General features: G+C 43.2%; 6 protein-coding genes and 3 pseudogenes across 9 annotated transcripts; 4 read left to right on the top strand and 5 right to left on the bottom strand.

The window, feature by feature from the left end:
* Positions 1-5,173: 5,173 nt before the first annotated feature.
* Positions 5,174-9,022, bottom strand: LOC311101948 (serine/threonine-protein kinase Nek8-like; annotated as a pseudogene). The gene is made up of 10 exons: positions 8,806-9,022; positions 8,011-8,243; positions 7,746-7,877; positions 7,248-7,456; positions 6,981-7,067; positions 6,727-6,905; positions 6,342-6,489; positions 5,566-5,642; positions 5,336-5,465; positions 5,174-5,199 (listed from the first exon to the last, which is right to left on the bottom strand). The product of its transcript is annotated as a serine/threonine-protein kinase Nek8-like (transcript).
* A 13,990-nt stretch (positions 9,023-23,012) lies between these two features.
* LOC311101887 (TLC domain-containing protein 1-like) lies at positions 23,013-30,937 on the top strand. The gene is made up of 4 exons (XM_084143122.1): positions 23,013-23,607; positions 24,958-25,040; positions 26,325-26,407; positions 29,206-30,937. The coding sequence occupies exons 1-4, from the start codon at positions 23,402-23,404 to the stop codon at positions 29,608-29,610; spliced, it is 777 nt and encodes a 258-aa protein (XP_083999248.1). The 5' UTR covers positions 23,013-23,401; the 3' UTR covers positions 29,611-30,937.
* Positions 30,938-34,429: 3,492 nt separating this feature from the next.
* LOC311102233 (ras-related protein Rab-34-like) lies at positions 34,430-38,830 on the top strand. The gene is made up of 11 exons (XM_084143491.1): positions 34,430-34,607; positions 36,506-36,615; positions 36,743-36,834; positions 36,972-37,037; positions 37,231-37,332; positions 37,423-37,487; positions 37,619-37,670; positions 37,777-37,858; positions 38,093-38,183; positions 38,348-38,455; positions 38,620-38,830. The coding sequence occupies exons 2-11, from the start codon at positions 36,541-36,543 to the stop codon at positions 38,685-38,687; spliced, it is 801 nt and encodes a 266-aa protein (XP_083999617.1). The 5' UTR covers positions 34,430-34,607; positions 36,506-36,540; the 3' UTR covers positions 38,688-38,830.
* Positions 38,831-39,310: 480 nt separating this feature from the next.
* On the bottom strand, positions 39,311-44,838 carry LOC311101947 (adenine phosphoribosyltransferase-like; annotated as a pseudogene). The gene is made up of 6 exons: positions 44,716-44,838; positions 43,269-43,362; positions 42,700-42,762; positions 42,014-42,110; positions 41,684-41,839; positions 39,311-39,315 (listed from the first exon to the last, which is right to left on the bottom strand). The product of its transcript is annotated as an adenine phosphoribosyltransferase-like (transcript).
* Positions 44,839-59,723: 14,885 nt separating this feature from the next.
* Positions 59,724-89,098, bottom strand: LOC311102070 (transcription elongation factor SPT6-like; the record flags this gene model as incomplete). Its single annotated transcript, XM_084143291.1, has 36 exons — positions 59,724-60,995; positions 61,227-61,447; positions 61,578-61,774; positions 62,528-62,605; positions 62,726-62,838; positions 63,347-63,471; positions 63,673-63,786; positions 63,958-64,196; positions 64,506-64,701; positions 64,793-64,933; positions 65,106-65,248; positions 65,448-65,595; positions 65,768-65,975; positions 66,171-66,298; positions 67,016-67,183; positions 76,095-76,232; positions 76,460-76,595; positions 76,788-76,864; positions 77,149-77,266; positions 78,716-78,858; positions 79,115-79,310; positions 79,585-79,739; positions 83,048-83,198; positions 84,982-85,111; positions 85,371-85,487; positions 85,569-85,714; positions 85,906-86,048; positions 86,146-86,235; positions 86,331-86,444; positions 86,566-86,667; positions 87,276-87,531; positions 87,801-87,885; positions 87,985-88,174; positions 88,353-88,423; positions 88,640-88,825; positions 88,999-89,098. 36 exons carry the CDS (start codon positions 89,096-89,098, stop codon positions 60,809-60,811), a joined length of 5,250 nt encoding a protein of 1,749 aa, XP_083999417.1. The 3' UTR covers positions 59,724-60,808.
* Positions 89,099-94,532: 5,434 nt separating this feature from the next.
* On the bottom strand, positions 94,533-96,773 carry LOC311101946 (dehydrogenase/reductase SDR family member 11-like; annotated as a pseudogene). The gene is made up of 7 exons: positions 96,661-96,773; positions 96,507-96,543; positions 95,721-95,930; positions 95,317-95,410; positions 95,068-95,198; positions 94,658-94,750; positions 94,533-94,565 (listed from the first exon to the last, which is right to left on the bottom strand). The product of its transcript is annotated as a dehydrogenase/reductase SDR family member 11-like (transcript).
* Positions 96,774-103,001: 6,228 nt separating this feature from the next.
* LOC311101440 (carbonic anhydrase 4-like) lies at positions 103,002-121,149 on the top strand (the record flags this gene model as incomplete). The annotated part of the gene is made up of 8 exons (XM_084142588.1): positions 103,002-103,056; positions 103,792-103,836; positions 110,646-110,810; positions 111,077-111,222; positions 111,392-111,484; positions 111,607-111,673; positions 120,591-120,754; positions 120,970-121,149. The coding sequence occupies 8 exons, from the start codon at positions 103,002-103,004 to the stop codon at positions 121,147-121,149; spliced, it is 915 nt and encodes a 304-aa protein (XP_083998714.1).
* Positions 121,150-132,205: 11,056 nt separating this feature from the next.
* Positions 132,206-133,865, bottom strand: LOC311101945 (RIMS-binding protein 2-like; the record flags this gene model as incomplete). Its single annotated transcript, XM_084143186.1, has 5 exons — positions 132,206-132,271; positions 132,379-132,450; positions 132,607-132,710; positions 132,985-133,147; positions 133,638-133,865. 5 exons carry the CDS (start codon positions 133,863-133,865, stop codon positions 132,206-132,208), a joined length of 633 nt encoding a protein of 210 aa, XP_083999312.1.
* Positions 133,866-137,063: 3,198 nt separating this feature from the next.
* LOC311101338 (14-3-3 protein gamma-2) lies at positions 137,064-143,781 on the top strand (the record flags this gene model as incomplete). The annotated part of the gene is made up of 2 exons (XM_084142473.1): positions 137,064-137,150; positions 143,122-143,781. 2 exons carry the CDS (start codon positions 137,064-137,066, stop codon positions 143,779-143,781), a joined length of 747 nt encoding a protein of 248 aa, XP_083998599.1.
* Between the last annotated feature and the right edge of the window lie 398 nt (positions 143,782-144,179).

The following is a 144,179-nucleotide window of genomic DNA, read 5'->3' as shown; positions in this document are numbered from 1 at the left end:
GCTAAATTGATGGGTGACTATTGTCTAGACATGTACACAATCTATGGCCATAATCACCCCCAGACACTACCCTGCTAATTTGATGGGTCATGTAATAATCCAGCCGAAGTAGAGTCTTTTGTTTAGACATGTAGCTAGCTAGCTAGCTAAACAATTAACCGGCATAACCCCAACTCATACTACTACCAATACAAACATTGTCATAGCTGTAGTATGAATCTGCAGGTAGCTAAAGCTAACACACTAGGTTCAATGTTAACTAGCTAATATTAGGCTGGAACTAGCAATGCAAATGGATTTCAGATTCAAATAATACAGTGAGGGAAAAAAGTATTTGATCCCCTGCTGATTTTGTACGTTTGCCCACTGACAAAGAAATGATCAGTCTATAATTTTAATGGTAGGTTTATTTGAACAGTGAGAGACAGAATAACAACAAAAAAATCCAGAAAAGCACATGTCAAAAATGTTATAAATTGATTTGCATTTTAATGAGGGAAATAAGTATTTGACCCCCTCTCAATCAGAAAGATTTCTGGCTCCCAGGTGTCTTTTATACAGGTAACGAGCTGAGATTAGGAGCACACTCTTAAAGGGAGTGCTCCTAATCTCAGCTTGTTACCTGTATAAAAGACACCTGTCCACAGAAGCAATCAATCAATCAGATTCCAAACTCTCCACCATGGCCAAGACCAAAGAGCTCTCCAAGGATGTCAGGGACAAGATTGTAGACCTACACAAGGCTGGAATGGGCTACAAGACCATCGCCAAGCAGCTTGGTGAGAAGGTGACAACAGTTGGTGCGATTATTCGCAAATGGAAGAAACACAAAATAACTGTCAATCTCCCTCTGCCTGGGGCTCCATGTAAGATCTTACCTCGTGGAGTTGCAATGATCATGAGAACGGTGAGGAATCAGCCCAGAACTACACGACAGGATCTTGTCAATGATCTCAAGGCAGCTGGGACCATAGTCACCAAGAAAACATTTGGTAACACACTACGCTGTGAAGGACTGAAATCCTGCAGTGCAGGAGAGGAGAGAGAGAAGAGGGGGCAGGAGAGTGGGCCAGAGAGGGATGGAGGAGAGGGGCCAGGAGAGTGGGCCAGAGAGGGATGGAGGAGAGGGAGCAGGAGAGTGGGCCAGAAAGAGATGGAGGAGTGGGAGCAGGAGAGGTGGCCAGAGAGGTGTCCAGAGAGGGATGGATGAGAGGGGGCAGGAGAGTGGGCCAGAGAGGGATGGAGGAGAGGGGGCAGGAGAATAGGCCAGAGAGGGATGGAGGAGAGGGATGGAGGAGTGGGAGCAGGAGAGGTGGCCAGAGAGGGATGGAGGAGAGGGGCCAGGAGAGTGGGCCAGAGAGGGATGGAGGAGAGGGGGCAGGAGAATAGGCCAGAGAGGGATGGAGGAGAGGGATGGAGGAGTGGGAGCAGGAGAATAGGCCAGAGAGGGATGGAGGAGAGGGGGCAGGAGAATAGGCCAGAGAGGGATGGAGGAGAGGGATGGAGGAGTGGGAGCAGGAGAGGTGGCCAGAGAGGTGGCCAGAGACGGATGGAGGAGAGGGGGCAGGAGACAGCCACTGATGGGGGATGAGGGGGTAAGAGCAGTGTTGCTCATCGGAGGCGTGTACCACTGACACATACACACACACACCAGAGGAGGCTGGTAGGAGGAGCTATAGGAGGATGGGCATATTGGAATGGCTGGAATGGAATAAATGGAACGGTATCAAACATATGGAAACTCTTCCATTTATTCCATTCCAGCCATTACAATGAGCCTGTCCTCCTATACCTCCTCCCACCAGCCTCCTCTGACACACACGTATACATAAACACACTAGGCATTCATGCACCTAAGGGTATTCTGTTGATGCCTCTCTCTCTCTCTCGTTGCATCCAATGGCAGTGTACGCGATAAGCTAATGCAAGGAGCTGCTTGTGGATTTGCCATCTCCAACGCAGTTCCACCTCCGATTTGATAGAATCTAGCCCTTCACATTGCATTATCCAGTAACCACATCAACCTTTAATCCACATCTTATACTTTTCTCATATTTTGTGTGTTCTTTCTTCCATATGGGAATGAATGCTGACAAATAAATGCTCATATTATTTTATTGATGAAGTATTCCACTAAATGAAAGAAGATAGAAATGAACTTTTGACCAATGCTAGCTGATAATATTTACTCTTCCATATGCGTTGTGTTCTTACATCTTCTTCAGTATGAGGTCTGGGATGTACACCATGTGATTTTCTTTGCCATATGCCTTTTTCAACAGCTTTTCTCTTTCTTTCTCCCTCTGTTTCTTTTCGTTATAGTTCCTTGCCACCTCGTCCAGGTGGGCTTTCACCCTCTCCTTATTCTTCCTCACTTCTTCCTTACTCTCTGCTTTTCTAGCTCTGAGCAGTTCTTTTACTTTGTTCTTCTCCAACAAGTCTCTTTCTTTCCTCTCCTTTTTCTCCTGCTTTGCCCTGACTCTCTGGGCGCGTTTAGTTTCCATCTGAAAGAGAAAGTCCATACATGTTGGTCAGTGATCTGAAATATTATTATTACTCCTTCTCTAGCATGCAGTCAACTTAATCTGTTGAATCTGATAGTATAACCATTAGGAGGTGACTTATGACCTCCCTGAACTGTGACTGGTTAAATGGAGTACTGTACCTGTGCCTGCTCTTGCTCTCTGAACCTCAGGACAGTCTGCATCTGGTACAGCTTTATGTACGCCTCCTTCATCCTCTCCACCACATCCCTCTTCTCTATTGCCCATCTCTCTTTCTCCCTTTGCATTTTCTCAATTTCACTACTCTTTCTCTCCCGCTCCTCTGTAATCTTCCAGTTCTCCTTCTCCATCTCTCTCTTTTCCATCTCCCATCCCTTCTTCTCTTGTCCATTCAGGCACAGAATCCTCATCTTTTCTCTTTCCAGAGCCTCTATCGCTCTCTCCTTCTCTCTCAGCTCAATTATCCACTCCTCTGCTGCCTGCGTGCTCCTGCTCTTAATTTCCTCCTTCTCCTTCATCCATCTTTCCCCCCGTTGATCCAAGAGGCTTCGTAGGCCAGCCTTGGCCTTGGCCCATCTCCCCCTGTCCTCCTTCCAGGCTACTAGGGTCTGATTCCTCTCCTGGTCTGCTTTGGCCAAAGCTGTCTCCAAACCATTTCTTATGAGGTTCCATCCATTCCTCTCTCTCACCCTCTCCTTCCCCACCCTTTCATTCTCAGCTAACAGTCTCTTCTTGTTCTCCACTGTCACCTTCCATAACTTGGCCAAGGACATCTTCACCATTGTTTGTTTGTCGGTCGCTGCGCTTTCTCTCTGTTTGTCCATCACCTCTCGCTGCCTTTCATTCTCAGCTAACAGCCTCGTGTTCTCCACGGTCAACTTCCCTATCTTGGCCAAGTGCAGTATGTTCTGCACCTTCAGCTTTGCCATCTTGAGCTCCATCTTTTTTCTGTCTGACACTGCGCTTTCTCTCTGTTTGTCCGACACCTCTCTCACCCTTTCATTCTCAGCTGACAGCCTCGTGTTCTCCACGGTCAACTTCCCTATCTTGGCCAAGTGCAGTATGTTCTGCACCTTCAGCTTTGCCATCTTGAGCTCCATATTTTTTCTGTCTGACACTGCACTTTCTCTCTGTTTCTCAAACAACTCTCTCTCCAGCTTCCATTGGTAGCAGTTTACCTCAATAGAAGCCTCAGTCTCCCTTATCTGTCTCAGCAACTCTTCAATTAGCCTTTCTCTTTCTTGCTCTGGTTCCACCCTCACCTTGTTGACTTCCTCCAACACCTCTCTCTGCAGCTTCCACCGGTAGTGGTCTACCTTGTTACAAGTCTCAATCTCCTTTCTCATTCTCAGCAGCCCCTCCATTTCTCTTTGTCTTTCTATCTCTCGTTCCCCCCTCATCTTGTTGCCTTTCTCCATCTCCTCACTTTCAGTCATCTCTTTCTCCATCTCAATGACTTCTCTCTGCATCAATATGTATGGAGAAACATGTATTCCTTATTTTGTTTATTTTGTGTGAATATTTTCCATGTCATTTTCTTAAAACTGTCTGGCCATGCCAGTTTTCCAACTTCAGTTACCTTCAGGCTAACTGGTATAATATATTAAATGGTAATAAGTAGGCCTACCTTCACTGATTTCCTTAGAAGTCAAACACTTTTACACATTATTATGTTCTAACTCACCTCTCCTCCGCGATTTCTGTCCACTTATGAAGATTTAAAAAGATATACACTTGAGTAGTTATGGTGTGGTGAATGGATATGCTGGTTGTTTTCTTTGGTTTGGAACTTGTTGTAGCCAAGTTCTAATTCCAAATGATATGGTCGTAGCCTAGCTTAATTGTTGAGTCATAATGAGATTGGAATGTTGGCTTGAATTCTGTATTATGGACAAAAATCTCAGAATTCTGAAGATTTTATAATTATATTTAAAAAGTATTGTTTGTCATACATTCTATATACAACATTCTAGCCCTTGGATGCTCTCTCAGAGTTATAAGTCTTATATTCTCAGCCCAAAAGAAATTTGGTCTATTTCAAAAATATTCAAAATAAGGATTACTTTGTAAGTATTGGTTGTCATGGTGCCGTGAGGAAGCCTAGGCAGAGAGCTCTGTTAATATGTGACCGACCGCCTTGATTCGGTCTTATGTAGCAACATTTGAAATTGTGTTTTTACATTGGATAAAAGTAGAGACTCAGAGCTAGAACATTGTATATCATACACTGCAGTTGAGGAACAATGGGCAAGTCATTGTGCTTTGAATGTTGATAAACTTGTAACCCCAACTTCTGAGAAAATGGCCCTTGAATGTTTTGGTACACCTACTGGAGAGCTCTTCTTTGTCTACACCCATTCAGCATCGTTCACACCCTCTTAAGCCTTAGCCCCACCCATCTCTTTAAAGATTCACATGTGAGGCCATGTAGTAAACACATGCTATATCAAATAAAATCTAAGTTTATTTGTCACATGCACAGGTAACAGAAGGTGTAAACGGTACAGTGATAGTACTTGCATACTTGCATAGTAGCAATATCAAAAACAGAAAGTGTCCAGATACAATTATTTGATAAATATTTTGTCATTATTTGATGACGCTTACCCGACACACTTGTCTAAATTGATGGGTCATGTGAAGGAAATGCTATAACCACCCCTCATCAGCTATAACCAGCCCATCCCCAGGCGACCTGCCACAGAGGGGAACAGATAGGGAACATGAGGGAGCAGAAAGCAGAACATTCTGTTAGAATGCCAAGCTCTTCCACAGACACTGCTAACATAAACCAAGAAGACAGAGAGTGACTGACGACCCCAAAAATAAACTTGCTAATTTATCATTGTCTCCTCTTCCCCAGGAGAATACTTCTCTGTCATTGGTCACAGCAAGCACATGGGAAGCACCACATGACACCTGGACCAGCTCATATCCAAGTAAGGCCTCCACGATCTTGGGCTGGGCATAAATACATACAGAGAAATAATATCAAGCTTTTTCACCAGAATGACTGACCACAATAATGTTTATAACATACCTCAAAATCATAGACATTTACCTGTGTTACGTCATTAAAATTCCCATGTCCGAGACAGCCATTGCTTCCGCTTCCAAACGTCATAATAATACCTCGGTCTGCAAATTGAAAATAAATAGAGGAGATTACGATGAGTTGATGGGTGTGGTTATATCACAGTGTGAGTTTTAATCCCTCACAAGGGAATACTAACTTGCTCCACCACGGTGATAAATGGTGATGAGAAATATAGAGCTGGGGCTCAGAGAGGTTCTTTAATCCTGTGTCATCTGCTTTTGGTATTGGACTAATGACAGTTCCCTCAAGACTTTGACTGTGACTAACGGTGTATCCCGGTTGGAGAAAGTGTACCTCCTAAACGCCAGGACAGCAGTGTGGAGATTACATTCTGTAGGGGAGGACAAACACTGATGAATGTTCTCTTGTCAGAAGTGCAGTAAAAGAGGTGATTACATCCACACGTTCAAATGCAGCTTCCATTCCAATGCTGCTCCAGTGCTTTATGATAGTACTATATACTGCAGTGTGTGTGTGTGTGTGTGTGTGTGTGTGTGGCAGCAAAAACACACAGTGAATAAATATTGATTTCCTATAGTGAAGCTCCCCTACTGAGGCTGATCTGACACGGATACTGTCGTCCCCAGCAGGAAACACAATGAGAGATGGCGTGCATCCCAAATGGCACCCTATTCCCAATATAGTGCACTATTTCTGACCAGAGCCCCATGGGCCCTAGTCAAAATTAGTGCACTATATATGGAATAGGGTGCCATTTGAGACGCTATTATGGCCTGTACCTGTCATACAGGTGGTAAAGAGATCCCCACAGGACACAGACTTGATGGTGACTCCAGACTGGCCCTCCAGGAAGCGAGAGATTAACTGCGGCTGCATCTGTTCCACTGCACCAGGCAGAGTGGGCTCACCTGATCCTACTGATGGAGCCTGGCACCGCACCATTAGGACGTGGTTAGGAAATGTGTGATAACACTCTCATATTGTTAAAAACAAATCCTTTATCTTATCAGCCTTTAACCATTCTAATGCATAATCTGAGGATATTAAAGGGACAGCTAGTAGCTTGTTGGTTAACGTCAATATTTATATATGAAGCCATAACTGAGGTTGACAAGCCTAATTCAAACAGAGAAGGGAAAAGGGGATCAAGAAACCCAATCTGACCTCCCAGGTGATGAGTCGGCCTGACTTGGTAACGCCCATCTTCTGTGTGCGTCCCAGGGCCACCTGCAGCACCTCTGTGTTGAGCATGGGTAGACGCAGGGGCGCAGAGATGCCACTGCCCCATGTGTACACTGATGACAGGGGGAGGGAGTGCAACTTTCCTGTTCCCATCCGTCCATCTAGTACAGGACATTATATTAAAGGTGTTAATTATTACAGAACTGGTTCAATCATGGATGTGGGTGGAATGTCACTGACCTCTGAATGACCTTGTGCCGGTAATTCGCCCTCCTGGTCTACCATGACCTCCTGACTGCACGGTGGACATTGGTTTCTCGATTCTGGACCAGAAATCAAAATGTATTTTGGTAATGTATGTATACATCAGATAAATGTTGTTTTCTTATGATGGGTCTGGTGACTAGAAGCTACAGGCTTTGGCTGCGTCCAAAATGGCACACTATTCCCTGTATAGGGAATAGTGTGCCATTTGGGATACACCCTTTTGTGGCATTCATTACCTACGCATTTTGACATTGCCTATATCAGTGTAGAGGTTGAGCAGGGGTCTGATGCAAACAGGGTGGGCCATGATCTCATTGAGCTGTGGGCGTTTGGACGGGTCCAGATTGAGCATGTTCATGATGAGCTGCCTGAGTTCTGGACTGTACCGGTCTGAGATCGGGGCAAAGGTACCGCTCATGATCTTCAACACTAGGGCAGGTAGGTTCTGTAAGAGAAGGAAGAGTGACTTAGCCCAAGGAGAGGAGTTAAATATTCAAACTAGGTTAATGATTTCTTTATGGGTTTACTTTTGGACCAGTAAGCTTAAGGCATCATCCCACAAATGTAAATACATTTTACATGGAGATGGAAAGATAAACTCTTCAAAGACTCATGTGAGATATGATTAACTTCAATGCTATTTCTGGATCTATTGACACATAATTCCAAAGTGCAAGGACAGTTTATGAAATTGGAATGACAATGTATGAAGTGCATTTGAAAAGATTGTGTACAGCAGCCTCGAAAGCTCTCTTGAGGCTGGCTAGCTCATATAGAACACAGCCCAGGGCCCAGATATCACTCTTCTGGTTGTAGGGCTTCCCCTCACACAGCTCTGGAGAGATGTAGCATGGGGTCCCCACCACCTGAATGGAAATAAAACAAAAACAAAAGATAAACTCTACTGCCAGTGCTGCCTATGACTATGCTTATCATCAGAGTATGCATTTGGCCATTACTATGTAGTCAGGTGACCAATGCTACGTCATGTTCACTCACAGTGTAGGCTTTGCTCTTGCTGACTAGGATTTTGGAGATTCCAAAGTCACCTATTTTGACGATCATTTGATGCTTGTCAAGCAGAATGTTCTGGGTCTTCAGGTCGCGGTGTAGGATGAGCTTGTTGTGCACGTGGTACAGGGCCAGCAGGATCTGGACAAAGAAGTGCAGGATGGTGTCCTCATCCAGCAGGGAGTTACAGCGCTTCTGAATGTAGTCGGCTAGGGTTCCACCTACAGTAAGAAAGCAGGTAAAGAATACAGTTACAGTAGAATAGATCATGCTCTCAGGCCACCCAGAGTTTTGTAACATAATGCAGTGCCCTTTATTATATATCTCCTGAAGCGCTGCATCAGGGACTGACATCTGATGAGACTGAATAAGATCTCATGGGGAATGTCTGACAAGCAAAACATATTTGCATTGACCCCCCCCCCCCCCGTATATAGCCTTGTTACTGTCATTTTATTGTTGCTCTTTAATAAATAAATAGTTTTTCTTTTTTTCATTTTGATTTTATTTATTTATTGTTTACTTTAGTTGACTTAGTAAATACTTTAACACTTATTTTTTCTTAAAACTGCATTGTTGGTTACGGGCTTGTGAGTAAGCATTTCATTGTAAGGTCTACACCTGTTGTATTCGGCGCATGTGACAAATACAATTTGATTTCATTAGATATTTGACACCCTATGTTACAGTATAGGTGTCAGACTTTCATGAGAACAGTGAGCTATGTCCCTTATGTGTTATGCAACAAACAATTGAGGGGGGGGGGGGCTAATGTGATAGTACCTGGTGCATATTCCATAGCGATCATCAGAGCCTTGTCCTCCAGGAAGTTCTCATAGTACTCTATGATGTTGGGTTGGTTGAGCAGCTTCAGCACCTGGCACTCGTTCTGGGCAGCGAGGCGTTCATCACGGGACATCTGCTCTACTGGGATCTCCTTCAGGATCACAAAGGCCCCATCACTCCGCCGGCGACACAGGTGCACTATCCTGTCACACATGACATGGGAAGGTGAAGAATGAGTAGTGTGGGGAAGAGTTGGGAAAGTGTGTTCTGGTGGCTATCCCCTTACAGTGGGCCTACTTGCTTGTACACTCTTGTACATTATTGCCACTGATATTGGTGCTATGTAATGCATGCATGTCTGTGGGCATTAGAAAAACATCCTAGAAACTAGAATTTTACAAATTTATATAATGGGCAAATAACATAACACATTACAGTTATGACTAAAAAGACAACACAGTAACTTTGCACTCATCATGTACTAGTATTGTCCTATATTGATTAGGGCGGCCATAGAAATAGAATGAGCGCTTAATTCTACTTGTATCTTAATTATACTTGTATGCGGGCGGCCTTTTAATAAAAGATGCGCGCGCCGTTCCGTACTCGACTGAACCAATTTACATGCATTCCGTGATTTGGCTGGCAAAGGAGTCAATCGGCGACGTTTTACACTTTACCTTAAGTTTGACATGAAGAGAAATAAAACATCACAAACAAAGTATGAATAAGACTACTGTTCAAAGTTCAAAGTTAATCACTTTTGGTTTACCCAAAAGCTCCTCTTCCGACCACTTTGATTTTCTCATACTTCTCCATCTCCTTTGCTCAAGGCTATAAAAAAACGAAAGTCGTCTCCAGGCAACACTTCCGCTGCTCCTACAGGGAACAACTAGGGACAAAAAGCACGCAGTCCTGAAAGCACGCTTCTTCTGTTTTCCTTGGGCTATTTGTGGTTACTTCATACAATTTTACTAAATTAGATTTTGTCATCAGGAATACTGGTGTGTGTGTGTGTGTGTGTGTGTGTGTGTGTGTGTGTGTGTGTGTGTGTGTGTGTGAGTGAGTGAGTGAGTGAGTGAGTGAGTGAGTGAGTGAGAGAGAGACAGAGAGAGAGACAGAGAGACAGAGAGAGAGAGAGCATTACTTCCCACACAATATCTCTCCTGTCCTAGGTATGACTGCAGGTAACAGTGTCCAGACGGCATATAATTATGGAGCGCTTTCCCCTCGGCTGAGATAAGCAGGCAGCTGCCAAGCTTGGCTCCTGTCCTTTCTGCTTCCGTCTCTGCTTTAATGTGGGCCATAACAAACGCATTGTGTTCTCTCTGACAAGGCCTTGTCAGGTCTGTAATGCATTGGCTACACATCACAGCCCTCATCATTTGAAGCAGCAAATGTTCTGCTTATTCTCAGATACATCTTCCAACACCACATGCTGATCTAGACTATACATTACTGTACCTTGGCACTGGTGAAAATCATTGGAAACAGTGTCCGTTTACGTGCATGCGTGTATGTGTGTGTCACGGAATGGATGGGATGGTCAATGTCCAGGAATGCACTGTTTGAAGGTGTAGCGTAGGGTGCTCACCGAAACTACTGATGTTAAAGCGCTTAGTATGCACCTGAGTGGGAAGATAAGAACAGCTGAAACTGCTTGACTGGTTCTAAATCAATCTGTAGAGATCATCACATTTAAGAGATCTCATGAGATGAGACGCCTCCTAAAAGTGCCAGGAATCAATGGGTGGAAGTCAGAATCACATAAAAAATATGTTATTACCTCACCTCCACTTTTCACTGCAGATTGTTTACCAGATGTGGAAACTAGAGAGGGTGGTTACGTCCCAAATGCTACCCTATTCCCTATATAGTGTACTACTTTTGACCAGGGGCAATAGCAGGGTGCCATTTAGGACTCAGTCTGTGCCTGTCAAATCAAATGTTATTTGTCACATGCATCGAATACAATAGGTGTAGACCTTACCATGAAATGCTTACTTACAAGCCCTTACTTAAAAGCCCTCGTTAGTGGTTCAGTTCTATAATGAGGTTGACTTACTGACCAAGACAATGTGTGGTTTATCTAGTTTATCTACATGATAGAGGTGCAGGGCTCTTGTCTGCTGTGTTCATGGTGGTGTGACTGTATTCACAGCAGTGAAGTGAGGCTCTATTGAGTTGGTTTAGTTCTTAGGGCCATGTTGACACCTGCTGCTCCTTGACTCTGTGTGTGTGTGTGTGTGTGTGTGTGTGTGTGTGTGTGTGTGTGTGTGTGTGTGTGTGCGGGCGCGCGCGTTCAGGGAGTGATGGGTTTCTGTTGATTTCAGACAGTCAACAACATTGTTACAGCTTAAACACCGTTCTTTGTCAGTGTGTCAACAAAATAAACCGTCATTCATTAATAGGCAGAGGAATGTGTGTTACGTTTGTTTCCGTCATCTCACCTGTGACTTATGTACAACATAACAACCCTTTGTTCATTGGAACTCCATTTGGGCAATCAATTGACGTTCTCTGAATACCTTTTCTATGGCATTCATTGATTTTAATGCTATCGTTTACATTTCTTCATTATTTTTTTATGTAGGCCTTCTGTACATCAAATAAAGCTAAATATGCACACACTATAATATGCATAGACTACACAGGTTTTCCGTGGTAAATCTGTCAATGTGTAATCTAGTTCCCGCCAGCTGTGCATGCGAATATATCTTCCCTATCCTCCACTGAAACATGCTTATTTTTGTTTGGCTATTACAATGCACTCACGACTCTCAGAAATCAATGAACCCATAGATTTTCCCTTTATTGGCTGTTCAAAATCTCCACAGTACTTTTCCTTTGAACGCGTCCCAAATGACACGCTATTCTCTATAATAGTGCACTACTTTTGACCAGAACCCTTTGGGTTAGTGCACTATATAGGGAATAGGGTGCCATTTGGGACAGACCCTAGAATCAATACAGCCCAAATGAGCACTGAACCAGGCACAAAGATTCCATTCAGCCACACCACATCATATTGGGATTGGGACACCTACTTTGGACACAAAGAGGTATTTCATCCATTAGCCTCTACAAGATTGCCAAGCACAACGCACATTTCCACTGAGGATTTACCCCAATGTTTTTACCCAAAGGCTCACGCTTCGAACACACCGACTGCGTCATGGTACACCAGAAGTACATTCATGTCCAATGGAACGCTGCGTTTGCCTTGCAGCATTGCGTTGCAGAGGCAGTTGCAGTGCGTTCTGTGTGGTGCATATGTTAGATTTATCGAACGTATGCGTCAAACTGTATGTACTCCTGAGTGGCGCAGTGGTCTAAGGCACTGCATCGCAGTGCTAACTGTGCCACTAGAGATCCTGGTTCGAATCCAGGCCCTGTCGCCGCCGGCCGCGACCGGGAGACTCATGGGCGGCGCACAATTGGCCCAGCGTCGTCCAGGGTAGGGGAGGGAATGGCCGGCAGGGATGTAGCTCAGTTGAATCGGTTGTGGGTTCGATTCCCACGGGGGGCCAGTATAAAAAAAATATGTATTCACTAACTGTAAGTCGCTCTGGATAAGAGCGTCTGCTAAATGACAAAAAAAAAAAAAAAAAAAAAATGTGTAAAACGGGTTGACAGAAATAATAATAATAATATGCCATTTAGCAGATGCTTTTATCCAAAGCGACTTACAGTCATGCGTGCATACATTTTTGTGTATGGGTGGTCCCGGGGATTGAACCCACTACCTTGGCGTTACAAGCGCCGTGCTCTACCAGCTGAGCTACAGAGGAAATGGTAGCAGAAGGTGAATGTTGAACTTTTGTTGCACACATATATATAGATGATGCTGCATACTATTTTGCGCAATGACGCAGTCGGTGTGTTCAAAGCATCAGACTTTTGTGTTTCCATCTACACCGGCCAGCACCTGTGTCTCACTGGGCAATGGCTCCGGTGGGCCTGCTCTAATTTGAAGCCAAGGCAAGGCCCTGTGTACTTTTCAGCTTGCATTTACATAACAATGGCTAACTGTGACCTTTAACACCTTCTCACAAAGCAACAGTCTTGAACGATGCAGAGGTTGTTGATTCTGCTCGCCACAAGTATTTAGTGTCACACTCCTGATGGAAACACAACAACACTATAGCTTACACTACCGGTCAAAGGTTTTAGAACTACTCATTCAAAGGTTTTTCTTTAATTTTACTATCTTCTACATTGTAGAATAATAGTGAAGACATGAAAACTATGAAACAACACATGGAATCACGTAGTAACCAAAAAAGTGTTAAAAAAATCAAAATATATTTTATATTTGAGATTCTTCAAATAGCCACCCTTTGCCTTGATGACAGTTTTGCACACTCTTGGCGTTCTCTCAACCAGCTTCATGAGGTAGTCACCTGGAATGCATTTCAATTAACAGGTGTGCCTTCTTAAAAGTTAATTTGTGGAATTTCTTTCCTTCTTAATGCGTTTGAGCCAATCAGTGTCACGTTCGTTGTATAAAGGATTGGACCAAGGTGCAGCGTGGTATGCGTACATAGTAGTTTATTATAGAAACACCGACAAAACAACAAAAGCAACGTAACGTGAAGTTCTAACGGGCTACACATAAAACAAGCCAAACCAGAAACAAGATCCGTCTGTAGCCATGAAGTGCTTTGAAAGGCTGGTCATGGCTCACATCAACAGCATTATCCCAAAAACCCTAGACCCACTCCAATTTGCATACCGCTCCAACAGATCCACAGATGATGCAATCTCTATTGCACTCCACACTGCCCTTTCCCACCTGGACAAGAGGAACACCTACGTGAGAATGCTATTCATTGACTACAGCTCAGCATTCAACACCATAGTGCCCTCAAAGCTCATCACTAAGCTAAGGATCCTGGGACTAAACACCTCCCTCTGCAACTGGATCCTGGACTTCCTGACGGGCCGCCCCCAGGTGGTAAGGGTAGGTAACAACACATCTGCCACACTGATCCTCAACACGGGGGCCCCTCAGGGGTGCGTGCTCAGTCCCCTCCTGTACTCCCTGTTCACCCATGACTGCATGGCCAGGCACGACTCCAACACCATCATTAAGTTTGCCGACGACACAACAGTGGTAGGCCTGATCACCGACAACGATGAGACAGCCTATAGGAAGGAGGTCAGAGACCTGGCCGTGTGGTGCCAGGATAACAACCTGTCCCTCAACGTGACCAAGACAAAGGAGATGATTGTGGACTACAGAAAAAAAAAGAGGACTGAGCACGCCCCCATTCTCATCGACGGGGCTGTAGTGGAACAGGTTGAGAGCTTCAAGTTCCTTGGTGTCCACATCACCAACGAACTATCATGGTCCAAACACACCAAGACAGTCGTGAAGAAGGCATGACAAAGCCTATTCCCCCTCAGGAGACTGAAAAGATTTGGCATGGGTCCTCAGATCCTCAAAAAATTCTACAGCTGCACCATCGAGAGCATCCTGACTGGTTGCATCACCGCCTGGTATGGCAACTGCTTGGCCTCCGACTGCAAGGCACTACAGAGGGTAGTGCGTACGGCCCAGTACATCACTGGGGCCAAGCTTCCTACCATCCAGGACCTCTATACCAGGCGGTGTCAGAGGAAGGCCCTCAAAATTGTCAAAGACTCCAGCCACCCTAGTCATAGACTGTTCTCTCTGCTACCGCACGGCAAGCGGTACCGGAGTGCCAAGTCTAGGTTCAAAAGACTTCTCAACAGCTTCTACCCCCAAGCCATAAGACTCCTGAACAGCTAATCATGGCTACCCGGACTATTTGCACTGCCCCCCCACCCCATCTTTTTACGCTGCTGCTACTCTGTTAATTATTTATGCATAGTCACTTTAACTCTACCCACATGTACATATTACTTCAACTACCTCAACTAGCCGGTGCCCCCACACATTGACTCTGCACCGGTACCCCCCTGTATATATAGCCTCCCTACTGTTATTTTATTTTACTTCTGCTCTTTTTTTCTCTCAACACTTTTTTGTTGTTGTTTTATTTGACTTTTTTATTAAAAATAAATGCACTGTTGGTTAAGGGCTGTAAGTAAGCATTTCACTGTAATGTCTGCACCTGTTGTATTCGGCGCATGTGGCCAATAAAATTTGATTTGATTTGATTTGATAAAGGTAGGCAAAATGGCTGCCTAAGTATGATCCCCAATCAGAGACAACGATAGACAGCTGCCTCTGATTGGGAACCACACCCGGCCAACATAGAACTAGATAAACTAGAATCTACACATAGATATTCACACTCTGACCAAACCAACTAGAGATCTCTATGTCAGGGCGTGAAAATCAGTTGTGTTGTGACAAGGTAGGGGGGTATACAGAAGATAGCCCTATTTGGTAAAATACCAAGTCCATATTATGGCAAGAACAGCTCAAATAAGCGAAGAGAAACGATAGTCCATCATTACTTTAAGACATGAAGGTTAGTCAATACGGAAAATGTCAAGAACTTTGAAAGTGTCTTCAAGTGCAGTCGCAAAAACTATGATGAAACTGGCGCTCATTAGGACCGCCACAGGAATGGAAGACCCAGAGTTACCTCTGCTGCAGAGGATAAGTTCATTAGAGTTACCAGCCTCAGAAATTGCAGCCCAAATAAATGGTTCACAGTGTTCAAGTAACAGACACATCTCAACATCAACTGTTTAGAGGAGACTGTGTGAATCAGGCCTTCATGGTCGAATTGCTGCAAAGAAACCACTACTAAAGTACACCAATAAAAAGAAGAGACTTGCTTGGGCCAAGAAACACGAGCAATGGACATTAGACCGGTTGAAAAGCTGTCAAAGCTGTCATCAAGGCAAAGGGACAATGCTCTTAACCACTAAGCTACCTGCCGCCCATTTATGCAGCAGCACACAATACATTTTTGGACCCACTTGTTGTGCTGTGCTCACTTGAACAAGAAGGTGGCACGGTGGTCCTTCATGGGCAAATTTTGTCATCAAATTTGATCATCAAAGTCTGGCATTCTCTGAATTTATGGTGCTTTCAAGACAACTGAGAACTCTGAAAAAAACAAGGTCGAATCATGACATCAGTGATCTTCAGGTCGGAGTTCTAGAAAGAGTTCCCGACTTGGACTTACGAGTTGGATGACTGTTCAAAATGTATTTTCCCGGGTGAACATGGCAGAAGTCATGCTGGATTGACAGCATGGCCAATGTATTCAACCTTTTCTGGCCCATCGTGTTGAATGTTTATCCTTTTAAGCTTGGAAAAGAGACCCTTAAACCCAGACTTGGACCACACACCCACTTCACTGAATAGCCGGCTAGTGATTGCTTTGTAACTGCTTGCAGTTAGCCACTGATTCCTTCCAAACCACTCATAGTTGAATTTGCGATTTCCAACTTGTTGTGTAATGTTTATGTCCAATGGACGATGAGCACCGATACGTTTTATCTATAATTTCTCTTTATATGACAAGGATTGAAAAGGATTTGCCAGTAGATTGTCGACTTGATTCATGATGATGACTGTTAGCTTGCTAGCTAAGATTTTGAAAATCTTGACATAGTAGAAAAATCTTGACGGTAGATATAACGTGATTGGACGTCATTTTATCGGTGGCCAATGACCTTGAGCCTTCTTGGATGGGCACTTCTAATGTAACTCTATGGCAGCACCCAAGGGGCTTGAATTTTCTAGCTCTACCCGTAGATTTTGCAGTGACCTAGTGTCCTCATGAGTGACAGAACACTGAGCCAATCACGGCGCAACTAGGGAACATTACCAACCCCTACGCTCCGTATTTTCCGCTGGCTGCCTGCCTCACCACCACAGAAAGCACTGAGCTAGGTTGAAACACCTGCATTTAGGAGCTGCCTTACTCAAGAAAGCAAAAAAGAGACCATGTTTGTTTGCGGCTTTATTTTTTTACATTGTTTGCAAACTGATATGTGACATGTATTAATGCTAAATAACATGCAAAACAGGCAACAAAACAAAAAAAAACTCCACTTTGTCCATGACAGCTAACAGAGGCTCATCATAACAGAGGCTCTGCCCCACCTGCCCTGAGTGACGGGGTCGCCACTGATCGTATTACATTATTGGATTGATAAGCGTTACATGCACCCGCCTGGTGGTTGTGTTTTCTTATTGCATGCCAGTGGATGCTAGATCACAACAGCAGGGGGCAGATTTATTTCTGTCAATATAAAATCCTAGTTTTAGGGACTCACTGTCACTAGTGGTTTAAAGTACTTAAGTAAAACTACTTTAAAGTAAAAGTAAAACTACTTTAAAGTACTACTTAAGTAGTTTTTCTGGGTATCTGTACTCCACTATTTATATATTTTTGACTACTTTTACTTCATTACATTCCTAAAGAAAATAAATTTACTTTTTACTCCATACATTTTCCCTGACACCCAAAAGTACTCATTGCATTTTGAATGCTAAGCAGGACAGGAAAAGGGTCCAATTCACGCACTTATCAAGAGAACATCCTTGGTCATCCATACTGCCTCTGATCTGGCGAACTCACTAAACACACATGCTTCATTTGTAAATTGTCTGAGGGTTGGAGTGTGCCCCTGGCTTTCCGTAAAAAAAAAAAAAAAAATGGTGCCATCTGGTTTGCTTAGTATAAGGAATTTGAAATGATTTGTACTTTTACTTTTGATACTTAAGTATATTTGAGCAATGACATTTACTTTTGATACTTAATTATAATTAAAACCAAATACTTTTAGACTTTTACTCAAGTAGTATTTTACTTGGTGACTTTTACTTGAGTCATTTTTTATTAAGGTATCTTTACTTTTACTCAAGTATGACAATTGGGTACTTTTTCCAACACTGCTCCACACAACCCTTGACTTAGTTTTGATATGTCCATGTTGAACTTTGAATCTCTAGGAATGAGCAACATACCAAAAATAACATGGAGACTAGACACAACCACATTTTGGCTTAATTAGGTTGCCAGTGTACCAAGGTCTTGAATTCCAAGATTGTAAGGGCTAATGATAACAGAATGGGGCTAAGAGAGAATGGCACTGAGTGTATGCCTGTTTGAACTACAATAGCATTATCAATACAAGTGCAACAGGTTAGTTCTTGAAATGCGCCCCTGTTGCCCTGTCAGCAGCAGGTGTGTGCAATTGTAATTAAGGGTGGGGCTTCCAAGTAGGCCTGCCATGTGTATACAAACTTGGCCTTTTGGTAAGAGTTGTGGAACAGGAAGAGTAAGGGAAGACACCTGTATAAGATCCAGGAATAGGTGGGGGCAGGGAGGTCCTCAGGCAGAGCGAGAAGGGAGGAAAGTTGAGTCACAAGGCTGAGACTGGGACACACAAAGTGGTGACCACATTGAAAGTGGTGGGGAAACATCCGATTGGAAGGTGTGATCATTGTCAGGAGGAGATGGAGACAGTGGAACATGTTCTATTTCAGTGGCAGAAATATATGAGAGAAAGGGCACGATTGCTATTAGATTTGAGGAGTAATGGGGTTAAAGAGCCAGGATTAAGTGAACTGCTGGGGAAATCTTCAGGGGATGTAGTATTTAATTATGTATTTAGTTTCCTTAGGGAGACGAGATTATTGGGTATGATTTAGACCTTCACTGTCTCTGGTCCACATTCCAGTCCAGTTGGTGGCGGTAATGCACCTTAAAGTTGGTTGCCAACTGCCATATAAAATCAACAGAAGAAGAAGCACTTGAAAGACCAGTCCCGTTCAGTCAGGTCCGCCTGGAAAAGTTGTGTGCACCAGAGGATTTACAATTGGGATGCGCTGTTGAGCACTACATCCCGAGGGGTTCGTGCTGATTGTACGGAGATTGTGAGAGCCGATTAAATGGCGTCCCTTGACAAGGCAAGAACAAGATGTATGTCAGGAGAAGTGCAGTATTATCAAAAGGAGACGTATACTTGGAATACGGAGGAGGGAAAAAGAGAGGCAGAGGAGGTCTAAGCGAGAGAGGGAGGAAGAGGGTGAGCTTGAGTCGGTTATAAATGGTGGAAAAAAGGGAGATGGTTTGTTAAAAGAAGAATGGTAGAAAGTGTAAGCAGAGTGAGTTGAAGACAGGAGGAGAAATGGAAGTGAATGATGGCGAAGTATCGGAGGTGGTAGGTGTGGTGAAGTCCTCGGAGCCCGAGGCTTGCACCGAGGGTCAGGATAAAGATGAGTCTGTGACAGTAGGAGTGACGTTTTTGGAAAAAGTGGATCCTTGCCTTTTGGCTGATCCATTTGTGGTTTCAGGGTGGGTGAAAACAGAGTTGCGTGCTGTGGAATCAGTGAGGGTAACCAGAAGTGGTCTTGTGATAATTGTTTGTGTTTCTGTTGGTCAGAGGGAGCAGGCGGTCTGTGTTAAATGAATGGGGGCAAGAGATGTGAATTGTTTTGCTCTCAAGAAAAGGGTGCCATTGAAAGGAGTGATTACTGGGGTAGCGGTAAATGTGAAAGCTGAGCAACTGAAGGGGAAGATTCCTGGTGTTTGTGATGCTCGTCGTTTGGTGCGACGCAGACAGGGTGGCGTGAGTGGAGAAACAGAAGAGTCATTGTCTGTTCTTTTGAGTTTTGATGTTGAGTCTATGCCTGACAAAGTGATGTTAGGATATATAAGTTATCCCTCACGAGCTTTTGTGCCGAATACATTACGTTGTTACAGGTGTCAAGCTTATGGACATGTGGCAGCAGTGTGTAGGAGGGAGGTTCCTAGGTGTGAGAAGTGCATGAGACAAAGGAATGTGTAGCATTGGGGAAGGTAGTGGTATATGTTAATTGTATGGGTGCCCATGGGGCTGGGGATCAGAAATGTCCCATGCGAGATGCAGGTTGAGGTTTCCAGGGTTAGAGTAGTGCAGAAGTTGTCATATGCTGAGGCAGTGAAGAAAGTAGAGGAAAATGGGTCAAGGGGGAGGGATCCTGAGAGGAGTGGTGTGAGTAGTAGATCTGTAGCAGTACAGAGGGATAAATCAACAAGTGATACAGTGAGGGAAAAAAGTATTTGATCCCCTGCTGATTTTGTACGTTTGCCCACTGACAAAGAAATGATCAGTCTATAATTTTTATGGTAGGTTTATTTGAACAGTGAGAGACAGAATAACGACAACAAAATCCAGAAAAACGCATGTCAAAAATGTTATAAATTGATTTGCATTTTAATGAAGGAAATAAGTATTTGACCCCTCTGCAAAACATGACTTAGTACTTGGTGGCAAAACCCTTGTTAGCAATCACAGAGGTCAGACGTTTCTTGTAGTTGGCCACCAGGTTTACACACATCTCAGGAGGGATTTTGTCCCACTCCTTTGCAGATCTTCTCCAAGTCATTAAGGTTTCGAGGCTGACGTTTGGCAACTCAAACCTTCAGCTCCCTCCACAGATTTTCTATGGGATTAAGGTCTGGAGACTGGCTAAGCCACTCCAGGACCTTAATGTGCTTCTTCTTGAGCCACTCCTTTGTTGCCTTGGCCGTGTGTTTTGGGTCATTGTCATGCTGGAATACCCATTCACGACCCATTGTCAATGCCCTGGCTGAGGGAAGGAGGTTCTCACCCAAGATTTAACGGTACATGGCCCCGTCCATCATCCCTTTGATGCGGTGAAGTTGTCCTCTCCCCTTAACAGAAAAACACCCCCAAAGCATAATGTTTCCACCTCCATGTTTGACGGTGGGGATGGTGTTCTTGGGGTCATAGGCAGCATTCCTCCTCCTCCAAACACGGCGAGTTGAGTTGATGCCAAAGAGCTCCATTTTGGTCTCATCTGACCACAACACTTTCACCCAGTTCTCCTCTGAATCATTCAGATGTTCATTGGCAAACTTCAGACGGGCATGTATATGTGCTTTCTTGAGCAGGGGGACCTTGTGGGCGCTGCAGGATTTCAGTCCTTCACGGCGTAGTGTGTTACCAATTGTTTTCTTGGTGACTATGGTCCCAGCTGCCATGAGATCATTGACAAGATCCTCCCGTGTAGTTCTGGGCTGATTCCTCACCGTTCTCATGATCATTGCAACTCCACGAGGTGAGATCTTGTATGGAGCCCCAGGCCGAGGGAGATTGACAGTTCTTTTGTGTTTCTTCCATTTGCGAATAATCGCACCAACTGTTGTCACCTTCTCACCAAGCTGCTTGGCGATGGTCTTGTAGCCCATTCCAGCCATGTGTAAGTCTACAATCTTGTCCCTGACATCCTTGGAGAGCTCTTTGGTCTTGGCCATGGTGGAGAGTTTGGAATCTGATTGATTGATTGCTTCTGTGGACAGGTGTCTTTTATACAGGTAACAAGCTGAGATTAGGAGCACTCCCTTTAAGAGTGTGCTCCTAATCTCAGCTCGTTACCTGTATAAAAGACACCTGGGAGCCAGAAATTTTTCTGATTGAGAGGGGGTCAAATACTTATTTCCCTCATTAAAATGCAAATCAATTTATAACATTTTTGACATGCGTTTTTCTGCATTTTGTTGTTGTTATTCTGTCTCTCACTGTTCAAATAAACCTACCATTAAAATTATAGACTGATCATTTCTTTGTCAGTGGGCAAACGTACAAAATCAGCAGGGGATCAAATACTTTTTTCCCTCACTGTATATGTTTCAGTAAGATTTGAATTTGGGCATTTATAGCAATGGTTATCAACTGTACTGCAGGGATGGAACGTAAGACGCAGAAAAGAGAGGTTGTGGTGGCAGCTGCAGAGAGGTATTTGGGTGTGTGAGACTTGACATCAGAAGAGTTACAGGGTGTGTTAAGTGGTGGTGTCCCATCCTTTAAGGCTGTTGGCATGAAGAAGGACTAAATATATTTAAATAGTATGGTATTTTATCATGATTATTTTTGTATGTTTTGTGAGTGTTAGATGGTAGGGTATTAGTATTATATATATATATATATATATATATATATATATATATATATATATATATATATATATATATATATATATTATTTTTTTAAGCAAAGTATAAGGGAGTTATGCTCCAGTCTAGTAGGTGGTGGTAATGCAACATTTATTGAATGCCAACCGCCGTTAAACCTCATCGAAGAAGAAGAACTTGGCCTTTTGTACCAGTAACAAGGTTCCCCTTCACCTTGTGAAGGTTATTGTGGTGGGTGCGTTGTGCTTTAGTCCAAATTCTATGTATCAAGATTTGTAAGTATGTTTCAGGCGTGAGTGCCCATACCCTTGAACTATTTATCTATCAAATCCCCCACATTACACAGGGTCTGCAACAACATCAGAACATCATATGCATCTTCAAATATAACGTTTATGCATTCCTCCAAATCCCTAATTAGATATAGCCTTCATAAAATGACAGGGAAAGCCACTCAAAGTTGTTTGAAGGCATGTCGAGACATTGAACTAATTAATTTAACCACTTCTTAGTATTTGCTTTGTACTGTATGTGGTATATTGTAATTGACACAAGTGTGTTTGTACACCCATGGCTTAATGTAAAAGGCATGTGTACATGGGTTCACTAGCAACCAAATAGGCTAAAAGGAGGGACTAACCTGAACTTGTCCAATAACAAATGCTGATTTTCCTTTACAAAATGTTTTGCTATGGTGTGCACTAATGAATACACCCCAGGTAGTGGTGCGTTGGATGAGTGTGCAGGCCCTGGGATGTTGCCACTGCTCCCCCCTCCTCACTTCCCCAACTGGGCCAGAGAGGCCAGCTGTGGGGAGTGTGTGTGCTCTGTTTATGGAAAAAGTGTTGGGGAGAGCGAAGGGGAGAACAAGACAGTGGTTTATGGAGCAGCACTGTTTCTCACTAAGTGAGGGAGTGTTAGTTTGTCTTTTAAGACTTGGCTGTTAGGCTAAACAAATTAGTTGCTGGATTTGCATTTACATTTTAGTGAGAAGTTAATTGTTTCAGAGCTGTGCTCTGTGGCTGCCAACAAATTCAGTCGAAGTTGACAAATGTCCTTTGTATCAAACCTCATAAATTCACATTTTATACAGCCTGCTCTGTGAAGGTGACTATTTCTCCAGAGAAACGACAAAGAACATTGTTTCATAGTAACGATTAAGTGACAAAGTTAACAATCTATACCCTGATAATGTTTTTAGCCCTGTCATATAGTTCAACCTTCTTATTTGTGTTTTGTTAAGTAAGATGAAACTGTGGCCCCTCCTTGCTTCTCTGGTTTTCTGTAAGCAGGCCACCACCCACACCACTCCCCCTCCACCACTCCCCCTTCTCTCTAGTCACAGTCAGACACAAGCAGACTGGTTGAGTGGCAACACACTATGAGAGGGGGGAAAAATCTGTGGAATTGGAATGAGCTGTTTAAGGGAGCCCTAGCTAGTCTCCCTCTCTGAGGAAGTGGGAAACGTGAGAAAAGCAGCGCCTATTCTCTGTGAGTAGTTCTGAAAGGAGCACGAGGGGAAAATACCATATCTAGAAAAACGACTCCCTTCAAACCCCTGGAGCTGTGACTGTCCTGAGGAGAACACTCCTCTAACACATACTCGCCAACGGACTGTGGAGGCGTGAGAAGAGCCGTGGAGAGGAGCAGCTGACGTTAAACAGACAAAGCACAAGGAAGAAGAGAGTAAAAAAGAGCGAACGGGAGGAGAAAAGATGGAGGCCTTGCTTCCTGTGTTACAGCGGCACCCTGGACTGTCTGTGTTGGTGTGCGCTCTGATGTTCCGGGTGGCCCACCGACTACTACAGAACCTGCCTGTGCCCAAAGTGGTGGCGGTGGATGACTTCCGCTCCTGGAAGTGGAGGAACCTCTCGGTCTCTATGGTCCACTCCCTCCTGACAGGGACTTGGGCTGTGACCTGGTGAGTCACTCGCTGCACTGGGACACCATTGTTCATTCACAGTGGATCCACATGATGTTGTGTTACGTAGGGGTGTGTGGAGCAGAGCAGTAACAGTCACTGACAGGGGAGAGGAGAGGGATGAGCATGTTCAGACAGGGGAAGGGGTGGGGAGACTAAGGCATTCTCAAGTGGGGAGGGAAATAAATACTTGTTGAACTCTGCAACACTGTATAGGCAGCAAGATGTGTTCATTTTATGCTTGTAGTTTAGAGTAGCTGATTAGGGCAGTAAATGTTCCCCTTTATAGTTAATAACTATCTATGTGTCAGAGGTTATTGCAAATAGGCAGATATTGAGTCAGCAAAGATGGAGCCTTAATCAGATTGAGGCAGTTTAAAAAGCAGATCTGTTTTGATATAAGAAAAGTTGACTATTCTTGAGAATCCACTCAAGTCAATTAGCCTAACTAAAGTAGTGTCATGACATAGACAAAAAAAAAAAAACGATCCTATCATAAGAATGGTGAAGTAGCCCGTTTCAAAGAGAGCAAGTAAGTGAACTGGAAAAACCTGCTGGCTAGATGACTGTTGTAAAAGCTGTTATGTGAGGTGGGGACTTCTGAAGGACTACAAATTGAGCCTCCATTTAGGGCCAGATCAGAGCCATAAAATATGTCATTATGTTACACACATTGTTTTTGTAGTACAAGTAGATATACATTATTATTATTATATATATATTTTTTACATATACAGTACCTACGCTACTTGTATAGCTGACTACAACACATATGTACATAGGCAGGCTATACGATATAGGCTAGTAATAGATGTATCAACAGTTGTTTCATAAGAAAGTGAAAACAGTTATTCAACAAGCTGCTTGGACAAGCTGTTGTTCATGTAGTTCACTGATTGCCATACACGTGTTCACCCTAACCTGCTAGAAAGCACCAGGTCACTCATTAACAAGGGAATGTACCGTCTTACCGTAGACTTTGCTATAGACCTTGTTAAGGCATGTATAATCTTGTAAAGAAGCAGGAGAATCTGTTACCAGATAGTGATACTAAGTCTGTGCTTATTCAAGCTATTCTCTACACTGAAGGGTTTCCCAAACTCACTCCTGGGGCCTCCCCTGGGTGCACGTTTTGATTTTTGCCCTAGCACTACACAACTGATTCAAATAATCAAAGCTTGACGATGAGTTGGTTATTTGAATCAGCTGTGTAGTGCTAGGGCAAAAAAACTAAACGGGCCCCCAGGACCGTGTTTGGGAAACCCTGCTCCACAGGAGTGAGCCATGTGTGTCTGAATGAGAGGAACTCAGACTTTACTGGCCATAACCATGTATCCCTGTCCTCTCCAGTGTGATCATTTGGCCTGAGATGGCAACCAACATTCACTCCTTCTACACGGCCCCGGCCTACATGCTCATCTGCATCTCATCAGGTCAGTCACTACCCCTTTAAGATGGCTGCTAGAAGAGCTGCGTGTGAAAGAGTTAAATAAAGGTAAACTGGGAATGAATTAACGTTGACCACCACTGGCATGGGAGAGTGGGGTTCATCGTGGGGAATCTGTAAACACTTGAACTTTACTTATAATGGCTTCAGTCTGGCTTGATCAAATAAAAAAAAGTTAAAAGGCATGGAGTGAATTCTGAGCACGTGCTCACACAACACACTGTTGACTAGGCAGGCTGTAATCTTGAAAGAGGGAGGGAGGAGGGCTTGACAGCTACTTTTCCCCCTTGTTCCTGATAATAGCTGGTATATCCTGGGAAAATAGATACTCTCCCACCTTTCAGTGGCAGCCAGATAGAGAGAATGAGCAATGCAGATCCACCCATCTCACCGGGCTTAAATAGGGGATGGGCCACACCTTCGGATTGCTATGGGCACCAAAACTAATCCCCTAAAGACCCAGCAGTCTAGAGAGCTGCTGAAAGATGTGATGACGAGATGTGACTAGCGGTGGGTGTTGTTATTCCGTGTGTCTCGCATGCATGTGTAACTGAGGATGCAGGTCTGAGGAGAGCCAGCCTGACAACTACAAACCTTCAATTCCATTGAGACAGATGGCCATATATAGAGGTTCACACAACACTCATTTTGAAATCCTGTCTAAAGCGGTTTCCCTGTTTGCCTTTCAAGAGTAACATAAACGTCCATGGTGCTGATAACTAGGATGGACTATGCCAGTACAGTCCAATATATTTCTCTCCACTGATGTACTTAGGACAGGGAAGTCCTGACCAGTTGTTTATGGTACTACTGTTATCAACCCTTTAGATGGCCTCCATCAATTGTTTGGACCTCAATAAGTAATCCATAGAAATATAATATTGGGCTCTGTTCCAATATCCACACTAGCATAGAATTAGGAATTAAGCAATGTATTGGGCATGCATTCAAAGGGGTATGCTGGTATGTACATTGGAACGTGGCCTAAGATTAGATTCTGTATCTAAGAGCTATCTAATATATCTGCACATCGACTATGTACTGGTACCCCGTGTATATAGCTAAGTTATCGTTACTCATTGTGTATTTACTATGACGTGTTTAACTTTTCTATTGTTTCTCTATTTTCTTTCTCTGCATTGTTGGGAAGGGCCCGTAAGTAAGCATTTCACTGTTAGTCTACACCTGTTTATGTGATGAATAAAATTTGATTTAGAACGCTTCAAAAGGCCTTGAGACTGAGGCATTGATCTTTACTCTCCTTTGACAGGATACTTTGTGCAAGATGCAGGTGACATCCTCCTAACTGGACACGCAAGAGGATCCTGGGAGTTCTTAATTCATCATGTCCTGGTAAGAGAATTGACCTTTTGTTTCAGTTTGTACCTGCTACCTGGTAAGATAATTAATTTATGGCCTCTTAATTATTTTTTGCAGCAGCAGCGACTGCTGGATTGTGTCTGAAGGTTAGATACACCAGTATTTTAATTCACTGGTTTTATTTGATGGCCTTGTGAAACCAGACTGATCGCTGCGCTCACGCTTTGTTTCAATTCCCTTCACTTCACGTGAAACAATGAGAGCTGTGAAGGAATTTTTAATATTGTATGGTGCTAAGAGTTACAGTAAAATCCGCCTAGGAGGAGCGCGGTATCAGTAGTAGAATTTTAAAGGTGCTACAGCGAGGGCCTATTCTGTAATCTAAATGAATGATCCTGTGTGTCTGTCCCTGACTGCAGGGGAACAACACCCACCATTATGTGGGGGGGATGTGTGTTGTGTTGATCACAGTGCATCTTGCCACTGATCAGAGGCACACATCAAGCTGAGCGTCCATGTGTCTCTGATCAGTCAGTGGGCATGTACACTATATATACAAAAGTATGTAGACACCCCTTCAAATTAGTGGATTCGGCTATTTCAGCCACACCTGTTGCTGACAGGTGTATAAAATCGAGCACACAGCCATGCACTCTCCATAGACAACCATTGGCAGTAGAATGGCCTTAATGAAGAGCTCAGTGACCTTCAACGTGGCACCGTCATAGGATGCCACCTTTCCAACAAGTCAGTTCGTCAAATGTCTGCCCTGCTAGAGCTGCCCCGGTCAACTGTAAGTGCTGTTATTGTGAAGTGGAAACATCTAGGAGCAACAATGGCTCAGCCGCTCACAGAACGGGACCGCCGAGTGCTGAAGCTCGTAGTGCGTAAAAATCGTCTGTCCTCAGTTGCAACACTCACTACCGAGTTCCAAACTGCCTCTGGAAGCAACATCAGCACAATAACTCTTTGTCGGGAGCTTCATGAAATGGGTTTCCATGGCCGAGCAGCCGCGCACAAGCCTAAGATCACAATGCGCAATGCCAAGCGTCAGCTGGAGTGGTGTAATGCTCACCACCATTGGACACTGGAAACGCGTTCTTTGGAGTGATGAATCACGCTTCACCATCTGGCAGTCTGACGGACGAATCTGGATTTGGTGGATGCCAGGAAAACGCTACCTGCCCGAATGGAAAGTGCCAACTGTAAAGTTTGGTGGAGGAGGAATAATGGTCTTGGGCGGTTTTTCATGGTTTAGGCTAGGCCCCTTAGTTCCAGTGAAGGGAAATCTTAATGCTACAGCGTACAGGAAACAGCAGAGGGTGCACCCCCCTATCCACATCGACAGGACCGCAGTGGAGAAGGTGGAAAGCTTCAAGTTCCTTGGCGTACACATCACCGACAAACTGAAATGGTCCACACACGCAGACAGTGTGGTGAAGAAGGCGCAACAGAGCCTCTTCAACCACAGGAGGCTGTAGAAATTCGTCTTGGCACTTAAAACCCTCACAAACTTTTACAGATGCACAATTGAGAGCATCCTGTCGGGCTGTATCACCGCCTGGTACGGCAACTGCACCGCCCGCAACCACAGGGCTCTCCAGAGGGTGGTGCGGTCTGCCGTACGCATTACCGGGGGCAAACTACCCGCCCTCCAAGACACATACAGCACCCGATGTCACAGGAAGGCCAAAAAGATCATCAAGGACATCAACCACCCGAGCCACTGCCTGTTCACCCCACTATCATCCAGAAGGCGAGGTCAGTACAGGTGCATCAAAGCTGGGACCGAGAGAATGAAAAACAGCTTCTATCTCAAGTCCTTCAGACTGTTAAATAGCCATCACTAGCACATTAGAGGCTGCTGCTGCCTGTTGAAATCACTGGCCACTTTAATAAATGGAACACTAGTCACTTTAATAATGTTTACATATCTTGCACTACTCATCTCATATGTATATACTGTATTCTATTCTATAATATTCTACTGTATCTTAGTCCATGCCGCTCTGTCATTGCTTGTCCATATGTATATATTCTTAAATTCCATTCCTTACTAGTTTTATGTGTATTGGGTATATGTTGTGAAATTGTTAGGTATTACTTGTTAGATATTACTGCACTGTCGGAGCTAGAAGCACAAGCATTTCGCTACACCCGCTATAACATCTGCTAAACACGTGTATGTGACAAATAAAATGTGATTTGATTTCACAATGACATTCTAGACGATTCTGTGCTTCCAACTTTGTGGCAACAGTTTGGGGAAGGCACAAAGCGAGGTCCATACAGAAATGGTTTGTCGAGATCGGTGTGGAAGAACTTGACTGGCCTGCACAGAGCCCTGACCTCAACCCCATCGAACACTTTGGGATGAATTGGAATGCCGACTGCAAGCCAGGCCTAATCGCCCAACATCAGTGCCTGACTTCACTAATGGAAGCAAGTCTCTGCAGCAATGTTCCAACATCTAGTGGAAAGCTTTCCCAGAATAGTGAAGGCTGTTATAGCAGCAAAGGGACCAACTCCATATTAATGCCCATGATTTTGGAATGAGATGTTTGACGAGCAGGTGTCCACATACTTTTGGTCATGTAGCATACATCCCAATATTCTGATCTTCTCTAACATGGCCCATACTGGAACACCTAAAGACCACTAGTTGGGTGCTAGTATTTTTTGAGGGATCCATTAATCATGCAGTATATTCAATATAAATTGTTATTTTATTCCCCCCCCCATAGTTTTACTATTGCAAAGATTACAGTATCCCAATCACCCAAGGTGCAGAGTGCCATTAACCCCTTTCTCTCTGTCCTTCCCTACCTCAGGTGCTCTGGTGCTTCCTGTATGCTCTGTACTCGCACCTCTACGTGGCCGGTACTGTGGTGGCTCTCTTCGTGGAGGTTAATAGTGTCACCCTGCATTTGAGGCTAATGCTGAAGCTAGCATCACAGCAGTCGTCCCCTCTGTACCAAATCAACAAATTCCTCAACCTCTTCACCTACGTTGTCTTCCGCCTCAGCGCCCAGTTCTACCTCACGTATTACATCATCCAGAACTACTCCTGGTTGGACAAAGGAGGCTACTTCCTGATTACCATGACCCTCATGAATACCATGATCCTGGTCTACTTTTATCGTCTTCTCCGCGCCGACTTCTTCCCCCGGAGCAGGGCTCACGTGGAGCAAAATGGCACCCGCAACAACAACATCAAAAGATTCCTCACTGAATGACACGGAGAGCGACATGGCCGTATACCAGCTGTTGCGTTTGTGTTTTATTGTTGTTGGTTTGTTCGGTTACTGATATTGTCGTGGAAATTCCAAAGGTCGTGGAAATTATTTTACACAGGGACACTCGAAGTCAATCTTAAATGAATCATAGTTTGTTTGTCAGCACGCTGGAGAGCTTCCAACCAACTCAATGCACCATAATACACATGTATGTCAGAAGCTCTGCTGGGGCAGTCCCAGCAGTCGTCTTATATATGGCTATACACAGACAAGTTATATTTGCATGATTTAGCATAATTAATTCATCATTACCGTTTTGTTTCCTCCATGTGACCGACTGGTTCATAACATGTAACAGACCAACACTCACTAGGCTTCTTCTCTCTAAGCTGAGACCTTGAAACTGAGATATATTTCATTCTCAAAACAAGGTCTGGGAATACTGCCAAATTGCAGCTACTGATAGTGAGGATTCTTTCAGTCAGCCACTTGCATGAACACAGAAATTGGTTTATAGAACAACACATGAATAGAACATAGAAATGTATAGAATAGAAAAGCACCAACATTAAAACGTCCATCACAATATCATTCCTCAAGACATTTCATCTGGTTGCGTTTTGTCATCACAACAACAACAATAACAAAGCTCTGTGTCTCGACAGCTCGCGTTGAAGTGAGAGGCAGCCAGGAAAGGATGGGGACAGTGGTACATGCCCTATAGTGATGCTTCTCTACTGATGATTGTGCCCACTGTGGCTGATGATCCGTCACAGACACCCAAACAGGGCAGCATACAGTGAGAGACTGGTCTGTTCACACTGACTGGGAGAATCCTACTAAATTACCTCTAGGATACTGTGCCACTTTTGCTTCTGATCATAGCTAATACCTTTGTTTAGAATATAGGAATTTATATGATTCATGTGGAATGCTCTTTAACAGAAAAAATACTTAGAAATGCTAACATAATTTGGTGGGGAAAAAAAGTGTATATATATACAGTAGAGAAACAAACTGCCAAAGATAACAGGCACCACCTTGGTGTTGTACATCCCACCCCACAAATAATGTCAGGTGTAGCTTAGCAACATCGTTTTATTGAAATTTCCACTAATAGGCTTTTGTAAATATATTATATTCATAACTATGGTACAATCAATATATCTGACACTAACAAACTGTCAGACAATACATCCGTTTTACTTTCATTCTTCCTTGCTTGGTCTCACCAGGTCAACACCAATACATGGGTGACCACCATTCTTACATGTTTCATGAGCTGAAATAAAAGATCCCAGAAATGGTCCATATGCACAAAAATCTTATTTGTCTCCAATTTTGTGCACACATTTGTTTACATCACCCCAGGACTCCCGAGTGACGCAGCGGTCTAAGGCATTGCAGTGCTTGAAGCGTCACTACAGACCCGGGTTCGATCCCAGGCTGTGTCGCAGCCGGCCGCGACCAGGGGACGTGTGAGGCGGCGCACAATTGGCCCAGCGTCATCCGGGTTAAGGGAGGGTTTGGCTGGCCGGGATGTCCTTGTTCCATCGCGCTCTAGCGACTCCTTGTGGCAGGCCGGGTGCATGCACGCTGACTTCAGTTGCCAGCTGTACAGTGTTTCCTCTTACAAATCGGTGCAGCTGGCTTCTGGGTTAAGCGAGCAGTCTGTCAAGAAGCGGCTTGGCAGGGTCGTGCTTCGGAGGACGCATGGCTCTCGACCTTCGCCTCTCCCGAGTCCGTACGGGAGTTGCAGCGATGGGACAAGACTGTAACTACCACTTGGATATCACGAAAGGGGCAAAAAGTAAAAAAATATATATATAACATTTGTTTACATCCCTATATTAGTGAGCATTTCTCCTTTGCCAATATATGCCACACCTGTCAGGTGGATAGATTATCAAGAAGCTGATTAAACAGCATGATCAATACAAAGGTGCACCTTGTGCTGGGGACAATAAAATGTGCAATTTTGTCACACAACACAATGCCACAGATGTCTCAAGTTTTGAGGGAGTGTGCAGTTGGCATGCTGACTGCAGGAATGTCCACCAGAGCTGTTGCCAGATAATTGAATGTTCATTTCTCTACAATAAGCTGCCTCCAACGTCGTTTTAGAGAATTTGGCAGTACATCCAACCTGCCTCACAGCCGCAGACCACGTGTAACCACGGCAGCCCAGGACCTCCACATCCGGCTTCTTCACCTGCGGGATCGTCTGAGATCAGCCACCCGGACAGCTGATGAAACCCAGGAGTATTTCTGTCTGTAATAGTCCTACAACTAATTCTGATTGGCTCGGCCTGGCTCCCAAGTGGGTGGGCCTATGCCCTCCCAGGCCCACCCATGGCTGCGCCCCTGCCCAGTCATGTGAAATCTATAGATTAGGGCCTAATGAATTTATTTAAATTGACTGATTTCCTTATATGAACTCAGTAAAATCGTTGAAATTGTTGCATGTTGCATTTCTATTCAGTCTAGTAAAAAATTATAATAATGCAGAATACAACCAAACATAGATATTGAAATGGTAGGGTATACCATGAAAATTTACAGAACATGATCTGTGGTTACTTATTGTAAAAAGTCAAATATACCTGAAGACATAATAAATTATAAAGCAATTGAGTGACTCGAAGATGACATCTGATTTTTATTATTTTATTTCATGTGCCTTATTTTTAAAAGCCTTTTGTTTGTTGAATGCAACTTCATGATCTGTTGAACAAATAAAGACAATTAGTTAAGGAAGGAATACATTGTCTAACTGTTTTGAATTATAGTCCCATTACGTAAAGATAAAATATTTAATGGATCTATGCCGCCCTCTAGAGCTGTTTTGTGTAAACTAAAGACTATTGATGCTGGTGCAAATGCAAGACGAATATACCACCTCCAGGAAAGAAGCTTAGACAGGAGTTAAAACCCTGTCTAATTGTAATTTTCCATTGGCTACTACTGGTAAGACACCGACATCATGTATCCACGAGACAGGAAGTGTCGATGAACATAGAATATAGAAAAAGTGGCAAAGCAACATGGGCCTATAGTAAATATCAAAGGACAGAAAACCCAGCGTTCTATCACCGGAGTATGGCGCCAATGGCTATAATGTTGCATTGTAGCCTACAAGATTTTGTATAATGAACAATGTTGCAAAAAAATTAACTCAGCAAAAAAATAAACGTCCCTTTTTCAGGACCCTGTCTTTCAAAGATAATTAGTAAAAATCAAAATAACTTCATAGATCTTCATTGTAAAGGGTTTAAACACTGTTTCCCATGCTTGTTCAATGAACCATAAACAATTAATGAACATGCACCTGTGGAACGGTCGTTAAGACACTAACAGCTTACAGATGGTAGGCAATTAAGGTCACGGTTATGAAAACTTAGGACACTAAAGAGGTCTTTCTACTGACTCTGAAAAACACCAAAAGAAAGATGCCCAGGGTCCCTGCTCATCTGCGTGAACGTGCCTTAGACATGCTGCAAGGAGGCATGAGGACTGCAGATGTTGCCAGGGCAATAAATTGCAATGTCCGTACTGTGAGACGCCTAAGACAGCGCTACTGGGAGACAGGACGGACAGCTGATCGTCCTCGCAGTGGCAGACCACGTGTAACAACACCTGCACAGGATCGGTACATCCGAACATAACACCTGCGGGACAGGTACAGGATGGCAACAACAACTGCCCGAGTTACACCAGGAATGCACAATCCCTCCATCAGTGCTCAGACTGTCCACAATAGGCTGAGAGAGGCTGGACTGAGGGCTTGTAGGCCTGTTGTAAGGCAGGTCCTCACCAGACATCACTGGGAACAACGTCGCCTATGGGCACAAACCCACCGTCGCTGGACCAGACAGGACTGGCAAAAAGTGCTCTTCACTGACGAGTCGCGGTTTTGTCTCACCAGGGGTGATGGTTGGATTTGCGTTTATCGTCGAAGGAATGAGCGTTACACTGAGGCCTGTACTCTGGAGCGGGATCGATTTGGAGGTGGAGGGTCCGTCATGGTCTGGGGCGGTGTGTCACAGCATCATCGGACTGAGCTTGTTGTCATCGCAGGCAATCTCAACGCTGTGCTTTACAGGGAAGATATCCTCCTCCCTCATGTGGTACCCTTCCTGCAGGTTCATCCTGACATGACCCTCCAGCATGACAATGCCACCAGCCATACTGCTCGTTCTGTGCGTGATTTCCTGCAAGACAGGAATGTCAGTGTTCTGCTATGGCCAGCGAAGAGCCCGGATCTCAATCCCATTGAGCATGTCTGGGACCTGTTGGATCGGAGGGTGAGGGCTAGGGCCATTCCCCCCATACATGTCTGGGAACTTGCAGGTGCCTTGATGGAAGAGTGGGGTAACATCTCACAGCAAGAACTGGCTAATCTGGTGCAGTCCATGAGGAGGAGATGCACTGCAGTACTTAATGCATCTGGTGGCCACACCAGATACTGACTGTTACTTTAGATTTTGACCCCCCCTTTTATCAGGGACACATTATTCAATTTATGTTAGTCACATGTCTGTGGAACTTGTTCAGTTTATGTCTCAGTTGAATCTTGTTATGTTCATACAAATATTTACACATGTTAAGTTTGCTGAAAATAAACGCAGTTGACAGTGAGGACGTTTCTTTTTTTTGCTGAGTTGCATGTTTGCGCTAAACTGTGTCCAATGATATCTGCCGCCAGGGGGACTCTACCCGTGCTGAATTTATTTCCCAAATTCCAATGAGAACCTGGAGCTGAGTCCGAGGTCCGCCTAAAAACCTAAATCATTTGCAAACTACGTTTCCCACTCATTTCCGTAGGTCTGGTCTATTTGGTGTAAGCGAATACGGTGAGTGTTTTGGAAAGATTCTGATTAATTTATGTGAAAACCTCAAGTCTAGAAACCAAACTAAAAGTCAAAGCATTATTTAATTTTTTTGACTGAAAGACTGGGTTACCGCTCCGTGACGAAGAAACTCCATCCCGTCACAAGGTATGTAAGCTCCAGTGACATCCCAGCATGGACTGACTCTGTTCCAGTTAGCAGCTTTTATTTTTCCATTGTAAACAAAACTTCGGTTTTGTTTAACCATTTTAGGAGATCATGTTTAAATGTGTCCACGTGTTATGGTTCTTGAAGAGGCTAGAGCTGCTTCTTATCTTGTGAATTATGATTAAGCATGATTACAATTATAAAAAGCAACAATACTTTTTTACAATCTATTCTCGGTTCAATATGAATTAGCTATATAATTGTAAACAATGTACAGTCATTTATTTTCTTTGTGCACAGAACAATAGGATTAAAATAGAGATTAGTGGATAATCTCCAGTTACTGGCTACTGACTCATAGGCTAATCATGTAGTGGTTTGTCATCCCACATGTTGCATAGGCTACTCTTGCTCATAATTGTCATGTTAACAAAACCCAGTGCTTAATTTGAGCCGAATCCTGCCGGAACATGACACCTCTCAGTTTTGGACTGTTTCGTTCCGGAACCTATTTGCCAGGATCCGGTACCTCTCGTGGCATGAAACATAATTTTCACTGTTGGCAATGTAAAAATTCGAATAAACGCGATCAGAGTTAATTCGTGTTGCCTCCTCTGTAATTATCCTAACCCCCTAAAAAAACGTCATGTGAAAACGTAGGTTTTCATCCCGCGCCTGATATTCTAAGAATTTATTTGGGTTGGGCCAGCCCGGGTTTATGACATGAGCCTGCAACTACCATCTCTCCAGAGTTGTACTTCATCATTTATTTCCTAATAGAATCATAGCCATTTGCCAAAGTTATAGAATTACTGTCATCTGTTCAAAAATAAATGAAATAATTCAGAATACTACACCAGGAGTAGGCCTATAATTTAGCCACAGAGGATCAATAACTTCTTCTTTTTAAATAGCCTATCTGTGGATTGTGTGTAGCCCAATCACAAGCCATTGCCTACAGTCGGGAATGCGTGGCAAATCTGTCAGTGAACAGCATGCAGCCAAAACAGGCCAGTCAATATTTGAAATACTGAACAAAAATATAAATGCAACATGTACAGTGTTGGTCCCATGTTTAATGAGCTGAAATAAAAGAACTCAGAAATTCTCCATATGCACAAAAATATTATTTCTCTAAAATGTTATGCACACATTTGTTTACATCCCTGTTAGTGAGCATTTCTCATTTGCCAAGATAATCCATCCACTTGACAGGTGTTGCATGTCAAGAAGCTGATTAAACAGCTTGGCTGGGCCTGGCTCCCCAGTGGGTCGGCCTGGCTCCCAAGTTGGCTGCACCCCTGCCCAGTCATGTAAAATCCATAGATTAGGGCCTAATGAATTTATTTCAATTGACTGATTTCCTTATATGAACTGTAAGTCAGTAAAATCGTTGAAATTGTTGCATGTTGCGTACAATCGTGGGATAGCACAGGTTGGAAAGCAAATGGCTCCTGCTGAAAGAAAAATACTTATCTGTCTGTAGGCTAAGAAAATATTTTATCAACTTCCAAATAGGCCTATTGAGCAAACAGCATTATTTTTACAAACTAAAACGAGAGAGAGAGGCTTTTGGCACGAGCGCATCGGCCATCGCCGGTGAGTGAGCTGCGCATCATTGGGTGAGTCAGTGAAACTGAAAAGCTTTTTTAGGACTATAATTTCCTCCCCATATTGTACAATATGTTTGTCTCCTCCACACACCTAGGCCTAGGCTATTGATGGATTCAAGACGAGGTCATTTTTTATGATCTCAATTTGTAATTGTCAAAGTAGCCTGACATTTCAATCATTTGTGCGGTTTAAAAAAAGATTCAATTTTTGTTCCGGCACCTCCCGATTTACAAATTAAGCACTGACAAAACTTAAATCTCCCCTCCCCTTATTCGTTCTGTAAGCTGTAGGTCCCTCTGATGACTGTTATCTTGGCCTAATGTCTGTCCGAGTGCCATCCATGAGTGTGCTGCCTCCTGTTCGAAGGGACCGCATCATTGCCCAGCTTCCTCAGGTAAGCATCATACAGTACATGCTAGCAGTCAAACAGTCATTTGAATGTGTTACCCTGTCTGGGCTTGCCCTCTAGGCTGCTTAAACCACCAGTCTCATGAAGCTGTGTTCATTATGTTCTAATCTAGTGTTACAGTAAGAAGGCTGCTGTGCACGCTAAAGATGAGTTCAACTCCAAAGTGAAGACTGCCTGCCAGGAACAACGCACTGGCACAGTAGGGTGGGTAGGCCACAAAGCCATTTCATGTTCAAGAAATACAGGTAGTTCCCTTACTGCATTATGGGGATGAGGGTGGTATGTTGTCTCATTGTGATTTTTGATTGTCTCTCTGTCTGTGTCACCTTCTCCTCCAGTAGGTTTAAAATCGCTAAGGTCATAGTGGTTGGTGACCTGGCCGTGGGAAAAACCTGTCTGATTAATAGGTAAGCAAAGTTTGGATACTCCTAGTGCGTAGTACTTGATTGCAGTATGAGTCAACTGGGCCGATTTGGTGAATTAATAACCAGATGGAAGGCAGTGCATACACCCAACTGGAATACCGTAGGTTGTGTTTTTTACAGGTTGTTTGCAAGTACAGATTGTCATCAGATTTTCCTAATAATTCATGCCTTTTAGGTTTTGCAAGGATGCATTTGACAAGAACTACAAGGCGACCATTGGTGTTGACTTTGAGATGGAGCGATTTGAAGTGTTGGGGGTGCCTTTCAGCTTACAGTTGTGAGTCTTACTCTACTGGTGTGTTCTACAGTATTAATCCCCAAAGCTAACCTGTGTCCCTTCACTCACCAATATCTCTCTCCTCTACAGATGGGACACTGCGGGGCAGGAGAGGTTCAAGTGTATTGCCTCCACATACTACAGGGGAGCTCAGAGTAAGGGCTTTCTCTTTGAACAGTTTTTATGTTTCCATATCATTCATTACGACCTACAACGTGTTGCCATGTTCTTAGGGACAGATTTGATGAGGTTTGAGTTTACTAATGAAGTTAATTCTGTTTTCCAGCTATTATTATTGTGTTTGATGTAAATGATGTGGCATCTTTGGGCCATACAAGGTAAAATACATTAGAATCAACTGACATGAGTATGAATACGCATTTCAGCTGCACGTGTGCTCTGTAAACTCTATTTAACATATTTGAATATCGCTATGTTCCACAGGCAGTGGCTTGAAGATGCCTTGAAGGAGAATGATCCTACCAATGTCCAGCTTTTCCTGGTTGGCACAAAGAAAGACCTGAGTGTATGTGTTCACTCTTTTTATATACAATTTTCAGAGGCACAATTGATCCGTTTTCTCCGCCCATGTCAACTTCCAGAAGTTCAGACTATATACTGGATACTAAGATATTGAAAAAGCTTCTGTATACAATGCATGGAATACTGTTTATTATTATTAATATTATTATTATTATTATTATATGTTTTGTATATCTATTGTGTTTGTATTTCCCTCTTCTCTCTGTTATTTCCTCAGTCTCCTGCTCAGTACTCTCAGATTGAACAGGATGCCATCAAACTGGCTGAGGAAATAAAAGCAGAGTATTGGGCCTTGTCATCATTGACAGGTGGGTGGGCTAATACATCAGATCAATGTTGAGATTGGTAGCAATAAGACAGGATGCAGCCTACTTGTTTGTAAGGCGGTATTATCATTTGTGTAAACTAATTGTCTAAACATCTGAAGAACAAATGTGACTTCATGTTTTTTCCCCTCCTGTTCTTGTTGTAGGGGAAAATGTGAGGGAGTTTTTCTTCCGTGTTGCATCATTGGCATTTGAGGCCAACGTTCTGGCAGAGCTAGAGAAGAGTAGATCAAGGCACATTGGGGATGTTATCAGTGAGTATACAGCTGTGCACTGTTAAAATATGGCAACATGCTTTATGTAATATTAATAACATCACTTCTCTCGCTACGTTAACCCTAACTAGGTTACAGACAGACCCTTGTATGAGTAACATAAGAAAGTCCTTTTTCATGCGAGTTTCTTTTGTTTGTTTCAGAAATTAACAGTAATTCAAACAACCTGTATGCAACATCAAAGAAGAAACAGTCAAACTGTTGTCAATGAAGACAAACACATGACTACTACAGTAAAAAGGTACCAAAGCAAAAGGCATAATTTCCTCAGAAGAGAAACTGAGAACCCATGACCACTCCCAGAGACATGGAATTTGCAGTGAGGCAGGACAGACTTTTGCCTTCACAGACATTTTATTTTAATTTCTGCTGGCCCAGAAAGAACAGCTCCTTGGTTGGATGTGGATTCCTGTGGTGCTTGGCTCATTTTTGCCTATCTAGAGTTTTGGAATAGAATTTCCTCTGTGTCATTGCACTCCATACTGTACAATTCCAGTTCTTGAGTCTTGACAGAAATTGTGATCGAGGTACTGCTTAAATGGTTATGGAGTATGGACAATCATCGATGTCTTCAAATACCCAATATGGATATTTTTAAGACACTCCACCATTAGCCCTATTAGATATTTTACAGTGTTGTTTTGTATATTGTTGTTTGCATGCTACATGTTTTTTACACCATTTGTAACTTTTGCATAGATGAAAACTCATGACTCAATCCTGGGATGTTATATTATGCTAGCTAAGGAGTATGATTACATTGTTTAGATAGTCCTATTTTTAACAGCACAATGGCATTCATACAGTATAAGAGATTAGTCAGATGTACCTCATCTACGCTAGATAGATACAATAATATAACTGAGAATTATACATTTTTAATGATGTGCGATATTTGAATGACTGATCTTACATTATCCCTCTAGTTGAATACCATTATCAGAGTGAAAAGTGCATACATACACTACCGTTCAAAAGTTTGGGGTCACTTAGAAATGTCCTTGTTTTCGAAAGAAAAGCAATTTCTTTGTCCATTAAAATAACATCAAATTGATCAGAAATACAGTGTAGACATTGTTAATGTTGTAAATGGCTATTGTAGCTGGAAACGGCTGATACATAGGCGTACAGATGCCCATTATCAGCAACCATCAGTCCTGTGTTCCAATGGCACGTTGTGTTTGCTATTCCAAGTTTATCATTTTAAAAGGCTAATTGATCATTAGAAAACCCTTTTATGTTACGTTAGCACAGCTGAAAACGGTTGTGCTGATTAAAGAAGCAATACAACTGGCCTTCTTGAGAATCTGGAGCATCAGCAATTGTGGGTTTGATTACATTTTCATTTCATTTTTGTCATTTAGCAGACGCTCTTATCCAGAGCAACTTACAGGAGCAAGTAGGGTTAAGTGCCTTGCTCAAGGGCACATCGACAGATTTTTCACCTAGTTGGCTCGGGGATTAGAACCAGCGACCTTTCGGTTACTGGCACAACGCTCTTAACCACTAAGCTACCTGCCTCCCCAAGAAACAAATAACTTTCTTCTGAAACTCGTCAGTCTATTCTTGTTCTGAGAAATTAAGGCTATTCTATGCGAGAAATTGCCAAGAAACTGAAGATCTCGTGCAACGCTGTGTACTACTCCCTTCACAAGTGGATTCAGTTAGATTTTTTTCCTACAGTATCTATCTACACAACCTACTCCACATTTTCATAGTGAATATATATATATATATTGTAATTACTAAGAAATACAAAATGAGGATGCATTGATTATATACTGTATGTCTTCACACCCCAGAGTTAATTTTTTAAAATTTATTTATTTAACTAGGCAAGTCAGTTAAGAACAAATTCTTATTTACAATGACGGCCTACACCGGCCAAACCCGGACGACGCTGGGCCAATTGTGCGCCGCCCTATGGGACTCCCAATCACGGCCGGTTGTGATACAGCCTGGAATCGAACCAGGGGGGTCTGTAGTGACGCCTCAAGCACTGAGATGCAGTGTCTTAGACCACTGCGCCACTCGGGAGCCCACTTGGTGGAAGCACCTTTGGCAGCTATTACAGCTGTGAATGATTTTTAATAAGATTCTATCAACCTTACAACTCTTAGGGCAACATACTGTATATCCATTGTTTTTGTCACAATTACTCAAGCTCAGTAAATTTGGTTGGGAATCCTTGATGGACAAACATTGTCTATTTATTTATTTTTTTAGCAGATTTAAGTCAGGACAGACACTGGACTATTTATGAACACTCAAAACCTCCTGGAAAGCCATTCTGGTGCATCTTTGACATTACAATTTGGGTAATTGTTGCGTGATTTGTATTTATTCCAGGGTTTTCAGAAGACTGAGGTGGGTTTTTATTTTATTTTCATCCTAACAAACTCCCCAGTCCCTGCCGGTGACATGCATACCCATAACATGACGCTGCCACCACAAACCTGTAGTTTCTCCTTCGACCTCTCTCATCAACAAGCTGTTTTCGCCCACAAGACTGTCGCTGTTGACTGGATGTTTTTTTTCTTTGTCGCACCATTCTCTGTAAACCCTAGACACTGTTGTGCGTGAAAAGGCCAGGAGACCGGCCATTTCTGAGATACTGGAACCGGCGTGCCTGGCACCGACAATCATACCACGCTCAAAGTCGCTTAGGTCACTCGTTGTGCCCATTCTAACGTTCCATCTAACAGTAACTGGATGCCTGTCTGCCTGCTTTATATAGCAAGCTACGGCCACGTGACTCACTATCTGTAGGAGCAAACTATTTTTGTGAACGGGGTGTTGTACCTAATAAAGAGGCCTGTATGTTGCCCTAAGAGTTGTGCGAAGTTGGTCCAATATTATTCAAAATGATTCACAGCTGTAATGTCTGCCAAAGGGGCTTCCACCAAGTATTAACTCTGGGGTATGAAAACATAGGCAATCAAGAAACATTTTTCTAACTTTCTATCACTTTGAATATATGGTGGAGGTTGTGTAGATAAAATGGAATCCCTTTTTAGATTACATTTTAAGGCAACAAAATGTGAAGACTGTGCAACCGGTGTGTAGACTTTCACTAGGCACTGTATATACAATATACTTGTATAGAAGCCAAATGTATTGAATGCATTCAACACTCCAAGGCAATACATGATCTTAGTGACTTCATGGACAAAGCACCATACAAGAATAACATAGAATCCTGGTGACCTTGAGTTTGAGCACTTAACTGGCGAAGCTCTTGGAAGGAGTCAGGATATTGTTTGTCAATTTGAATCTGTAGTTCCTCCGGGATGCAGTGAGAGCTTGTCTTCTCCTTGATACACTTCCCTCCCTCGCTGTTCTCAATGGCCACAGCAGCAATACCTGCAAATATGAATTACTTTTACTTGATAATAATTAAGATAGAAGAAAACTTTACAGTATACAGTTGTGATTAAAGTATAGATTTTGAGCACTTTTCAGTGATACAACAAATTAAATTAAGTCTAGCCTACCTACAATGAGACACATTGTCTGACACTGTGATTACACACAGACCTACAACAGTAGCTCCCTGCCTCTCCACCAGTTTGATAGCAGCCTTCATGGTTCCTCCGGTCTCTCTCCATTGGTCCGCTATCAGCACCTGGAGCCCCTGCAGCACAGAGACAGACCAACTAGTGGTTGTGGCTCCGTCCCAAATGGCACCCTTTGGGCACTGGTCAAAATAATGGAATAGGGTGCCATTTGGGACATACACTGTATTTCTATTCAACTTCTTAACTCACAGGACCAAACACATTCAGAGAATCTCCTTGAAGGGGAAATGTTTCCTTAAATACAAAGGTGTTCAGTGGCTATACAAACACTCTTTGCTATACAGACTAGGGCCCTTGGTTCCTGCACCAACACTAGCTTATTATATCACAGGAAATTGGAGTGGTTATGTCAGAGGAAATGAGGACATGGTTGCATTCATTGAAACAAATACAAACAGTCAGAGCCAAAACAGGCCATACTGCCTCTTAGCTTGTGGGTTCATTGAGCTTGTCTATCACACTGTATGTTGTCTATTGCTACATTCATGTTAATGAGTCTGTCTCCTTATCCTTCACCTCAGGATTCTACAAACAAGGCAGGACTCTTGAAACCTTAGATGAGTGGTGTCCGTTCATTGGCCATAGACTGAATGGTGACTTATTCACCAAGGAAAGCAATCCTGTCAGACTGTGATGGTGACTCACCTGGCCTTAACACATCCAGGCGAACCTCCATCATCTTCTCTCTGCCTGAGTAGTCACTGTGCTCTGGGATTGTATGCACAGGTGCCAGAAAGGGTGGTAGCCTTAGCCGATCCTGAAAACCACCAAGATATAAATGACATCTTAGAAACAGCACAGATAGACTTTTGTTTTATTGATGAGATTGTGAGAGTTTATTTCACCAATCAATATTTTCTCTCAGAAGACTTATAAACCTGATTGAAGTGACAGCAGATCAAGCCATACAGATCCCTTTTACACATAGTATGATTAATTTTGCAAGGCTTTTGTTTTGTGTTGAATGGTGTGATATTTTACTCTTAAAGTGTGTCCTTGTTGTGGCAATTCCCCAAGCAGGACCTATATGTGTGCTACCCCTAAATTAAGTATCATTCACAGAGGGGTTAGGTTTCCTGCCCTTTCAGTGGAGCTTGCTGGATGTGAAATATAATTAGTATGCAGTAAGTCGCATGGAGCCACACTTCAGTAACAACACATGAGCAGATTGGTTGAGATTGTATGTTTTCCTGAAACATTGACTGGTTGTTTACCGAGGATGAATCCCATTGCATCTATACCCGCGACCAGGTCAATGGCCTCATTCTGGAATGGACAGAGAAGGTCCTTCAAACAATCTGACAGGGCCTGGATTAGATACAAAATGAACCAGATTGACCACCCGGACTGCTGTGGGTTTCCTTACAGTATCTTTACGGCATATGCACTGGTCAAAATACCGATTTTACACACATACTTATAAGTATTCACCCCCCCCCCCCTCAAAACGAGTGACCTAAGCGACTTTGAGCGTGGTATGATCGTCGGTGCCAGGCACGCCGGAGCCAGTATCTCAGAAACGGCTGCCCTCCTGGGCTTTTCACGCTTGACCGTGTCTAGGGTTTACAGAGAATGGTGAGACAAACAAAAAACCAGCTAGTTGATCAGAGAGGTCGAATAAGAATGCCAAGAATCGTGTAAGCTAACAGGTGGGCCACAAACCGACAACGGCATCTCCAAACACAACTCGTCGATCCTAATCACAGATGGGCTATTGAAGAAGACGACCACACCGGGTTCCACTCCTATCAGCTAAAAACAAGAAGAAGCGACTCCAGTGGGCACGCGATCACCAACACTGGACAATTTGAGTAGTGGAAAAACATTGCCTGGTCCGACGAATCCCGGTTCCTGTTTGGCATAAATCCATGGACCCATCCTGCCTGGTACAGGCTGGTGGTGGTGGTGTACTGGTGTGGGGAATGTTTTCCTGGCACACGTTAGGTCCCTTCATACCAATTGAGCAACAAACGTTTCTGACACCTTGTAGAATCCATGAATTCAGGCTGTTTTGGAGCCAAAGGGGGGTCCGACCCTGTACTATATGGGTGTACCCAATATAGTCGTTGCATAAGTGTTTACCCCCTTTTTTAGGCAAGCCTAAATTAGTTCAGGATCAACATGTGGCTTAACAAATCACATAAGTTACATGGATTCACTCTTTGTGAAATAATAGGAGTTTACATGATTTTTGAATGATCTGTAAGGTCCCTCAGTCAAGTATTGAATTTCAAGCACAGATTAAATTACAAAGACCAATGAACTTTTCTAAAGCCTCATAAAGAAGGGCAGTGATTGGTAGATGGGTAACAATAACAACTCAGACATTGAAAAGCTCTTTAAGAATGGTCAAGTTAATAATTATGCTCTGGATGATGTATTAAACCACCCAGACACATCAAAGATACAGACGTCATTCTGAACTGAGCTAAAGTAATACTGCAAAAAACACACAGCAAAGAATAAACTTTTTGGCCTAAATGCAAAGCCTATGTTTGTGGCAAACACAACACATCACTGAGTAACTGCCTCCTTATTTTCAAGCATGGTGATGGCTGCATCATGGTATGGGTATGCTTGAAATCAGCAAAGACTGATCAGGATAAAAAGAAACAGGATGTAAACTAAAGGACCAGGAAACTAAAGGTATATCACTAGTTCCTGGGAATTACAGTAAAGTCTTGATGGGTCCAAACAGGCAAACTTTGGTCCTTTGGTGTTTGGTGCCATTAGGGAAAGGTACCAGCCTTTCTCCCTGTCTGTTGGAACAGCCAAAGCTTTCATTCTGCTAGACCCTGATATGGTTATCGCAATATTTCATATAATTTGAATAATGTCAAGACACATTTTAGATTGCAGAATCAAAATTCACATGTAGTCTCCTTAGTTAAATTAAACACACAATTGGAGCAAAAGTTAATAACATTGGTTAAAATGAAAATCTAATCGTTACTGCAATAATATGAAGTGTATTCAGCTCAAATAGCACAGAAGATTACTCTAAATGGGGCTAAAATATTTGAACGTTTGCTGTTTTAAATGATTAAACAAAATGTCAAATATGCAATGTTGTATTTCATCGATTTTCAGTTGACTTTCCGATAAATTCAGTTCTAATGCTATAATGTTTTACAAGTTAACAATTGCAAAAAAAAGCTTTAACCATTAGAAATTAAATAGACATACAATGCTGTGGTGTGGTGGAGTCTGTGAAGATATATACTGCATACAAATAACTGGTGAATCCCAAACATAGAGAATGATAAGAGGCCTCTAGTGGCCAAAAGGCTGTTTTGACATGGGCAGCACCATTGAGGGCTTCCACCATGCTTCCGCCATTTTAAAGTAATCAAAGTAGTCAACTGGGTGGAGATTCCTATGGGTTTTAGACGCAATGGCGCTGCCCATGCTGTCAGACACTATAATCGCGCTCAGGGGGACAGAGTGGGGCAGCGGTCTAAGGCACTGCATCGCAGTGCTAGAGGCATCACTACAGACCCGGGTTCGGTCCCGGGCTGTATCACAATTGGCAGTGATTGGGAGTCCCATAGGGCGGTGCACAATTGGCCCAGCATCGTCCGGGTTAGGGGAGGGTTTGGCCGGGGTAGGCCGTCATTTTAAATAAGTATTTGTTCTTAACTGACTTGCCGACGTGAGTAAGTAATTTAAGCGTGTTAACCCTCGCAAGATGGCATCCCAAGCCACGTCCTCAGAGCATGTGCAGACCAGCTGGCTGGAGTGTTTACGGACATATTCAATCTTTCCATATCCCAGTCTGTTGTCCCCGCTTGCTTCAAGGTGTCCACCATTGTTCCTGTACTGAAGAAAGCGACGGTAACTGAACTAAATGAGTATCGCCACGTAGCACTCACTTTGTCATCATGAAGTGCTTTGAGAGGCTAGATAAGGACCATGTCATCTCTACCTTACCCGAAACCCTAGACCTACTACAATTTGCATATCGTCCCAACAGATCCACAAACAACGCAATCGCCATTGCCCTGCACGCTGCCCTATCCCACCTTGACAAGAGAAATACCTATGTAAGAATGCTGTTCATCGACTATAGCTCAGCCTTCAACACCATAGAGCCCTCCAAGTTCATCACTAAGCTCAGGGCCCTGGGTCTGGACCCCTCCCTGTGCAACTGGGTCCTGGACTTTCTGAAGGGCCGACCCCAAGTGGTGAAGGTAGGCAACAACACCTCCGCCACGCTGATCCTCAACAAGGGGGCCCCACAGGGGTGCGTGCTCAGCCCCCTCCTGTACTCCCTGTTCACCCATGACTGCATGGCCACGCACGTTTCCAACTCAATCATCAAGTTTGCTGACGACACAACATTTTAAAATTTTTGTCATTTAGCAGATGCTCTTATCCAGAGCGACTTACAGTTAGTGAGTGCATACATTTTCATACTGCCCCCCCGTGGGAAACGAACCCACAACCCTGGGGCCCCGTGTAGCTCAGTTGGGAGAGCATGGCGCTTGCAACGCCAGGGTTGTGGGTTCGTTTCCCACGGGGGGCCAGTATGAAAATGTATGCACTCACTAACTGTAAGTCGCTCTGGATAAGAGCGTCTGCTAAATGACTAAAATGTTTTAATGGTAGGCCTGAATACCAACAACGATGAGACGTCCTACAGGGAGGAGGTGAGAGCCCTGATGGAGTGATGCCATGAAAATAACCTCTCCCTCAACGTCTACAAAAAGAAGGAGCTGTCGTGGACTACAGGAGACAGCAGAGAGAGCACGCCCCATCCACATCGTTGGGTTTTCTGCATCTGCGATAACATCTGGAAATCTGTGTATGTGACCAATGAACTTTGATTTGATTACAAAAACTCCTCCCTTGTTGAGCAAAGAAAAACCGTCACCTGCTGGAGAAGACAGATTTTGTGAACAGTTAACGCTCTTGCTTCGCCTCTTCCTCTCTGCCTTGCAGCATTGTGTTGCAGAGGCAGTTGCAGTGCATTCTGTGTTCTGTGGGTCATAAGGGTTTATCCAACAAAGTTTGACTGCAGAATGTATTATGCAGCATTGACGCAATTACGTTGTTGGTCTGATCGAGGCCTGACTTCCAGAGCATGGCAAGGGGATCAATAAGCCACTATTCTGCTAGCGCCACTTTTCTATGGTAATGAGGAAACCTTAAAAAATAAAAGCCAGCATTTCAAAACATTCCAAGGTGGATAACACATTCAAAAGATATTACATTTTAATCAATGACGATTTTTTATTGTACTTATAAGCAAATGCAAAAAGGAATTTATGGAGAATTTAAGGAGTAAAAAAAAAATATACTGTATATATTTTAAGACCACTTGAAAAATACAATGTTCAGACTGGGCTTATAGTGATTTTTATTTTATTTGTGCCAATGTAAAAGTGAGGTTGGGTGTACTCCGTAGGGTCTGTAGAATCTACAGTTGAAGTCGGAAGTTTACATACACTTAGGTTGGAGTCATTAAAACTCGTTTTTCAACCACTCCACAAATTTCTTGTTAACAAACTATAGTTTTGGCAAGTTGGTTAGGACATCTACAGTGGGGAAAAAATGTATTTTGTCAGCCACCAATTGTGCAAGTTCTCCCACTTAAAAAGATGAGAGAGGCCTGTAATTTTCATCATAGGTACACGTCAACTATGACAGACAAATTGAGATTTTTTTTCTCCAGAAAATCACATTGTAGGATTTTTAATGAATTTATTTGCAAATTATGGTGGAAAATAAGTATTTGGTCACCTACAAACAAGCAAGATTTCTGGCTCTCACAGACCTGTAACTTCTTCTTTAAGAGGCTCCCCTGTCCTCCACTCGTTACCTGTATTAATGGCACCTGTTTGAACTTGTTATCAGTATAAAAGACACCTGTCCACAACCTCAAACAGTCATACTCCAAACTCCACTATGGCCAAGACCAAAGAGCTGTCAAAGGACACCAGAAACAAAATTGTAGACCTGCACCAGGCTGGGAAGACTGAATCTGCAATAGGTAAGCAGCTTGGTTTGAAGAAATCAACTGTGGGAGCAATTATTAGGAAATGGAAGACATACAAGACCACTGATAATCTCCCTCGATCTGGGGCTCCACGCAAGATCTCACCCCGTGGGGTCAAAATGATCACAAGAACGGTGAGCAAAAATCCCAAAACCACACAGGGGGACCTAGTGAATGACCTGCAGAGAGCTGGGACCAAAGTAACAAAGCCAACCATCAGTAACACACTATGCCGCCAGGGACTCAAATCCTGCAGTGCCTGCCAGACGTGTCCCCCTGCTTAAGCCAGTACATGTCCAGGCCCGTCTGAAGTTTGCTAGAGTGCATTTGGATGATCCAGAAGAGGATTGGGAGAATGTCATATGGTCAGATGAAACCAAAATAGATATTTTTGGTAAAAACTCAACTTGTCGTGTTTGGAGGACAAAGAATGCTGAGTTGCATCCAAAGAACACCATACCTACTGTGAAGCATGGGGGTGGAAACATCATGCTTTGGGGCTGTTTTTCTGCAAAGGGACCAGGACGACTGATCTGTGTAAAGGAAAGAATGAATGGGGCCATGTATCGTGAGATTTTGAGTGAAAACCTCCTTCCATCAGCAAGGGCATTGAAGATGAAACGTGGCTGGGTCTTTCAGCATGACAATGATCCCAAACACACCGCCCGGGCAACGAAGGAGTGGCTTCATAAGAAGCATTTCAAGGTCCTGGAGTGGCCTAGCCAGTCTCCAGATCTCAACCCCATAGAAAATCTTTGGAGGGAGTTGAAAGTCCGTGTTGCCCAGCGACAGACCCAAAACATCACTGCTCTAGAGGAGATCTGCATGGAGGAATGGGCCAAAATACCAGCAACAGTGTGTGAAAACCTTGTGAAGACTTACAGAAAACGTTTGACCTGTGTCCTTGCCAACAAAGGGTATATAACAAAGTATTGAGAAACTTTTGTTATTAACCAAATACTTATTTTCCACCATAATTTGCAAATAAATTCATAAAAAATCCTACAATGTGATTTTCTGGAGAAAAAAAATCTCATTTTGTCTGTCATAGTTGACATGTACCTATGATGAAAATTACAGGCCTCATCTTTTTAAGTGGGAGAACTTGCACAATTGGTGGCTGTCTAAATACTTTTTTTCCCCACTGTACTTTGTGCATGACACAAGCAATTTTTTCAACAATTGTCTACAGACAGATTATTTCACTTATAATTCACTGTATCACAATTCCAGTGGGTCAGAAGTTTACATACACTAAGTTGACTGCCTTTGAACAGCTTGGAAAATTCCAGAAAATGATGTCATGGCTTTAGAAGCTTCTGATAGGCTAATTGACATAATTTGAGTCAATTGGAGGTGTACCTGTGGATGTATTTCAAGGCCTACTTTCAAACTCAGTGCCTCTTTGCTTGACATCATGGGAAAATCAAAAGAAATCAGATTTTTTTTTGTAGACATCCACAAGTCTGGTTCATCCTTGGGAGCAATTTCCAAACGCCTGAAGGTACCACGTTAATCTGTACAAACAATAGTACGCAAGTATAAACACCATGGGACCACGCAGCCGTCATACCGCTCAGGAAGGCAACGCGTTCTGTCTCCTACAGATTAACGTACTTTGGTGCGAAAAGTGCAAATCAATCCCAGAACAACAGCAAAGAACCTTGTGAAGATGCTGGAGGAAACAGGTACAAAAGTATCTATATCCACAGTAAAACGAGTCCTATATCAACATAACCTGAAAGGCCGCTCAGCAAGGAAGAAGCCACTGCTCCAAAACCGCCATAAAAAAGCCAGACTACGGTTTGCAACTGCACATGGGGACAAATATCGTACTTATTGGAGAAATGTCCTCTGGTCTGATGAAACAAAAATAGAACTGTTTGGCCATAATGACCATCATTATGTTTGGAGGAAAAAGGGGGTGGCTTGCAAGCCCAAAAACACCATCCCAACCGTGAAGCGCAGGGGTGGCAGCATCATGCTGTGGGGGTGCTTTGCTGCAGGAGGGACTGGTGCACTTCACAAAATAGATGGCATCATGAGGAAGGAAAATTATGTGGATATTATGAAGCAACATCTCAAGACATCAGTCAGGAAGTTAAAGCTTGGTCGCAAATGGGTCTTCCAAATGGACAATGACCCCAAGCGTACTTCCAAAGTTGTGGCAAAATGGCTTAAGGACAACAAAGTCAAGGTATTGGAGTGGCCATCACAAAGCCCTGACCTCAATCCTATAGAATATTTGTGGGCAGAACTGAAAAAGCGTGTGCGAGCAAGGAGGCCTAATAACCTGACTCAGTTACACCAGCTCTGTCAGGAGGAATGGGCCAAAATTCACCGAACTTATTGTGGGAAACTTGTGGAAGGCTACCCGAAACGTTTGACCCAAGTTAAACAATTTAAAGGCAATGCTACCAAATACTAATTGAGTGTGTGTAAACTTCTGTGTATGAAAGAAATAAAAGCTTAAATAAATCATTCTCTCTACTATTATTCTGACATTTCACATTCTTAAAATAAAGTGGTGATCCTAACTGACCTAAAACAGGGAATCTTTACTAGGATTAAATATCAGGAATTGTGAAAAACTGAGTTTAAATGTATTTGGCTAAGGTGTATGTAAACTTCTGACTTCAACTGTATGGTGTTATTTCATGGGGCACTGAATAATAAGCCAGTATGAAAGAGAATTAGAGGATACACTGCTTCCAATTCAGAAATACCTGGCATTAAAGTATCTGGCAATGCATGGGGTTGTTGTGGTGGATGTGACACTAAACTATGCATTTTCTCATCAGTGCCCCCATTTTAGAAAACAGTCAGATGGTAGTAGTTGTGTTTATGTGTGCTTGTTTTCTAAAGCAGTCTTATTAGACCGCAATGTGAATAAGCTTTGTCACAATGGCATGCAAGACTATGTTTTACATTAGTTATCAGAAATGACTTAGTTGAAAGAAGTTAAGGTCTAAGGTTAAGGTTGAAGATTACAGCAGACTCGTGTAATGCATTTTAAACTGTAAAGAAAATGCCTTTGCTGACCTTGATAGATAATCATCACAGTATAACTTGTAAATAATCTAGTCTCTGTTATTGTTTTGGAAAATATAGTTCATAGGCCTATTCCTTTACCCTACACAATAGCTTTGAACATACCAGTATTGGTTTAAACCAGGGTTCTTCAATTCCGGTCCTGGAGGGCCAAACACCTCTGTTTTTCATCCTCTCCTTCTAATCAGGGGCTAATTCAGACCTGGGACACCAGGTGAGTGCAATTAACTACCAGGTAGAAATTAAAAACAGAAGTGTTTCGGCCCTCCAGGACCGGAATTGAAGAACCCTGGTTTAAACTCTCTAAAGAAATACTGGTATAAATAATACAATATTGAAAGTAAGTCAAATTATCATTTTTTAAAAAGGTGGTTGCACTAGAGTTAAAAAAATACAAATAAAGATTTTCCCTAGTTTAGCATGTCTTTGTAGGGGACTCAGATTTTTTGAAAAAAAATCTGTGATCGTGCTGCCAGCATATATCCTGCTGCCAGGAGAACAGTAATCAATATCGGTACACACTAGTGACTTGAATTATGTAATACATTTAAATAATAAAACAACATTCAAAAGAACAAACCCCCCTTGTCGTTATACAAGATATAAACCTCAGTAACAGTTAAACATTTATTTTGGGAGGTAGCCTATTTATTTTGTTACATTTGTCAAGCATCTAAAACAGACAGAAACAAATACACTTGTCATATAATTAGGCACGCCTCTCCATTGTTTTGTATGAAATTGCGCAAACTCCAAACATACAGTATCTCGGTGCTTGTTGGGATAGCACTTCGCTCTGGAGCCTTGGTCAGAGGCTATCGAAGGGCCTAATTAGCCCATACACCCTCGATCATTTTCACTCCCTCAGCTTTGGGACACTTGGGACGCTTTGGAACACGCGTGAACGAGCAAATGGTGGGGCGAGGTGCGAGGGGAAGGAGAAGGGGGTAATTTCAGATTCATCCTAAATTCTCTTACTTATTATTTGGTCTAAGAACGTTTCTATTCATTAACTCTAAAGTTAAGACTGCAAAACCATTATTGGTGAGTGATAACCACCCCAGCACCCTCTTGCGTTTTTTATTTTTATAAAACAGTAACCGCTTTAACTTCATAACTTGATTATGGATGGGGGAAAGAACAATCATATAAACTGTGGGTAAGTAAGTTGAAAATATACTGACAGAAATAACATTTCAAAGAAACGTATAAAAAAATGCAGCAAACTGTTCAGAAAAATTAATCTTCTCTCCGTTGGTCCTGTGTCAAACAGGGTTGTATTAGTGAGGTCTCTGAGCTTTGATGAGGAGGCGCATCTGACTCCTCCTTGACACATCATGTGTTCAATAGTCTGGACTTTTGGTACCTGCAATACCGTGTGTAAATATAGGTCAAAACCATTGGTAGAAATGTGAAAATACTAATTCATGAAAACATTTGATTTAATGAAAAATGTAATGAAAATGTATTTATTTATAATTTCTATAGCTAATGCCATAGAGATCCTATTTAATTACTAGAGGGGGTATGTCATTGCAGCCATGTTGGTAAGTGAGAAATTCAAACCAGTCTAATTGGAATTAATGGCAGTAGAGGAATAATCCAGATTTTACTGCAGGTGGGGAAAAAGTAAGGCGTGTGATATATCAGACATTGTGTAATAGAAGTATTGTCACCCTAAAATATTGTCACCCTAAAATATTGTCAATAAATACAGTTTATATGGGTTTTATACAAATTTTCTGTATAAATAGCCTTTATAATATATGTAAACAGGCCATAAATGTCTACAAAAATATATTGGAATGCTTTGAGTGCTATTATACTATATGATACAATATCACCTACTTGTTGCACTTACAACTTGTCTAAGTCCCATCATCAACTGATTTGAGCCAGTGTATGGCTGTGGATTGACTGCATTTTTTGAATGGAATGTTGGCATATTGGCAGTTCATTTGAAAAAGTAATGGAATCATTCCTCTAAAACTGACTGGCTAGCTAGCTATCAAACATACAGTGCAGATAAATTCTTCAAATTCATTATTTTACACAATATTTTATCACAGCACAGTTAATAGGCATATGCCTTTACCCTACACAATAGCTTTGAACATACCAGTATTGGTGTATTTCCAAGGTTTAGTCGAATGTTGCCTCGGGTGATTTTGCATCATTTCTCTCAACAATCCGATTCCAGTGCATTTGCGGAGAGAATACAAAAGACCTACGCCTCTCCTGGAAGCTCATTGTAAGTCCTTCCTTGTGACAAAACAGTGGCCTGATTAGAACTCACTGCCGATTTTTGTCTGGACTAGGGGCTGCACATGCAGACCTAGCTAATTGGGTGAAATATTTAATAGTCCATAAAACCTAATAAAATGTTGCCAAAGCAGTATATGGATGGCAATATCAAATGAGTTCCATGATACAGCTAGCTACTTTAACAGAATTACCTGCCCGTGCCACCATGCAGTGCCAGTCCAATAAATTACACCATTCGACACCAGGGCAGCATTTACGCTTGGCTTGGGTACAGTAGTGCACCCTCTGACATGACCTCAACCTCAACTCTCCATCGGTAGTAGGTTTCAACCTCTGAAAGAACAGTAATTAAACACAGCTTGCTCAGACATGCTGCTGAGAGAGCGCGGATTGCGTGCGAGGCTTTGCAAACCTTTCCATTCTTGACAAAGAAAGACGTTTGTTCCGACATTCTAATTTAGGTCACCACCAATGCCTTTCGTGGAATCTAAAAGATGTCCAATCTCTTGGGTTGGAAGAATCACGCCATCCTTGTTACCATGGGAAGCGCGAGAAGAACCTCCTCCTTGCCTGCAGCGTCACCAAAGCTAAATCTCGATTTTTGTGAAAAGGGGGACTGGGAGTTACTTGCGGTCAACGCACGGCAGAGTAGCCTAGGCTGCCAGCAGTAGTACACGCCATCCTATTAACCCTATCCGTTCTGCTTTCTTTGATTATTCGCCTATAAATAAAAAGAAAGCGTGTAAAAGACAAAGACGCACACAAACAAATACTTTCCTGCAGTTATTGTCTCATTTGGATTTAACGAAATTCAGGCACACGTAGGCTGATTATTTTCTTGTTGAACTGCTAGTAATTGTAGAATAGTCGTGCTTTTATGTTTAAATTACTAAGCATCCGTTTGCGCACATTCTGAAATTAGCCTGGCCTCACAGTCTCAATGGATTCTGTTGAAATAATGGAAAGTGTGTAATCGGCCACTGAAGGAGTTAATGTTATGTGTCAGACCCCTCCCATTATTGTCAGTCATCGTATTAATAATCGCACCACTAGAAGTGTCGCTATAAAGCTGGTTTTGGCGAGAGCCCGGGAAAAGTAGTGGTGCTGTCTCAGTGCGCGTGGTGCTGAAAGTGCCATCTGAAGTGATGTGGTCGGTATTTTTTTTCTTTCTGTCTTATCTGGACAGAAACTTTGTCAAGGGAGAATTCCCCAATTATTCCCTAGATGCAGAGAAACAGAGTAAAAATGTGTTTTTCATGCTCAACAGCACTTTCTGTGCCAAAATGTCCGGCATGGGGGGAAATTGCCTTTACCAATTGTCAGACGGAATTGAGGAAGTGCGCTCCGTGCATGACCCGGCGGGTAAACTGGTGGACTGCTCAGTAACCATCAACCAGATGCAGGTGAAGTCATTCATGCATGTGTGCAGATTGGGACTGAAGCACCAGAGAACCAACCCAGAAGATATGGAGTTGAGTTTTGCAGACATGACAGAAGCCAAATACAACTGTCAAGCGTTCCAGAGGACATCAAAGCGCACGACGGTCACCACCGAGAGGATAGCCGCGCCAACCGCTCAGACACCGAAGGAGACGAGAGAGACTTCTGTCCACGAGGATGACAAGCAGGTGATACGGAGATCCAAGCGAGGATTCACTTATCCTGGAACCCTGTGGTGTGGAGCTGGCAACATGGCTGATAATTACGACCAATTGGGTAGGTTGTGTAATTGCGTTTGATGTTATTCTGTATTTTAGATACATGATTAACTATTCTGACCACATTTACTCATTCAACTGTTTCAACGGTGTTTTTTTTATATACATTCTCTGTTTGCAGGAGAGTTCGCGGCGACTGACAGTTGTTGCCGCGTTCATGACCACTGCCCCTACGTCATCCATGCGTTTTCCTCAAAATACGGCTACACCAATTTCAAGTGGCATCCCCTTAGTCACTGTGACTGCGATAATGCGTGAGTTGCCTACATTTACATTTACATTTACATTTACATCATTTAGCAGACGGTCTTATCCAGAGCAACTTACAAATTGGTGCATTCAATTTATGACAGCCAGTGGGACAACCACATTTTTTTTTGTGGGGGGGATAGAAGGATTACTTTATACTATTCCAGATATTCGTTAAAGAGGTAGGGTTTCAAGTGTCTCCTGAAGGTGGTCAGTGACTCCGCTGTCCTGGCGTCGTGGGGGAGTTTGTTCCACCATTGGGGTGCCAGAGCAGCGAATAGCTTTGACATTATACATTAGAGTTGAAACGCCTTTTTTTGAATGTTTTAATAGAATGTTATGAGCAAAATGCAATGCACTTGATCCATCAGTTTAAATAATCATTAAAAAATAATTAATAAATATACTGCTTCATACACTTGAGTAATTATGTTGTACAGTCAGAGGCTGAAACCAATTATATGATGTACTGCTGTCAAACCATCCAGACAGGCTATAGTAATCAGGAGTGGCTAATTTTCTCTTTGTCACACTGTCTGTGTAGGTTGAAGGAGTGTCTGAGGAAAGTCAATGACACTTCCTCCAGGGTGGTTGGCCAGGCTTTCTTCAATGTCATCGAGGTGCCCTGTTTCCAGTTCATATATGAAGAGCAATGTGTGGAGCGCCACTGGTATGGCGTGTAAGTACAGTATTTACTGTAGGTTCCAATAATGCGCGTATGTGAACTAGAATCTCTTGCAAATACAATACAAATACACAAATAATCAAAAAAATCTAACAAGAAATAACAATCCAAGCATTTTTAAGTGGCTTTATAGTACACTACAGGGAGCACATCTTAAACCTCTCTCCATCTCTCTTATCCACACAGGTGTAAAAAATATGACAAGCTCCCGGTTGCAGTGCCTAGAGAGTCCATCGCGTATGATTTCGGAGGTATTGAGGTTATTGACGTGCTGACCGTGGCTCCTCTGAAAGAGACAAAGAAAACAGGCACAGAGCAGGACAATCCTGAAGGCACAACACAGTCCACTGTGTCCGGCTCCCAGACCACTGGCCCCGAGGAGCCCTCCCTCAGGAACATGGTCACCGTCGCTGAGGACTTCATCAAATTTCTGGCCACCGTCTCCACCTCTCAGGGCTCGGCTACAGACACCGCCAAAGGAGAGACACAGACCTCAGAGAAGAAGAAGAGGAAGAACACTGCAGGGAAAAAGAAGAACAATAACAAGAAGAGGAAAGGAAAAGGAAAAGGGAGAAAGAGGAAGCAGAAAATCGACTCAGTCTCAAAAGGAGCAGAGGAGTCCTACCAAGTTAGTCGTACCAAAGCAGAGGAAGTTGTCAATAAGAGTAACTTTGTGAATGAGCCTGAGAATGTTGACCAGTTAAACAGAAATATCAACAGTTTCAGTGATGGTGAAATAGATCATGGAGGGAAAGAGGAGCTTTTTAATGATGTCATGAGAGATGAACCACGTGTAGATGAAGAAAGTGCTGCAGATGCCTCTGTCACCTCAGTCACTGCTGTCAAGAAGGAGCAGACAATGCTGGAAACCCCGGCTCTGACGGATCACACAGAAACAGCGTTTCTTTCTGCAACCACAGGCACACCCATTGTGACCACACAGAAAACCAAAAGGCAGAGGTCAAGAAAGGGGGAAGGGAGGAAAAAACAGAGCAACATAACACCAACTGTCACCCCTAAAGGAGTTGCACGCCATACCGCCATTAAACAGGACCTCCCAACAACCACAACAGAGAGCTCTGGCACCCCGACCGTCCCTACCAGCACTGCCATAATCTCTGCAGCACAGCCTGTGCAACAAAGGTTAGAGAGCCACAGTGAAAAGGGACCTGTTACGGCTACTGCCGGCACCCCCATTGTGACTTTTATCAAAAGCAAAAAGCACAGGTCAAAGGAGAGAGAGAATAGAAATAAAAGGAGGAAAATCACTTCCACTCTTCCCATGGTGGGGGTTACTTTCCCAAACCCCACTGAAGAGGATCTTGAAGTGATCACTACTGAGAGCACAAGTGCTCCAGCCGTCACCACCATCACTACTGTTAGCATTGCAGGGCAGCCAGTGTCACACAGACCAGAAGGTCACAATGAGAAGGGGTCCAATACCACTACGACTGTAACCTCGACTTTGAGTGAGACCAAAAGGCACAGGCCGAAAGAGAGAGAGGGAAGAAAGCGAAAGAGAAAAATAATTCCAACTCTTTTGGCTGAGGGCACATCTCTTCAGAATACCACTGAAGATGCCCTTCATACAGTCACTACTGACAGCACTGGTGTACTGAACATCCCCACAACCACCACTGTAGTCACTGCAGAGCAGGCTGAGACGCTAGCACCACAGAGCATAGAGAATCACAGTGAAAAGGGACATCTCACCACAACAGCCAGTGACCTCGTTGTGACTGGGAGAAGACAAGGATCAAAAGAGAGGGAGGGTAGAAAGAAAAGTAAAAAAGTGACCATACCCACTGTTGTCAAGGATGAGGTTCCTATCCATGATGACAATGAAACCAAACTTGAAGAAATAATGACGAGTACATGTCTGACACCCTCAGCGTCAGCAATCTCATCCAAAGTTGACGAAGTAGGAGAATTCAATCTACAGGAATCTGAGAACGTCAGAGAACAGGCCCTCTTCCCTGTGCAGACCAGCACACCCACTATAAGTCTGAAAAAATCCACTGTCCAGAAAACGGAAGAGAGAGTAGGTAGAAAAAAAAGGAGAAAACCACCACAATGAGACTCATACTAACAATGTTGCTAGTATAGAATGAAAGAGTGCAATGATGTCCTAGATGACTAGCCTAGCTCTTGACTATCAGAAAAACTTGCTATGCAGACTCAAACATATGTGTATTATGTGTTAGTCATCATTTTGTGTATGTTTTGTAAAATCAACATTTGTGCCACTATTCAACAGGAATTGAAACAAGTGAATGAAGGATCAGGATAATGTTTTGTAATATTGTATGTGAATTTAAACACCAATGATTAATAAAATATTGGAAAGAAGCATATATTGAGTGCAATGAATTCTAAAAGTGATGATTTCATTAATAACACATTCATTTTTGTGCATGTAGGCATATACTGTCCTGTACTCCCAAGACACAGCAGGGAATATTTAATACGGAAGAAATTAATTAATTCCAAGTTCAGGGAGTTGTCCATTTCATCTGCTTAGCCGTAAACGGATTACTTTTACTTTTCTGCAAACAATGCTTGCAATATTGTATACACAGACAGACTCCAAGCCAAGAAAGCTGAGCCTTCTTCCAGGTTTAAATACTATTTCCTTTGTTCTGTGGGGGACTTTGGACCTCTAGTCCCTTCCAATGCGATATAAGGCATTGTGATGAAAGGGGTCACATTCTTAAAAAAGGATTAGGTGCTCACTATGAACTCTATTCTCCCCACCTAAATGAGGGTTGTAAGACCCTGTAACACTGAGGCTCAAATCCCTCAGCTGATTCTCACATGCTACTCTGAGGAGTTTCACAGAATGAGATGTACATACTATACTGTCACTTACTGTACAGACACAGATGTATAGAATAAGTTATGTAATTACGTCCAGCAGTTAATGGAAGGTGCACATTCTTTTTTTGTATTTCCCACTTATAGACTGAAAACACCAGCTAGGATAATAGTAAAACAGTTGGACACTTCAGTAAGCAGTGACTGGAATTCAAAGCTTAATAACAAAGAGGACTTTCATGCTACTGACCGTGTTCCAGACTGGGACAGAGTGGGGGGTGCTGCTGGGGGACAGAGTGGGGGGTGCTGCTGGGGGACAGAGTGGGGGGTGCTGCTGGGGGACAGAGTGGGGGGGTGCTGCTGGGGGACAGAGTGGGGGGTGCTGCTGGGGGACAGAGTGGGGGGTGCTGCTGGGGGACAGAGTGGGGGGGTGCTGCTGGGGGACAGAGTGGGGGGTGCTGCTGGGGGACAGAGTGGGGGGTGCTGCTGGGGGACAGAGTGGGGGGTGCTGCTGGGGGACAGAGTGGGGGGTGCTGCTGGGGGACAGAGTGGGGGGTGCTGCTGGGGGACAGAGTGGGGGGGTGCTGCTGGGGGACAGAGTGGGGGGGTGCTGCTGGGGGACAGAGTGGGGGGTGCTGCTGGGGGACAGAGTGGGGGGTGCTGCTGGGGGACAGAGTGTTTAAGCAGTACTGGCAACGTAGTAGGCTAGTTGGATCTGAGACAAAGTAGAATCATTTCTCACCTCATACCACATAATATTAAATAATCTGCTTTGTCAGTGTTTTTCAATGGTCTTTTGAATGGAATCATACTGTATTGTGTATGGTCTGAGTACTTGAGAGGAACAATTGTTCTCAGTTGGCAAAGAAACAAGAGAGTTCTGTATTTTACATTTTTATGAAGGAAAGGCATTCAACAATGCTAACATACCACTTTAATTAGTACTGCAGGCTGGCACTGATAGATCTCTTTTCTTTGTTATGGACTCATTTTGTTTGTGGAACATGATGAATACTGAAAATAACTGACACTGTTCTTACATGAGTTGAATTCAACTACAGGAAGTGAATTTGATAGATTTAAAATACATTAATATGGGTTAAATACATTGATAAAGGATAACATTTAAGTGTACTGTATATTACGGGACAGTAGCTGTAATGTGAATATGCTGATGTAGCACAGTAAGCACAGACCACATGTTTCAGTTGGCAATGCATTTAAAAATACAAAAAACATTCAAAATAATACAATTAGTAAAAGTGCTTGAGGTCCTATACCTATTTTGTTCAACACTTCCAAGTAATACTGTCAATGTTCTTCATTGTGTTACACACAGAGTAGACATAAAGCCTGTATAGCTACTGTAGGCTAAAGCCTATACCCAGTCAGCTCTCAGGCAATACACTAAGCAGCAACTGGATATCAAACCAGAAACTTACAAGATAGTCATTAAAATGGCCTAAGACCCATGTGACAAAGATAAAATGGTATAGATATAATATACATGGTACTACAAATAGCCTTTTCAAACCCCTACTGAGAGATGGTTAATATTCATATAGCATATGTTACAATAACCTCAGGTGTGATTCAGAAAGAAATAGTTTTCATTGGTTTTTGTTGCATCACATGCATTTTAAGTTAATACGGTTAAAACCTGGTTTAAACAAGGCATGCAGTTTTCATTGTTTCTAGTACATTCCACTAAAATTGCAATTGAGGAACAGTGCTACCAAAGAAGTGATAATCAACCAACCATTTTCTTTAGGTGAATTTGAAACAAACCACTGTTATCAAATACATTTTTCACGTGCAATTCAGTCATCAATGTTGGTCACCATCATCTTATCCTTCAATGTGACCAACTGAAGCGGTGAAGTGTATGCAGTATTATATAATGAGTCCAGTTCATATACAGTACAGTAGGGGTGAGTAACAGTGGGCTCGGGAGAAAGAAAGTCTCCTCTGGACCTAGCGATCCATCTCATCCAGCAGCGGTGTGGCGTCTCCAGCGAGGGACATGGGCGTGCTCTCAATCATGGGGCTGGGAGAAGGTCGTGGGGTCAATCTGGGCCTCGTCTTCTTGCGCTCTGCCTCTTTCTCCTGGAGCCACTGCTCGGCCATCTTTCCCCAGTCCACCGCTGTGTGGGAAGTTGCCCTGATGGTTGGGAGCAGGGAGAGAAGATAACTCACTATTTACTTACTCACACACAATCTAGCAGTTGTATGCTTCCTGAACAATTAGAGGCAAGTTATCTGCTGTTGGAAACTTCCGTAAGTACCCAGCTACATACATGGACCATAGTCTCGCCATTTGAATTACCCAAATTGAAATAGTTTCTCTATTTGGATAATTCTGTCTAAGAGCTAGTTTTGAGAGGTGACTTACTTTGGTGTTGGTGTCCTGTGGTGGCGGGAGGAGGATGTTGATGATGGTGTGGAGGAAGGGCGGTGTCCATGTCCGTGTGATCCGTGTGAGGACTGGGGAGTGCTGCTGGGGTACTGGGGCGTGGTGATAGTCTGCTGCTGGCTGGGGGTGGGTGTGGTGTACGAATAGCTGGGCGTCAGAAGGGGAGTAGCAATGGGCTGCTGAGCTGGTGTGGCAAACACCTGGGACAGAAAAAATAAAGTTGAAGGGCTCATGTTGAACAGAAATATGAAAAACGGATAGAGATGAAACTCAAATGTTTTTGTGATGACATTCAGATATACAGTAAGCGACTGTGTATTCCAAACCTACGTGATAGGCGCTACTGCTGCCCCCTCCGCCGCTGCTGCCCCCTCCACCGCTGCTGCCACCAGTGTAGCCATACTGGCTGGATGCCCACCCGGCAGGTGTGGTGTTGGGGTTCTGGCCCTGGCCCGTTACCGCGGCAATGGCACTGAACATCTGAGAGGTCATGTTCTGAGGGAGGGCGTTCACTGCACGAGTCAGATCTGAGTGACAGACACACAGGGTATACACAACACATACAACTTTATACATTAGGAGAAGATTAAACAGAGAAACTGTTACTTAAAAGTCCTTCAAATGTTGATGATTCCAACCTTAGGATGCATGAAATGTTAAAAACCAATTAAGGTAACATACAGTATATTATAGCCATAGAAATCCTTGGGAGTGAGTATACACAGTAACTGACCTAGGGCCTGACAATACCAGTATCGCGATACTCGTTAGTATCGTGGCAAGGAAACAAAACATGAAGCAGATTTAACTTCTTTAGGAAAACAGCCCTGATGTTGGAAACAAACATCATTATGTTGTCATTCAGAGTCACATTTATTTATTTACCAAGCTATAGCACACAATATTTTACATACAGCAGGTTTTTAAAGGACCAAAGTGTCACGACTTCGGCCGTGGGTGATTGTTTATTTGTGAAGGTTAGTGAAGCTTGGTGGAGCTCGTGTATTTTGTTCGACGGGAGTATTTTCCTGTGTGCCTTGTATTTTCCAGTGCACCTTGTATTTTCCAGTGCACCTGTTTTGTGCCCTGGAGTGTGTTTGATGCAGTTCTGCATAAACCTGTATTTTGCGGATTAAAGCCTGTTATTCTGTGATTTACCCTCCTGCGCCTGACTCCTTCAACACCACCTCATCAAACAAAGAGTTTTGTCTGCTTCGTGTTTTCATTTTTGCCATGGAAAAAATATGGCGATACTGGTATCGTCCTGGCCTTAAACTGACCTGCAATGTTAATATTGGCTGGCGTGGCATTGATAGAGGCTGGGGTTCGTGTTCTACTGCTGCTGCTGGGAGTAATCCCTGTAGGAGAAATACCAAATATCAGATAACAGAAGTGATCCACCATTAGAACATGATTACCCTGGACTGTAGGTTTCATTGTGAGGCATTTCTAAGGCAGCATTCTGTGTAGGCTCTGACCTGCCACTGGCTCCTGGAAATGGTCTTTGAACCAGCGGAAGAGTCCATTGACTGTGGGAAAAATGTGGCCTCTGTATCTGAACCCCTCAGGCGTGACAGTCACAAACTCAACCCTGCATGCCAGAGAAAAGTAATGACATTCTGATTATGACATTATAACAATGACATTACATTACATTATGTGACATTACATTACAACATCACAGTACAGTACTTTATGAAGGTTCACTTAACAGTGATGATTACTGTGGATACATGTGACAAACCCTCCTGAGCGAGAGGTAAGTAAGGGTTAATGTTTATGTTCATGTCCTTTCATGTCTCTAAACAAGCACCAATAATCACTCTTGCTCTTGACAGGCAACAGCGGCTGAGACAAACAGGCGCTTCATGCTTCCCCTACTGTCCTGACACACATTCTGGGTTTGGGTTTGGGGGTGAGGCAATTCCATTTCCAACACAAGAGCATTTTTCTTTAGGGTGTCAATTGCACATGGAAATAAATGAAGCCAAGCGCATCTCCAGCATTTCTATATCTATGCAAATTCATGCATCGTATGAATGGGTGTTGATTTGAATGACAAAGGCAGCGGCTAGTGTGGTTGGCAGTCCTGAGGTAACCTTGGTTTTCCGCGGGGCTGGTAACCGAGCAGAAACTTCCCTGGCAGCTCTCTACAGGCAGACACATAGTAGGGGATGAATGTAGGCTTCTCCTTCTTGCTTTTCACCAAGACCTCCTCCATTTTCTGCAATTCAAAAACAGGGACGGCAGCTGATGATCAATCGAAGAGAATTGAAAAGGTTTCTATCCCACCTGTCTCTTTGAAACTATTATTCTCTCTCTCTCCCAAACACACACACACTGGCAGATAGATGGATACACACATAAATACACATTCATACACAATGATACTGTGAATTGAAAGAAAGTATATCCTTGTTCCTACCTTTCGGTCTCCACCATTGCATTCTTGAAAATACTTGTGACCAAGCAGATCACGAGCAAACGCAGCCATTGGTTGAATGTATCTGGCTGTGATTTCATCCAGATCTTCAAATTCCTGAGAAAAAGGTGAAACACATTGGTTTCGTGCCAAATGGCACCTTATTCCCTACATAGGGCACTACTTTTGTGGATTATATAGGGAAAGGGTGCCATTTTGGACACACCTATTTATATTCATACAGGCATATACTGCTTCATAATGAAGAAGCCTGTGAATGGAGCTGACCTCAGTGTTGATCCACAGGGTATGTCCCAGGCTGAAGGCGTTCTCCTTGCCCTCCTCTCGTACGTCAATGTGCTGGTAGATACCATCAGCAACCTTCCAAGTAACAGTCAGGTGGTTCTCTCCCTTACTGCTGGGCCTGATGATCACATCTCCCTGGTCCATGGACTCCATCATCTTCTCTGCCTGCTTGAAGTTGATGTTATGGAACGATGGGTGGGCTATCACCCTCTTGATGTAGGCTATAGGGAGTGGAAAGCTGTATTTTAGCGTTTGGTATTATATTGTTAGGGCTGGTTTCCCAGACACAGATGTAGCCTAGACCTGGACTAAAAACCTTTTTAAATTGAAAGTTTCCAATGACCATGCTTCTGATTCCAGGACTAGGCTTAATCTGTGTCCCGGAAACCAGCCCAAAATCTACTCTTACTACCATTACCAAAATCAACCAATAATAAAAGATGAATCCAAAATGTAATTTTATCCATTTATCAATTCCAGCTATGTTCTCCATCTAGAGTTGTACAGTAAGCTCTCAGACAGGTACACACTTGTTCTCTGCTGTTTCTTCTTGGCCTCCTCCTCCTGCTTCACATCCTCTGTCTCAGTGTCAAAGTCGTAGTAGGTGTCCTTGGGAAGCTTCCACTCGTTGTTCTTATCCGACAGGTCTGACGTCCGACAGGTCAGATCCACACTGAGCTTCTCAATGTCAATCTTCATGATCCTGCAGTGCACTGTCATGCCCACCTACAGCAAGTTAAAGTGTTATATGACTTTGGTAATTCACTGTTCGTTATACTGAAATCGAGATATATTTTTTGGGAAACTACAGTGATACCTTAACCCTTTCTTCAGGGTGCTTGACCACTTTGTCACTGAGGAACTTGGTGGGGATAAAGCCGGTGACTCCGTTGTCCATGCGACAGCGGACCCCAATAGCTTGGCCAGGGCAGGAGCCACTGTCAAAATGATTCCACACCTGCCAGAGAAAACAGAGGCTATGTCAGACTTTGTTGATCAAAAAGACAGCTGTGGCCAATATAACTATAGCAACAAATAATAATCTAGGAACTTAAAACCCATAACCCACCACTCTTCAGATGGGCTGTCACTCACAGAGCAGCAGAATATGGAGCATATCAGATTCTCACCTCGCTGAGCTCAGGGAAGTTATCCTGCTGACAGAAAGGACACTGCCACAGACCTGTCTCATCATTCCTTATGGCCTGGTCATAACTCTCCCCCTGGGGGCGCCGGTGAGCAATGCCTGTCACCACACTGGTGATCAGTTTACCTAGAGAACCACGAAGACAGACAGACCGAGACCATGAAAACAGTGTTGAGATACCAATAAGGGAGTTATACATGTTTTCTACTATGTCCACATTGGGGCTGTGACTCCCTGCACCAAAAAAGCATGGTAGTGTGTGTGTTAACCCATCACTTTGAAAGAGATATCAATGAGGCCCTGGTTGAGAAGGAACGGTACGTACCAATGTAGAAGGTCTCTGGTGTCTCCTTGGTGAGCAGGTTGAAGATCTCCTCTGTGTTAGGTCCTCTGTAGGTGGACCTCAGGTCTTTGTACCTGCAGCTCAGCTCAGCACGGATGTCATACAGGGTGATGCCCTTGTTACCATAGCCCTGTGGACACAGAGAGTCTCAAACAGTGAGCACTAGAATGTCCTCAGATCAGGAGGAGTATGCAAGCTCTTTATACCCACCCAGAGAAGGACAACGGATGTGTTCCAAATGGCACCCTATTCCCTATATAGTGCACTACTTCTGGGACGCAACCTACATCTCCCACACTGACCTGTCTTTCCAGCTCCTCAGCAAAGGCGTCCAAGTCCAGGTCTTTGAGCCGCTCCGGGTTTTCCAGGATCTCCTCCAGTGCTCCGGCCGGGTTGGCGTCCTCCGCTGACTCGTCATACTCCAGAGCATCCACGGCCATCTTCCTGGCCCACTCGTAGGTCTCTGGGTGCACCCGCGACCCGTCCAGAACCTCAATATAGGAGTCAGTACTGCAGGTAGGGAGAGACACTTGATGTCAATGATTCAGTTATTTAGTGAATTGGCTGTGTGATGATGTCAATAAAAGTAGTTTTGTCAAGTTATTCAATGTTATGAGTTAAATTTCAAATAAAAATATGGTTTTTAGTCTCAGAAATGTTCTGCAGTATTGCATGAATGACCATGCCCAATGTTCTGAGACCGACCTATCTCCAAGAGAAGCTGTGTCAATCTTGATGAAACCAGCGCAGTTGATGAAGACCTTTGGGCCCATGTGACACATGGTGACCAGCTGAGTGCGGTTTTCCAGACGAGTGTTATTTTGCTTCAGGATCTGGAAACAGAGATGGATAAATGTACATGTAAAAGTATCTGTTCAGAGGTCAGTACAGTAGAGCAGTGGTTCCCAAACTGTGGGGCGCGCAGGGTCCGGCTTTAAACTTACTCTTGAAAGTTGTAATAGTAGAATGCCCAAGGTGCAATTTTGAGTAGTGCATCATCAGTTTTTCTCTTGTCATGTCAGTCATTGCATACCTTAGAGAGCTATATATAACTTGTCAGAAAAGTCCAGATCAACTAGCCCATGTCAGATAAAGTTTTTTTAGCCCATAGATTTTGTTGTAATGTTTGAGTCACTCAAATATCACATGAATACACATTAGACATGGCAAAATGTATAGAATTGCAAGAAAATTAGCTTTAAACCTGCAAAATGTTCTCTCTGCCAGCAAGAGGGGTGTGAACAGTTCGTGTCATGAACAGTGCTTGTGCCCATAGAAATAGACATGACGTGCGCGCGTGCTAGAGGGGGAGTGGGATGTTCCACAATGCTGGAAGGGGGGCCTGAGTGAAAAAGTTGAGGAACCCCTGCAGTAGAGTACTGAGATACTATAATAATAAAAACATAATGGTACATATTGCTACTGTATATTGATCAATTCTATCTGGTAACACTTGGTATATTGTTGCTTTTATATCTGTTTAGTAACACTGTAATTACATTGTATTAACATGTTGGCAATCTAGATGCCTTATGTGATCTATGTCTTACCCTGAGCAGGTGGGATCCCTTCCTGGGCCCCAGGCCACAGACGTACTGCACCAGGCTCTGGGTGTAGGGGTGGGCCATGGCCCGGTTCACATCCACACCCACTTCATTCACCCGGTTGATGAACTCACAGTACAGAGCATTCAGCAGGTCCTCCTTCACTACATGCTCCTGTGTGGGAAGCAGACAGAATAGTCAGACTCACTTTTTACAGACACATTGATTCACAGACTTTGATTCAAACCAGACTATGATTACCATGTACAGTCAACTAGACTTGCTACTGCATTTGGGTGATTCCACGCCAGCATGGCCCGAAAATATTTATGTTATCACAGATGGTTCTGGGAATTCTCACAAAAACTTCATTTAGAGGAAGGATGTTTAACATGCTTTTTACATTTGTATCACAAACAATTTTTTATAACCTTTTTAGGCCCTTTTAAGACCTATACCTGCCTCCTGTAAGACCCTATGATCCGTGAACTGTACATGTTACAGACAACATCTTGGTGTTTGGAACAATATACTCTTCAAACACATCAAATTTCAAGAGTGGGCTCTGATAATTTTGAAGAAATTATTCATTTTATACATTGACATTATAGGTCAGTAACCAATCACAGCTAGGGCTGTTACGGTGACCATTTTACCGCCACACCGGCTGTCACGAGTCATGACCGTAGTCAAATTCCACGTGACCGTTTAGTCACAGTAACTAGGCTTCTCCAAGCTCTGATGCTGCTGATGGTCATTAGTAGCCTACCAAACTTGCTAACTGCCTGGTACGCAGCACTCTATTGTCCCTCTAACCACTCTGAGATCAATGCAAATGTTATCGAAAATCTAATCAAACACTTCATGAGTGCCCATGAGCTCATGTTGCGCAACATTTCTATAGGCTATGCAATTGCGTGAGAAAACAGAGTTTTGATGGCCTCTATTAAAAAGAGGAGGTTCCCATCAGCTTTCTATAGGCTAGGCCTACTATATTTATTTCTCAACATTCCTAATATTAAGCACATTGCTTTGCTTTACAACAGGAGTATAGCCTACCTAGCTGGCATGAAAATAAACCATGGGAAAAGCGTCCTCCATTCGTTATTTAAGTGCATAGATTACATGTATTTTTTACCCCCTGCCCCTGTTCCAAAACAGGTGCATGACAATGGTCCATTCTAAATCAAAACTAATTTCACACATACAGTATATTATTTTGTATATGTAAAGACAAGATAAAATTATGAATAGTCTGAAGGGTGACAATATTAGCCTATCACTTGTGAATTTTGTATTATCACTTTTGAATGATGCCCAGCTTGTGCAGTAAGGCAGGAAACAGCACATGCCTTTTTTTGTGTGACTTTTTCAAATCATAGTCACACACCTCATGTAGCCTAGTCCATAGGCCTGTATGTTCTGATAAGGTTTGTATCACAACTTAAGTGACCAAATTTCTTCTTAAAATTAAGCATATTAATACGCTTTACAACTGGTGTAGTCTAACTGGCATACATAGGCGGCGTGTGAGTTTCAAGTTTGGAGAAGATAATTTTCACCATAGAAATGCACCTTTATAATAAAGCATTACATGCATAATCTCATTTGCGGTCACTTTTGAGAACAGTGTTTTCCGGCTAATTGATTGCATTTTGGAACATTTGCGCTTATAGCCTACTGCGCTTATAATGTGAAGAATAGCCTAATAGTTTATAAACATTTTAAGATAAACACTGATCTGTTGCATTGCTTTTAAAAGTTATTTTGATGCGAGTGGTTGTATTATACTGAACAAAAATATAAATGCAAGATGCAACAATTTCAATGATTTTACTGAGTTAAAGTTCATTTGAGGAAATCAATCAATTGAAATGAATTCATTAGGCCCTAATCTATGGATTTCACATGACTGGGAATACAGATATGCATATGTTGGTTACAGATACCTTTAAAGAAAATGGGCCTCAAAATGTACCTCAGGATCTTGTCGCAGTATTTTTGTGCATTCAAATTGCCAATCGATAAAATGGAATTGTGTTCATTGTCTGTAGCTTATGCCTGCCCATACCATAACCCCACCGCCACCATGGGACACTGTTCACAATGTTGACATCAGCAAACCGCTCACCCACATGACGGCGTACACATGGTCTGCGGCTGTGAGGCTGGTTGGATGTACTGCCACATTCTCTAAAACAACGTTGGAGGCGGCTTATGGTAGCGATATTAACATTCAATTCTCTGCCAACAGCTCTGTTGGACATTCCTGCAGTCAGCAGGCCAATTGCACGCTCCCTCAAAACTGAAAACATCTCTGGCATTGTGTTGTATGACAAAACTTTCCATTTTAGAGTGGCCTTTTATTTTTATATTTTTTTGGGGGTAGATCAGCTTAATATTGCAGATAGATTGTAACTTCTATCAATGTAATTGTCTGCATCACTTCCAATCCCCTGTGTTTTTTTTATATATATACTCCCCTTTATTACTTTTCAACCCAGCCATCCTTTCTCTACTTGGGGTAAATTAGTGAACAACAATGCCCAGGCCTCTACTTCCAGCCTATGCTTACTATCTACACCTTATGGACACAGTCAATTTTACAATAATTCTATTTTATTTGTGTTTTTTGTTTTTGCTCCTGAACTTCTTCTACTCTCAACCTCTCCGATCATTTTCATGATGTCCATCCGGTTTGCTTCTATATGCCATATCTTTCTAACTGTGCTCTTTCCCAAAAGCTCCCAACATACAACCTATATACTTATTATGGACACAGTATGCTTACATTATTAGTTATCTTGTTATTATTTGTTGTTATTTGTTATTAGTCCCATCCTTCAACTCCATTCAACACCTCCCATCTATCTCTTAACACCATCCATATATGATTTATATTTGCCATATACATTTCAACCGTACTGTGATGTTTTACAAAAGTTCTGAACCTTTCAATTCTCATTGCTTCTACAGATTGTGAATTAAAAATAAACATTTTTGCTAAAAGTATTATTATATTATTGATCGATTGACTATGACTTTTCAGATCTCCCAGTAATGCTATCTGCAAGGTTAGCTCCAGGTAAATATTGCAATCCTTTAGCCATTCCTGGACCTGTGTCCAAAAACAAGCTACAAATGGACAGAACCAAAACATGATTCTGTCTCTTCACAGCAAAATCTGCAGAGCTGGGAAGATTGTATTCCCCATATAAATAACATTCTATTGGTAGCAAGAATTTTATATAATAATTTAAATTGAAAGATTCTAATTTTTGATTCCGGTGTCGTTTTGCGTGTCAGTTCATAAACACTATGCCATGGGATCGGTACGTCAAAAATCTCTTCCCAACTATTTTGCAATCTATATGGGACGGCTGTCAATCCTTTGGTCCTTAAGTGAAACTGATATACTTTTGTATTTATCACAGTTTTCCTTAACCAATTATGTTATTTTATGCAAGGCCGACAGACAAGTTCCTTACTTTCTGCCCCTTCCACTTTCCTCTTCCACTTTTGCGGTAAGGCTGCAATTATTTGGTTGTAATTTTGTGTAGAGCAGACATTTCCATATGTTTTTGTTAGCTGCATGTGCGACATAACTCCACCAGTACTACCGATGATATCATTTATGAAGATTATACCTTTTTTAAACATTCTGTAAAAAAATAAAGGTTTTTTGTCAATTAGTATATTTGAATTTAACCACAATATTTGTTGCATTATTTGTTCTGTCGTTTCTGGAGGATTAAATTGAAATTGCAACCAACTTTCTATGGCTTGTTTTAGAAATAGTGATATTTGGGAGATGATTTCCTTTTCAAATAACTGAAAATGAGTTGTTGTAATCTGAATAAAGGGAAAAAGGCCATTCTTGAACATTGGGTGAGACAATCTTACTAATTTGCTTGAGAACCAGTTCGGATTTAAGTATAACTTTTGTATGACTGAAGCTTTTAGTGATAGGTCTAATGCTTAAATATTTAAAAAAAATTCTGTCCTCCGAATTCATATTAATTATATAAATAGGCCCTTTTAATTTTGTCTGGCTTGCCGTTCCAAATAAAATTGAATATTTTTTTCTCATATAATTTAAAAAACTGTTCGCTAGGCGTAGGCAAGACCATAAGTAAATAGGTAAACTGGGATAATACTAAAGAGTTAATCAGGGTGATTTTTCCACAAATTGACAGGTATTTACCTTTCCATGGTAGTAAGATCTTATCTATTTTTGCTAACTTTCTATTAAAATGTATTGAAGTGAGATCATTTATTTCCTTTGGGATATGTATTCTGAGTATATCCACATCACCATCAGACCATTTTATTGGTAAACTACATGGTAATGTAAAAATTGTACTTTTTAGTGATCCAATACGTAATTGTCATAATTTGGTTGTAATCCAGAGAGGTTAGAAAATGTATCTAGATCCTCTATGAGGCTGTGGAGGGATTCTAGTTGTGGATTTAAAAGAAAACATGAATCATCAGCGTACAATGACACCTTTGTTTTTAAGCCCTGGATTTCTAATCCTCTGATATTATTATTGGATCTGATTTTAATAGCTAACATCTCGATGGCCACAATAAATAGATATGCCGATAGTGGACAACCTTGTTTCACTCCTCTTGACAGTTTAAAACTTTCTGAGAAATAGCCATTATTTACTATTTTACACCTAGGGTTACTATACATGATTTTGACCAGTTTTATAAGAGATTCTCCAAAATTGAAATGCTCCAGGCATTTATATACAGTGGGGGGAAAAAGTATTTAGTCAGCCACCAATTGCGCAAGTTCTCCCACTTAAAAAGTTGAGAGAGGCCTGTAATTTTCATCATAGGTACACGTCAACTATGACAGACAAATTGAGAAGAAAAAAATCCAGAAAATCACATTGTAGGATTTTTAATGAATTTATTTGCAAATTATGGTGGAAAATAAGTATTTGGTCACCTACAAACAAGCAAGATTTCTGGCTCTCACAGACCTGTAACTTCTTCTTTAAGAGGCTCCTCTGTCCTCCACTCGTTACCTGTATTAATGGCACCTGTTTGAACTTGTTATCAGTATAAAAGACACCTGTCCACAACCTCAAACAGTCACACTCCAAACTCCACTATGGACAAGACCAAAGAGATGTCAAAGGACACCAGAAACAAAATTGTAGACCTGCACCAGGCTGGGAAGACTGAATCTGCAATAGGTAAGCAGCTTGGTTTGAAGAAATCAACTGTGGGAGCAATTATTAGGAAATGGAAGACATACAAGACCACTGATAATCTCCCTCGATCTGGGGCTCCACGCAAGATCTCACCCCGTGGGGTCAAAATGATCACAAGAACGGTGAGCAAAAATCCCAGAACCACACGGGTGGACCTAGTGAATGACCTGCAGAGAGATGGGACCAAAGTAACAAAGGCTACCATCAGTACCACACTACGCCGCCAGGGACTCAAATCCTGCAGTGCCAGATGTGTCCCCCTGCTTAAGCCAGTACATGTCCAGGCCCGTCTGAAGTTTGCTAGAGTGCATTTGGATGATCCAGAAGAGGATTGGGAGAATGTCATATGGTCAGATGAAACCAAAATATAATTTTTTGGTAAAAACTCAACTCGTCGTGTTTGGAGGACAAAGAATGCTGAGTTGCATCCAAAGAACACCATACCTACTGTGAAGCATGGGTGTGGAAACATCATGCTTTGGGGCTGTTTTTCTGCAAAGGGACCAGGACGACTGATCCGTGTAAAGGAAATAATGAATGGGGCCATGTATCGTGAGATTTTGAGTGAAAACCTCCTTCCATCAGCAAGGGCATTGAAGATGAAACGTGGCTGGGTCTTTCAGCATGACAATGATCCCAAACACACCGCCCGGGCAACGAAGGAGTGGCTTCGTAAGAAGCATTTCAAGGTCCTGGAGTGGCCTAGCCAGTCTCCAGATCTCAACCCCATTAGAAAATCTTTGGAGGGAGTTGAAAGTCCGTGTTGCCCAGCGACAGCCCCAAAACATCACTGCTCTAGAGGAGATCTGCATGGAGGAATGGGCCAAAATACCAGCAACAGTGTGTGAAAACCTTGTGAAGACTTACAGAAAACGTTTGACCTGTGTCAATTGAGAAACTTTTGTTATTGACCAAATACTTATTTTCCACCATAATTTGCAAATAAATTCATTAAAAATCCTTCAATGTGATTTTCAGGAAAAAATGTTCTCATTTTGTCTGTCATTGTTGACGTGTACCTATGATGAAAATTACAGGCCTCTCTCATCTTTTTAAGTGGGAGAACTTGCACAATTGGTGGCTGACTAAATACTTTTTTCCCCCACTGTATAAACCCCAGTCGTACTTTATCAAATGCCTTTTCGAAGTCTGCTATGAATAGCAGGCCTGGTTTCCCATATTTTCCATAGTGTTCTATTGTTTCCAATACTTGCCTTATATTATCTCCAATGTATCTTCCATGTAAAAAACCTGTCTGATTAGAATGAATAATATCCGACAATACCTTTTTAATTCTATGCGCTATACATTTTGCTCGACTTTTTGCATCACAACACTGAAGTGTAAGGGGCCTCCAATTTTTTAAATGGACTGGATCTTTATATTTTCCACTTGTATCCTGTTTCAGTAATAATGAGATCAGACCTTCTTGAGTGTCAGATAATCTACCATTTACATAGTAGTGGTTAAAACAGGCTAATAACGGTCCTCTTAGTATATCAAAAAAGGTTTGGTATACCTCGACTGGTATGCCATCCAACCCTGGAGTTTTCCCGGACTTAAAGTATTTAATTGCATCCAGAAGTTCCTCCTTTGTAATTTCACCTTCACATGAGTCTTTCTGTATGGCTGTTAATTTGACATTATCAATAGAAAAAAAATCTCTACAATTAGCTTCAGTTAGAGGAGATGGAGGCGACTGAAAAGAAAACATATGCTTAAAGTACTTTGTTTCCTCCTTCAAAATATCATTTGGTGAATCATGGGTGACTCCATCAATTGTAACCCGTTTCATGAAGTTATTTTTGGTAGCATTCCTATGTTGAAGATTAAAAAAGAATTTTGTGCATTTTTCCCCATATTCCATCCAGTTTGCTTTATTTTTATAATATATTACACTTGATCTTTCTTGAATAAGTTTCTCCATTTCTATTAGTTTTTCCTCTAATTTATTCTGAGCCTCTATGTTACAATTTTTATTGCCATCTATCTGTTCTGTTAGACTTTCTATTTCCTTTGTTAGTATAAACTCTTTTGACCTAAATTCGAGATGAGTACTGAATTGCATGGCCTCTAAAGGCACATTTAAAGGTGTCGCATACAATAAGGGGATTTGCTGTACCTATGTTATGTTGGAAAAAGTCAGTTATAAATTCCTTTGGTCTAATTATAAATAAACTATCATCCAATAGGCTTTGATTAAATTTCCAATATCCTCGCCCACGTGGAAATTCAGTAAGAGTAATGTATATGCCAATTATATGATGGTCCGACCGCATTCTGTACCCTATCAACACTTTTTAAACTTTTGGTGCCAACGAGAATGAGATAAGAAAGAAGTCAAGACGACTAGCTTGATTGAGTCTCCGCCATGTATATCTCACTAGATCAGTATATTTAAGCCTCCATATATCTACTAGTTCTAATGTATCCATGACATTCACAATTTCCTTAAGAGCATGTGGGTGATTGTTTGTGGTGTGATTTCCTTTACGGTCCATTGAGCTATTTAAAACAGTATTATAATCCCCCACCATAATAATATTGTCTTGAATTGCTTGCAGGGTTGATAATTTATTATATATATTGTCAAAGAATTGTGGATCATCATTATTTGGTCCGTAAAGGTTAATGAGCCATATCTGTTTATGGTCCAATAACATATTTAAAATAATCCATCTACCTTGCGTATCTATTTGGACAATTTGCACATTCGGATCGAAATTACCATTAATTAATATCATCACCCCTTTTGAATTTCTTTGCCCATGGGAGAAGTATATTCCCCCCCCCCATTCCTTTTTCCACGCAACTTCATCTCGAATTGTTGAATGAGTTTCCTGTATACAATAGATATTATATTCCTTCTCTTTGAGCCATGTAAATATTGTTATTCTTTTGTTATTATCAGCTAAGCCATTACAATTATAACTGGCTATACTTATTTCACCATACACCATAATGAGATACAAGTTTCAAGTCTATTTATCATTATATATGTTTGTAAATTTACCAATAAAAAATACCGTAATGATTGAGTGTCCATATAGCTGTACCGTGATATTTGCATTGCTACTGAGTAACCCTTCAATTGTTCTCCACTAATTCCCCCGCTAAAGCCCCTCCCCATCCCAAGTTGAGCCGTCATCCCAGTGATCGGCATCCCACCCATGTCCCTCCGGATCCCTAAGGCCCCGAGAGGCCAGGACCCATCCATCGAAAACAGCACACAGTGCCACCCACAAAACAGAAGCAGATTAACCGCCAAAAGCATTTCCAATGCTGTCACCTCTATATAACTATTAAAAACAAATTATGCATATCCTATTTTCCATCATTATCAATTAATATGCGTAATAATGTCGGCAGTTCATGCGTAGGATTTTAACATATAACCCGGATTGCCATTGTATTACATTTAATTTATTGACAAGCAATTATTATCCTAGCAAATAATTCCAGTGGTCCATCCCTAAAATGGCCACTTTCATCATGATTTTATCAAAAATGGTTTGTGTTACAAATGTAAAAAGCACATCAAACATTCTTCCTCCCAATGAAGTTTCTATGTCGGAATTTTGTGAACAATCTAAGATACCCCCTCAAAATTGGGCCATGCTGGCATGGAATCGTCCATTTAGTTTGGGTCTCTAAAGGATCTCTGTAAACCCCCAGTGTGTTTTCATCAAAGCCGCCACTAGGTGATAATGATCTCTCAAGCATGCCTGGCCTAATGGATACAGGGGTTACGTCCTGAATGGCACCCTGCGTCCTGAATGGCACCCTATTCACTATATAGTGCACTACTTTTGATGAGAGCCCTATTTGGAACTCAGTCTGGATGATGTCATTAGTACCTGCAAAGGGTGCAACTTGAGGCAGAGGATATCCTCGTCACTGCTGCACACCTGAGCGTACTCCACCAGGGGGTCCTGGATCTTCCTGGCCACAGACACAGCCTGTCTCAGGAGAGGGGGGTAGTCCCGGAAATCTGCCTGTGGATTGGAGAAATAGAAAAATATGTAGAGTTAAGAGAAAAATCTATTTAAGTGTCACTCACTCCACAATATTACAGTCATTGGCAATACATATTACAGATTTTAAAAAACACATTGTGGACCACTCAGAGAGTTTCTGGAGGTACAGTATGTAGAATACCTCCAATGTAGACAAATTTGTCTTGTGAGAAAACATGCTTAGGGAAATGAGGGCAGGACTTGACCTCTGATTTCTTGCTGTTCATGTAGAGCATGGCCAGTTCATTGTCAACCAGCTCCACCCCGATGGTGGGGAAGGAGGACTCCTGCTCCAGCTCACTGGCTGTGCGTTTAATGTCTTCAATCACCATCTGGGCGTCCCTGCACAGGAAGTGGAGTGGGGAATATTACAAACATTCAGGATGCGTCCCAAATGGCAAATGGCACCCAAGTAGTGCACTATATAGGGAATAGGGTGCCATTTGGGATGTACCCTCAGTCATGTTTGTAAGCTTCTTTAAACAGGAGTCTAAGAAGGCCACAGGTGAAAGAAAGCAGTAGAGGGTTGCACACCTGTTCTCCCCAGCTATAGCGATGATGTGAGGCTTCTTACTGTTCAGAAACTTCTTCAGGGTTTCAATATCGTGGATCTAAAGGTATGATAGGACAAATATTAGAACATGGTCAACATTGGATGGTATGGTTATCTGAGCTTCTTCAAAACTCTTGCACTATGTCCTAAATGGACCCTATTCCATACATAGTGCACTACTTCTTACCAGAGCCCTATGGTACGAAACAAAAATATGAAAATGTATGCACTCACTACACTAACTGTAAGTCGCTCTGGATAAGAGCGTCTGCTAAATGACTAACATGTAAATGTAAATAGGGTGCCATTTAGGACCCACCCTTGGTTTGGTTTCATAAATACCTTTTTCTCCCTTTCATCCTCCCTCCATGCGTTCCTCCTCTTCAGGAAGTAAGGAAGCCTGAGGAAATCCCCCACCTCTCCGTCACCATTCACCAGGGCACAGAACACTGGGGTGTCTCTGCGAACAGACATTGGTTTGCAGTGAATAATAACTCAATCATAAACATAGAGATCCTATTAAATTACTAGAGGGGCTATGTCATAAACCCTAGAAATTCCAGAATGGGGTGAAAATGGCAGCTATATTGGCCAGGGAGAAATCCAAACCAGTCTAATTGGAATGAATGGCAGTAGAGGCATAATCCTGATTATACTTTGCAGGAAAATTAAAGTAAGGCATGTGATATATAAAAAATTGTGTGATATAATTATTGTCAACCTAAAATATTGTCATATAATTATAAATACAGTTTTATACAAATTATCAGGATAAATAGCCTCTAACATATTTACAAACAGACCATAAATGTCAAACATTTTGATTTCTTGGAAAGATTTGAGCGCTATTATATTGTATGATACAATATCAGTACTTATTGCATTTACAACTTGTCTAAATCCTATCATCAACTGATTCAGCCAGTGTATGGCTGTGGATTGACTGCATAGAGGTCAATGGAACTCAACCAAAATAATGGAAATACAATGGAAACACGTGGGGTGAACGATGCCGTGGGGGAAAGACTGAATCTCCTCATTGGCCTCCAGCAAAATTAGCCTACATTTAGGCTACTGTTTATTTGTGTCATGGTCACCAATCAACTCCATTCCAGTTAAAAAGACTGACTACCCCCAACGATTTCTCTGTGCTAGCTATGCTACCAGCTTATACAAACGGGAGTTAGCATAGCAGTCACTCAATACTTCTACACCTGAGAAGGAACTACTTCTAAATGTTATGCAGTGAAAACAACCAAATATATCAAAATTGGACTTTAGTAACCACATTATGGGCCGGATTTGACAAATAACCACTTTGTTTGATCAGATTTGTTGAAAGTGCGCCAATCCGGTGTCCTTCTATCCCCCACAGTCTGCATTCCATTGACCTCTTTACCACATCTATTGATTGAATGGAATGTTGGCATATTGGCAGTTCATTTGAAAAATGTATGGAATTATTACTCTAAAACTTGCTAGCTAGCTTGCTAATAAACATACAGTGCAGATAAATTCTTCAAATTCATTATTTTACACAATATTTTATCACAGCACTGGCAAACCATGGTTGACCAACTTCCTGACCAAAATGGCTGACCTTTATCCCATCATAAGAAGGTTAATGTCCATTCTAGTATTCTAATTCCTAATTCTATGGTCACAAACACATTCAATAAATAAGTCATTCAATTTAGCTCACTGTAAAAGTGGTAAAGACAATGAAGTGAAGTTAAACTGAAGTTAGAGACAGTGTCAGTGTCCCAAATGACACCCTATTCCCTATATGGTGCACTACTTTTGCCCAGAGCCACAAAGGGTCTAGTCAAAAGTAGTGCACTACATAGGGAATAGGATGCCATTTGGGACACCACCAAAGTGAAGTCAGAGACAGTGTGCAGTACTCTACCTGCTGGATGAGAAGGCCACTCCCAGCACGCGGATCCCTTTGCCCTGGGCCTCAGACATGAGCTCCTCGTCCTCCTCCTCCACTTGTTGGTCGGGCCGATAGGGCGCCACCTTCAGCCAGTTATACAGCTTCCTGCTGCAGGCCTGAGGGGCGGGCAACCACTATCACAACACTGTAGCAGGCTCAACATACATCAATGCTCTGAGCCGCCTGCTTTGGAAAGTCAATACCAGAATAAGAAAATAAGTCATCAATACCACAGTAGCAACGACATCACATCAAAGTAAAGAAAATAAGAAGAAAAATCAAATTAAATGTTGAGGTAATGACTTCACAATATATCATAATAGATGCAGAAGATGTATCCTCCTCCTTGGGTGTGTGTGTGGGGGGGAGTACCTTGATGATGTTCTCCTTTGCTTCTGCAATAAGTTTGTTCTTCAGCTCTTTAGCCATCTGCGGGTAAAGGAACTGTTTGAGGGATCGTTCGATGGCCAGAGTGCGCTGTCTGTTCCACTCCTGAACCTGGTGGCTGAACTCGTCTCTGTAGTAAAACTGCTTTATCTCTTCATAGTACGCATGGTCACCTCCGTACCTGCTCAACACACATAGTGATATAATGGATACTTGACTGACTCAGGACAGTATACATGTAAACAGAGCACATTTTGGAATATGTTATAAGATGTTATTAATATGTTATTACACAAGCTCAGAGGCTGCGTCGCAAACGGCACCCTGTTCCCTACATAATGCACTACATTTCACCAGAGCATAGTGCACTATTTAGAGAATATGGTGCCATTTGGGATGCAGACTATAATGTTATTAATATGTTATTACACAATGTTATAATAACAAGCCCTCACCCCTTCACTCCAATCAGGTCAATACAGATGTTTATGGTGAGCAGGCCCTCTTCCTCTGCCTGGAACATCTTGAGGAACTGGTCTCCATTCAGCTCCTTTACAGGCTTGTTTTTCAGGTACTTAAAGGAGTAGCCATAATGGGCCTCATCCACATCCTATAGGAGAGATTAGACCACATACATGTATGGTAGAGTACTCCAAACTAGATAATGATATAATAATACATGCACTAACTGTAAGTCGCTCTGGATAAGAGTGTCTGCTAAATGACTAAAATGTAAAAATATGAGTCGATTAAAAGAACATAACTTGTTAGATGTGTTTTTTATATACAGTATGTATAGTGCCTTCAGAAAGTATTCATACCCCTTGACTTATTACACAATTTATTGTCTTACAGCCTGAATTCAAAATGGATTAAATGAATTTGGTTTCTCTCACCCATCTACACACAATACCCCATAATGACAAAGCGAAAGCATGTTTTTTGCTATTTAAGTAAATTTACATTAGTATTCACACCCCTGAGTCAATACTTTGTAGAAGCACCTTTGGCGGCGATTACCGCTTTGAGTCGACTTGGGTATGTCTGTATGAGCTTTGCACATCTGGATTTGGGGATTTTCTCCCATTCTTCCTTGCAGATTTTCTTAAGCTCTGTTAAGTTAGATGGGGAACGGCAGTGAACAGCAATCTTCAAGTCTTTCCAAAGATTTTCAATGGGATTCAAGTCTGGGCTTTGGCTGGGCTGCTCAATGACTTTCACATTCTTGTTCTGAAGCAATTTGAGCGTTGCATTGGCTGTATGCTTGGGGTCATTGCCCTGTTGGAATGTAAATCTTCGCCCCCCCAGTCTTAGGTCATTTGCACTCTGAAGCAGGTTCTCATCAAGTTTTTGCCTGTATTTAGCTCCATTCATTGTTCCCTTTATCCTTACCAATCACCCAGTCCCTGCCGCTGAAAAACATCCCCATAGCATGATGCTCCACAGTCGGGATGGTGTTAGATGGGTGACGAGCTGTGCCTGGTTTTATCCAGACAAAGCGTTTTTTTGCATTCAGGCCAAAGAGTTCAATTTTGTCTCATCAGACCACAGGCTCTTTTGCCTTATGCTCTCAGAGTCTTTCATGTGCCTTTTTGCAAACTCCAGGCATGCTGTCATGTGCCTTTTTCTCAGGAGTGTCTTCCGTCTGGCCACTCTCTCATAAAGCCCAGATTGGTGAAGTGCTGTAGAGACTGTTGTCCTTCTGGCAGGTTCTCCCATCTCAGCCAAGGAACTCTGTAGTTCTGTCAAAGTGGTCATTGGGTTCTTGGTCACCTCCCTGACCAAGGACCTTCTTGCCCGGTTGCTTAGTTTGGTCGGACGGCCAGCTCCAGGAAGAGTCTGGGTAGTTCCATATTTTTTTAATTTCTCAATGACGGAGACCTCTGTGCTCTTGGAAACTTTCAACACTCTAGAAATTGTTTTATACCCTTCCCCAGATATATGCCTCATCACAATTCTATCTCGGAGATCTACGGACAGTTCCTTGGACTTCATGGTATAGTTTCTGCTCTGACATGCACTGTCAATTGTGGGACCTTACATACAGTGCATTCGGAAAGTATGGGCCTTGGTCAGGGAGGTAGAACCTTCCAGAAGGACAACCGTCTCTGCAGCACTCCACCAATCAGGCCTTTATGGTAGAGTGGCCAGACGGAAGCCACTCCTCAGTAAAATGCACGACAGCCCGCTTGGAGTTTGCCAAAAGGCACCTAAAGGACTCTCAGACCATGAGAAACAAGATTATCTGGTCTGATGAAACCAAGATTGAACTCTTTGGCCTGAATGCCAAGCGTCACGTCTGGAGGAAACCTTGCACCATCCTTAAGGTGAAGGATGGTGGTGGCAGCATCATGCTGTGGGGATGTTTTTCAGCGGCTGGGACAGGGAGACTAGTCAGGATCGAGGGAAAGATAAAGGGAGCAAAGTACAGAAGGATCCTTGATGAAAACCTGCTCCAGAGCGCTAAGGACCTCAGACTGGGGCGAAGGTTCACCTTCCAACAGGACAACGACCCTAAGCACACAGCCAAGACAACGCAGGAGTGGCTTCGGGACAAGTCTCTGAATGTCCTTGAGTGGCCCAGCCACAGCCCGGACTTGAACCCGATCTAACATCTCTGGAGAGACCTGAAAATAGACCTGACAGAGCTTCAGAGGATCTGCAGAGAAGAATGGGAGAAACTCCCCAAATACAGGTGTGCCAAGCTTGTAGCGTCCTACCCAAGAAGACTCAAGGCTGTAATCGCTGCCAAAGGTGCTTCAACAAAGTACTGAGTAAAGTGTCTGAATACTTATGTAAATGTGATATTTCAGTTTTTAATTTGTAATACATTTGTTAAAATGTCTAAAAACCTGTTTTTGCTCTGTCATTGTGGGGTATTGTGTGTAGATTGATGAGAAAAAACAAACAATTTAATCCATTTTAGAATAAGGCTGTAACATAACAAAATGTTGGAAAAGTCAAGGGGTCTGAATACTTTCCGAATGCACTGTAGACAGATGTGTTTCTTTCTAAATCCTGTCCAAACAATTGAATTGGCCATAGGTGGACTCCAATCAAGTTGTAGTGACATCTCAATGATGTTTAAAGGAATTTGATGCACCTGAGCTCAGTGGGTAGCTTAGTGGTTAAGAGCGTTGTGCCAGTAACCGAAAGGTCTCTGGTTCTAATCCCCGAGCCGACTAGGTGAAAAATCTGTCGATGTGCCCTTGAGCAAGGCACTTAACCCTAATTGCTCCTGTAAGTCGCTCTGGATAAGAGCGTCTGCTAAATGACTAAAATGTAATAGCGAAGTGATGTCAATACTTATGTAAATGAGATATTTCATTTTCTAAAAATAAAATAAATAAACATGTTTTCACTTAATGAATTTTGAATTCAGACTGTAACAAAACAAAATGTGGAATAAGTCAAGGGGTATGAATAGGGAAAGGGGATACCTAGTCAGTTGTACAACTGAATCCATTCAACCAAAATGTGTCTTCAGCATTTAACCCCTCTGAATCAAAGGAGCAGTTGTTGTGGGGGCTTAACTGCCTTGCTCAAGGGCAGAACAGCAGAATTTTCCACCTTGCCGGCTCAGGGATTCAAAGAAGCAACCTTGCGGTTACAGTCCCAATGCTCTAACCGCTAGGCTACCCGACGCCTCTGAAGGTACTGTATATCCCATGAAAGACCTAAATAAACCACTAATACAATCAACAAAGAAGTAGAGGTAATTGCAGAATATGGTTGCAAAATTGCAGTAACTTTCCCCAAATTCCCAGGTTTTCCATGAAATCCTGATAGAAGGATAAAGGATTTCTTGCTTTTCACTCCTGATTCCAGAAATCTTCCAACCGGGATTTCTGGAAAAACTGGGAATTTTTGGTAAATTACCATGATTTTTCAACCCTATTGCAAATAGATGGTGTATACCTTCTTTCCCTTCTTGGTGGGTTTGATGTTGATCTTGGCTCTCTCCTGGAACGTCTGTCGGAGCACATGTCTGACTAGAGGCTCTCGAGCTATCTGCATGGCCACCATGTAGCGAGTCCCCTCCAGTACTGCCTCCGCTGTGCTGAATTGGCTGCACAGGCAGAGAGAAAAAAAGTATTTAGTCAGCCACCAATTGTGCAAGTTCTCCCACTTAAAAAGATGAGAGAGGCCTGTAATTTTCATCATAGGTACACGTCAACTATGACAGACAAAATGAGAAAAATAATTCCAGAAAATCACATTGTAGGATTTTTAATGAATTGATTTGCAAATTATGGTGGAAAATAAGTATTTGGTCAATAACAAAAGTTTCTCAATACTTTGTTATATACCCTTTGTTGGCAATGACACAGGTCAAACGTTTTCTGTAAGTCTTCACAAGGTTTTCACACACTGTTGCTGGTATTTTGGCCCATTCCTCCATGCAGATCTCCTCTAGAACAGTGATGTTTTGGGGCTGTCGCTGGGCAACACAGACTTTCAACTCCCTCCAAAGATTTTCTATGGGGTTGAGATCTGGAGACTGGCTAGGCCACTCCAGGACCTTGAAATGCTTCTTACGAAGCCACTCCTTCGTTGCCCGGGTGGTGTGTTTGGGATCATTGTCATGCTGAAAGACCCAGCCACGTTTCATCTTCAATGCCCTTGCTGATGGAAGGAGGTTTTCACTCAAAATCTCACGATACATGGCCCCATTCATTCTTTCCTTTACACGGATCAGTCGTCCTGGTCCCTTTGCAGAAAAACAGCCCCAAAGCATGATGTTTCCACCCCCATGCTTCACAGTAGGTATGGTGTTCTTTGGATGCAACTCAGCATTCTTTGTCCTCCAAACACGACGAGTTGAGTTTTTACCAAAAAGTTATATTTTGGTTTCATCTGACCATATGACATTCTCCCAATCCTCTTCTGGATCATCCAAATGCACTCTAGCAAACTTCAGACGGGCCTGGACATGTACTGGCTTAAGCAGGGGGACACGTCTGTCACTGCAGGATTTGAGTCCCTGGCGGCGTAGTGTGTTACTGATGGTAGCCTTTGTTACTTTGGTCCCAGCTCTCTGCAGGTCATTCACTAGGTCCCCCCGTGTGGTTCTGGGATTTTTGCTCACCGTTCTTGTGATCATTTTGACCCCACAGGGTGAGATCTTGCGTGGAGCCCCAGATCGAGGGAGATTATCAGTGGTCTTGTATGTCTTCCATTTCCTAATAATTGCTCCCACAGTTGATTTCTTCAAACCAAGCTGCTTACCTATTGCAGATTCAGTCTTCCCAGCCTGGTGCAGGTCTACAATTTTGTTTCTGGTGTCCTTTGACAGCTCTTTGGTCTTGGCCATAGTGGAGTTTGGAGTGTGACTGTTTGAGGTTGTGGACAGGTGTCTTTTATACTGATAACAAGTTCAAACAGGTGCCATTAATACAGGTAACAAGTGGAGGACAGAGGAGCCTCTTAAAGAAGAAGTTACAGGTCTGTGAGAGCCAGAAATCTTGCTTGTTTGTAGGTGACCAAATACTTATTTTCCACCATAATTTGCAAATAAATTCATTACAAATCCTACAATGTGATTTTCTTTCTCATTTTGTCTGTCATAGTTGACGTGTACCTATGATGAAAATTACAGGCCTCTCTCATCTTTTTAAGTGGGAGAACTTGCACTATTGGTGGCTGACTAAATACTTTTTTCCCCCACTGTACTATTAGTATTATTGTGGAAGGTATAGGTTTGCATCTCAAATGGTGCCACTTGAGATGCAGCCATGTACAAGTTTGCATATTCACCTCTCAACACCACCCCTGTTACTGCTGAAATGGTTGGGTTATCTTTATATGAAAGTGTTTTCTGTATAAAGTGCAATAATGTGTCGCTGGTTAACCTGCAGATGTAGTCCTTAGCCAGCTCCATGGGCTCAGCAGGAAACTGCTCCGTCTCGTGACGCTGGTAACTGTCACGTAGGTTCTCTCCAAACTGCTCTGGAGTCAGACCAAACTTCTTGGCCAGGCCATCTGATGAGAGAAGCCTTTAAATGGTGGACTCAAAAACAGCTGCAAATACAGTCGGCTTGTGATACAGCAAGTGTACTTCGATTGGCAAACTCTGTTTAAGTACACTAGTCACAGTTTTCCAGTCGCACATTCTTTCGCAAGTTTTTGTATAATCACGAGCTAACTGTATAGACCTGAAGATGTACTGTATGGCACACAAATATGTCTGTAATAGGTGCTGATAGTGGCACCTACTGGACACACATGATAAAGCACTCACCCAGTCCTGCACACTGGCAGATGCTGTACATATCCCTGCGAGACGCAAGCTTCAGGTCCGGCCCCTTCGACTGCTCCTCTTCTTCCTCTTCCTCCTCCTCTACTTCCTGCTCATTACCTGCGAACAGAAGACATGAGAATTACTCTGGTGAGGGCAAAGGTGCTTTCACAATCTTACAATATATAATCTAAATCGTACCATCTTCATCCACTTCTTTGATCTTCTTCAGCTTCTTCTTGCTGGACCTGGCTGCATTCTGCATCTTTGGAATATCCCGGCCATAGTACAGCAGGAAATGGTTGTAGACGTCGCCCAGTTCATCACTAGACTGGACATCCTTCAGCCTTGTCAGACAAACATAATCAGGTAAGCATTCCGATACAACAAAGATAATAAAGGTGTCATAACATAACTAGCGTACTGTCCAGGGGGTGTACTTGTACATCAAGCTGCCTCACGCTACAGAAACAGAAGATGGGCCGTTCTGGCTCAGACAACCCTTACTTACAAGCATGTTTGACATGACAAGCCTTACCTCTCTAAATCTGAAGTGTCTAGTGGTCGAATGCCATCAGCCAGTGGCTTATCTGGGTCTGCTGAGATCTGTTCAAACTGGTATCCTTGCATCTTCTGGAACAGGCGTCTCAGGTTCTGTTTGCGGGTTTTCAGCTGGGTCCACTGAGGAGGAAAGAAAGTCCCACATTAAACAGTAATTAAACAGAGAGAATAAATGAAGGGTTAAAGTTAACAAAAATCCAATGCTACAGTATATTACCTTCTCATCCCACTGCCAAACCTTCCACAGATCATTGATATTGAGTTCAGGCTCCACATACTCTTTCCTGTAGAACGCTATGAACGGAACCTAAAGGTGAAACAATGAAGAAAGTTGTATTAACTGTGAAAAATTATATGGAAGAACTCAACTTTACCTACAGTACTAGAGGGACTGTGTAATACCTCAAAATGTTGGTTTCTCATGAAATTCAAAGCCTCTTTTATCTTCTGGATGGTGCTGGGGCCTTTTCTGCTGAAAGAAGTGGTTGGACCTCTGTCCAAATAGTCTGCATTCTCCTGAAAACACAGAATATTAGATTTTAAAAAACACAAGCATTTTAAAAACAGACCTAGACTGTAGCTTCAGCTTGAACTAATTGTCTTATGAGACCTAGCTAAAAGATCCTCACTCCAGTACCTGCATGGAGATGGTGAGAGTAGAGAAGGCATTCCTATAGATCCACTCAGCCTCTTGTTCCAGCTCATCATCCTCTGCTGGCTTCACACGAGTGGAGCGTAGCTAAAAACAACAAGACCACACACATAGAAAAGGGTATGCAGTGGTATTCAAAGTCAGTGGTATTCAAAGTCAGTGGTATTCAAAGTCGGGGTCGCGGGGGAACTACAGTGAGGTCGACCTCGGGGGGGGGGGGCCAAAAATTAAGAGTACAGATTATTGTATGGGACAATATGCAAAGGTTTTTGAGAAAGATAATTATAATTTTTGTATTTTATTTAGTAAATGTATTTATTGGTTTCTTTTCATTTTGATAAGAGATGAAAATGTAATGAATTTAAGGTTATTTGTTGATGTAAAAATCGAAATGTACTGATTTTAAGGTTGTGTCATTATATTTGGCGTGGGGTGGGGTCACGCGATATTGCAAAAAAAATGTGGTCCCCAGAAATTCTGGCTGAAGAAATGGAGTCCCCCCTGAAAAAGTTTAAATACCACTGGGCTACAGTCAAGCCCATAACAGTTATAGGTGAGTTTCAGGTGCTCACGTGTCCTAATGACTATAACTGTGTCCCAAATGGCACCCTATTCCCTATATAGTGCACTACTTTTGACCAGAGCCCTATGGGTCCGGGTGCCATTTGGGACGCTCCCTATAGAAGTATACACACCTGGAACCTCTCTGGCATGTCAGTGGAGCGGATCTCATTGTCCTGATCCGTCATGTGACTGCTCTCCAGCTCGCTAGGCTCATAGATCTCAAAGATACTGCGTCGACCCACCCTCTTCTTGGCCTGCTTCTTGGGCCGGTCCCATGACTCTTCATCTGCATCCTCCTCCTCCTCCTCTGCATCTTCATAGGCTTCAGTGTCAAACTCGGCAAAGTCAAAGTCCCCTCCGAATATCTCCTGGGCCTCCTGAAGGGCTCTGTAAAAAGGGAGTGGTGCTCAGTACTAAATATTGCATGTGAGTAAAGTAAACATGTCTATGTCCCAAATGGCACCCTCTATGTCCCAAACGGCACCCTATTCCCTTTATAGTGCACTACTTTTGACCAGGGCCCATAGGGGAATAGGGTGCCATTTGGGACACATCTACCATATCAAATTATATTGCACAGATAAGACTTCTTGCAGGTGGAGAGGCTACTGCAAATGGGGATCTAAGTGATTAAATTAAATGTCAGAATCACTTACGCATCTGTATATCCAGGCAGCTTCTTCCTCCACTTGGGTTTCTTCAAGGGCTGTCCGTCATCATCCACAATAAAGTCATCGATATCTGAGGAAATAAAAATAAAAAAATGACTCAAATATTTTCAAACGGCTAACTCAAAACAACTCCACTGTTTATAGATGAAGCAACTAAAATGTTTCATACCAGACTCTTCATCATCCTCCTCCTCATCCTCCCCGGGATGCAAAGGCACATCCAATGCTTCGCCCTCATCCGCTCCCGTCCCCATGAAGATCTCATCCGCTATCATGTCCTTCTCATGGGCCTCCCTGACGTCTTCATCTCCCTCCTCATCCTCATCGTCCGACATGTCTCGCAAACGACGGAACTTTTGCTGTTTATGGGGATAAGTAAGGAGTAGAGGTATCAGGGAAACATTTCTGTCAATATCCTTTTACATAGTATTTTTAGAGAGTGGGACTGTGGGACATGACATGAGACCTCAGCTGTGTGTTATACAATGTCCTGATGACAATGCATTTTGCTTGTCAGAATGGCATCGGAATACTTACCCTTTTCACTTTTACTCCCAAATTCTCCTCAATGAGATCAATATCATCATCATCCAAGCGGTCGTCAAAGCCTGTAGACAGAAAACGCAAGATACTCAAACACTAAAGGTGATTATTACTGATATTCATGATTCTGCTGCACACTGTTTGGTGTCACAAATCATGAAGGCTTGAATCTGAATGGGCAAAATATAATCAAAGGGTTTACGCCATTATAGTTTATTCAAAGACTGAAGAGAAGGAAGCAATCACAGTGCATTTACACCAATTTATGAATGACCACTTACTTCTCTTCCTCTTACGGTGTCCAATTTCCTCCCCAGAGTCACTATCTCCTTCTTTATCTTTCTTCCCTTCTTCCTCATCCTCTTCCTCTTCCTCCCCTTCTCCTTCATCCCCACCATCATCAATCAGACCACGGAGGTTTCCATCCTCATCTTGGTCCTCTGTATTCTCCTCTTCCTCCTCCTCATCTAAGTCACAAATCAAGAAGTTGCACATCAAGTAAGATGACACATGACGTGTGCAGCCTGCACATTGTTACCATCGATCTTATTTAGGGTAGTTGTGATGATAAAAACTCTGTCAAGGGACATCTTTGAAATAAAATCAAAATTATTATCATGCTGTACAATGAATAGATTACCATCATTTGCTCTAGCATGCTTCAGTGCCTTTTTCTCTGTGTTCTCTGGACTCCCAAATTCCTCCTCAGACTCCTCTGCTTCCCTCTCGATGAAATCCATGTTTAGGGGCTGTTGAATAGATAATAAACAACTAAACAACATGATTTTCATTAGCTAGTTATGTGTCAAAGAAAAGTATTTGGAAACAATGTTATGGGACATGACATAGGACAAAATTATTCCATCATTTTAAAAACGTTAACTAATTTATTACACCATATTTGACAGTTTAAGTGTTTAAGTATGGCTATGTCATAAGGAAACCTTATTGTCAACAAATAAATATTAGGCTACAATACGCTATGATGATAAGACGCTGCTGTCTGCCATGGCTGACTGGTAAAATGCAGAAGAACATTATTATAGCCAGGGAGTGAGGACATTGCTAGATATCAAAAGGTTTAGCTAGTTAGCTACGATACAAATGCATATGACTTTGCAAATAGTCAAAGGTAGTCTTAGCTATCCAACGGATATCAGGCTGGAGCTGCAGGTATCATTCTTCTTAGCTACAACAAGATAGCTAGCTAGCTTGCATAACAACAATGGAAAGAGATGGCTACCGAGCTAACCCCATCTACTGTAGCTAGCATGCAGTTGTATTGCCAGAAACAGCTGGCTGACTCCCATTGCCCATAACAGTACATACCTATGTGACAGGATTCAGGACCGGCTCCTTGTTAAGTTGACTAATTAGCGAAGTGTGATATGGAAAATAGATTCATTTCCCCACGACCAAAATGTATTAGCTAGCTAGGCGCAAGCAAATTTCCAAGACTGGAATGCAGAAAAATCCCTCAATCTCTAAATGAAGGCGAGGCACGTCACAGATGGAACACAGATCTCCTTGGATTGTAGAGTGCAATCCTTGCATTATACTTTTCAATGTCTTCGTATATTATTTTTCAAGTGTTATGCTATGCAACATAAGACATTTTGGTTTTGCATTACTTTTCAATGTCTTCTTTTTGTAATATTTTTATGTAACATAGAAAATGTTATTCAGTTTAATTGGACCTTGTGTTTACAGTATTATATCATCAACACCAGTACACAAAATTAACTTGAAATATAACTTTATTTTAGAAAACACATTCATTAAAAAATAATCAAAATACTGATGGAAAACTGTAATAGTGTTGTTACACAATGTCACAGAAAATTGAATTTATCTGAAGCTCATTTAATGTACAGTTGAAGTCGGAAGTTTACATACATCTTAGCCAAATACATTTAAACTCAGTTTTTCACAATAAAAATTCCCTGTTTTAGGTCAGTTAGATCACCACTTTATTTTAAGAATGTGAAATGTCAGAATAATAGTAGAGAGAATGATTTATTTCAGCTTTTATTTCTTTCATCACATTCCCAGTGGGTCAGAAGTTTACATACACTCAATTAGTATTTGGTAGCATTGCCTTTAACTTGGGTCAAACGTTTTGGGTAGCCTTCCACAAGCTTCCTACAATAATTTGGGTGAATTTTGGCCCATTCCTCCTGACAGAGCTGGTGTAACTGAGTCAGGTTTGTAGGCCTCCTTGCTCGCACACACTTTTTCAGTTCCGCCCACACATTTTCTATAGGATTGAGGTCAGGGCTTTGTGATGGCCACTCCAATACCTTGACTTTGTTGTCCTTAAGCCATTTTGGCACAACTTTGGAAGTGTGCTTGGGGTCATTGTCCATTTGGAAGACCCATTTGCGACCAAGCTTTAACTTCCTGACTGATGTCTTGAGATGTTGCTTCAATATATCCACATAATTTTCCTGCCATCTATTTTGTGAAGTGCACAAGTCCCTCCTGCAGCAAAGCACCCCCACAGCATGCTGCTGCCACCCCCGTGCTTCATGGTTGGGATGGAGGTTCTTCGGCTTGCAAGTCCCCCTTTTTTCCTCCAAACATAACGATGGTCATTATGGGCAAACAATTCTACAAAAAAGTACAATATTTGTCCCCATGTGCAGTTACAAACCTTTTTTTTATTATTTTTTATTTTTTTCGGGGGGGAATGGATCAGCTTAATATTGCAGATAGATTGTATCTTCTATCAATGTAATTGTCTGCATCACTTCCAATCCCCCATGTTTAAAAAATATATATATATCCTCCCCTTTATTACTTTTCAACCCCACCATCCTTTCCCTACTTGGAGTAAATTAGTGAACAACAATGCCCAGGCCTCTACTTCCGGTCTATACTTACTATCTACACCTTATGGACAGAGTTAATTTTATAATAATTATATTATATATATATATATATATATACAGTGAGGGAAAAAAGTATTTGATCCCCTGCTGATTTTGTACGTTTGCCCACTGACAAAGACATGATCAGTCTATAATTTTAACGGTAGGTTTATTTGAACAATGAGAGACAGAATAACAACAAAAAAATCCAGAAAAACGAATGTCAAAAATGTTATAAATTGATTTGCATTTTAATGAGGGAAAAAAGTATTTGACCCCCTCTCAATCAGAAAGACTTCTGGCTCCCAGGTGTCTTTTATACAGGTAATGAGCTGAGATTAGGAGCACACTCTTAAAGGGAGTGCTCCTAATCTCAGTTTGTTACCTGTATAAAAGACACCTGTCCACAGAAGCAATCAATCAATCAGATTCCAAACTCTCCACCATGGCCAAGACCAAAGAGCTCTCCAAGGATGTCAGGGACAAGATTGTAGACCTACACAAGCTGGAATGGGCTACAAGACCATCGCCAAGCAGCTTGGTGAGAAGGTGACAACAGTTGGTGCGATTATTCGCAAATGGAAGAAACACAAAATAACTGTCAATCTCCCTCGTCCTGGGGCTCCATGCAAGATCTCACCTCGTGGAGTTGCAATGATCATAAGAACGGTGAGGAATCAGCCCAGAACTACACGGGAGGATCTTGTCAATGATCTCAAGGCAGCTGGTACCATAGTCACCAAGAAAACAATTGGTAACACACTACGCCGTGAAGGACTGAAATCCTGCAGCGCCCGCAAGGTCCCCCTGCTCAAGAATGCACATATACAGGCCCGTCTGAAGTTTGCCAATGAACATCTGAATGATTCAGAGGAGAACTGGGTGAAAGTGTTGTGGTCAGATGAGACCAAAATCGAGCTCTTTGGCATCAACTCAACTCGCCGTGTTTGGAGGAGGAGGAATGCTGCCTATGACCCCAAGAACACCATCCCCACCGTCAAACATGGAGGTGGGAACATTATGCTTTGGGGGTGTTTTTCTGCTAAGGGGACAGGACTACTTCACCACATCAAAGGGACGATGGACGGGGCCATGTACCGTCAAATCTTGGGTGAGAACCTCCTTCCCTCAGCCAGGGCATTGAAAATGGGTCGTGGATGGGTATTCCAGCATGACAATGACCCAAAACACACGGCCAAGGCGACAAAGGAGTAGCTCAAGAAGAAGCACATTAAGGTCCTGGAGTGGCCTAGCCAGTCTCCAGACCTTAATCCCATAGAAAATCTGTGGAGGGAGCTGAAGGTTCGAGTTGCCAAACGTCAGCCTCGAAACCTTAATGACTTGGAGAAGATCTGCAAAGAGGAGTGGGACAAAATCCCTCCTGAGATGTGTGCAAACCTGGTGGACAACTACAAGAAACGTCTGACCTCTGTGATTGCCAACAAGGGTTTTGCCACCAAGTACTAAGTAATGTTTTGCAGAGGGGTCAAATACTTATTTCCCTCATTAAAATGAAAATCAATTTATAACATTTTTGACGTGTTTTTCTGGATTCTTTTGTTGTTATTCTGTCTCTCACTGTTCAAATAAACCTACCATTAAAATTATAGATTGATCATGTCTTTCTCAGTGGGCAAACGTACAAAATCAGCAGGGGATCAAATACTTTTTTCCCTCACTGTATATATATATTTTTATTTATTTTTTTGCTCCTGAACTTCTTCTACTCTCAACCTCTCCAATCATTTTCATGATGTCCATCCGGTTTGCTTCTATATGCCATATCTTTCTAACTGTGCTCTTTCCCAAAAGCTCCCAACATACAACCTATATACTTATTATGGACACAGTATGCTTACATTATTAGCTATCTTTGTTATTATTTGTTGTTATTTGTTATTAGTCCCATCCTTCAACTCTATTCAATACCTCCCATCTATCTCTTAACACCATCCATATAGGATTTCTATTTGCCATATATATTTCAACCGTACTGTGTTGTTTTACAAAAGTTCTGAACCTTTCTATTCTCATTGCTTCTACAGATTGTGAATTAAAAATATACATTTTTGCTAAAAGTATTATTATATTATTGATTGATTGACTATGACTTTTCAGATCACCCAGTAATGCTATCTGCAAGGTTAGCTCCAGGTAAATATTGCAATCCTTTAGCCATTCCTGGACCTGTGTCCAAAAACAAGCTACAAATGGACAGAACCAAAACAAATGATCTAATGATTCTGTCTCTTCACAGCAAAATCTGCAGAGCTGGGAAGATTGTATCCCCCATATAAATAACATTCTATTGGTAGCAAGAATTTTATATAATAATTTAAATTGAAAGATTCTAATTTTTGAATCCGGTGTCGTTTTGCGTGTCAGTTCATAAACACTATGCCATGGGATCGGTACGTCAAAGATCTCTTCCCAACTATTTTGCATTGCAAACCTTAGTCTGGCTTTTTTTATGGCGGTTTTGGAGCAGTGGCTTCTTCCTTGCTGAGCGCCCTTTCAGGTTATGTTGATATAGGACTCGTTTTACTGTGGATATAGATACTTTTATACCCGTTTCCTCCAGCATCTTCACAAGGTCCTTTGCTGTTGTTCTGGGATTGATTTGCACTTTTCGCACCAAAGTACGTTAATCTCTAGGAGACAGAACGCATCTCCTTCCTGAGCAGTATGACGGCTGCGTGGTCCCATGGTGTTTATACTTGCGTATTATTTTTTGTACTGATGAACGTGGTACCTTCAGGCGTTTGGAAATTGCTCCCAAGGATGAACCAAACTTGTGGAGGTCTACAATCTTTTTTCTGAGGTCTTGGCTGATTTCTTTTGATTTTCCCATGATGTCAAGCAAAGAGCCACTGAGTTTGAAGGTAGGCCTTGAAATACATCCACATGTACACCTCCAATTGACTCAAATGATATCAATTAGCCTATCAGAAGCTTCTAAAGCCATGACAACATTTTCTGGAATTTTCCAAGCTGATTAAAGGCACAGTCAACTTAGTGTATGTAAACTTCTGACCCACTGGAATTGTGATACAGTGAATTATAAGTGAAATAATCTGTCTGTAAACAATTATTGGAAAAATTACTTGTGTCATGCACAAAGTAGATGTCCTAACCGACTTGCCAAAACTATAGTTTGTTAACAAGAAATTTGTGGAGTGGTTGAAAAACTAGTTTTAATGACTCCAACCTAAGTGTATGTAAACTTCCGACTTCAACTGTAAGTATCAGATTGTGAAGGGGCTGTAGAGTAGCCTACAATAATTTTCATGGCAAATAATAATCTTCATTCATAAAAAATGTCGACTGCTTCTAAACACTGTAGGAAGGCAGTAGAATTATAACGTACACATTCAAACACAATCATAAAGCCTGTATGCACAGATATCTTTTTTTAATTTTATTATTCACCTTCAAACTGTCGTAGGTAGCAGCAGCCTTCTCTGGATGGAGTCTGTGAAGCCGGAAAGCAAATTCTGTTTCCACCATACCAGGAGATAAACACTGTCCAGAGGAAAACAGAAACACTGGGTTAGTTTCAGCTTTACGTTAATGGCTCTAATGATTACATTGTGCATTAGCTAGATAAATCTGTTGATTTTTAAAATCAATGTAGTCTGTCATGAGGACACAATGGCCTGATATTGTGGAACGTTACCAATAATAGAACACATTGTTTTCAGCAGTGTAATGTTGGTGTACTGTACTCACAATATGATAAATGAGCGCAATTCAGTGTTGGGTGGCTACGGACGACTGATCAGCTCATTGACAATATAATGAAATATTTCTAATAAGAAGACTAGGAATTAATAACTTACCATGGCTCGAATGTGGGTTTTTAGCCTCTCGCAGCTCTTGCCGCAGCCCTTCTGTCAGGGCAGTCACAGCATACTTGGTAGCACTATAGAAGTTTGTATCAGCACTGGAAACTACACGATGTCCACTCATACTATAATAGAAGAAGATACATTATGGTTTGTACTACCAGTGGATTGTCCAAAGAAAAGCATTCACTGCAACCTGAGTCCAATTGCATATCTGAAGGTAGAGATAGAGTTGTACGGTACCTGTTTATGTTTATGATGTGCCATCATCCACCTTCCTCTCCTTCATAGACTGGTATGCCTCTCTTGTGCAGATAGACAATGCAATGATGTTCACCTGTAAAATACATCCATTGAATATCAATGTGATATTAAAAAATTGAGTGAATGACACAGAACGTGTGACGGCCATCCCTTGTTTTTTTTAGATAAATATGGTCAGTGACATTAACACAGAGATTGACGGTTACATCAATAAGAAATGCTATTAAATGATGCAGAGCATGACACAGGATAGTGAAAACATCCCTTGCTTTTTGACTGTGAGTCGCTCTGGTTAAGAGTGTCTGCTAAATGAAAATAAAAATAAAAGATAAATATGGACAGCAGTTGACATAAACACAGAGATCATTGACAGTGACACCTACATCAATCATTGTCCTCCAGCCATCGGTTTTGCCATTCAACAGTGACTCTGAATGGGCCAGGCCAGCATTGTTGATGCACACATCCACTCCCTGATGGAGAGTCTTGAAGGCAGAAAACATGGAAAGGATCTCCTCTTCATTTGAAAGGTCACATTTGTAGGGAACAAGGGTGCCACTGTGCCCAGCGCTCTGACATTCTGCTGCCAGTTTCTAAAATCAAGAGGTAAGAGGACTTCATGCACTATGTTCCATAGGTTAAAACACCATGGTGAAGCCATATTTACATTTACATTTTAGTCATTTTCAGATGCTCTTATCCAGAGCGACTTACAGTTAGTGAGTGCATACATTTTTCATAGAGTAATACTTTTTCATAGAGAGTAATTCACAAATGTGCTTCATTTGACACAGAATATTTTCTACAATATTATATACTACTGTGAGTACTGTGGAACACATCATAAAAGTAATGAAACAGTTTGCAAAGAATACTTCACAATTGGCATAGATCAGGTGTCATTAGACTGTAGATCTGCTGAGGGAATTCTTCCACGCTGCCCGACTAGAGGAAGAGGCCCCGAGTGAGGAGGGTGAATAAACCACCCGGGGCCGCATCAGGTCAAGTGGGCTTGATACTCCTCAGTACTCCTGACAACGAAAACCCCAACCATGGCTGGGAGACCACTTCGGCCGTCATCATAACTAAGGGCACGACGATGACGGTGCAGGCCGAAGGGAGTAGAAATGGGAGGACACGGTAATGAAAGGGCCCCCCAACCATATTGCCTGGGATGTGCCCGACCGGCGCCATCCCCTCTCCCCGCTAGACACAGCCACATGGGGCAGGGATTGGGGAAGCCGGTGAACCGGGTCTTCCCACCACGGTCTCACATATCAAGCGATTGGGTCCTTCCCACGACCCATTCGCGGCCCCAGGTACCTAGCAAACCACTCTGCGCCCCCGGGCAGGCGGCGGTATAATGTCTCCCCTCCCGTCGCCTTGGCGACGGCGGCGGCGGAGCGCCTGGACGCTTCAGCTCTATCTAAAACCATTCTGCGAACAATGACCAACACCATGGCGAAAGGCCGACAGGGAGAAGAATGGCAAACTTCCAAACCCTGCACAGCCTCTAGCCTCGGTGGAAAGCAAACAAGGGAGGGCACGGTAATCCAAGTGCCCCCCCACCACAACACACAGCCATCAATATTGACACGCATGCGGTGAGGTGCGAGGGGCAGGAACGGTAACAAGTATCACATAAGCATAAGCGAACATAAAATCAGAACATCTTCATACAACGGCTGAGGGCGCTACCTCCGATTACCGGTCGAATAATCCCTTTTGTTATATTGCCCTCAAGGTTTCTTACGGTGCCAGACCGAGACAAGCAGTAGGAAACGGATGCCCATCCTAGCTGAAGGTTGCCAGATACAGTAGCGCTAGTCCTTGGCGATCTCAATCCGGTAATTAGTGCGTAGCACATTGATGACTCTCAGGACGACTGACGGCCAGTCTGTAAGACGGAAAAGGGTCCGCTCCCGCCAAGCGGATCAACCGAATGTCAAAGGGACGAGCCCCGCTTGGCCGAGGCTCCTCATGTCAAGTGAAGAAATTCAATGAAGCCAGGGCAAACTACAGTGACCATCGGGAAACAGGATGCAACTTAGCTCAATTTCGAGTCTCATAGCAAAGGATTTGAATACTTATGTAAATAAGGTATTTATTTTATATTATTTTAAATAAATATACAAAAATATCTAAAAATCTGTTTTCACTTTGTCATTATGGGGTATTGTGTGTAGATTGATGAGTAAAACAATACATTTAATCCATTTTAGAATAAGGCTGTAACGGTACAAAATGTGGAAAAAGTCAATGGGTCTGAATACTTTCCAAATGCACTGTATAAAAGTGAATTGGTGAGGCTAAATCATGTCTATGACCAGGGGAGGTGTAAGGGTTGGTGTGAGGTGTGACCCAGGTCCGATGCAGGATAGACAGTAGGTAGAGATGGTGAAACAAGGATCTTTACTGGTGGTCCCAAAACCAGGATATAAAATAGCGGACTTGTCACAAAAAAATAAAGGAGGATCAAATTGGTCTCCAAAAACAGGCTGACAGCAAACATACGAAATACTAACTACGACTGAAAACAACAATGAAACAGGGAGAACACTTCTCAAGTACCTGTACATACGTCTCGCGATCAGACACTGATTAGTACTTTTTGGCCTCGAGAACTAGCAGAGAAAACAGAGCAAGGGAACACAGGGAAGTGAGGGCATAAATACACAGGTGAACAGGTAGACACAGATGACACCAATAGGATAATGATTAGTCCAGACTGTGAGTGAGGAGGTGCCTAAGGTTGTCAGAGGATGACACCTAGTGGGTCGCTCCGGAACTGCGACCCCATCCTGTAACAGGGAGGGAAACAAGATAAAGACATAAAGAGCATGTTGGCAAATGACGGTGGTGGAACCACTTCACACAGGTGTCTGTTTCTTAACAAGTCTTCATTTACTTACTTAGAAAAAAAGGTGCTATCTACAACCTAAAATTGTTATTCGGCTGTTCTCATAGCTGGGTTAGCTGACAACATCACGAAAACGATGTGCGCGCCCTCCATGGGGCAGAAGTCAGTGTGTTGTTGTTGTGATTCTGGATGGCCAGATAGCTAGCAAGAATGACAAGAAACTGTGGGGAATCGTAAGTGGCTCGTTTCATCATGTTCTTGATACCATGTCTTGGTTTGAGGTATTTTGACTGATTTCATGTCAATGCTAATATGGCTAAAATTCCCTAGCTAACCAACAACTGTAATGGTGTATTTGACAGACAACAAGTGCTCATTGTGCAAATGTATTAATGTTTTCAATAAACATTGGAGACCATATACAGTGCATTTGGAAAGTATTCAGACCCCTTGACTTTTTCCACATTTTGTTACGTTACAGCCTTATTCTAAAATGGATACAATTGTTTTTTCCCCTCATCAATATACACACAATATATCTCATCATTATACACACAATACCCCATAATGACAAAGCAAAAACGGGTTTGTAGATTTTATTTGCAAAAAAATAAATAAACTGAAATATCACATTTACATAAGTATTCAGACCCTTTACTCAGTACTTTAACAAAGGATTGAGTAAAGGGTCTGAATACTTATGTAAATTTGATATTTCAGTTTATATATTTTTTTGCAACGATTACAGCCTCGAGTCTCATTGGGTATGACGCTACAATAGCAAAGGGTCTGAATACTTATGTAAGTTTGATATTTCAATTTTTTTTATAAATATTTATTTTTACCTTTAACCAAAAAGAGTTCTCCTATGGGGACAGCTGAAGAACCCTTTTGAACCCTTTTTTCTAAGAGTGTATAACAGTGAGCTCCAACATGGATTTGTAAAGGCTGTCATGTGAGGAGTATTCGAGAAGCGTTGAAATTACACATTGACTCCTGGTGGTGCTGGTGTGGTCTGACATCCAGGGCTGGTTCCAGGCATAACCCACCTAGCAAAATGTTGTTGAAAAGACATTGAAAAGACAGCTCTGCCCGACGCCCAATCGACGTTCGGTTTTGGTTGAAAGTGTCGTTGAAAATACATTTTTATGTCGTTGAAAAAACGACTATACAAAGACGTCAGTCGACGTTCGGTTTTGGTTGAAAGTGAAAGTTGAAAATACGTCTTTTTCAGGTCGTTGTTTCAACGATTTAAACGTAATTTCAAAGTACTTGCATACATATAGATACAGTATCAAAAATTGGTCTATGAACAATTTTATTAACAATCATACATCCCTCCAGTATTTACACACAGTATTAATTTACAACATTCAAGTGCTAATTGTCTTTATTCCACTACTGAAGAAGCATGACTCAAATCACCTAATCATATTTCAAACATCCAGCGTGATAAAAGCAAAAAATATTATTCCATGCCTCACTATTAAGTTAATTATTACCAATACATATTAACAAAGGTGTTTCCATTCGGTTTTGATTTTCATATTTACATTTCATGTAACATTTAGTAATCATCATTATTTATGCAACCAACTGAGAATGTATTTGTACATTTATATTGTTTACAGACAGGTTAAATAAAGATTTTAAGCCTTGAGACTATTGAGACATGGATTGTGTGTGTGCGACATACTGTAAGCGGTCGCTTAGGGCCCCATGAAATGTGTTATTAAATTGCAACGTTTTCTCTCCGCCTCATGGAAAAATGTGTAGAATTGCAGAAAACTTGCTTTAAAACTGCAACATTTTCTCTACGGCCCATCGCAAAATGTGTAGTATTACAGAAAATGAACAAAAACAAATCTCTCCACAGGTCAAGAGGGGGGCCACTAAAATGTTTTGGCGTGAGGTGTGAGCCCCCCAACCAAATCTCGCTTGGGGCTCCCTGTTGACATCTCTCAGGGTGACTCTATTTCTGCCTCAAAGGTCAGTACCCAGCTAGCACATAATGTTCTGAGAACCATATGTTTCTTAGAGCTTGGTGAGAGCGTGGTTGTCCTATGGCTATTTTGCATACAATCTTCCCACAACATTCTGGGAATGGTGCAGAATAGTTGCTTGGCTTTGGAACATTCACAGTACATTTAACCTTTTACTGCAGTGGGCTAAATCAGGGTCACACAGAGTGTTTCTTGGTAGTCTTAAACAAATCTTCTTTGAAACAAAAGTATACACCTCACACTAATGGTTATGGGCTTAAAAACAAGAAGACACCTGTACCATGTCAGATATAGAATTGAAATTTATTCAATTTTGAGTTTGCATCCCAATATTACACTTTATACAGTGAGGGAAAAAAGTATTTGATCCCCTGCTGACTTTGTATGTTTGCCCACTGACAAAGAAATGATCAGTCTATAATTTTAATAGTAGGTTTATTTGAACAGTGAGAGACAGAATAACAACAAAAAAATCCAGAAAAACGCATGTTAAAATTTGTATAAATTGATTTGCATTTTAATGAGGGAAATAAGTATTTGACCCCCTCTCAATCAGAAATGTTTCTGGCTCCCAGGTGTCTTTTATACAGGTAACGAGCTGAGATTAGGAGCACACTCTTAAAGGGAGTGCTCCTAATCTCAGCTTGTTACCTGTATAAAAGACACCTGTCCACAGAAGCAATCAATCAATCAGATTCCAAACTCTCCACCATGGCCAAGGCCAAAGAGCTCTCCAAGGATGTCAGGGACAAGATTGTAGACCTACACAAGGCTGGAATGGGCTACAAGACTATCGCCAAGCAGCTTGGTGAGAAGGTGACAACAGTTGGTGCGATTATTCGCAAATGGAAGAAACACAAAAGAACTGTCAATCTCCCTCGGCCTGGGACTCCATGCAAGATCTCACCTCGTGGAGTTGAAATGATCATGAGAACGGTGAGGAATCAGCCCAGAACTACACGGGAGGATCTTGTCAATGATCTCAAGGCAGCTGGGACCATAGTCACCAAGAAAACAATTGTTAACACACTACGCCATGAAGGACTGAAATCCTGCTGTGCCCGCAAGGTCCCCCTGCTCAAGAAAGCACATATACAGGCCCGTCTGAAGTTTGCCAATGAACATCTGAATGATTCAGAGGAGAACTGGGTGAAAGTGTTGTGGTCAGATGAGACGAAAATGGAGCTCTTTGGGATCAACTCAACTCGCCGTGTTTGGAGGAGGAGGAATGCTACCAATGACCCCAAGAACACCATCCCCACCGTCAAACATGGAGGTGGAAACATTATGCTTTGGGGGTGTTTTTCTGCTAAGGGGACAGGACAACTTCACCGCATCAAAGGGACGATGGACGGGGCCATGTACTGTCAAATCTTGGGTGAGAACCTCCTTACCTCAGCCAGGGCATTGAAAATGGGTCATGGATGGGTGTTCCAGCATGACAATGACCCAAAACACACGGCCAAGGCAACAAAGGGGTGGCTCAAGAAGAAGCACATTAAGGTCCTGGAGTGGCCTAGCCAGTCTCCAGACCTTAATCCCATAGAAAATCTGTGGAGGGAGCTGAATGTTCGAGTTGCCAAACGTCAGCCTCAAAACCTTAATGACTTGGAGAAGATCTGCAAAGAGGAGTCGGACAAAATCCCTCCTGAGATGTGTGCAAACCTGGTGGCCAACTACAAGAAACGTCTGTCCTCTGTGATTGCCAACAAGGGTTTTGCCACCAAATACTATGTAATGTTTTGCAGAGCGGTCAAATACTTATTTCCCTCATTAAAATGCAAATCAATTCATAACATTTTTGACATGCGTTTTTCTGGAATTTTTGTTGTTATTCTGTCTCTCACTATTCAAATAAACCTACCATTAAAATTATAGACTGATCATGTCTTTGTCAGTGGGCAAACGTACAAAATCAGCAGGGGATCAAATACTTTTTTCCCTCACTGTATACATCATAGAAGACTGAAATATAAGAAAACCGTTTCACATAGAAACACCGGATTTTCTGTGGCAAAATGTTTTATAATGTTTATTAATTAACTTGACCAAAATATATACACTCCGTTCTCAGCATCAACAAAAATCTCTCTATCCTCTATCTTGTTAAGTGTGTTCAGGTTTGTTGGCCGCGCCCACTAATTGGCTACACCTGATCTTAATGAGTGCTTGTTTCCTTAAAAAAGTCTTATTGAAACATTCAGTGAAAAGTTTTAAGGAAGTTATTGAAAAATCTCTAAATAACCTATAATTTCCCTTCTCAGAGCGTTAATAAAACCACCCAGAGTAAAACATTCTCAGAATCTCCCTGCAACCAAAAATAAACGTTCCCAGAACAGGCAAAGTGTTCACTTCCATTAAATGGGAAACCAAAAACGTACGTTCCCACAACTTCCAAGGAAACAAATGTGCTACTGTTTACTCTATGTGTGAGAGTACACCACATCTCAAAACATAAAATTATATGCCAACTATCTAATCAGAATAGTTTTGAGGAAATAGCCTACAAGGAGTGTCTCGCTAATGTATTCAATCATTTTGACTCATATCTGTCTATAAATCGCTCTTGATTGGGGTATTTGACATTTATTAACGAATGTCTAACAATTTATAGATACCAACTGATAAGGGAACAGCCCTGTGTAAATAAATCTTATCAACAGGTATGGATTCAACCTAGTGGGTGGGGTTTCCTTTTCTAGAGGAACTTGCCACCCAACATTTATGAACCAGTTGCTCTGCTTATTGGCATCATTAGATAAATAACTTCATCCGTTTGACCCAACCAAACACAAATCACAATGTATTTACTTATTTCATTTTTCTTCGCCATCATTGTGAAGATTCAAGGGGCAGGTGAGTTTGTTTATTTATTTATTCAATCCTAGTAACTAAAATGGGTTGAAACTTGATCTATGTGTACTTGCATTGGGTATACAATGTTGGGGAAGCTACTATGAAAATGTAGTTAGCTAAGTTATAAAGCTAAATATATTACAAACTACAGTAAACACTTGGTACGCATTAATAAAATAGTAATTTTGGCTGAAATGTAATACAACAAAGAACTAATGTGACTCACAGTAGCAGATCAATCAGAAGGCAAAATGCTCAGTGTGTATGAAATATAAATGGTCAATTATAAAGGCTTGATCAGCCCAACAGCCTGCTTATTGTAAGGAGCATGCAATGTTTTCTCATGAAATGCACTGGAATGAGAGGGAAATTATGACATTTTGTCAAAGCTTACCTCACTATGTGGCGATGAAACTATTGAATTAGACAAATTATTTTGAAATTCAACTACCACTTTCTCAGAGAATGAAATGTTCTGAATATACATTTCTATCAACTGTGGCAATTAAATCTTTCTAATGGTATCTGTCAAAAGCCAATAATATTGGATGTTCCTTTATAGCTGTCTGTATCTAATTGACAAAGGTTGACCTTAACAGTGAACTTTGCAACACATCTTATATCATTTATTTTGAATGTAGGAAGTGAAATACTCAGACAGAGCTTGTTTATGCTGTATCTTAAGCACTAACATACCATTGGATGATTCATTATGTCCTTAAATCTCTTCTCTAGATTGGTGCTACCAGTCCCAGGTTACATGTGGTGGCAACTGCACAGGTAAACCATATACAGTACATACAGTGCATTCGGGAAGTATTCAGTCTCTTCCCTTTTTCCACATTTTGTTACGTTACAGCCTTATTCTAAAATTTATTAAATAAATAAAAAATCCTCATCAACCAGTTGCTCCAAGATTGAACTCTTATGCCTGAATGCAAAGCGTCACGTCTGGAGGTAATCTGGCACCATCCCTACAGTGAAGCATGGTGGTGGCAGAATCAAGCTGTGGGGATGTTTTTCAGCGGCTGGGACTTGGAGACTAGTCAGGCTCGAGGGAAAGATTAAGGGAGCAAAGTGCAGAGAGATCCTTGAAGAAAAACTTCACCAGAGCGCTCAGGACCTCAGACTGGGGCGAAGGTTCACCTTCCAACAGGACAACGACCCTAAGCACACAGCCAAGACAACGTAGGAGTCTCTGAATGTCCTTGAGTGGCCCAGCCAGAGCCCGGACTTGGACCCGATCAAACATCTCTGGAGAGACCTGAAAATAGCTCTGCAGCGACGCTCACCGTACAACCTGACAGAGCTTGAGAGAATCTGCAGAGAAGAATGGGAGAAACTCCCCAAATACAGGTGTGTCAAGCTTGTAGCGTCACACCCAAAAAGACTTGAGGCTGTAATCGCGCCCAAAGGTACTTCAACAAAGTACTGAGTAAAGGGTCTGAATACTTATGTAAATGTGATATTTCCATTTTTTATTTTTAATGCAATTGAAAACATTTCTAAAAACCTGATTTTGTTTTGTCATTATGGGGTATTGTGTGTAGATTGATGAAAAAAACAAACAATTTAATCAATTTTAGAATACGGCTGTAACGTAACAAAATGTGGAAAAAGTCAAGGGGTCTGAATACTCCCCGAATACACTGTACGTGACCGTGTAGATTGCCTCTGTGTTGTATTTTGATTGGCGGACAGGTGTCCAGAGGATCAGGGTTGATCTAATGATGATTTATTTTCTGATAAAGAAACAAACAACATCCATAAATGAAATGTTGTGCTGCCCTTATGCACCAACTCCTCTGTAAAGTATAAATGAACAACAGGGGACATGAATAGCCATGCTAGCCCAATGACGACATGTACAGAGAAAAGTACAATAACTAGCTAGCATGTACAGCATTCACAAATCAACAGATGAAAAGTTCATAAATGCATGAAATCACAATATACTGGTAGAAGGTCATATTATTACAATGTCAGTGACTATATAAACTCAATATCTGTGTTTTAACATATTGGATTGATGAGGATTTTCACGGGACAATTTTACATGAACCTCTTCCACATACAATAGAAAGGGAAGAGGTAAAGGGGGGAGGGGGGGAGGCAGGGAATACAGAAGGAGAAGGAAGTATGCGACATTAAAAAGGGCACTTACAACAACAAAAGGAATGTACACTAATACCAGGCATGGGAACTATTCAGATTTTGTGTAATTATAAAACATGAAATTCAACACTTGTTACACATACATTTGCTAAAATACCCATTGGAATCAAAGTTCTTTAAACATAACTAATGTTCTTGTGACACTCTGGCTCTATGGACGTTTATTTTGAGCCAGGGTTGTTCACTTTCTATTGTTTGGGTGTATTTCATTTGGTGGTGTTGGGGATGGGTGAGTTTCATTTTGTTTGTGTCTATGGTGATTGGTCTATGACTCCCAATCGGAGGTAACGAGTGTCAGCTGTCGGCTCGTTATCTCTGATTGGGAGCCATATATATTCTGTGTGTTTTCTCCTTTGTTTTGTGGGTTATTGTTTCTTTGTTGCTGTTTGTCGTAATTCAGTATAGAACTTCACGTATCGTCTTTTGTTGTTTTTCGTGGTTGCTTTGATTAATAAAGTCATCATGTTCACTCGCAACGCTGCGCATTGGTCCAATCCTTCAGACGATCGTGACAGAATAACCCACCACAAGAGGACCAAGCGGCGTAACAAGCGGCAACAGGACCTACCTACGCAGGATTTATGGACGCCTCCTAAGGATTTTTGGACATGGGAGGAGATTCGGGCTGGAAAGGGTCCTTGGGCACAACCGGAGGAATATCACCGCCCTCGTGAAGAGCTGGAGACAGCTGCAGCCGAGAGGAGGTGGTATGAGGAGGAATATCACCGCCCTCGTGAAGAGCTGGAGGCAGCTGCAGCCGAGAGGAGGTGGTATGAAGAGGAAGCGCTGAGTCGAGGCTGGAAGCCCGTGGTTACTCCCCAAAAAAATTTTGGGGGGGGGCACATGGCTTGGGCGCCTGGGCAGCAGGAGGCTGCCACAGGTAGAGCTGGAGAGAAGGCTATCGGATTACGGGAGCCATTGGCGAGTAGAGGGAGGGAAGTTGTTGTGGCACGGCATGAGAGACTGAAGTGTGTTCCCAGTCTGGTCCGGTCCGTTCTTGATCCCCAGTTAAGGCCAGTGGTGGGTGTTCCCGGTACGGACCGGTCTGTTCCTACTCCACGCACCAGGTCCACGATGTGCGTCGCCAGCCGGCCAGAGTCTGCCGTCTGCCCTAGGGCGTCTGAACTGCCCGTCTGCCAAGCGCTGCATAAGCCGCCCGTCTGTACTGAGCCTGCAAAGCCGTCCGTCTGCCATGAGCCTTCAGAGCCGTCCGCCAGACAGAATCATACACCTGCTATGGAATCAGCAGGAGCCGACGCAGCCCAGACTAGACTGGAAGCTCAGGTTCGGGACCAGAAAGAGCAACTCCTGCAGATGGGAGCCGCCCTGCTGGAGGTGATGACTGCAATCCGAGGCTGGGGTCCGCCTCCACCGCCAGCCTCCCAGCCAGCACCATCAGCCAGCCATGAGCAGCCAGATCCGTCAGCCAGCCATGAGCAGCTAGACCCGTCAGCCAGCCATGAGCAGCCAGATCCGTCAGCCAGCCATGAGCAGCCAGATCCGTCAGCCAGCCATGAGCAGCCAGATCCGTCAGCCAGCCATGAGCAGCCAGATCCGTCAGCCAGCCATGAGCAGCCAGATCCGTCAGCCAGCCATGAGCAGCCAGATTCGTCAGCCAGCCATGAGCAGCCAGATCCGTCTGCCAGCCATGAGCAGCCAGATCCGTCAGCCAGCCATGAGCAGCCAGACCCGTCAGCCAGCCATGAGCAGCCAGATCCGTCAGCCAGCCAGGATCCGCCAGAGCCGTCCAGCCAGGATCCGCCAGAGCCGTCCAGCCAGGATCCGCCAGAGCCGTCTAGCCAGGATCCGCCAGAGCCGTCCAGCCAGGATCCGCCAGAGCCGTCCAGCCAGGATCCGCCAGAGCCGTCCAGCCAGGATCCGCCAGAGCCGTCCAGCCTGGATCCGCCAGAGCCGTCCCGCCAGGATCCGCCAGAGCCGTCCCGCCAGGATCCGCCAGAGCCGTCCCGCCAGGATCCGCCAGAGCCAGCCAGCCAGGATCCGCCATCTAGTCAGGTGCTGCCCCTTAGCCCGGTGCTGCCCCTTAGTCCGGTGCTGCCCCTTAGCCCGGTGCTGCCCCGTAGTCCGGTGCCGCCCCTTAGCCCGGTGCTGCCCCGTAGTCCGGTACTGCCCCTTAGCCCGGTACTGCCCCGTAGTCCGGTGCTGCCCCTTAGTCCGGTGCTGTCCCTTAGCCCGGTGCTGCCCCTTATCCCGGTGCTGCCCCTTATCCCGGTGCTGCCCCTTAGGCCGATGCTGCCCCTTAGTCCGGGGTTGCCCCTTAGTCCAGGTGGGGTTAGGTGGAGGGTGGTCATTGGGAGGAGGCTACCGAAGCAGGTTGTGACTGTGGTGGGGTGGGGATCACGACCGGGGCCAGAGCCGCCACCATGGACAGACGTCCACCCAGACCCTCCCCTAGTCCTGATGTTGGTGCGCCCGGAGTTCGCACCTTTAGGGGGGGGTACTGTGACACTCTGGCTCTATGGACGTTTATTTTGAGCCAGGGTTGTTCACTTTCTATTGTTTGGGTGTATTTCATTTGGTGGTGTTGGGGATGGGTGAGTTTCATTTTGTTTGTGTCTATGGTGATTGGTCTATGACTCCCAATCGGAGGTAACGAGTGTCAGCTGTCGGCTCGTTATCTCTGATTGGGAGCCATATATATTCTGTGTGTTTTCTCCTTTGTTTTGTGGGTTATTGTTTCTTTGTTGCTGTTTGTCGTAATTCAGTATAGAACTTCACGTATCGTCTTTTGTTGTTTTTCGTGGTTGCTTTGATTAATAAAGTCATCATGTTCACTCGCAACGCTGCGCATTGGTCCAATCCTTCAGACGATCGTGACAGAATAACCCACCACAAGAGGACCAAGCGGCGTAACAAGCGGCAACAGGACCTACCTACGCAGGATTTATGGACGCCTCCTAAGGATTTTTGGACATGGGAGGAGATTCGGGCTGGAAAGGGTCCTTGGGCACAACCGGAGGAATATCACCGCCCTCGTGAAGAGCTGGAGACAGCTGCAGCCGAGAGGAGGTGGTATGAGGAGGAATATCACCGCCCTCGTGAAGAGCTGGAGGCAGCTGCAGCCGAGAGGAGGTGGTATGAAGAGGAAGCGCTGAGTCGAGGCTGGAAGCCCGTGGTTACTCCCCAAAAAAATTTTGGGGGGGGGCACATGGCTTGGGCGCCTGGGCAGCAGGAGGCTGCCACAGGTAGAGCTGGAGAGAAGGCTATCGGATTACGGGAGCCATTGGCGAGTAGAGGGAGGGAAGTTGTTGTGGCACGGCATGAGAGACTGAAGTGTGTTCCCAGTCTGGTCCGGTCCGTTCTTGATCCCCAGTTAAGGCCAGTGGTGGGTGTTCCCGGTACGGACCGGTCTGTTCCTACTCCACGCACCAGGTCCACGATGTGCGTCGCCAGCCGGCCAGAGTCTGCCGTCTGCCCTAGGGCGTCTGAACTGCCCGTCTGCCAAGCGCTGCATAAGCCGCCCGTCTGTACTGAGCCTGCAAAGCCGTCCGTCTGCCATGAGCCTTCAGAGCCGTCCGCCAGACAGAATCATACACCTGCTATGGAATCAGCAGGAGCCGACGCAGCCCAGACTAGACTGGAAGCTCAGGTTCGGGACCAGAAAGAGCAACTCCTGCAGATGGGAGCCGCCCTGCTGGAGGTGATGACTGCAATCCGAGGCTGGGGTCCGCCTCCACCGCCAGCCTCCCAGCCAGCACCATCAGCCAGCCATGAGCAGCCAGATCCGTCAGCCAGCCATGAGCAGCTAGACCCGTCAGCCAGCCATGAGCAGCCAGATCCGTCAGCCAGCCATGAGCAGCCAGATCCGTCAGCCAGCCATGAGCAGCCAGATCCGTCAGCCAGCCATGAGCAGCCAGATCCGTCAGCCAGCCATGAGCAGCCAGATCCGTCAGCCAGCCATGAGCAGCCAGATCCGTCAGCCAGCCATGAGCAGCCAGATTCGTCAGCCAGCCATGAGCAGCCAGATCCGTCTGCCAGCCATGAGCAGCCAGATCCGTCAGCCAGCCATGAGCAGCCAGACCCGTCAGCCAGCCATGAGCAGCCAGACCCGTCAGCCAGCCATGAGCAGCCAGATCCGTCAGCCAGCCATGAGCAGCCAGATCCGTCAGCCAGCCATGAGCAGCCAGATCCGTCAGCCAGCCAGGATCCGCCAGAGCCGTCCAGCCAGGATCCGCCAGAGCCGTCCAGCCAGGATCCGCCAGAGCCGTCTAGCCAGGATCCGCCAGAGCCGTCCAGCCAGGATCCGCCAGAGCCGTCCAGCCAGGATCCGCCAGAGCCGTCCAGCCAGGATCCGCCAGAACCGTCTAGCCAGGATCCGCCAGAGCCGTCCAGCCAGGATCCGCCAGAGCCGTCCAGCCAGGATCCGCCAGAGCCGTCCAGCCAGGATCCGCCAGAGCCGGCCAGCCAGGATCCGCCAGAGCCGTCCCGCCAGGATCCGCCAGAGCCGTCCAGCCTGGATCCGCCAGAGCCGTCCCGCCAGGATCCGCCAGAGCCGTCCCGCCAGGATCCGCCAGAGCCAGCCAGCCAGGATCCGCCATCTAGTCAGGTGCTGCCCCTTAGCCCGGTGCTGCCCCTTAGTCCGGTGCTGCCCCTTAGCCCGGTGCTGCCCCGTAGTCCGGTGCCGCCCCTTAGCCCGGTGCTGCCCCGTAGTCCGGTACTGCCCCTTAGCCCGGTACTGCCCCGTAGTCCGGTGCTGCCCCTTAGTCCGGTGCTGTCCCTTAGCCCGGTGCTGCCCCTTATCCCGGTGCTGCCCCTTATCCCGGTGCTGCCCCTTAGGCCGATGCTGCCCCTTAGTCCGGGGTTGCCCCTTAGTCCAGGTGGGGTTAGGTGGAGGGTGGTCATTGGGAGGAGGCTACCGAAGCAGGTTGTGACTGTGGTGGGGTGGGGATCACGACCGGGGCCAGAGCCGCCACCATGGACAGACGTCCACCCAGACCCTCCCCTAGTCCTGATGTTGGTGCGCCCGGAGTTCGCACCTTTAGGGGGGGGTACTGTGACACTCTGGCTCTATGGACGTTTATTTTGAGCCAGGGTTGTTCACTTTCTATTGTTTGGGTGTATTTCATTTGGTGGTGTTGGGGATGGGTGAGTTTCATTTTGTTTGTGTCTATGGTGATTGGTCTATGACTCCCAATCGGAGGTAACGAGTGTCAGCTGTCGGCTCGTTATCTCTGATTGGGAGCCATATATATTCTGTGTGTTTTCTCCTTTGTTTTGTGGGTTATTGTTTCTTTGTTGCTGTTTGTCGTAATTCAGTATAGAACTTCACGTATCGTCTTTTGTTGTTTTTCGTGGTTGCTTTGATTAATAAAGTCATCATGTTCACTCGCAACGCTGCGCATTGGTCCAATCCTTCAGACGATCGTGACAGTTCTGTCTCATTGTTCGCTGTGAAGGACCTGATGGTTGGGCAACGGTTGCTGGAGCATGTGGCGGAAGAGCCCAGTCTCCAATTAATATTATGACGAGAAGAACTCTACCAGATGGACGCCTTACACCATTTACATTCACTGGGTACCAAGAGGCCTTCCACAGTATCATCACAAACAATGGTCACACTGGTAAGTTTCTATATAGACGCTGCATTACATTTACAGTACAATGTCCCCCTGCTAATGATACAGTATATCAGCATGGTGTATTGTAGTTGTATTGAACACGAATAGCAAGGCCTATTCACCCTTTCAATGCCTTGATATTTCACAGATCTGATCTAAACTCAAAGCTTCATAACATAGACTGAACAATACAATAGTACGGTACATGTAAGGTCCAAGGACTCCACATATCTGCTCTTACATGGACTAAAGCGTTCATCTTTCTGCAGTTCAAGTGGACCTGCCTTCCACAGCGAAGGTTCAGGGTGGAGATCTGGCGGTGCCATATAAGGCAGTACAACTCCACCTGCACTGGGGCAAGGATGGAGGCCCTGGATCAGAACATACCATAGATGGAGAACAATATCCCATGGAGGTTTGATGACCAAAAGAAAGGAAACATTCACAGTACATTTTCATACTCTTGATTTGTGTTTATCGCATTGTTTTTTACGGTCATTTGGGTACAGTATGTCTACAGTAATTATACAGCAATCACATTTACATACACCATGAGTATTCACATTTCATGTATTTGTCCTCAGCTGCATATTGTTAATATAAAAGAGGAATACAACTCTTTGGCGGAAGCTCTGAAAGACCCTGCAGGGGTTGGAGTTCTTGGATTCTTTTATGAGGTATTTTTCATCTTAATTCTGTTAACTGATTATTATGAGATTATCCGTGAGATGTACAACTGTGCAAATTTTATTTGGGTTGTTAGGACATATAATTGATGATACTTATCGTATATTTTCAGGAATCAGGAAGCTCCAACAAGAAATATGACGCCATTGTAAATGCTCTGAACACTATTAAACATCCCAGTAAGTTATATAATCCTATAAACAACAGCCATTGTTATGTAGCATTTTAAAGGATAGATCCAGGTAGACAACACTCCAGGATCGGGATCATAAAGGGATAGGCCTATGTGAAAGTGCCCATAGTACAACTGCCATGTTTGAAAGGTTTCAAAACTTTTATTGTCACATGTACAAGATACAGCAGCTGTAAAACAGTACAGTGAAATATTAACTTGCAAGCTCTTTCCCAACAATGCAAAATAAAGGTAATATACAGTGCCTTCAGAAAGTATTCACACCCCTTAACTTTTTCCAAATTTTGTTGTGTTACAGCCTGAATTTAAAATGGATTACATTGAGATTGTTTGTCACTGGCCTACACACGATACCCCATAATGTCAAAGTGGAATTATGTTTTTAGAAATGTGTACAAATTAATTAAAAATGAAAAGCTTGTGTCAATAAGTATTCAACCCCTTTGTTATGGCAAGCCTAAATACGTTCAGGAGTAATAATTTGCTTAACAAGTCACATAATAAATTGCATGGACTCACTCTGTGTGCAATAATAATAGACTACCTCGTCTCTGCACCCCACACAGTCGAGCAGTGAATTTCAAACACAGATTCAACCACAAAGACCAGGGAGGTTTTCCAATGCCTCACAAAGAATGGCACCTATTGGTAGATGGGTTTTTTTAAAAAGCAGACATTGAATATCCCTTTGAGCATGGTGAAGTTATTAATTACACTTTGGATGGTGTATCAATACACCCAGTCACTATAAAGATACAGGCATCCTTCCTTACTCAGTTGCCCAAGAGGAAGGAAACAGGGATTTCACCATTAGGCCAATGGTGACTTTAAAACAGTTACAGAGTTTAATGGATCAACAACATTGTAGTTAATCCACAATATTAACCTAATTGACAGAGTGAATTGAAGGAAGCCTGTAGAGAATAACAATATTCCAAAACATGCAGCCTGTTTGCAACAAAAGCATTAAAGTAATACTGGAAAACATTTGGCAAAGCAATTCAGTTTTTGTCCAGAATACAAAGTGTTATGTTTGGCGAAAATCCAATACATTACTGAGTATCCCTCTCCATATTTTCAAGCATAGTGATGGCTGCATCATGTTATGCGTATGCTTTTAATCGTTAAGGATTTAGGAGTTTTTCAGGATAAGAAATAAACGGAATGGAGCTAAGCACAGGGAAAATCGTTGAGGAAAATCTGGTTCAGTCTGCTTTCCACCAAACACTGGGAGATTAATTCATCTTTCAGCAGGACAATAACCTAAAACACAAGGCCAAATCTACACTGGAGTTGCTTACCAAGAAGACAGTGAATGTTCCTGAGTGGCCGAGTTACAGTTTTGACTTAAATCTACTTGAAAATCTATGGCAAGACCTGAAAATGGTTATCTAGCAATGATCAACAACCAATTTGACGTGGCTTGAAGAATTTTGAAATAATAATGGGCAAATGTTGCACAATCCGTTTGTTGAAAGCTCTTAGAGACTTACCCAGAAAGACTCACAGTTGTAATCGCTGCCAAAGGTACTTCTACTAAGTATTGGCTCAGGGGTTGTGAATACTATTTCATTTTCAATAATGTACAAACATTTCTAAAAACATGTTTTCACTCTCATTATGGGGTATTGTGTGTAAAAAAAAGAAGAAAAAAGTCAAGGGGTATGAATACTTTCTGATGGCACTGTAGATGAGAAGAAAAACAAAAAAAAGAGAAAGACGAGAATGCAGTTATATACAGGTGCCAGTAGCATTAATACAATGTGCAGGGGTACTGGAGTGATTGAGGTAGGTATGTACTTGTAAACAGGGGTAAAAGTGACTAGTAGCAGGATAAATAGCAATGGTAATAATAATTATAATAATCAATATAGCAGCAGCGAACAGTAATAGTAATCACTATGGCAGCTATGTGGTGTGTGCATGGTGATGAGTGGGTGTGTGAGTGTCCAGATGTAGGATCTTAATTGGAGCCAGTTTACTACAGTAGGAAAATAATCCTGCAGCAACAGGAAATGTGAATTATTATGTGGATTATAATTAATGGACATTTTTGTAGGGGTTGATACATTTTTTGTAAGGGAAAATTGTTAAGCTATGGTTCAACCCAGCACTAAGAGAAACAAACACGACTAAGGGAGTGGAGGAAACACAAATTATTTTAATAAAAGTTCAATTTGTCTTAGTCCAAAAACAACTGAAGAAAAGGAACAGAGTGGGCTAGTCAGCTCCGGAGGAAGGAGAGGCTGAGGCAGGCAGGCAGGCAGGTTGGGAGGTATGTCTGAACTGAAGACAAAACAAACGACAGGTTAAGGAGAGTAAAGAGCCAGGCTGAAGACAAAGACAATTAAACTCTACTGGTGAGCCAAGTTACCGCTCTAGTAAGAACAACGATCTGGCGCCGGTGGAGAGCCATGCCCATGAATTAGTAGTGCAGGTTGATGAGAGAATAGGATGCAGCTGCGTAGGCAGGAATCACTGGAAACAACCCGCAGCTGCACAGGAGAGGCAGATCCTGAGCACGCCCCCCGATCCACTCCAGACACACCCACATAATGGGGACAAACACACATACAGATACAACAGACAAAGAGGGGACAAAACAAGGAAGAAGGGAAACAGAAAAGGGAGAGACAAGCTGCCCACATAACAGTACCCCCCCCCTCAATGGTCGCCACCTGGCGACCCACCAGGCCTGTCAGGGTTGTCGTGATGGAAGTCCGTGATCAGCTAAGGATCCAACACAAAACGCTTAGGGACCCAAGACCTCTCCTCTGGTCCATAACCTTCCCAATCGACTAGGTATTGGAGACCCCTACCCCGCCTCCGAGAGTCCAGGAGCCTACTGACGGTGTAGGCCGGATGGTCGTCAATGAGGCGAACAGGTGGAGGTGGATCTGCCGGCGGACACAAAAGGCTGGAGGACACAGGTTTCAGTTGGGAGACGTGGAAAGTAGGGTGTATCTTCATGGCTGAAGGCAACTTCAAACGAACCGCAGCGGGGTTAACGATGGACTCCACCACAAACGGACCCAGGTACCGAGGAGACAGCTTGCGTGATTTGGTACGAAGAGGTACGTTCTTAGATGACAGCCAAACTTCTTGACCAGGATGAAACACAGGTGCGGGAGTCCTGCTCCTATCCGCTGTCGTCTTGTTCCTGTCAGTGGTCCGAAGCAACGCTTCCCGAGCGTCGCTCCACACTCTCTGGCAGCGGCGGAGGTTCTCCTGAACCGAAGGAACAGCCAATTCCTTCTCCTGAGCAGGAAACAGAGGGGGTTGATAACCCATGGTTACTTCGAAGGGTGAAAGGCCGGTGGCAGAGGTGGTGAGGGAGTTGTGGGCGTACTCTATCCAAGGCAGATGTTTGGCCCAGGATGATGGATGTTGAGCAGCCACACAACGAAGGGTTGCTTCGAGGTTTTGATTGGCTCTTTCTGTTTGACCGTTGGTCTGGGGATGAAACCCTGAGGACAGACTAACGGAAGCACCCAAAGCAGAACAGAACACCTTCCAAACACGGGAAGTAAACTGTGGGCCTCTATCAGATACGATGTCCACAGGTATTCCATGGGGACGGAATACATGTTGGACTAGGAGGTCCGCTGTCTCACTGGCAGACGGTAATTTTGGTAATGCTATATAGTGAACAGATTTAGAGAATCTGTCCACAATGGTAAGTATAGTATCATTACCTTCAGACTTGGGTAGGCCGGTGACAAAATCCATGGCTATGTGGGACCAGGGACGGCTGGGAACTGGGAGGGGTAGCAGCAGCCCCGAAGGGGACTGATGGGAGGCTTTGCCCCGAGCACAGGTTGAACAGGCTGCCACAAAAGCCCGAACGTCAGTTTCCATTGAAGGCCACCAAAAATGTCTCCTAAGCAGCGTCAACGTGCGTCTCATCCCAGGGTGACCAGCAAAACGGGAGGTGTGAATCCACTGCAACACCTGAGACCGGACCGTCTCGGGAACAAAGAGTAGGTTGGGAGGTCCATCACCCGGTCCCGGGTCCGTGGCAAGTGCAGTCTTCACAAGAGACTCGATCTCCCGCTGTACTGCCGCCACAACGCATGAGGAAGGTAGGACTGCCTCAGGCTCGCTGGTCTCCGAAGGGTCAGCAAACTGGCGGGACAAAGCATCTGGTTTAACATTTCTTGACCCCGGTCTGTATGTAAGAATAAAGTTAAACCTACTAAAAAACAGGGCCCATCTGGCTTGGCGTGAGTTGAGTCTCTTAGTGGCTTGGATGTAAGCCAAGTTTTTGTGGTCTGTCCAGACCACAAACGGCAGTTCAGCTCCATCCAGCCAGTGCCGCCATTCTTCCAGTGCTAGCTTGACCGCCAGCAGTTCCCGGTTTCCAACGTCGTAATTCCGTTCTGTGGGTGACAATTTCTTGGAGAAAAAAGCACAGGGGTGAAGCCTTTGGTCAGTGGGGGAGCGCTGGGAGAGGACTGCTCCCACACCTGAGTCAGACGCGTCCACCTCCACAATAAACTGCAGAGAGGTATTGGGGTGTATCAACACGGGGGAGGTGGAAAACAGTTCCTTCAAAACCCCTACCGCCTGCTCCGCCTCAGGGGACCACAGAAAAGGGACCTTAGGGGATGTGAGTCTAGTAAGGGGTGCCACCACTTTACTAAAACCCTTAATGAATCTTCGGTAGAAGTTAGCAAAGCCCAAAAATCGTTGAAGTTGCTTACGGGTGGTGGGTGTGGGCCATTCCGTCACTGCCCGGATCTTCTCGGGGTCCGCCTTCACCTGCCCGCTCTCAATGATGAAACCAAGGAACGATGTAGACTGTTTGTGGAACTCACACTTTTCTGCTTTGACGTACAGCTTATTCTCCAAGAGCCGTTGAAGGACGTGTGACTCATGCTCCTCGGGTGACTTGGAAAAAACAAGAATATCATCCAGGTATACAAAGACAAAACGGTTCAAAAAATCCCTAAGAACATCGTTCACCATGGCTTGGAATACAGCAGGGGCGTTTGAGAGCCCAAAGGGCATGACCAAATACTCAAAATGCCCCAGTGGAGCGTTGAAAGCGGTTTTCCACTCATCTCCCTTTCGGATTCTGACAAGGTGATAAGCGTTCCTGAGGTCGAGCTTGGAGAAAACTGTGGCGCCATGCAGAGGTTCAAAAGCTGAGTTGATGAGTGGAAGGGGATACTTGTTTTTAACAGTTATGTTGTTTAAACCCCTGAAATCGATACAGGGGCGTAACGACTTGTCTTTCTTTTCAACGAAAAAGAAACCTGCACCCAAAGGAGACGACAAGGGACGGATTATGCCCGAGGCCAGAGAATCACCAATATACTGCTCCATTGCCTCTCTCCGGTCGGGACAGATTGTATAAGCGACTAGAGGGCAAGGGAGCACCAGGAAGCAGTTCAATAGGGCAATCATAAGGCATATGTGGTGGTAGAGACAGAGCCTTGTCCTTACTGAAAACCTCCGCTAAGTCATGGTATTCTTTGGGAACAGATGACAGATCGAGAGGAGCTGAGGGATGAGTTGGGTTACACTTAGTGGGGGGAACCGCTGACCTAAGGCACTCTGAATGGCAGTTAGTGCTCCAACTGAGAATGGTGTGACGTGTCCAATCAATTTGTGGGTTGTGAAGAGCCAACCAGGGGAAGCCAAGGATTAGGGAGGTAGCTGAGCCAGACATAACTCTTAACTGAATGCTTTCACAATGATTGCCAGAAATCACTAGGGAAACGGGGGTGGTTTGATGAGTTATCTCCGCGAGGAGGCGCCCATCAAGGGCTGTGACCCGAATGGGGGTAGGTAGTGGCTCCATGGGGATACGAGCTTGTGTAACGAACTGGTGGCTAATAAAGTTGTCTTCTGCACCTGAGTCTATGAGAGCTGAGAGTGGCAGGGAATGACTCTGGAAACGTAAGGTTACAGGTACTTGTAATCGGGGAATGATGGGTTCAGGATCTAACTCTGGGCTCGCAAGTAGACCCACCGTTACGAGCGAGCCTTGTCTTTTGGTCGCTTAGGGCATGTAGCCAGAATGTGTGTGGCGTCTCCACAGTACAGGCACTCACCCGCCTGGAGGCGCCGTTGCCGCTCTGCTGGAGGTAGTCGAGCTCGACCCACTTGCATTGGTTCCTCCTCCGTGCTCGGGATGGGATCAGGAACAAGAAGCTGCCGGCTCCGGGGAGGCGAGACTCGAGTGGTTGAAGGCTGGGGAACTCGTCCTCCTAGATGTGGCCGACCGCCTCTCTCCCGACGCCTCTCCCGCAACCGGTTGTCTAGCTTAATAGACAGGGAAACGAGAGAATGTAAATCATGTGGCTCGTCACGAGCAGCCAGTTCATCCTTAATGGCTTCATTCAAACCGTTTAGAAATGCTCCTTGAAGTGCCACATTGTTCCACTTGGAGTCCGCTGCCAAAGTCCAGAACTCAATAGAGTACTCAGCCACACTCTTAGAACCCTGCCTCAAATTAAAAAGTATCTTGGAGGAATTACCCACATGGTCAGGATGGTCAAAAACAGTCTTCAATTTAGCAGAAAAATCAGCAAAAGTCAATCCAGTCAAAGTTTGATTTGAGCACACAGCCTCAGCCCAAACCAGAGCTCTCCCTCTTAACAGCCCCAGAACATAATGTACCTTAGAGGAATCAGTAGAACACGTTTGCCCCAGTAGAACACGTTTGCCCCGTGCTGTTTCTCTGTTGGGTCCATGGCCAGATCGTTCTGTTAAGCTATGGTTCAACCCAGCACTCAGAGAAACAAACACGACTAAGGGAGTGGAGGAAACAAAAATTATTTTAATAAAAGTTCAATTTGTCTTAGTCCAAAAACAACTGAAGAAAAGGAACAGAGTGGGCTAGTCGGCTCCGGAGGAAGGAGAGGCTGAGGCAGGAAGGCAGGCAGGCAGGCCGGCAGGCAGGCAGGTTGGGAGGTATGTCTGAACTGAAGACAAAACAAACGACAGGTTAAGGAGAGTAAAGAGCCAGGCTGAAGACAAAGACAATTAAACTCTACTGGTGAGCCAAGTTACCGCTCTAGTAAGAACAACGATCTGGCGCCGGTGGAGAGCCATGCCCATGAATTAGTAGTGCAGGTTGATGAGAGAATAGGATGCAGCTGCGTAGGCAGGAATCACTGGAAACAACTCGCAGCTGCACAGGAGAGGCAGATCCTGAGCACGCCCCCCGATCCACTCCAGACACACCCACATAATGGGGACAAACACACATACAGATACAACAGACAAAGAGGGGACAAAACAAGGAAGAAGGGAAACAGAAAAGGGAGAGACAAGCTGCCCACATAACAAAAATAAAGTCTGAAATTTCAAAGTGGAAATGTGAGAGTTTCCTTTAGCGAGGGCGGAGACCAATTTCTAACATGTATGGACCACTGAGGTATAAAATAACCAATAACTTAATCACGCAGCTGACCAATTTACGCAATATTTTAGTTCTGGGTTAACCGAGATTACACTGCTCGAAGAAGTGACTGGCTGCAATCATTATTTTACTCAGCATAAAGTATGTCTGAAGTTACATGTGTCTGTTTTGGAATAAAATTGTCAATATATTCTCTTAAACATCCACTGTATTGTGTGCTTATTGTTCAACCATTGATATGTTCTAGTGGCCATTTTGAGACCTTAAGGAGCATCAGGTAACAGAAACGAAAACCGAAAAATAACAAAATGTTCAGAGGAACGGAAACAGAACCAGGAACGAAAGTGATCTTTAGTGTTCCGGAACAGAACCGTTTATTTCAAATCTTGAGAACCAGTTAATAACGTTCTTTTTAGTTCCAAAAATATTCCTAATGTCTAGTATATAATTCTGTAATTTTGTGAAGTTATAATGCTAGTATAGCGTAAACATGTTCCAATTCACGTCATGTCATGATGTTCAGCGCTTCAAGCCAAGCAGCATTTGGCTCTCCCCCCATCTGTGAAATTTCAGTCGCATCTTGCGCCTGCACTTATCTGACCAATCAAACATGTAAACAACTCTTACCTGTTCCACAGCAAGCTGCTCTAGTAAATTAATTAGCTAAATCTAAAAATGATGTTGATTTCACAGTTTAAAAAAGGAACGAAAAGGAACTATATGAACCGTTCCTTTTTTTTGGTTCGAACCGCTTCAGAACTTTATTTTCTGGTCAGAACACTGGAACTCAAAACATTTATAAAGTATTTTTAAGGTATAAGTATCCCACACTTTAGATGAGTCCACACAAAAATACTTAACTAATGACTAGTAAATGGTTTATAAGGACCTACTGTATATTAAACATCTTAGAAATTATCTTCTGAATCATTATTAAATAGGTTACGAACATTTACAAATGTGGGAGTAATGATGAATAAATGATGAATAAACTATTTACTAATCCATTACAAATGCTTTATTACATGGAGTTATTATAAAGTGCTACCAAAGTTTAAAATGTCCTGCATTGCAGGAAAGTTCTCCTGCAGCAAGGTGATCAAATTAAGATCCTACATCTGTATGTGTGTGGCATCAGTACTGAGTGTGTGAGCGTGGGTGCATGAGTGTGTGTCGTTGTGAGTATGTGTGAATGAGAAGAGTGTCAGTGTAGGTGTGTGTGCCTGAGTGGTAGAGACCTGTGGTTGAGCATAGAGACAGAGCAGGTAGTCAGTGCGAAAAGTCTGGAAAAGAGGGAGGGCAGGGGTAGTTAACTATTCAACAGTCTTATGGCCTGGGGAAAGAAGCTGTCTCAGAGCCTGTTGGTACGAGACCCGGTGCTCCGGTACCGCCTATCAGACGGGAGCAGGGAGGACAGTCCATGGCTCGGGTGGCTGGAGTCTTTGGCAATTTTTCGGGCCTTTCTCAGACACCTCCTGGCAATAAAAACTGTATATTTATTTTCCATTGTCTTTATTGTGTCCACCTTTAGGCTCCAACACTACCCTTAGTGATGTGTCCCTGGACATGCTCATCCCCTCTCAGAGTAATATGACCAGCTACTTCCGCTACCAGGGCTCTCTCACCACACCCGCCTGTGCAGAAGCTGTCGTCTGGACGATGTTTGAAAATACAATTCCTCTCAGCAGGCAACAGGTGCTTTACAGAATCACCTTTGACATTATACTGTACCTCATCTATGTCACCTTTATACCTGACAGTATACCTGTACAATCATACAATTACCTGCTGTCAGGAAATGTGCTAGAATTGTAGGAAGAATTGTAGGGGCCTTGCTTAGACCTTGTGGGGGGCCAGCGAAACTGTGGTGAGCCACTGTTCTAACATGTTTTAATCTTTGTGTCTTACAGCTTGCTGCATTTTCTCAGCTTCAGTTTGATGATGGAAAGCCTATGGTGGGAACCCATCGCCCAGTCCAGCTGTTGAATGGTCGCCAGGTGTATCGCTCTGGAAGTCAAGTTGTCTTAGTCAGCACTCTGCTACTCATCACCTCTGTGATATCAGCCATTGGACTCCCACTGCCCAACTAAATACCAGGACCTTTGGATTTGGGGATCAGTGAGTTAGAGAGTGCCCACTATTGTCAAAATCTCTAATGCTTGCATTTCGCTTTGCTATGCAGTTGTTCTCTTTCAAGTTCACTTTACTTGCCAAATTATAGTTGATACAGTTTATTCAAGGGGGTAATGTGTTTAAGGACACAGCATAAATAATGCACATTTTATCTATTTTTTGTTATGTATTGAAATAATACTTGAGAGGGCATTGAGCCAAACATTGTTATTACCCTCTTATTGCCTTTTTTTTCACATCATTATTGTTCATATTAAATTCACCTCATAAACGTCCTATTGTTATTGAACGGTCTATGTCATTTTGTGACCTGTACTTTCCACAGAACCAGCAACACAACTGGTGAGAATCAGTATCAAAGCACTGGAACTCTGATCTATATTGTCTGGTAACAAAGAACATCCATGTAATTTTTGTGTACCAAATCAGTTAAAGCTATAAAGCTATCAGCATATCGTTTTTTCTTCACTTTATTCACACTTACTAAGAATAGTGCAGCACAAAGGCTATTTTGATTTAATCTTATGTAATTTGTTCTACAGTCCACCAAGTGGCAGTAATGGGTAACAGAGCACACTTTCCGTTCCTTTCTTAATCCTTTTTGACCACCACACTGCACAAAGCAATGTAATGCAAGTTGTACAACTCCCTCACAAAGTTAGTACTTACTTATTTCCACCCAGAAGTCCCCCCCACTTCTCAGATTATTGATACAATAGAAATGTCTGCAATGGCAGATTCAGCGGTTACATAAGGGGAAAATGTGGTCATATAACCATGTGCTTTGACTGAAAATATAATTTCCACTCTGTAGACTGTATACTTCCCATAGCCAGGTCAGGTTAGTCAGGACACCCCACACCTAACAATGTCACACTAGTCTAATCAGGGATAATTCAATCAATCCCTAGTCAACAACCTGTGGATAATAGCCACTGATTCCATTTAGGGCACTTCTTGTTTAGGTAGAGTTAGGCTACACTATCCATTTCACCTTAAGTAGTCCCATGTTACACAGAAATAGCACTGCAGTGCGTTGAGCCAAGGGAATAATCTACTAGCTTCACTGTCATGTTTGGCTATTGCTATAGGACTTCTTCAAGGAGGCTAAAGCCGCACGTAACGCCCTGGACCAGAGCTACTTAAGGACCATAACTTCACCATGTGTCTAGAATACCTACAGTGCCTTGCAAAAGTATTCATCCCCCTTGGCGTTTTTGCTATTTTGTTGCATTACAACCTGTAATTTAAATGGATTCCTATTTGGATTTCATGTAATGGACATACACAAAATAGTCCAAATTGGTGAAGTGAAATGAAAAAAATTACAAACAATAAATAAATGGTGCGTGCATATGTATTCACCCCCTTTGCTATGAAGCCCCTAAATAAGATCTGGTGCAACTATTTACCTTCAGAAGTCACATAATTAGTTAAATAAAGTCCACCTGTGTGCAATCTAAGTGTCACATGATCTCAGTATATATACACCTGTTCTAAAAGGCCCCAGAGTCTGCAACACCACTAAGCAATGGGCACCACCAAGCAAGTGGCACCATGAAGACCAAGGAGCTCTCCAAACAGGTCAGGGACAAAGTTGTGGAGAAGTACAGATCAGGGTTGGGTTATAAAAAAAAAATCTGAAAGTTTGAAAATCCCACGAAGCACCATTAAATCCATTATTAAAAAATTGAAAGAATATGGCACCACAACAAACCTGCCAAGAGAGGGCCGCCCACCAAAACTCACGGACCAGGCAAGGAGGGCATTAATCAGATAGGCAACAAAGAGACAAAAGATAACCCTGAAGGAGCTGCAAAGCTCCACAGCGGAGATTGGAGTATCTGTCCATAGGACCACTTTAAGCCGTACACTCCACAGAGCTGGGCTTTACGGAAGAGTGGCCAGAAAAAAGCCATTGCTTAAAGAAAAAAATAAGCAAACACGTTTGGTGTTCACCAAAAGGCATGTGGGAGAAGGTACTCTAGTCAGATGAGATTAAAATTAAGCTTTTTGGCCACCAAGGAAAACGCTATGTCTGGCGCAAACCCAACACCTCTCATCACCCACGAGAACACCATCCCCCATCATGCTGTGGGGATGTTTTTCATCGGCAGGGACTGGGAAACTGGTCAGAATTGAAGGAATGATGGATGCCGCTAAATACAGGGAAATTCTTGAGGGAAACTTGTTTCAGTCTTCCAGAGATTTGAGACTGGGACAGAGGTTCACCTTCCAGCAGGACAATGACCGTAAGCATACTGCTAAAGCAACACTTGAGTGGTTTAAAGGGAAACATATAAATGTCTTGGAATGGCCTAGTCAAAGCCCAGACCTCAATCCAATTGAGAATCTGTGGTATGACTTAAAGATTGCTGTACACCAGCGGAACCCATCCAACTTGAAGGAGCTGGAGCAGTTTTGCCTTGAAGAATGGGCAAAAATCCCAGTGGCTAGATGTGCCAAGCTTATAGAGACATACCCCAAGAGACTTGTAGCTGTAATTTCTGCAAAAGGTGGCTCTACAAAGTATTGACTTTGGGGGGATGAATAGTTATAAACGTTCAGTTTTCAGTTTTTTTGTCTTATTTGTTGTTTGTTTCACAATAAAAAATATTTTGCATTTTCAAAGTGTTAGGCATGTTGTGTAAATCAAATGATACAAACCATTTTAATTCCAGGTTGTAAGGCAACAAAATAGGAAAAATGCCAAGGGGGGTGAATACTTTCGCAAGCCACTGTATGTTATTTCATGGTAGTTACATAGGCAGATACAGTGTAATTACAGTGTAGGGAGGTTGAAATACTAGTAGTGATGCCCATTGAAATCATTAAATGTGAGAGAAATGGTAGGTCTTCAAGTGTCTTCAACTAAATAAAGGAAAGGTAGGGTGTACAGTGGGGGAAAAAAGTATTTAGTCAGCCACCAATTGTGCAAGTTCTCCCACTGAAAAAGATGAGAGAGGCCTGTAATTTTCATCATAGGTACACGTCAACTATGACAGACAAAATGAGAATCACATTGTAGGATTTTTAATGAATTTAGTTGCAAATTATGGTGGAAAATAAGTATTTGGTCAATAACAAAAGTTTCTCAATAATTTGTTATATACCCTTTGTTGGCAATGACACAGGTCAAACGTTTTCTGTAAGTCTTCACAAGGTTTTCACACACTGTTGCTGGTATTTTGGCCCATTCCTCCATGCAGATCTCCTCTAGAGCAGTGATGTTTTGGGGCTGTCGCTGGGCAACACGGACTTTCAACTCCCTCCAAAGATGTTCTATGGGGTTGAGATCTGGAGACTGGCTAGGACACTCCAGGACCTTGAAATGCTTCTTACGAAGCCACTCCTTCGTTGCCTGGGCGGTGTGTTTGGGATCATTGTCATGCTGAAAGACCCAGCCACGTTTCATCTTCAATGCCCTTGCTGATGGAAGGAGGTTTTCACTCAAAATCTCATGATACATGGCCCCATTCATTCTTTCCTTTACACGGATCAGTCGTCCTGGTCCCTTTGCAGAAAAACAGCCCCAAAGCATGATGTTTCCACCCCCATGCTTCACAGTAGGTATGGTGTTCTTTGGATGCAACTCAGCATTCTTTGTCCTCCAAACACGACGAGTTGAGTTTTTACCAAAAAGTTATATTTTGGTTTCATCTGACCATATGACATTCTCCCAATCCTCTTCTGGATCATCCAAATGCACTCTAGCAAACTTCAGACGGGCCTGGACATGTACTTGCCTAAGCAGGGGGACACGCCTGGCACTGCAGGATTTGAGTCCCTGGCGGCGTAGTGTGTTACTGATGGTAGGCTTTGTTACTTTGGTCCCAGCTCTCTGCAGGTCATTCACTAGGTCCCCCCGTGTGGTTCTGGGATTTTTGCTCACCGTTCTTGTGATAATTTTGACCCCACGGGGTGAGATCTTGCGTAGAGCCCCAGATCCAGGGAGATTATCAGTGGTCTTGTATGTCTTCCATTTCCTAATAATTGCTCCCACAGTTGATTTCTTCAAACCAAGCTGCTTACCTATTGCAGATTCAGTCTTCCTAGCCTGGTGCAGGTCTACAATTTTGTTTCTGGTGTCCTTTGACAGCTCTTTGGTCTTGGCCATAGTGGAGTTTGGAGTGTGACTGTTTGAGGTTGTGGTCAGGTGTCTTTTATTCTGATAACAACTTCAAACAGGTGCCATTAATACAGGTAACGAGTGGAGGACAGAGGAGCCTCTTAAAGAAGAAGTTACAGGTCTGTGAGAGCCAGAAATCTTGCTTGTTTGTAGGTGACCAAATACTTATTTTCCACCATAATTTGCAAATAAATTCATTAAAAATCCTACAATGTGATTTTCTGGATTTTTTTCTCATTTTGTCTGTCATAGTTGACGTGTACCTATGATGAAAATTACAGGCCTCTCTCATCTTTTTAAGTGGGAGAACTTGCACAATTGGTGGCTGACTAAATACTTTTTTTCCCCACTGTAGGTGTGGAACGCATCGCTGTGTGTTGTCAACATTTCACAAAAATATATTGCACAGTTTGCACACACAGTTTCCACCCATCCCCCACTTCCTCCTCTCTCGCCTGACTTGACTCTGAGGTTTAGGTTGTCTTGACAACAGAGGACATATCTCACTTAAAACTCATCTCACAAGTTTCAGTTGTGCCTACAGTGAGGGAAAAAAGTATTTGATCCCCTGCTGATTTTGTACATTTGCCCACTGACAAAGACATGATCAGTCTATAATTTTAATGGTAGGTTTATTTGAACAGTGAGAGACAGATTAACAACAAAAAAATCCAGAAAAAAGCACGTCAAAAATGTTATAAATTGATTTGCATTTTAATGAGGGAAATAAGTATTTGACCCCTCTGCAAAACATGACTTAGTACTTGGTGGCAAAACCCTTGTTGGCAATCACAGAGGTCAGACGTTTTTTTGTAGTTGGCTACCAGGTTTGCACACATCTCAGGAGGGATTTTGTCCCACTCCTCTTTGCAGATCTTCTCCAAGTCATTAAGGTTTCGAGGCTGACGTTTGGCAACTCGAACCTTCAGCTCCCTCCACAGATTTTCTATGTGATTAAGGTCTGGAGGCTGGCTAGGCCACTCCAGGACCTTAATGTGCTTCTTCTTGAGCCACTCCTTTGTTGCCTTGGCCGTGTGTTTTGGGTCATTGTCATGCTGGAATACCCATCCACGACCCATTTTCAATGCCCTGGCTGAGGGAAGGAGGTTCTCACCCAAGATTTGACGGTACATGGCCCCGTCCATCGTCCATTTGATGCGGTGAAGTTGTCCTGTCCCCTTAGCAGAAAAACACCCACAAAGCATGTTTCCACCTCCATGTTTGACGTTGGGGATGGTGTTCTTGGGGTCATAGGCAGCATTCCTCCTCCTCCAAACACGGCGAATTGAGTTAATGCCAAAGAGCTCGATTTTGGTCTCATCTGACCACAACACTTTTACCCAGTTCTCCTCTGAATCATTCAGATGTTCATTGGCAAACTTCAGACGGGCCTGCATATGTGCTTTCTTGAGCAGGAGGACCTTGCGGGCGCTGCAGGATTTCAGTCCTTCAAGGCGTAGTGTGTTACCAATTGTTTTCTTGGTGACTATGGTCCCAGCGGCCTTGAGATCATTGACAAGATCCTCCCGTGTAGTTCTGGGCTGATTCCTCACCGTTCTCATGATCATTGCAACTCCACGAGGTGAGATCTTGCATGGAGCCTCAGGCCGAGGGAGATTGACAGTTATTTTGTGTTTCTTCCATTTGCGAATAATCGCACCAACTGTTGTCACCTTCTCACCAAGCTGCTTGGCGATGGTCTTGTAGCCCATTCCAGCCTTGTGTATGTCTACAATCTTGTCCCTGACATCCTTGGAGAGCTCTTTGGTCTTGGCCATGGTGGAGAGTTAAGAATCTGATTGATTGATTGCTTCGCTGTCTTTTATCCAGGTAACAAACTGAGATTAGGAGCACTCCCTTTAAGAGTGTTAAAATGCAAATCAATTTATAACATTTTTTACATGCATTTTTCTGTATTTTTTTGTTGTTATTCTGTCTCTCACTGTTCAAATAAACCTACCATTAAAATTATAGACTGATCATTTCTTTGTCAGTTGGCAAACGTACAAAATCAGCAGGGGATCAAATATTTTTTTCCCTCACTCTATTACATATAGCACTTTCTGCTGTTGTAAACTGGGTAGAGGTATGTGTCAGTGTTCCTGTCTGTTAGCAAAGTGCATTAGAAGACTGGATAAGAGCGTCTGCTACAGTAAATTACTAAAATGTAAAATGTAAGACAAGAGAACAAGCAGTAGTGTAACCTATCCTATCAAATCTTTTAAAGCAATGAAAAGCTGATATCTGCACCTTCCTGTCACACCCGGGCTCTGGGACTCTATATGTTGAGCCAGGGTGTGGTCATTCTATGTGGTGTATTTCTATGTTGGGAGTTCTAGTTGTGCTGTTTCTATGTTGGCTAGAGTGACTCCCAATCAGAGGCAACGAGTGTCAGCTGTGGCTGGTTGTCTCTGATTGGGAGCCATATTTAAACTGTCTGTTTTCCCTTTGTGTTTGTGGGATCTTGTTCGAGTTGGTTTGTGTTTGACCGTTGACTGTCACGTTATCGTTTTTCTTGTTTTTGTTCGTGCATTCACTTAATAAAGAAGTATGTTCGCAACTAACACTGCGCATTGGTCTACTCCATACGACGATCGTGACAGAAGATCCCACCATACCAGGACCAAGCAGCGTGTCCAGGAGCAGGCAGCCTGGACGTGGGAGCAGATCTTGGACGGGCAGGGGTCCTGGACCTGGGAGGAAATCCTGGCCAGGATGGATCGCCGGCCATGGAGTGAGACGGTTGAAGCGCGACGGAGAGAGGAGCAACGGCGTAATCAGTGTCGGCGTCGGACGGACGAGAGGCAACCCCAACATCTTTTTAGGGGGGGCACAGGGCATGGACGACGGGGCTGACGGAGGCAGACAAGGGGCGAATTCAGAAGGCCACCAGGTTACGGGGGCCACTGGTCAAAGTAGGGAAGGAAGGTGTAGAGGTACGGCGAGAAGTACTGGGGTGTGTTACCAGTCCGGTCCGGCCCGTTCCAGATCCCGGTGTAGAGCCAGTGGTGTGTGTCCCCAGTACGGTCCGGCCTGTTCCTGCCCCTTGCACCAAGTGTACGGTGCGCGTCGCCAGAGCGGCCCGGCCTGTTCCTGCCCCTCGCACCAAGTGTACGGTGCGCGTCGCCAGCCCGGTCCGGCCTGTTCCTGCCCCTCGCACCATGTGTACGGTGCGCGTCGCCAGCCCGGTCCGGCCTGTTCCTGCCCCTCGCACCATGTGTACGGTGCGCGTCGCCAGCCCGGCCCGGCCTGTTCCTGCCCCTCGCACCAAGTGTACGGTGCGCGTCGCCAGCCCGGCCCGGCCTGTTCCTGCCCCTCGCACCGTGTATGGTGCGCGTCGCCAGCCCGGTCCGGCCTGTTCCTGCCCCTCGCACCATGTGTACGGTGCGCGTCGCCAGCCCGGCCCGGCCTGTTCCTGCTCCTCGCACCAAGCCTATGGGGCGCGTCACCAGCCCGGCCCGGCCTGTTCCTGCCACTCGCACCAAGCCTACGGTGCGCGTCGCCAGCCCGGCCCGGCCTGTTCCTGCCACTCGCACCAAGCCAGGGGTGCGAGTCGTCAGCCTGATCCAGCCCGTTCCTGCCACTCGCACCAAGCCAGGGGTGCGAGTCGTCAGCCTGGTCCAGCCCGTTCCTGCCACTCGCACCAAGCCAGGGGTGCGAGTCGTCAGCCCGGTCCAGCCCGTTCCTGCCACTCGCACCAAGCCAGGGGTGCGCATCGTCAGCCCGGTCCAGCCCGTTCCTGCCACTTGCACCAAGCCAGGGGTGCGAGTCGTCAGCCTGGTCCAGCCCGTTCCTGCTACTTGCACCAAGCCAGGGGTGCGAGTCGTCAGCCCGGTAAGGCCCATTCCGGCTCCACGCACCAAGCCAGGGATGCGCATCGTCAGCCCGGTCCGGCCCGTTGCTGCTCCACGCAACAAGCCAGGGATGCGATTCGTCTGCCTGGTAATGACCGTTCCTGCTCTACGCACCAAGCCAGGGGTGCGTATCGTCAGCCCGGTCCGGTCCGTTCCTGCTCCACGCACCAAGCCAGGGGTGCGCGTCGTCAGTCCGGCACAACCCATGCCTGGGTCACCGGTGCCTGATCAGGTACCGGTCGGCTGCTCCACACCGGAGCTGAAGCTATCCGCTCCTACTATGTCCAGTTCAGCTCCAGCCAGCGGGGCCAGATCGGACCAGGGGCGCTATGGGGGGATTATTGGAGGGTGGTGGGCAAGCCCGGAGCCAGAACCGCCGCCGAGGAGGAATGCCCACCCAGCCCTCCCCTGTTTTGTTCAAGTTGAGGCGCGGTCGCAGTCCGCGCCTTTAGGGGGGGGGGTACTGTCACACCCGGGCTCTGGGACTCTATATGTTGAGCCAGGGTGTGGTCATTCTATGTGGTGTATTTCTATGTTGGGAGTTCTAGTTGTGCTGTTTCTATGTTGGCTAGAGTGACTCCCAATCAGAGGCAACGAGTGTCAGCTGTGGCTGGTTGTCTCTGATTGGGAGCCATATTTAAACTGTCTGTTTTCCCTTTGTGTTTGTGGGATCTTGTTCGAGTTGGTTTGTGTTTGACCGTTGACTGTCACGTTATCGTTTTTCTTGTTTTTGTTCGTGCATTCACTTAATAAAGAAGTATGTTCGCAACTAACGCTGCGCATTGGTCTACTCCATACGACGATCGTGACACTTCCTCTTTTTTTGGAAAAACTTATTTTGAATCAATGAATTATACCATGTCTGAGATACACCCTCATAAGACATGCGTGTTCTTTTTACCCCTACTTCACTCCTTTAATAGTGGCTCTATTCTATTATAAGCCTAAAACAATATTTTGTGTGAATCCCATAAAAGGTTCAGCACATCCTGAGCTTTTGATCTCTTCTCTAGGCTATAGTCAACATGGACAGCACGTCAGTATGTCAAATCAATTTGAGAGGGATCAATAAAATAGGCATCAATTTCACAATATCTAAGTAGCTCATTTTTAGTAGGTGATGTTATGTTCTGCATGCCCTTAAAAGGGGGGACCACTGTCTCTGGCTGTGTCCCAAATGGCACACTATTCCTTATATAGTGCACTACTTTTGTCCAGAACTCAATGGGCTCTGATCAAAAGTAGTGCACTGTAAAGGGAAAAGGGAGCCATTTGGGACACATACTCTGTCAGCAGTGAAGATATCTGTCTGTCTATGTGGGCCATATGGGCGTAGGTTGGTTGGTGTATCTCAGAGACAGAAGGAGAGATCTCTGTAGAGGGACTGTTAGACCTCTTCCTGTGGTTTACACCACGTGACTAAGAGGCTAAATAAGAACACCACTGTTAGTTCACACTTCTGTTTCTGCTGGGATAGAGGAGAGAAAGCTGGTAAGACCGTGTGATATACTGACTGAGATATATTCATTGAATATCATTTTGTATAAAACATAGGAGAGGTTTACTGTATGGTGGCAGTAAAGACAATGTATTCCAAAACTATTGTAACATTTTACTGGTTCTACTGTTTGAGACGATTTTAGTGCACTTTTATAAATTATTAGATCATTTTGTTACACATCCGCAATGTATTACACATTTTTTGAAACGTTTTTGTGATGATTTAGTTAGTTCCTGTCTTGAATTTGTCTGCTGATTGGACTGAGGAGGGGCTCTGAGCAGAACCAAACACGAAGCTGCCACAGCAACGAGAAGATACTGATGTACAGTGCAGTCATCCATAAAGTAGAGAGTACTACTAAACTCCTCTGCACAGTGTAGTGTTTCCTACTTTATGGATGAGTGTACTGTTGGCTACGGAGGAAAACACTACAGGGACTCCATTGACATCGATGAAAGATTCTGAAAAGCTTGGAGACCATGGTCTATTTTTAAGTTGTATTTCATTTTTGTACTAGAAATGCAGTCCTCTGAATAAACGTTAAGTTCCCGTTAAGTATTCAGTCATGTTTCTCAAATAAAAGTAGATTTGATTGCAATATTGTACTAATGAAAATAAATAAATAGTGTTTCTTCATGGTTTGCTTTCGATGGGTTAAGGTCATTCTACAATTGTAGATATTTGAATAACAATCACAGTGCAGTTGATAGTAAAAGTGGTTGTTCAGTTACACTTGTTTCAGTGTTCAGCATCTGGTTTTGATGAAGATCCTGCGCTGTATAATTCTAAACCCACTAACATGAGGTACAGAGGAACAAGGGAATGAAACCGATTTTCTGAAAATGAACAATTTAATAGTACTGCTAAATTCTGCATACTGTAGATATCGTCATTCAATGTGCTCAATGTTCCCGTCAAAATCTCAGTTGGTCATGAACAAAAATGTACCAACACCAATTGTATATAAACATACAAATAGTACTAAGGAAGAAAATGATTTCTCTAACAGGAAAGATTGCTCACAGCTTTCACTATAAAATGTGCATGGGTATTTTCTAAACCGGAAGATGTAGTAAGGCAAATATAGGCATAGCTACAACATACATCCCGGTCAGCAAAGTGAGAATAAAAATAATATTTTTAAGGCTACAATACCCTAGCTGCTGACAAAGCATTATGTAATACGATAACCTTGAAGTCATTATTTTGGCCAATCTTACTGCACCTTAAAATGTCCAACAAAAGGTTTGTAGTTCATAAGATTTCTTTGGACAGAGCTAAATCTGTCTACTGCGTTACTGTGCATGATGGCCTGCACACGGCTCATAAAAACCCTATCCCATGATCATTCCAACTCCTGAAGGAGATTTCTGTGGTCACAAGTATTTATGCAGAAGAAAAAATATGACAAAATCTTGATTTTTGACACAGTAATATCCCTTCAGATATCCTTGAAAATAATGTTTTGTTCATTGTATCTGATTCTGATTCTTGACATAATCTCATGTATCTGATGCTCCTTGTTAATCCTATTCCCATGGTAGTGGTTCCAGGTAGTTGGATGGAACCAGACCTCTCAGCCCATGAAGGTCCCCCTGGATGGAGATTAGACATTGGCAAAGCAGTAGTCATTTAGATATACAAGCAATGGAAAACAAGGTTCAATTTCCCCAAAGACTACTTAATGCAGTCCAGCACTCACATAATAGAATCCATCTTCATCCATCTCACCAAACACATATATTATGTCCCCTGCACGGAAGGCGAGCTCAGCCTACAAGAAAATGATTGGGGGAAAAGTTACTGTTAATTTGGTGTAGCTGTAATATGCACATTAAGGCCCTATAACTGGGATTACCTCAGAATTGGAGTTCACTAAATTCAAAAAACCAAAATAAGAAAGTTAAAGTGAATTTGGTTCCACACTCACGTCGCTGTCCATGTTGGGGGAACTTTCCCAAGGGTCATACTCAAAGATGGCCACCATCCTGCGGACGACCAAGTCATCTAGCACGCTGGACTCCTCACTGGGATCTGATGGGAAACACAGAGGTCAAGAGTTGAAGGATTACATCATAGTCTAGGACTGCATCCCAAATGGCACCCTATTCCCTATATAGTGTACTACTTTTCACCAGGGCCCTGGTCAAAAGTAGTACACTACAGTATATAGGGAATAGGTTGCCTTTGGGACGCACACCAGATCTCAATTGTCATCATTATGAAATCTCAGATTATTTTTTTATATAAATTATTTCAGAGAGAGAGTGAGAAAGAGAGTGTGAGCGAGAGTGAGAGAAAGAGATACCTGTACAGGTGAGGTCGACCGGCAGGAAACCCTGCTGCATGAGCTGATGCTTGAGGTAGTCATCATCCACTGGGATCTCAGATACCATGTTACTAGGCACGACACCAGACAGACCACCAGACTCCCCGTGGTAGAAACCATCATCGTCTTTATCTCCAAACACCTTGCAGAGACAGAGACAGCAGTCAGCCATTTTGTTTTCATGAGATTTGTTTGGTAATGATACAGCTCTACTGTGCATGTGTAAAGAAAGGAACATGATTGGAAAGTTATCGGTTCAACATCAACCAGTTGCAAATGACAAGAAATGAGGAAACCACAGCTTTTGCACATCAAGTAGGCCTACGCATTAACAGAGAACAAACAGGAAACACCAGCATCTAGAAAATCCAATATACTGTATAACTGATTATAATCTGCTTACCTCATATTAACCCAGCCATATTCAAACTTGGTTTGATCATATCTACCCCTTTAAAATGGGAGGTAACTCTTTACATAAGGTATACTAAAGAGGAGTATTTAAAAAGGAGTATATAAGTTGTTTATAAACTGTCAATCATTAGTTTATAGACAGTTTAAACACCTGGTATAAACATGTATAACACAACGGTTGATATTCTACAGTACAGATAAACTAGTCAGTACCCTACCTTGATGATCTGCCCTGGCACAAAAGGGAGCTCCTCCGCAGCGGTCTCAGGGTTTGGGGACATTGCAGCAGGGTTGTATGGGAAAAGAGCCACAAAGAGTCGGACGGGTGGTTCCTGAGACACCTGGCTGGACACCTGGCTGGCGGTCTCCAGCTCCCATTGCCTAATATCCTCTGGTGTAGCAATTCTCAGTCCGTCAGGGTACAGAAACACATCCACTCCTAGCATCCCCTCCATTAGCCCTTATGTGAGTGAGAGCAACCCTGATGACCGTTAAGGGCCAGAATGTGTTGCTTTTAACAATAAAGAAACATTTTTATCAACTTCCACTGTCCTCCAAGAGTTGCTGAATTCCCTCTTCACTTCAGTGAGAGCCCCCCCTCTCAGCTCTACACTGAGCAGACAGATGGCTGCTGGAGACAACAGGGCTCTCCTTACCCTCACCCCTTATGAAGCTAAGCTACCGGAGGCTGTAATCCTCTTTGAGGAAAGTGGATAACATTCTCATCCCAACCCTCTCTACCTGAGGGACACAGTCTGTCTGTAGAAGTGTAGCTGGTAGAGCACGGCGCTTGTAACGCCAGGGTAGTGGGTTCGATCCCTGGAACCACCCATACACAAAAATGTATGCACGCATGACTGTAAGTCGCTTTGGATAAAAGCGTCTGCTAAATGGCATATTATTATTATTATTATAATTATTATAAGTGTAGCAGCAAGTGAAGAATGCTCAACTTTGCATGCGCTAAAGATGTGCATTGTTGGGGGAAGTTTAAATGAAAGATGATAGTGTACAGTCGTGGTCAAAAGTTTTGAGAATGACACAAGTATTGGTCTTCACAAAGTTTGCTGCTTCAGTGTTTTTAGATATTTTTGTCAGATTTTACTATGGTATACTGAAGTATAATTACAAGCATTCCATAAGTGTTAAAGGCTTTTATTGACAATTACATTCTGTTTATGCAAAGAGTCAATATTTGCAGTGTTGACCCTTCTTTTTCAAGACCTCTGCAATCCGCCCTGGCATGCTGTCAATTAACTTCTGGGCCACATCCTGACTGATGGCAGCCCATTCTTGCATAATCAATGCTTGGAGTTTGTCAGAATTTGTGGGTTTTTATTTGTCCACCCGCCTCTTGAGGATTGACCACAAATTCTCAATGGGATTAAGGTCTGGGGAGTTTCCTGGCCATGGACCCAAAATGTCGATGTTTTGTTCCCCGAGCCACTTAGTTATCACTTTTGCCTTATGGCAAGGTGCTCCATCATGCTGGAAAAGGCATTGTTCGTCGCCAAAATGTTATTGGATGGTTGGGAGAAGTTACTCTCTGAGGATGTTTTGGTATCATTCTTTATTCATGGCTGTGTTCTTAGGCAAAATTGTGAGTGAGCCCACTCCCTTGGCAAAAGCACTCAATCAATGGTCTCAGAGTCTCTGCATTTGAACTTTGTGTTTATTGTGGTATAGCGTGATATAAACAGAATTCAATATAATTCCAATGCAAGAACCCTGACAGCATGTTCCAGTTCCTGCAAATATCCAGCAACTTTGCACAGCCATTGAAGAGGAGTGGGACAACATTCCACAGGCCACAATCAACAGCCCAATCAACTCTATGCAAAGGAGATGTCTCGCGCTGCATGAGGCAAATGGTGGTCACACCAGATACTGACTGGTTTTCTGATCCATGCCCCTACCTTTTTTTAAGGTATCTGTGACCAACATATGCATATCTGTATTCCCAGTTTTTTGAAATCCATAGATTAGGGCCTAATGAATTTATTTCAATTGACTGATGTCTTTATATGAACTGTAACTCAAAAGTGAGTGAGAGGGGAGGAGAGAGAGAAAGAAAGGGGGGAGAGAGGGGCGTGAGAGTGTGAGAGGGAAAGAGAGAAGGAGAGATGGCAGTATTCTATCTCCATAAGAGAAAGAAAGAAAGAAAGAAAGAAAGAAAGAAAGAAAGAAAGAAAGAAAGAAAGAAAGAAAGAAAGAAAGAAAGAAAGAAAGAAAGAAAGAAAGAAAGAAAGAAAGAAAGAAAGAAAGAAAGAAAGAAAGAAAGAAAGAAAGAAAGAAAGAAAGAAAGAGAGGCAGGGAGAAGAAAGAAGGGAAGCGTTGGTGCCTTTGCAGCCGTCCTACATTGAATCATCTGACGTTTGTGATACCTTAATCAGCTTGGAACATCTTTACTAATTAGCTGATCTGTCCCTCCAACTGGAGCCAGGTGTGAACCAAGTGTACTGATTCTGCAGAATGCATGTTCGCCATTGTCCCCAATACAACAATACACGTAGGACTCCTATCCAGCTAATATTGAGACTTGTGGGACTGACAAAAGCATACTACCTGCACCTATAGTACTCTTAAAATACATAAAAAAAAGTCAAAATACATTAAGTTTAGGGGTGAATCCTAAACTTCCACTTCGATAGAAATTTCACTAAATCATGCATTAACGTCAATGGGAAGTTAGGATTCACCACTTAGTGATTCGCAAATGCAAGGAGTTAGCACTGGCCGTGATGATTCATCCATCCTTTGCACTGAGTCATGACATTATACCATGCTGTACCAGCAGAGGGGGTTCTGACTGACTCATTGTATTGGTGCTACTGGACTAAATGTACAGAACGCAGGAGGTCCCTTCTCCATCACTCCATCTCCCTGCAGAAACGTATGCACTGACATTGTGTGCAATATAGTGCACTACTTGGTCAACAGTAGTGCACTATATAGGGAATAGGGTTCCATTTGGGACTGCCCACACCCATTGAATATGAATAAGGATACCTGGCATTTGAAAAATGTTTGGCAAGACTTCCAGTTGGGTTGCAAGGATGGTATCTGATTTTATCAGAGGAAACAGGTAGCGCAATCAAGTTGTAACACTAGTATATGACAAACAGTTGTATTAAGCTTATCTTGCCAGGAGAGGTCAGCCTTTGCATTGGTAACAGTGAGTGGTTAGTTCAGTGACAGGTGTCAGGTAGAGGTAGTGGTAGGTTTAGGGTTGAGCCAGAGTGTGTGGACATTAAGTTAAGGATAGGGTTATGGCTGGGGTTATGGGTTAGGGTAAGGGTTAGGTTTAGAATCACTAAGGATACCTATTGGACTAAATGTCCCACATTGATTGCCTAGTGGGAATGAAACAGGAAATCTGATTCGCTCTCATTCCAGATAAGCAGGACCTCTGGATTCCCATGTAAGGACTGTTACATCAGTAGCAAGACACCCACCTTTCTGAGTGATGACGCAGCCGGGGGAAAGTGTGAGGAACGAGAAAGGGTGTCCTGTCGGCACTAGCACAGACTGCACCGAACAGCTGCAGCCTAGGTTCGCATAGAATTTCACAGCATTGCGAGTAGTACACATATCATTTTATCCCAAAACCTATAGAATAACGTTCACACTAACCAAATATTAAAATGGTTGATCGCGAGCAGCTGGTGCAGAAAGCCAGGCTGGCTGAACAGGCTGAAAGATATGATGATATGGCAGCTGCCATGAAATCGGTAAGTCACTCCTCCAAAACCATTTAATGTGAATAGCCTATGAATGAGGTCTATGATATGGTGTTCAATGAAACATTGAATTATCTACAATGTAATTCTAATAAATATGAATTATCTCTATTTAGATATTTGATTCCATTCCTAGAGATTTTTGATGGATGTGGTGTGTATAGAAATTAAACAATTTGATATTAGATTCAGTAAAGGTTTTGCCAGCAATCCTAGACATCACTACACTGCATTGCAATACTAGCCTACACCAATACTAGCCTACACCATTCAGAATATCAAGTCTGTTTCATAGGGCTCAATCACTGTTTAGTTATAACGAATAGAATAGCCTACATGTGGAGCTCAAACATTCAAGAAAGGCAATCAATGTATGCTATTGAATGCTCCTTGGACGGTGCTTGGGCGGTGCCTGTCTCGTGTCTTTAAAATAAATGCAGTGGAGTAATACTACCACGAAATGTATTGAGGCACCGAAGAACATTGATTTCTCTGTCAAACGTGTCCCTCACATTATACAATTTGATATATGTTCTATGCCACTGGGCACAGACGTCAATTCAACGTCTATTCCACGTTGGTTCAACGTTATTTAATTGAAATTACGTAGAAACAACGTTGATTCATCCCAGTGAGAATTAATACCCCATGTGATTTGTTAAATTCAGATAATTTAGAATTGGTCTTTAGGATAGTGCCATGTGAGGTTGCTCGAATATTGATTGATTCTTCCTGTAATATCTATATTTAATTAAATAATAGCCTAGTAATAATAGTATTTATTTATTATATTTGTGAGTTAATAAAAAAAATTACTATATATATATTATATGTCTGTTAATATAGGCTACAGATGTTCTCTGGATGAGCATCTATTCCTGCATAAATGTTTATTCAGTTTCCAGCTCTTTACACAAAACAAATGTAGGAGGCAGCATAATTCTCTCTAGAATGTTCTGTATGTTGTCGTATTGCAGTGAGTCAATGTTCAGATTGGATATTGGTCCTTTTGTTTTCAGACGTTGAGTTACATTAAGTTACTTGATCACATTATCATTCTACATTGCACCTGTATGTCGCATTGTGTGTCACAGTCAACGTGTGCAGTAGCCTCTAGACATACTGGATATGGATGGGGTGATGCTGTGTGTTCTTTAAAGCAATTTAATGAAATTGAGATTATTGTTTGGTTTATTGATACAGGTCTCACACTGTGAAAAATGCGTTGTCATTAGGCCCTAAACCTATATGCCCAGTCTCCTCCAATCATTATGTAGCCTAGCCTAGTGCTTTAGAATTAAAACTGTACTCAACAACTGTTTTTTCTCACTGTAATGAAATGACATCTTAACCATTATTATTACTACCTAGTAATACTTTCTGTCTCATCGTCTGCATAATTTAGATCTATTTCCCCTGCAGATTTCTGGTTGCAAGCAATGGCATTTTAGTGATGTGTGCATGTGGGATTCCTTTCCCTTTAAGCAATCTGCTGTGTCAGTGCATGCAGTCAGAACTGGGCCGTTTTGCAGTGTAGGGGTGTGTACTCATTCCCCTCTCCTATGGGAAATCCCTTGCCACTGCAGCCAGGGTTCACTTGATGGCAGGACAAAGCAACGAGAAGTATACTTTTATGTTCAGATCTCACCTTGACCAGTACAGTACAGTACTATATTATCCTGCATACATGTTTGCATTGGTTCCTTAATGCATCAACGCAATAAGATGCAATTATAAGCAGTGCTGCTTTGTCAGTGAATGCATTGAATGTAATTGAAGGCATTTGTTTTATTTTATTATGTAATGCATTTACAGTAGCATAATGTGTTCAGGATAGTCGTGACATATTTTTACCCGGCCCATCAATAATTGTTCAGGCTGGCAATTAGATATTCAGATCAGTATGGTAGGCTGCCTCTCTTTACTTATATTTACTGACATCAGCATTTTGGTACAATGATGATTAATTGACAATAAATGCATGTGATGGCTTTTCCAACATCACTTGTGGTCTTTTGCACTCTCTGGCCTTTATGTTTCTTACATATCCATCAAGATGGACTAACAATCAGATAGTAATTGAACATTTGCTTAGTAATGCCATGGCATTTGAGCTGTGAATTGTATGTTCTTGCATTTAAAGCTGGGAAGGAAAAACGCCTGCTTAGAAATATAATGTCATCCATGCACACAATGGCTGTGATGTCACCTTTCAGCCGCATTCTTTGTGCTCCTCTATCAGGCTGGGAGGGGAATGTCACATCAGCTCACCAGAAAGGAGCAATGTTAGCTTCTCAATGAGAGAGAGCACTTTGCTAGAATGGCCCACCCATTAAGCTGTATTTCCTCTGTAGCTGTATTTATACTGTAGCCTTGTGCTGTCTGCATCTTCCCTCTCTATAGTTCTAATCTAGATAATCTAATGATTTAGCAGATATTGATTTAGGTGGAGATAAAAACATGTATTTTATCGATGTAAGGTTATCTGGAAGTGGACTGGAAGTGATAATGCATGGAGCGTCTTAGGTCTTTTCAGTTGCTCTTAATGTGATATTCAACACAAATAGGGGGGTCATTCCACGAAATTAGTGTATTTTTTAAATCCCTTTGATATTTGAAGTAGAAATTATGCACCAATATTGCATTTTAAAAGCCTGTTATATTAAATTAAGTGCCCTTTAATATAGACCACATGGATAATTCAATAAATCAGATTTTTAATATGAAGTCTGCATTTTGACATGTCCCTCCGTGCACCCTCTGTGACTTCCAGGAAGACTTTAACCCACTTAACCTCAGAATTTCACCATCATTCTAAAGCCCTAGTTATTTTGTTGTTTTGAAAAAGTCATTTCTGAATATTATTATTAATTTAATGTGATTTGTGATTTATTTGAAGGTAAAAAAAAATATTTAAAAAACCTGTCCCTGAACTGAACTCTATGGTAAAACTATTCCTTTTGAAATATACAGTTGAAGTCGGAAGTTTACATACACCTTAGCCAAATACATTTAAACTCAGTTTTTCACAATTCCTGACATTTAATCCTAATAAAAAGTCCCTGTCTTAGGTCAGTTAGGATCACCACTTTATTTTAAGAATGTGAAATGTCAGAATAATAGTAGAGAGAATGATTTATTTAAGCTTTTATTTATTTAATCACATTCCCAGTGGGTCAGAAGTTTACATACACTACATACACTCAATTTGTATTTGGTAGCATTGCCTTTAAATTGTTTATCTTGGGTCAAACATGTTGGGTAGCCTTCCACAAGCTTCCCACAATAAGTTGGGTGAATTTTGGCCCATTCCTCCTGACAGAGCTGGTGTAACTGAGTCAGGTTTGTAGGCCTCCTTGCTCCCACACACCTTTTCAGTTCTGCCCACACATTTTCTAAAGGATTGAGGTCAGGGCTTTGTGATGGCCACTCCAATACCTTGACTTTGTTGTCCTTAAGCCATTTTGCCACAACTTTGGAAGTATGCTTGGGGTCATTGTCCATTTGGAAGACCAATTTACGACCAAGCTTTAACTTCCTGACTGATGTCTTGAGATGTTGCTTCAATATATCCACATAATTTTCCTTCCTCATGATGCCATCTATTTTGTGAAGTGCACCAGTCCCTCCTGCAGCAAAGCACCCCCACAGCATGATGCTGCCACCCCTGTGCTTCACGGTTGGGATGGTGTTCTTCGGCTCGCAAGCGTCCCCCTTTTTCCTCCTAACATAACAAAGGCCAAACAGTTCTATTTTTGTTTCATCAGACCAGAGGACATTTCTCAAAAAAGTACGATCTTTGTCCCCATGTGCAGTTGCAAACCGTAGTCTGGCTTTTTTATGGCGGTTTTGGAGCAGTGGCTTCTTCCTTGCTGAGCGGCCTTTCAGGTTATGTCGATATAGGACTCGTTTTACTGTGGATATAGATACTTTTGTACCTGTTTCCTCCAGCATCTTCACAAGGTCCTTTGCTGTTGTTCTGGGATTGATTTGCACTTTTCGCACCAAAGTACGTTCATCTCTAGGAGACAGAGCGCGTCTCCTTCCTGAGCGGTATGACGGCTGCGTGGTCCCATGGTGTTTATACTTGCGTACTATTGTTTGTACAGATGAACGTGGTACCTTCAGGCATTTGGAAATTGCTCCCAAGGATGAACCAGACTTGTGGAGGTCTACAATTTATTTTCTGAGGTCTTGGCTGATTTCTTTTGATTTTCCCATGATGTCAAGCAAAGATGCACTGAGTTTGAAGGTAGGCCTTGAAATACATCCACAGGTACACCTCCAATTGACTCAAATGATGTCAATTAGCCTATCAGAAGCTTCTAAAGCCATGACATCATTTTCTGGAATTTTCCAAGCTGTTTAAAGGCACAGTCAACTTAGTGTATGTAAACTTCTGACCCACTGGAATTGTGATACAGTGAATTATAAGTGAAATAATCTGTCTGTAAACAATTGTTGGAAAAATTACTTGTGTCATGCACAAAGTAGATGTCCTAACCGACTTGCCAAAACTATAGTTAGCTAAAAAGAAATGTGTGTAGTGGTTGAAAAACAAGTTTTAATGACTTCAACCTAAGTGTATGTAAACTTCCGACTTCAACTGTATATATTTCAAAATAAATTTGATTCGTAGACAACAGGTGTAGACTAACAGTGAAATGCTTACTTACGGGTCCTTTTCCAACAATGCAGAATTAAAGAGAAGATACAAAATAAATAAACATCGACCATCTAATAGTCAAATCATAGTGTAAAAGCAGGTGAGCTGGTTCTACTCTTCTTTTGCCATTTTCTGGTGTTTTGTGATGGGAAACTGAGCAGGTTGAGCATAACACGTCAACCCTGTTACCCATAGATAGACAGGCTAGAAATGTTTTAACAATAAAAAAACAAAAATACGCTCGCATTCAATTGCCCCTTCCTGTTGAACACAATAAATCTTCCATTCCCCCTGTCACAAGGGGATTTATGGCTGATTTAAGATTACGTCAACCGTGTTACAGTCAACCCTGTTACTTTATTTAACTGCTTGAGATGGGAAAACATGTTTTTTATTAAGTTAAACATGTGCTCTTTATGACAGAATCTTTGTGAAATCAAAATATTTTTTTCGACCAAGTTACAGAATTCTTTCCACCAAGTTACTGTATATGACATTTGTGTGTGGGTTAAACTGTTGAAAATATTTTTGGTTACTTATTGTAATTTGCTACCCAATGTCTTTCAGTCAGAGCCACTAAATACCTTGTAGGTTAGTGGAACGAGGTGTAGCATTTAGACCAAGTCAGGATTTACAATGTTAAAAGTTCAAAGGTTACTGATCAGTTGTGCTTTTTACAGTGCACTATTTGACATTCACGGGATTAACACATTACCTCCTACATTGTACGTATAGAGTCAAGTAGTAGGTGAAAAGCATGTCCAGGGTGACAGCATTACATGGGGTTTCAGACAGGTGAAAAGGTCAGTTTAAAGCAGAGGAGAAGGTCAGGGAGACACGTGAACTGCCTGTGCGATGATCGACTGACCGTCTACACTTACACTGCAGCTGCCCCAGGATTCCTCGTGGGAACATAGCTACCTCCAACCCTCTGCCCCCTCTCCAGTCCCAACACCCACTCTCTCTCACTATCTTGAATATGGTTCTCCACTTGCTAGCATTAACTGTACACAAGCAGCTGGAGCTACTGGTGCTCTAAATGAGCTGATTGCCATGGAAACTGGGAATTGCACATGACGAATTGAATCTTGCTCATTCCCAAGAACAACATACTGTACAGTAAATGCTCTGATATGATTTCATGTAAAACCACACCTTCTGTACGTGATATTGTTGAAAAATAACTGTTTACATTCATGAATGCATAAAAAAGGGGTTTATTGGCTGTCTTATACAGCTTCCTAAATCACCGCCCAGGATATTGCATTTATGACCACTGCTCTGTCCCCTCCTCAGGTAACAGAGCTGAATGAGGCCCTATCTAACGAGGAGAGGAACCTCCTGTCTGTGGCCTATAAGAATGTGGTGGGGGCTCGCCGTTCCTCTTGGAGGGTGATCTCTAGCATCGAGCAGAAGACCTCTGCAGATGGAAATGAGAAAAAGATTGAAATGGTTCGGGCCTACAGGGAGAAGATTGAGAAGGAGCTGGAGGCTGTGTGTCAGGACGTGCTCAACCTGCTGGATAACTACCTGATCAAGAACTGCAACGAGACGCAGCACGAGAGCAAGGTGTTTTACCTGAAGATGAAGGGCGACTACTACCGCTACCTGGCCGAGGTGGCCACGGGCGAGAAGAGGGCCACCGTCATCGAGTCATCAGAGAAGGCTTACAACGAGGCCCATGAGATCAGCAAAGAGCACATGCAGCCCACCCACCCCATCCGCCTCGGCTTGGCTCTCAACTACTCTGTTTTTTACTACGAGATCCAGAATGCCCCTGAGCAGGCCTGTCATCTGGCCAAGACCGCCTTCGATGACGCTATTGCTGAGCTCGACACCCTGAACGAGGACTCCTACAAAGACTCAACTCTCATCATGCAGCTGCTCCGAGACAACTTAACACTGTGGACAAGTGACCAGCAGGATGACGAGGGAGGGGAGGGCAATAAAGATTAATAAACCACACTTAGAAAAAAAATATTATGAACGGCCGGTGGGCTTTGGCAGCCGCTTTTGCCGATGATCGTACCGCAGCAGCAATTCTTTATTTTTCCATGTGTTAAAAGAAAAGAATCAAAAGAAAGGTGAGAGGGGAGGTTATATCTTAGTTTCATATATATATAAATATATATACATGGTTGAAAGGGCCGACATCTTCTTGATTTTCTCTTTGACATTTGCCAAAACCACTGAAATGTCAGTCAATCAGCCTGAAGTGGCCGTTGTTGGATTGGTTTGGCAACCTCACACTGGCATAGGGACTGGTGTCGTTGTACCAAGGGAAGCTGCTTAGTTAGGTTTATGCATGATAGAGATGCAGACACTTGAGGAAGGGAAAAAAAACACTTGAGTGA

This window comes from Coregonus lavaretus, assembly GCF_964263955.1.
Source record: "Coregonus lavaretus genome assembly, chromosome: 26".
Taxonomy (NCBI): Eukaryota; Metazoa; Chordata; class Actinopteri; order Salmoniformes; family Salmonidae; genus Coregonus; species Coregonus lavaretus.
The sequence above is the reverse complement of the archived record's forward strand: the minus strand, read 5'-3'. Positions and strand labels throughout refer to the sequence as shown.

Coding starts and splice junctions, on each gene's coding strand:
- LOC311101887 (XM_084143122.1), top strand. CDS start 23,402: ATGGAGGCCTTGCTTCCTGTGTTACAGCGGCACCCTGGACTGTCTGTG. Junction 23,608..24,957: donor GGGACTTGGGCTGTGACCTG/GTGAGTCACTCG, acceptor TGTCCTCTCCAG/TGTGATCATTTGGCCTGAGA. Junction 26,408..29,205: donor TCTTAATTCATCATGTCCTG/GTAAGAGAATTG, acceptor TCCCTACCTCAG/GTGCTCTGGTGCTTCCTGTA.
- LOC311102233 (XM_084143491.1), top strand. CDS start 36,541: ATGTCTGTCCGAGTGCCATCCATGAGTGTGCTGCCTCCTGTTCGAAGG. Junction 36,616..36,742: donor TCATTGCCCAGCTTCCTCAG/GTAAGCATCATA, acceptor GTTCTAATCTAG/TGTTACAGTAAGAAGGCTGC. Junction 38,456..38,619: donor GCACATTGGGGATGTTATCA/GTGAGTATACAG, acceptor TGTTTGTTTCAG/AAATTAACAGTAATTCAAAC.